This window comes from Chenopodium quinoa, unplaced genomic scaffold (assembly GCF_001683475.1).
Source record: "Chenopodium quinoa cultivar QQ74 unplaced genomic scaffold, ASM168347v1, whole genome shotgun sequence".
Lineage (NCBI taxonomy): Eukaryota > Viridiplantae > Streptophyta > Magnoliopsida > Caryophyllales > Amaranthaceae > Chenopodium > Chenopodium quinoa.
This window is the reverse complement of record NW_018742541.1, coordinates 1820969-1965147: the sequence shown is the minus strand read 5'-3', so window position 1 is coordinate 1965147 and position 144179 is coordinate 1820969. Positions and strand designations below refer to the sequence as shown.

General features: G+C 35.1%; 8 protein-coding genes across 14 annotated transcripts; 3 read left to right on the top strand and 5 right to left on the bottom strand.

Annotated features, from left to right (window-relative positions):
- Positions 1–18796: 18796 nt before the first annotated feature.
- LOC110720163 (rop guanine nucleotide exchange factor 1-like) lies at positions 18797–21643 on the bottom strand. Of its 4 annotated transcripts, none has more exons than XR_002511289.1 (5): positions 21163–21633; positions 20410–20551; positions 20094–20279; positions 19136–19269; positions 18797–18989 (listed from the first exon to the last, which is right to left on the bottom strand). XR_002511289.1 is itself a non-coding variant. In XM_021899175.1 (5 exons), exons 1-4 carry the CDS (start codon positions 21215–21217, stop codon positions 19266–19268), a joined length of 390 nt encoding a protein of 129 aa, XP_021754867.1. In that variant the 5' UTR covers positions 21218–21643; the 3' UTR covers positions 18797–18989; positions 19136–19265. The 4 variants fall into 4 exon arrangements, 3 of the variants coding, with proteins under 3 accessions (XP_021754867.1, XP_021754866.1, XP_021754868.1); XM_021899175.1 differs by having other exon boundaries at positions 20094–20307; positions 20410–20526; positions 21163–21643; XM_021899174.1 differs by having other exon boundaries at positions 20094–20275; positions 20410–20526; positions 21163–21638.
- Positions 21644–72119: 50476 nt separating this feature from the next.
- Positions 72120–77139, top strand: LOC110720162 (ankyrin repeat-containing protein ITN1-like). The gene is made up of 4 exons (XM_021899173.1): positions 72120–72897; positions 73859–74440; positions 75382–75896; positions 76465–77139. The coding sequence occupies exons 1-4, from the start codon at positions 72213–72215 to the stop codon at positions 76990–76992; spliced, it is 2310 nt and encodes a 769-aa protein (XP_021754865.1). The 5' UTR covers positions 72120–72212; the 3' UTR covers positions 76993–77139.
- Positions 77140–78321: 1182 nt separating this feature from the next.
- Positions 78322–82355, bottom strand: LOC110720161 (E3 ubiquitin-protein ligase RMA3-like). The gene is made up of 2 exons (XM_021899172.1): positions 82025–82355; positions 78322–79218 (listed from the first exon to the last, which is right to left on the bottom strand). The coding sequence occupies exon 2, from the start codon at positions 79214–79216 to the stop codon at positions 78491–78493; it is 726 nt and encodes a 241-aa protein (XP_021754864.1). The 5' UTR covers positions 79217–79218; positions 82025–82355; the 3' UTR covers positions 78322–78490.
- A 5268-nt stretch (positions 82356–87623) lies between these two features.
- On the bottom strand, positions 87624–90396 carry LOC110720160 (thioredoxin M-type, chloroplastic-like). 2 transcript variants are annotated; one of them, XM_021899171.1, is made up of 2 exons: positions 89631–90396; positions 87624–88142 (listed from the first exon to the last, which is right to left on the bottom strand). In XM_021899171.1, coding segments are annotated over exons 1-2 (315 nt in total). In that variant the 5' UTR covers positions 89632–90396; the 3' UTR covers positions 87624–87828. The 2 variants fall into 2 exon arrangements, with proteins under 2 accessions (XP_021754863.1, XP_021754862.1); XM_021899170.1 differs by lacking the exon at positions 89631–90396 and adding an exon at positions 88254–89523.
- Positions 90397–91163: 767 nt separating this feature from the next.
- Positions 91164–95631, top strand: LOC110720158 (pentatricopeptide repeat-containing protein At2g27800, mitochondrial-like). Of its 2 annotated transcripts, none has more exons than XM_021899167.1 (2): positions 91164–93143; positions 93579–95631. In XM_021899167.1, exon 2 carries the CDS (start codon positions 93655–93657, stop codon positions 94936–94938), a length of 1284 nt encoding a protein of 427 aa, XP_021754859.1. In that variant the 5' UTR covers positions 91164–93143; positions 93579–93654; the 3' UTR covers positions 94939–95631. The 2 variants fall into 2 exon arrangements, with proteins under 2 accessions (XP_021754859.1, XP_021754858.1); XM_021899166.1 differs by having other exon boundaries at positions 93539–95631.
- A 979-nt stretch (positions 95632–96610) lies between these two features.
- LOC110720159 (general transcription factor 3C polypeptide 6-like) lies at positions 96611–101985 on the top strand. Its single transcript, XM_021899169.1, has 5 exons — positions 96611–97009; positions 99047–99166; positions 99983–100033; positions 100855–100906; positions 101378–101985. Exons 2-5 carry the CDS (start codon positions 99050–99052, stop codon positions 101602–101604), a joined length of 447 nt encoding a protein of 148 aa, XP_021754861.1. The 5' UTR covers positions 96611–97009; positions 99047–99049; the 3' UTR covers positions 101605–101985.
- Positions 101986–102439: 454 nt separating this feature from the next.
- LOC110720157 (plant intracellular Ras-group-related LRR protein 6-like) lies at positions 102440–125336 on the bottom strand. Of its 2 annotated transcripts, XM_021899164.1 has the most exons (21): positions 124996–125336; positions 123032–123095; positions 122757–122893; positions 122566–122652; positions 122270–122345; positions 121870–121944; positions 121714–121783; positions 121534–121611; positions 121310–121370; positions 121124–121202; positions 120009–120099; positions 118650–118710; positions 118464–118531; positions 118281–118351; positions 115577–115714; positions 114630–114734; positions 114400–114524; positions 114191–114287; positions 112316–112390; positions 109285–109340; positions 102440–102889 (listed from the first exon to the last, which is right to left on the bottom strand). In XM_021899164.1, exons 1-21 carry the CDS (start codon positions 125058–125060, stop codon positions 102823–102825), a joined length of 1746 nt encoding a protein of 581 aa, XP_021754856.1. In that variant the 5' UTR covers positions 125061–125336; the 3' UTR covers positions 102440–102822. The 2 variants fall into 2 exon arrangements, with proteins under 2 accessions (XP_021754856.1, XP_021754857.1); XM_021899165.1 differs by lacking the exon at positions 122566–122652.
- A 12986-nt stretch (positions 125337–138322) lies between these two features.
- LOC110720229 lies at positions 138323–140381 on the bottom strand. Its single transcript, XM_021899234.1, has 5 exons — positions 139493–140381; positions 139265–139398; positions 139098–139173; positions 138948–139000; positions 138323–138685 (listed from the first exon to the last, which is right to left on the bottom strand). The coding sequence occupies exons 1-5, from the start codon at positions 140379–140381 to the stop codon at positions 138323–138325; spliced, it is 1515 nt and encodes a 504-aa protein (XP_021754926.1).
- Between the last annotated feature and the right edge of the window lie 3798 nt (positions 140382–144179).

The window sequence follows — 144179 nt, the reverse complement described above, 5'->3', positions numbered from 1 at the left end:
AAAAAACCAATTTATTCCTAAATCTAATTGTTAATTATGAGTTTTGGGATTTGATTTTTGATGTTTGATTATGAGTATTATGTTAATTAATTTTCAGATTATATTTTTAATTAAAAAGCCCCAATTTTTAAAACCCTATGTTCTTGATTTGTAAATTATTGAAGGGTTATGATGTATAATGGTTTAAACCTTTGATTAAAATGTTTTAAGGCTTAATTACAACAAGTTTTAATTAAAATATAGTGCTGGAATTTTTGGTTGAGCATTTAAAATCAAGTTTCTTTAAGGAATTTTAGTTACCCATTAATTGAGATTAAAGTATGATGTTTTAAATATAATTTCAGCTTATTTTAATTAAATTATGATGGATTTTATAATCATATATTGCAGGAAATTTGTGTAGAGCGGATTTTAATACTCTTCTATGATTTTAAATTGTAGTAGACTTAAGCGATTTCTATTAGTCGTGGCGATTTTAAGATCGTATACAAGGTACGTTCGCGTACTTATTTAGCATAATTATATTGATGTAGTAGCATGCTAAATGTGTTTAATTGATTATAAGTAGTATCATGCTAGACTTGGAATGGAAATTATGAGTTGGATGTTATTGGTGATTGAATTATAAAGCATGATTTAATTGTAATGGATTATTGGATGGAAAATAATAGATTAGAATATTATTTATGAACCACATATTTATTTGTGGCATGTTAGAGAGCATGTTTAATTAAACTAAATATTTAATTTGGTTTGGAATATTGAAAAGGAATTTTATTATGGTTCATATAAATTTTATTGATGCTATAAGCATGAGGAAAGAGCTATATAAGTGTCTATGTACACGAGGAATAAATTGTATGTTGGTGCCTTAGTGCATTTAAGGTGTTTTTAACACCAAGGGATAGGATTTGTGGCGCTTTATACGTTTAAGGTGTCAATGGCGAGGTAGAATTAAAAAGGGTTTAACATTAAATATTATGTGGTCACTAATTATTCAAGAATTAAATTGGTATATTTGATTGTTTGAATAATTATTGTTGATTGAATGATTATGGTTTGAGAGTCATCATCACGTTTAATAATCTGTAAATAACGTAAAGTGAAAGAGATTACACACCAAAACTCTTGGAACATATATACCGTGAGTATGAACATATGGGGGAGTTATGGGGTTTTGTATTTAACCATAACTTCTACTGGAGTACAGGACGTTGTACATCCCTTTTATTATTATTATTATGCGCAGGAATTCCGCCACCCATGAGTGGTTATTGATGCTGGTACAGTTAGCTCCCGTGTCAGTAACCTCAATTTATTTAGCAGAGGTTAGGGGGAAACCCGTTCGATGCGTAGTCAACATTAAATAAATTATGTAGTGTCTAGTGAGAACTTTTATTAAATGTATGCTTGAAAAACAGGTGCAACGAGGTAAGTTGTATGTTAATAGGGAATTGTATGTTAGTGTGCTATTTTCGCTTATGTACTCAGCTTTGCTGATTGTGTGTTTTGTGTGTTGACAGGCTTAAGTCGTATTCACCATCAAAAATAAAACCTAATTCCACTAACTATGTAGATAGGGAAGAAGGGTCAAACCACAGGGAAACAGGTCAATATATTCCTAATTAATTAAAAGCAATCTAAATTATCAAGTAACCAAATTATTATAAAAAAGGTAATTAAACTACTAGAAGTAAGAGTATGAAGGAAATAAAATAAGAGGTAAATCAATGAAAGAAAATCCTAGGGCATAGGTTCACCAATAAACAATATTTCAGGGTAAATCATAATAAGCAATCATCAATGCATCAATTAATCAGATTATAAAGGGCTTTCGCTACGTATTACAATCACAGAGTTAATTTACCGGTATTAAATCTCATCTCTCGAATCTCGACTTAACCATTTATAAATTAGTCCGCCTATTGAAACTAAGCCTAAACATAAATTCTCATCTCGCGAATCTCGAATCAATATTGCTAAACTCATACAATTAAATATGGCCAAACCTAATTGCATAGCATTAAATCAATCAATATAGGAAATTAATCAAGAATTGATAATCAATAATCACAAATTACCCCTTCATATTATTTATTAGATCTCTATAAACCCTAGAAATAAAACTACTCAAGCATAATTAAATCTAAACTAATCAAAATAATAAAACAAGACATGATGAAAGAATTAAAGAAAATAACAGAAATTAAAAGAGAAGAAATTGTTACCAAAAGAAATCTGGAATAAGGAATGTAATTAAGAACAAAGTTGAGAGAATTTAAGAGAGAGAAAATATTCTAAGTAGAGAGAGAGAATCTTAAAGAGAAGGTAATCAAAATTACGTAAAAAAATCGTGCTTAAACATCTCTAAAACAAATCCTAATTGAAAACTAAAACTTCAGCTCCAAAAACACGCGCCCGATCGGGCTCGCCTTTTTTTCTGGGCAGCCGCGCCCGATCGAGCTTACGCTCACCCGATTGGGCGCGCCTTCTTGTCGATGCTTTCTTGTGCGCGCCCGCCCGATCGGGCGCAAGCTTGCCCGATCGGGCCCGACTTCTTCTTCGAGGCTTGGACTTCGATTGGGCTTGATTTTTCGGCCCAATCTGGATTTCCTCTTCGGGTCTTGAATACTCGATCCAAATGCCCCGGTACCACATAAAGAGCCCTTAATCACCGGCTCTAACCGGTCTTGGGCCTCAAAGACTATCGTGTCCTCCTAAAGCTCGTAGTTGCTTCATGAAAAACCCGGAAAATGCTCCAAATGTGCAATTTCTTACAAAACTCAAGCAAAACTACAAAAATACTAGAAAACACTAATTATCAATAAAATTAGCTCTAAAGAGCCAAAAACACTACTAATTATGACCAAGGGACGGGGGTAAAACACTATATAAATTGGACATATCAAACTCCCCCAAGCCAAACCTTTGCTTGTCCCTAAGCAATGAGCTCATCAATGAATATATAAAACATGCTTCATCCTAAGTAAACAAAATCAAGCACAAACGATTCAAGGCAAATCTAATGAACATGCTTCAATGCCAATCAATCTCATTCTTCTAATCATTCTTCCACCCCAACAATTGTCAAGTAGAGAAAACCACATGAGCATATAGAATTCAAGACTAGTGCTCAGTGGCGAGTAAAATATGTACTCGATCGCTCTCCAACCAACCCCTTTATATGTGAACAATGCCCTCCCAACTCACACTCTCGTGTGTTTAAAACAATGCCCTCCCAACTCACATTCTCGTGTGTTTAAAACAATGCACGCTCAACCTACTATCATCAGTTTCATTAGTTTTATTCAAATTGGGCGCAGGTGTAGTTAGGGATGTCAGTGGGGCGGGTCAAGTAGGAGACCCGCCCCATCCCCGCCCCAATGGGGCAGGGATGGGTCTCGGTTTCGCGGGTGGTGGGGCGGGGATGGGGATAAAAATCATACCCGCCATGGGTGGTGGGGCGGGGATGGATTTTAAGTTGTGCCCGCCCCATCCCCGCCCCGCCCCACCCGCCCCACTTCGTACCCGCCCCATCCCCACATCTATATATCTTTAAAAGCAAAATTACATACTTTTATTCTATTTATAAAATAATTACATGAAATACAATATTAATTATAATACTTTGTACGACATTTATATTATAACACAAAAATGTGTATATAATGTTTTATTTTATAATTCGTATTAATTATGTAAGATTGTGTATTTGATATACGGATATTAGGTGGATCTTGGGTGGGGATTAGACGGGTTTTTGGTGGGGATTAGGTGGGGATGGATATCTAAGTGGGGGGTGGGGCGGGGATGGTTTTGGAGTTGTACCCGGTGGGGCGGGGATGGGGATGAAAATTGGACCCGCCGCGGGGATGGGGATGGGGATGGGGATGGGGATGAAAATATTAGGTGGGGATGGGGATGGGAAGGCCAACATCCGCCCCGGCCCGCCCCATTGACATCCCTAGGTGTAGTTGGGGGTATATCAATCACAACACTCTGTTCTAGGTTTGGCATTGCAGAATGATTGGAATGTTTAATTACTGAATTAGTTGGTACTAGAAATGTTAGAAAAAGTAAACGAAAAGAGTAATAAGAATTGAAAAGGACAGAGACACTTCCCAACCAGAAAGCAAAGTTCCCACTGATGGTAATCATAACTTGCATTGATAAACAACACTTTCACATTCATACAACTCTATGCACAAAGGTCGGAAGGTCTTTAAAGCATGTAATGTAAGGCTAGGGTAAAGAGTATGATAAATTTAGGAAAATGTGAGAGAAAAGCCATGCTTAAGGGAACCATATCCTAATAAAACCCAAGGTCAAAACAAGTGATGACCATAACAACTCCTGTAACACCCCATATTTTTAAGCTGATATTTTTCATGGGTAATTCTCCTTGCTGATTATTTTCCGATAAAATGTTTTCTTTAATTTAAAAAAATATATAAATATTTCTCTAAATTAGTCTTAATCTTATTTTTGTATTTAAATGGTAAAATTTATATATTATTTTTCGCTATAGCGGTTTTAAGTTGTGCGCGCGAAATAGTTTAACAGGATCGACCAGATGCTAATGCTCTATATGCAGACCAATTCTATTAAGTCTCTTAAGTGGGGGAGTGAATGGTTTTTCCTGCTCATTAATCTTAGTAACTCCCACTTAAATTAGCCATAATGATGATTATAATTCCCAACCCTTGAATTTTTCCTAACTCTTAAACTCCTTTCTTTCCCCTCTATTTACTCTCACGTTCTCAATCTTCTTCTCTCAATTTTCTGCTACTGTATATGTATGTTTTTAATATCTAAACACACAAAAATCTCACAAAAATCTACTAATTAACGAGGTTCCATTGGAGGGCTTTTTGGAGCTTTGATCCTTGTTTGTTGGGCTCGTTTGTACTCGTTCTTGCACTCTACTTTCAAGGTAACTAGAACTATCCCTGGACAAGGTTTCACTTAGTTTAGAATGCATGACTTAGGCTTAGAACGATTGAGAAAGTCATATGACGAAAATTAGTACAATCTCTAGTTTCCTGGTACATACAATCGATTTATAATTTGACGGAATTGTGAACTGTTTTCCCCTACTGATTTTGTCCAAATTATATGCATCGTGAGCCTACTGTCATTTGGTTTTCAAGGATTAAAATCCATGTATAAATTATATCTATTTGTGCAAATTATACAGTATAATAACGATTATTGTAGTAGATATCTATTTGTGTGGACTCGATTGCCTGGTTTATTTCTCCATCATGTTTGGTTCATTATATCATATTGGACCTGCAAGTGCCTTTGAATCTATGTATATTACGGAGTTGAATTTCATGGATAATGATGATTAAGTTGCTTGAATTTCTAGTTTGGTTGGTAATAATTTTAACTAGCATAATTGTTTTTTCCGTGAGGTTGTATCTTCGGTTTTGTGGAATGAGGTGGAGCGAACTACTGTATGCTATTCTTATAAAAATAAGTGTGAGTTTAGATGTCTAATTTTCACTTAGAAACCATGTTATGAGGCCTTGTTATATGATGTATTTCATGTATTTAATTTGTACTATGACTAATAGTGATTAAAATATGTTAGTTTTTAGCTTGGTTATGTCGTACTAAAATCTAAACTTTCATGTAAGCTGCTGGTTGGACTTAATTTAAGGTATATAATCATGTTTGGAACCTTGTCTTGGCTCAAATTATACTATATAATACTTGTGTCAATGTGAGGGTCAATATGTACAAGTTTGGTAATTTTTAGAGCAATAATCTAATTATTCTGATTTTTTAGAAGTATGTATTTGCAATTTGTATAAGTTGGACAGCGTGTATATGAATGCGTATAGTGTGCATATTTTCTGATTAAAAGACTTCTCATGGTGTTGGTAACACACCATTTAACCTATGCATATTGCGGTGTTTGATTTGATAATATTTGAGTATAAGACCATATGTGGCATCTCTGCTGATCATTGATATTTTTTTTTATGTAAAAATTATATTTTATTATTTATCGATTATTATATTGATTGTAAGTTGGGAGCCATTGGGCTGCGGGATTCCAATGGTTAGAACATGCCAACTACTTGGTTGCGGGATTCAAGTAGTATAACCTGGGTTAATTGTTGTCGTCCGGGAGGTTCGAAGGTGTAAGACCATATTTGGCTTCAATCTGACACCGGGAGTTTGGCCATTCTTAGACACAGTCTCTGGTGAGTTGACTGGAGGTTCGCCTGACAAACCTTAGAAAGTGGATTGCGGGCTTCCACTAGCGTTCGATCCTACTTTAGTCAAACTGTTTTTCTTTGATATAAATATTATTACTACACTGTTTAACCTGTCTTGCTTGTTTAGTTTGAAGTATTATATGAACTTTAAATTTATTTTATTCTGTTTCAAGTTTTAATTTACTAAGTAACCCTATTTTCCATTGAATAGTTTCTTTCTAATATCTTTATTTTCTTTTAGTTCATGTCTTGTGACTTTATTTTCATATTTCTTTTTCTTTGTTCTTACCTTGTCTTGATTCTTGCTATGTGATCTCCTTGCGTTAGGGAGAACTGCTAGTTACTCCCCACTGATTGTGGAACCTAAATGTTATTTGCAGGTGAAGAGTAGCTTCTGTTGAGTCTGGGCTGATTTAAGAGCAGAGTGTTTAGTTTGTTTCTTTACAGTTTATAAACTTCCCTATGTTATCTTTAGACCATATTTTTTGGGACAATTGGATTTGAGGTTGTTCTGCCTCTTTTGAAGCTTTCTATGTTTATTGAGTTTTCTTTCACTTAAATTATTTTATATCACCTTTTCAGTTGTTTCCTTTAAATTTTTTTTAGTAACCCTTAGAGTGACATTATCGTCTCGACGTTATTTCCGCTAACGTCTCGCATTATGTTTTAGACAGGGTGTTAAAACTCCAATCACAACTTAACTTCCACAAAAATTCACCCAGCAATCCCATGCATAACAACAATCCCAACACTTACATATTCACTCACAAAGTATGATAATAGGAAATATAGTGAATTATTTTTTTTTCTTTTTCTTTCTTTTTTTTTTTCAAACTTTGAACTTTTTTTTTTGAGCAACCTTCAAATATAACATTTGAGCATTTGAAACAATTTTTTTCTTTACTCTTTTTTTTTTTTCTTTTTACCTCATATTGGAAATTTTCAACTTTGAAACACAAAACATCAATATTTTCTAATCATAATATCAAAGAACAATCACTCTTCTTTTATTCCCACATCGTGCAAATAATATGCACACCACTACTCCTTCACCTCACCAACTAATAGCTCCCCAAAGCCAAGGTTGGGACTAGTAACCAATGGGGCTCATATAGGCTTGTAATGTGGCTAAATAAACAATAAAAAGGGCACAAGGAACAACATGGGTAACAAGAAGGGAACAAATGTATCTAATATCGTCTGAAGGCCACCTAAGGGACAAATGCCTTCGTCCTCCTCAATGTGCATAATTTGAGCCATACAAACATTACTAATAGTTACAAACCAATACTCAAATTCCTTGACATACCAGGAACTATCACACATTCCTAACCAAATCAACTAGTCAAGCACTATATTCACAAATAGTTGGCAAAATTGACGCATGTTTAGGCATCCAAACAATTAAACTTCAAATCATGATCAACAAATTCACAAAGCTCATTATCATATACCAAGAATCAAAACAATATTTTCCAAATATGGGACACAGGGAAGCATGATTTACAATTCATTGGAACGTATTTTTGAATTTTTTTGTATTTTTTCATAAAGGAAAGCAATAAAAACTACACTAAAAAGAAATAAAATCTATACTAGAAAGCAATAAAAAGAGAAAAGAGAGAAAGAGTTACCATATGTACAAGAAATCTCCCCCCCAAGCCAAATTAAGCAATGCCCTCATTGACTTGGGAGTGTAGCTAGGAGAAGCTACTCCTCGTCATCATCCTCATACATCCTCTAGTAGCCTCCTCCATAACTCGAGCTGGCACCACCCTGGCTCGTACCATCCCCACCATAGCCCGAACCACCTGCAAAGTAGTTAGGGTCTACATTTCCCCCCATACCCCCAAAAGGAGCATCACCCCCATACCCATGGACTGAAGAGTAGTCCACATAAGTACCAAAAGCTCCGGGGATCGAATACCCTCCTTGGGGGTATTGGAACCAATCGGGAAATTATGCCTGGGGGGAATAGCCCCTCGGCGTGCATAGTCGTCATACATAGGGTATAAACCTCTCCCGAGGTTCCTCTCAACATGGCCTACCCTCCTATCTAAAGTGCTTAACCTAGAGTCTAGGTTTTGCACCATGCCCTCCACTCTCCCTTGCCCTCTTTCTATACGGTCAAATTGGCTCCTAAAAGCCGAAAATTCATAAGTGGCATGGGGGTCGATATTATAATCGACGGAGGAAGTGGGCATGCCATAGGTGTAGGATTGGGGTGGTGGTTGGTAATGTGGTGAATGGTGTTAGGGTGAATGGTGGGGTTGTGGTGAAAGGTGAGGTTCTTGAACCTCGCCTTGACCGTTTATCTCAAAAGTGTAGAAGGCTTCCCCTTCTCAAATTTGGTCAAGGCGGGGTTGGGTAGTGTAAATGCTTGGTCTCTCCTACCCGATTCTCGGTGGACTATCCACCATGTCTCACCGCCCATAGGTTGCACCCAGTTAAGGCCCCCTAAGTATGCTAGGTCCATGAGGGTATAACCCTCCACTTTCCTATGCCCGGTCGGGTTCCATCCAAGTGTTTCACAGCTATACGGGTCACCAACTCCCCAAAGTAAATAGGCGCCCTTGACCTACCCCCTCGGCCGCATTGGCCGCCCTTTGAAAATATTGGGCTATCCTATGTGGTATGTTTAGTTTTTCAGTGTTAAGTATCATATAGGAAGTCAACAATTCAAGTTCATCCCTCCTAACGTTTGCCGGTTCATGCCTCCCAAAGATTGAGAGGCCGACAAACCTTTACCAAAACTTTGGCATGGGATGTTGAATCCACGTTCCTTTGGCATGTTGTAGGTTAAGTAAACCCTCCCCGGTGAGTCTCTTATAGACCACGACAATGTGGTCTTGGGAGGGTTCAATAGGCTTATCCGATTTAAGCTCAAACAATTTACCAAATTCTTTTAAATTTAATCGCACATCATTGTTTAGCAATCGGAATTGGACATGAGTGATTAAAGCATTAGTTTTAATAACATTGAAGCTAGAAATAAATTCTAATGTCAAATAATCATAGGTATCATAATGCATTTGGAAAAATCCACTCATTCCTATACCTTTAAACAATTTCTCTACAGGTTTATCAAGTCCTAGCCTAGACAACGTAGGATGATGAACAAATCGAGTAGAGATTACCTGCCTCTGGATGAGGTTGAGCATCCTAGCTCGTTGTTCGGTTGAGGTTATGACAACTTCCTCCCATCCCGGTATTTGAAGCTCAGGGTCGATCATCGGTTGTTGTTGTTGCTTAGATCCTTCACCCCTTTGTTGTCTAGATCTCTTTGAAGCCATTTGTAGTGAAAAAGTTAGGAATTGAAGCTTTCTCTCTCTAAGGTTTTTGAGAAATCTTGAGAGAAAGTGGTAGAAATTTAGTGGAGAATGTAGGGGAAGGTGTAAGGATGAAGAATATGTGAACATTTTTGAGTTTTGATGGATGAATTTGAGGAGATCTTGAAAGGAAACTGAGTTTGAAGGTTTGAAAATGGAGGTTTTAGAGAGAGAAAGTGTGAATGAAGAAGAAGAAGTAAGAAAGAAAAAGGAAAGAAAGGGGGAGAAAGAAATATAAGCCCGTTCAGAAAATTAGACGCGCCCGATCAGGCGAATACTGGTCCTGCTGAAATGTGAAATGCGCGCCCGATCGGGCGACCTCCGCCCGATCGGGCGCGAACTCGAACCTGAAATTCGCCATGTTGCTCGCCCAAAATTTCTTTTTGTCTCACTCGATTTCTCCAAAATTCTGCCCGATCGGGCGAAATTTCCCTTGATTATCTTCCTTCCTTGCGTGCCCGATTGGGTGGGCCTTGCCCGATCGGGTGAAATAAAGCTACGATAAAATCCATATTTCGCGCCCAATCGGGACTCCTTGCCCGATCGGGCATGTGTTGCTCGATTTTTGTCCTCTAGGTGCGCGCCCGATCCGACGAGCCTCACCCGAATGGGCCCGTACCCAATCGGATGGTTCTTATTTTTCTTCAAACTTTTTCTCTTGAAAACTCCTTACTTTATGATCTAATACCTGTACAAAAACACTTATGAAAGGTAAAATTTCACTCTTCTCACCTCTCTAGAAAATAAAAATAAAATAAAAGAAAAACTAGTTTAGAAAGCAAGAAATACGGGTTACCTCCCGCAAAGCGCTGGTTTATATAGGTCCCGCACGACCCTCTTACCACATTGAAGCTCAAAATGAATCGGAACCGCTTAGGTGAAGTAGTTCAACTGCACCAGTCGTAGCCCCCTCATGATATAGCTTGAGTCTTAGGCCATTAACCTTGAACTCGTTACCATGTTCATCGAAAACCTCTACAGATTCGAATCTATTAGCCCTTTTGACAGTAAAAGGACCCAACCACCTTGACTTCAACTTTCCTGGGAAAAGTTTAAGTCTGGAGTTGAACAACACTTTATCATCTTCTTTGAATTCTCTCGGAAGGATCATCTTGTCGTGCCATCTCTTTGTCTTCTCCTTGTAGACACGAGCACTATCATAGGCCGTCAACCTAAACTCATCGAGTTGCTTAAGTTGAAGTAACCTCTTTTCTCCCGCTAATTTGGCATCCAAATTGAGCTCCTTAATATCCCAATATGTCTTATATTTTAATTCCACTGGGAGATGACATGCTTTACCGTACACGAGTCTATATGGAGTAGTACCTATTGGGGTCTTAAACGCGGTTCTGTATGCCCAAAGGGTGTCATCCAACTTATCGCTCCAATCTTTCCTTGATTTTTCCACCATCTATTCTAGAATGGCCTTGATCTCACGGTTGAAAACTTCAACTTGGCCACTAGTTTGGGGATGGTAGGCTAAACCTGTCCTATGGTAGACACCATACTTTTTGAGGAGGGTGTCTAACTTTCGCTCCTGAAAGTGAGATCCTCTGTCACTGATTATAGCTTTAGGCACGTCAAATCTTGGAAAGATAGTCTTTTTAAAAAGTATGTGGACCACCTTGGCATCATTAGTTGGAGTAGCGATGGCCTCAACCCACTTGGATATATAATCGACGGCGACAAGTATACAGCGGTTCCCGTTTGAAGAAGGGAATGATCCCATGAAATCAACACCCCAAACATAAAAAATTTCAACTTCCAAAATTCCATTTTGAGGCATCTCATGCCGTCGCGAGATGTTGCCAGTCCTCTGGCAAGAGTCACAAGCCCTGCACAAAAATGTTAGCATCCTTAAACATAGTAGGCCAATAGAAACCTGACTCATTAATCTTGGCCACCGTTTTGGTGGGCCATGATGTCCTCCATATGGTGAGGTGTGGCAACTAGTAAGCACACCGTGAACTTCCCATTCGGGAACACACCTGCGAAATAATCCATCTGCGCACTCATGAAACAAAAAAGGATCATCCCAAAAATAATGTTAACATCATAAAGAAATTCCTTTTTCTGTTGGTAGGACAAGTCAGGAGGTAGAGTACCACCCACTAAATAATTAGCAAAGTCAGCATACCATGGGTGTTGCTCTACAACTACATATAGGTTGTCATCAGGGAAAGAATCATCTATAGGAAGAGAATCCTTACCCTCATCATACCTGATACGTGACAAGTGGTCTGCCACTACATTCTCTGCTCCCTATTTATCTTTTATCTCGATATTGAAATCTTTGAGCAAAAGAACCCAACGGAGTAACCTGGGCTTTGATTCCGCCTTAGCTATCAAGTACTTCAACGCTCGAGGTCAGTAAAAACAATGACTTTAGAACCAACAAGATATGATCTAAATTTTTCTAAAGCATATATGACAGCAAGAAACTCCTTCTCCGTTGTGGCATAGTTGACTTAGGCTTCATCCAAAGTTTTTCTTGCATAATAAATAGCATGCAAAACTTTGTCCTTTCTTTGTCGGAGCACGACTCCAAGTGCATAGTCACTTGCATCGCACATGATCTCGAAAGGTAGATTCTAATCGGGAGCACATATGATGGGTGCTGATATCAAAGCCTGTTTAATCCTGTTAAAAGCCTCAAGACACCCGTCAGTAAAAATAAAAGGGGCATCCTTCAGTAAAAGCTGAGTCAGTGGTTTAGCAATTTTAGAAAAGTCTTTGATAAAGCGACGATAAAACCCCGCATTACCCAAGAAACTTCTAACTCCCTTAACATTAACTGGGGGGGGGGGGTAATTGCTCAATCACTGAAATCTTAGTTTTATCTACTTGTATGCCCTTGTCAGATATAATGTGACCTAGAACTACTCCCTCTATCACCATAAAGTGACATTTCTCCTAGTTTAGTACCAAATTACATTCTTCACATCGTTTTAAAATTTTAGCGAGATTTATTAGACATGAATCAAATGAATAACCATACACGCTAAAATCATCCATAAAGACTTCCATAATAGACTCTATGAAATAAAAAAAAATGCTCATCATGCAACGTTGAAAGGTAGCAGGGGCATTACATAAACCAAAGGGCATTCTAAGATATGCAAAAGTACCATAAGGGCATGTAAAGGTTGTCTTTTCCTAATCTTCAGGGTGAATTGGAATTTGGAAAAATCCCGAATACCCATCCAAATAGCAAAAGAACTTATGGTTAGCTAACCTCTGAAGCATTTGATCGATAAAGGGGAGGGGGAAGTGGTCCTTTTTAGTGGCAATATTTAGTCTACGATAATCAATACACATACGCCATCCTGTAACCGTTCTAGTGGGGATTAATTCATTTTTTTCATTAGTAATCACAGTCAGCCCACCTTTTTTAGGCACCACCTGCATAGAACTTCCCACTTGGAGTCAGAAATAGGATAGATAATACCTGCATCAAGTAATTTCATAACCTCTTTCTTGGCTACTTCCTGCATGTTAGGATTCAATCTTCTCTAAGGTTCAACGCAGGGATTATAGTTATCCTCTAAATGTATCCTATGCATACAAAAATCAGGGCTAATACCCTTGAGATCATTAATACTGTACCCAATTGCTTTCTTATGGGTTTGAAGAACCCCTAGAAGTTGGGAAGTTTGTGGGTCATTAAGTGCAGTACTGATGATCACGGGGTATAGTTCCTGTTCATCTAGAAAAATATATTTTAAGTAAGAAGGGAGAGGTTTTAGTTCAGGTTTCTTGACCTCTGCAGGTTTCGATTCCTGAACTAAATTTACTACCTTCAATGTCTCTTTGGGGTCTAACTCTTTTAAGGAAAGAGCTCTTTCAATATCATGTACTTCATTACCCCAGACGCTTGCATTATCCATAGATAAATTCCCACAAAGAATTTCCTCTAGGGGATTCCTTGCAAGAACCTGTGGCAAACTATCATCACAAATATCGTCCATTATATCAATTATATCAATAAAACAACAATTTTCCTCTAGCATAGGCCATTTCAAAACTTTCCCTAAATTAAAAGTAACATTATCATCACCAACAGAAAGGGTTAGTTTACCATTTTTTACATTAATAATGGCTCTTTCAATATGGAGGAAAGGCCTACATAATATAATGGGTATTTGTATATCCTCTACCATGTCTAAAACAACAAAATCAACAGGGATAAAAAATTTACCAACTCTGACAAGGACATCCTCTAAAATACCTAGGGGTATTTTACAGAACGATCTGCCATTTGCAAAGTCATATTAGTAACTTTTAATTCTCCCATATTAAGTTTAGCATAGACAAACGATGGCATAACACTGACACTGGCACCCAAATCACACAAAGTTTTATTAATAAAAACATTTCCTATATGACAAGGGATAGAAAAACTACCGGGATCCTTTAATTTAGGAGGGGATTTATTTTGCAATAAGGCACTACATTCCTCTGTAAAAGCTACAGTTTCTACCTCATTAAAGGCCCTTTTCCTAATAAGAATGTCTTCCATAAATTTAGCATATGCAGGAACCTGAGTGATTAAATTAGTGAAAGGAACTGTTACCTGCAAGTTTTTCACAACCTCTAATAACTTACCGAAGTGTTTATCAAACTTAATCTTCAATTGTCTATTAGGGAACGGTAGTTTGATAATTGGTCTCTACACATCTCCTCCCTTATCCCGAGATTTACCCTGCAAAGAAAAATTAGAAGGGTTAGTATATGTTTGTAGCCCTGCAGGGTTAGCAGGATTAGCGTTATGTATAGAGGAATCTGGATCAGGAACTGGTCCATCTTCCTTTGGCATAGGAGGTCCATCATAATGTGAACCACTCCTTAGAGTGATTGCATTGGCATGATATGTGGGATGGATTGGTTGTGATGGTAGAGCTCCCTGCTGACGGGTTTGTAGGGTAGATGAAAGTTGTGCAATTTGATTATCCATGATTTTATTATGGGCTAAAATAGAATCAATTTGCGCATCCCTACTCTCCATATACCTTTGCATGTTAGTAAGCATTGCTCTAATTTCTGTCATAGCAGGGTCAGAAGATGATGAGGGTTGCGCTTGGCTTTTTAGGCCAGAATTTGGATGGTAATATTTCTGCTGTGGTGGGGGTTGTTGTTGCGGTTGTTGTGGAGGTGGAGGGTTTTCTACATTGGTACTCCGGTACGAAAGATATGGATGGTTCCGGTAACCAGGATTATAAGAGTTGGAATATGGGTTATTCTTCCTATAGGTTTGGAAGGCATTAACTTGTTCCATGGAACTCCTACAATCTTGCTCCCAATGCCCTATAATTCCACAATTTTCACAAAAAGCTTCATTATTAGCAACAACAGAAACATTACCTACAGAGTTAGGAGTAGCAGTAAGATTATCTAATTTTTGACAAATAGATGTTGAGCTTGCAAAAAGGATACGAAATCGACATTATGCTTTCCTTTATTTGCAAACCCTCTCGGATTCCCATATTGGGAATTGTGTATTGCCATAACTTTGATAACCTGTCCGGCGTCGTCCACATTTAAATTCATGAATCTCCCACTAGCTGCAGAATCTAGAATTGATCTAGATGAATTTCCAAGTCCATTGTAGAAAGCTTGGATCAATTGCCATTGTGCTAAATTGTGGTGGGGGCATTCTCTCTGTAGATCCTTAAACCTCTCCCAATCTTCATATAAAGTTTCATCGGCCTCTTGAGCGAAGTTCTGAATAGCAATCCTTAGTACAACTGTTCTCTCTGCAGGATAATATTTATTATAGAAATCAAGGCAAGAGTTTCCCAGTCAGTAATACCAAGTGCAATTCTATTCAAACCATTAACCCATAATTTAGCTTTGCCACATAATGAAAAGTGAAAAAAAATCTCCCTGATTTGGTCCTGCGTGACCCCGGCTTGTCTAATGGTGTTACAATATTGGCAGAAATCTGCAATGTGAAGATTAGGATCTTCACCCTTAGCTCCACTAAATTGTTTCCTCTCTATCATATTGATAAATTGGGGCTTAATTTCAAATTGAACTCCATCTAGGGCCGGAGTAGGAGTAAGGTGCGGAAAATCCGTGAGCTTCGGCTGCAAGTAGTCACTGAACTTCTTTTGGGCCGTCATCTCTGATTCTGAAGGAATTTCTGTGTCGCTAGAATCAGATGGAGGGTCTCTTCGATTGTTGTCTTCCTCAGAACCCGCCAGAATTTGTCTATAAAGATTCCTTTGCCTATGAAACGAGCGATCGATCTCAGGATCGAATGGGATGTAACCTGATCTGGAACACCTAGGCGTAAACAAGGAACTAAAAGACAAATATGATAATTGCCTCAAAGAACTAATGTTCTCTGAGAAAAGAGGGGATAATCTAGACTACAAAAAATAATCAGAAAATAAAAATAAAACCATTTCCCCTACAACGGCGCCAAAATTTGACAGGCTCAAGTCGTATTCACCTAATCAAAAATAAAACCTAAGTCCACTAACTATGTAGATAGGGAAGAAGGGTCAAACCATAGGGAAATAGGTCAATTTATTCCTAATTAATTAAAATCAATCTAAATTATCAAGTAACCAAATTATTATAAAAAGGGTAATTAAACTACTAGAAGTAAGAGTAGGAAGGAAATAAAATAAGAGGTGAATAAATGAAAGAAAAGCCTAGGACATAGGTTCACCAATAAACAATATTCCAGGGTAAATCATAATAAGCAATCATCAATGCATCAATTAATCAAATTATAAAGGGCTTTCGCTACGTATTACAATCACAGAGTTAATTTACCGGCATTAAATCTCATCTCTCAAATCTCGACTTAACCATTTATAAATTAGTCCACCTATTGAAAATAAGCCTAAACATCAATTCTCTCTCGAATCAATATTGCTAAACTCATACAATTAAATCTGGTTAAACCTAATTGCATAGCATTAAATCAATCAATAGAAAATTAATCAAGCATTGATAATCAACAATCACAAATTACTCCTTCATATTATTTATTAGATCCCCATAAACCCTAGAAATAAAACTACTCAAGCATAATTAAATCTAAACTAATCAAAATAATAAAACAAGACATGATTAAAGAATTAAAGAAAATAACTGAAATTAAAAGAGAAGAAATTGTTACCAAAAGAAATCTGGATTAAGGAATGTAATTAAGAACAAAGTAGAGAGAATTTAAGAGAGAGAAAATATTCTAAGTAGTGAGAGAGAATCTAAAAGAGAAGGTAATCAAAATTACGTACAAAATCGTACTTAAACATCCCTAAAACAAATCCTAATTGAAAACTAAAACTTCAGCTCCAAAAACACGCGACCGATCGGGCACGCCTTTTTTCCTTCACTCTTCCTGGGCAGCCGCGCTCGATCGAGCTTACGCTCACCCGATCGGTCACGCCTTCTTGCTGATGCTTTCTTGTGCGCGCCCGCCCGATCGGGCGCAAGCTTGCCCGATCGGGTCCGGCTTCTTCTTCGAGGCTTGGACTTTGATTGGGCTCGATTCTTCGGCCCAATCCGGATTTCCTCTTTGGGTCTTGAATACTCGATCCAAATGCCCCGGTACCACATACCGAGCCCTTAATCACCGGCTCTAACCGGTCTTGGGCTTCAAAGACGGTCGTGTCCTCCGGCTTAAAGCTCGTAGTTGCTCCATGAAAAACCCGGAAAACGCTCCAAATGTGCAATTTCCTACAAAACTCAAGCAAAACTACAAAAACACTAGAAAACACTAATTAGTACTAAAAGTGGCTTTAAAGAGCCAAAAACACTACTAATTAAGACCAATGGACGGGGGTAAAACACTATATAAATTGGACATATCATGTGTTTGTTGGCCTTGTCTTTATCTTGGCCCTACAATGAGCCATTTATAATGGAGAGTAGTGGAAACAAGTATAGAGAAGCTTTTTAGGTGATAAAACATATTCATGAATGGGCATGACTGAAGAGCGAATCATGCTAGTTTTCATAAGTATATGATGTGTTTATTGCTTTATTTATTTATGACATTATTATTATGCGTGACTAACGAAAAGGTTTTGAGTTCGGTTTTGTTTTAATAAGGGCCTACAAGGGTTCCAAGTTTTAGGTTGATTAAATTTTACTTCGTTTGACTTTGGTTTGACTTTACTTTCGTTGATTGACTTTTCAAGTTGACTTTTTTTGAATGGTTTTGAAATTTGTCTTCCGCCGTGTGTCTTTGATAGTTTCCTTAACCATTTTCACGGCGGCGGTAATGTCTTAGATATTCCTATTTAAAGTTTTAAACAGGGCAAAACATGTATTTTAAAAGAAAGGAATTTCTTGGGTGTTACAGCTCCGACAATAAAAGGGGTGTTGGTGACTACTTAGTGGTAGTTGTGCCTTGGCTGTTAACGGCAAGGGGTTGGTTTAAGGGAGGCTTATTGTTATTTATTTTTAATTTAAATCAATTTTTTTTAAAGAATATCGTTAAAAAAACTGCCAAGTGCCAATTACGTTGACACGTGTCACATCTAACCTGCTAAATATGTCACTAACTAGTCACATTCTATTTTGAGCAGATGTATGTCATAGGTCATTTTATTCCGTAATAATCAAAAGGTTGTTTTATTTTTGGAAGACCGGTGAAAGGTCGTATTATTCTTGACAGTTTTTCCTTTTAATTAAATTATAATAAAATTATGGAAAATTCTTGTAACATAATTTTGTTATTATAATAAGAATCACTTCTATTAAAAACTGAGAAATCACAAAATCTAATTGAAATTCTTATTAGATATGTGAAAAATTCTAATAATTATTTAATAATAATTAAATGACCATATACTAATATATAAACACTAGTGGAAAAAAGCCATCCGTAACGGGCAAAAACTGCCTATCCGTAACGGGCAACGGCCGTTACGGATGGCCTTTCTTATTCGTAACGGGCGCCGTCCGTTACGAATAACCCCGTTATTCGTAACGGGCACCTGAAAAGCCCGTTACGAATAACCCATTAGTAATGGGTTATTCGTAACGGGCTTTTCAGGTTCCCGTTACGAATAACGGGGTTATTCGTAACGGGCTTTTCAGGTGCCCGTTACGAATAACCCCGTTATTCGAATAACCCCGTTATTCGTAACAGACAGGTTCTGCCCTTACGAATACTATGAGATCCAATTAAAAAAAAAATCCAGCACATGGCTGGACAGCTAGCCTGAAAAATTATTTTATCAAGTACAGTATACACTTAATAATAACCGAATAATATAGAATCAAGAAAAGTTGCTTTTATTATTTCCTAACTAAAACTAAAACAAAGCAAAAGCAAATCATTGTAATAATAATTAAACAAGTTTACATAAGACTACCTAAAATAATAAATCGTCTATTCTAGCCATAATGTAAATGCTAAGCTCTCCAAAACTCTTGGGTAGCTTTGCCGCATTGCTTGCCCAACATCCTGCACGACAAGATAAATGCAAAATTTGAGTACTTTCATCACTTTGTTTAACTATGAATTTTAAATCCAAGTGGGAACAACAATACGATATTACATCTGGGGTAATTAGCAATGATGCAGCAAATTATGGGGCATTGACGAAGTACCTTGTTAAACTGTATCAGGCTCATATCTAGAGCTGTTTATAGCAATCTACTCTGGTCTCCCTCTGGGTCAGCTATCTTCTGAACAATGACATACATCTCCCAACATGAATCCGTAACATCAATAGGATTGCTACCTGTTGCCCATACAAACATAACAGATTATACTCCAACAAAAGAAAACAAATCAATAAATTCACAAAGACAGCAAAACAAGACACATATACTTTTGCTATGAGGCTTCCATTTCTTGCAAACTTATACATCTGAATTTTTCTCAATTTTTTAAATACTCAACTTCATATGTAATTTTTGTGCACTAAAAGACCGAATTCCCCTCAATGGACTCAGCAGGAAGACAAATGCTCCCTTCTCATGTTAGTATAAATAAGTAAAACAACTCGATTATCCTACATCACTGAAAATGACTATCTAGTACAATCATACAAGGAGAGAATAAAAGAAGAAATGTCTCTGCCAGTCTCGCTAAATCAGAGGAAAGCAAACACCTTAAACTCACTTACTTAGTACCTAGGAACATAAGACCTTCATGCTTGAGTAGTTGTACCTCTCAGGATGCATCAATCTCAGAGAAAACCAAATGCAAAGAAAAAGACAGGACATATTGGACAATAACATTCAAATTTGGACGACAAGAGCACATATTCTAGTAGCAGAAGTAATACCACTTCTCGATCACAGAAAAATAGACAAAGGAGGGTAAATCTACAAAACTCTACAGACTGATATCAATATCAATAAAAGCAATAACTTTCACTCAGATGAAATACAAGCATAAGGTATTAATACACATTGTACTGGACTGATCAAGGGCACAGTTTAGTGCTTGTGTATTCAAATTTAGTTGCAGCAGCCAACTAAATGAAAATGAAGATTAAAATAATAATACAAGCACCATTACACCTATATCAAGCAACAATGGTAATAATAAGCTTCTCACCTTAGGCAAAGACTCCAAGTAAACATTAGAAATCTCCATCTCAGCAATGACACTGGTATTAATTGCCATAGCAGCCTTGAGAATTTGGTTAATACAATCTCTACACTGCTGGAACCTCTTCCTAGCATCCTCAGACAACCCACGAGGCGGACTTTTGGACAAGGCAACCACCACTTCTCCTCCTGTCTAACAAAAGGCCGACCATTAGACACCGCTGTTTTAAGAGGATCCCGATCAAAACAATGTAAAATAAAACAAAGTAATTACACTAGACAACAAAAAACAAACAATGTAAAATAAAACAAAGTAATTATACCAGCAAGATTGGTAATTGCATTTGAGATAGCAAGAGCAGTGCAAACACCCTTTCCACCACCAGACATGTCCCCTCCCAACAACAACTTTGCAAATCTCTCCTTCATCAACTCTACCCCTGTACACATCAACAAACACAAAACCTAAAAAAAACCCAGAAATTATTATTTAATTTTTTTCAGATATACATAGAAACAGTCGATATAATGAAAAAAAATAATCATAAAAGATGCTTAAAAATGGAAATAAACACAATTTATCAATACTTTGACTTATTAGTTATTACCAATAGATTAAGCCACAGATTTATAATACAAGGTCACCATTTTTTCACTTACCCAAAAAAAAAAAAAAAAAAAAACAAATTAGACAAAAAAATAAATATAAAATGACATTATTATGATAAATCCAATCAGTCTCCATTCGTAGAAATTTCGCCATAGATATATCCAATTTTTAAAAAAAAAATAAAAAAAAATTATAGCCGACACATTAAACTGAAATTTCTCCCAAAAAAAAGCAACCCAAAACACTAAATTAGAAATGTCATTATACTAGTATAGTAAAATTATATAAATTCACATCCAATTTTCAAGCATAAATAAATTAAGTGAAAAATCGCAAAAAAATCATGAAACAAATTACATTTCTCAAACATAGAAGCAATCTTATATCATCATGTATCAATCAAACATATAAAATACCAAATAAAATAGATCGAAAAACAAAAAATCCAGAGAAAAGTAGGAAATACCCTCGAACAGTACGCCAGAAGATCTTAGAAGGAGTACGGAAATGAATAGGACCATGAGAAGGTTTGGTGTTCATCCTCTTACGAAGAAAGCGAAGATACTTCATCTTCTGCCTAACAAGACCACCAGAAAGTGCGATCTCTTCGCAACGAACCATAACAATACGCTGCCCAGAAATTGTTGCGCAAATTTGAAACCCCCGTCAATAAACCCCCATCAATAAACCCCCGTCTCTTCTGGTAGCGTTGAGGAAAAACCTTCAGAAGGATCCGGCGCAACCCCGTTAATAAACCCTTGGATCTATCAAGCAAATCAAAACCCCGAATTTAACCATTTTTTCTCTAAGATTGATGGAGGAGAGGAGAGAAGATTGAGTTCGAAATGAGAGAAACAGGTGAATGACAGGGAGGAGAGGAGAGGAGAGGCCAGATAGAGAGGGAGTGAAAACCGTGAAACCCTAATAAAAAGCCTAATGGGCTCCTCCAAGTTGGGCCAAGTTTGGGTATTTGTACGTGTAATATAGTATTTGTAACGGGCAAAATAGTGTCCGTTATGAATATTTATTTATTCGTAACGAGCACTAATTTGTCCGTTACAAATACATATGTATTCGTAACGGACACTATTTTGCCCGTTACGAATAAATAAGTATTCGTAACGGACACTATTTTGCCCGTTACAAATAAATAAGTATTCGTAACGGACACTAGTTTTTCCGTTACGAATATCTTAATTGTAACGGGCAAAGCTTTGCCCGTTACAAATAGCCTGTTACGAATGAGATTTTTTCCACTAGTGAAATGAATAATTACCAAAATAAAAATGAACATTCATATATAAATAAAAAAAATCCACTACGAACTAAATTTACATTTCCATAATTCTACGAAATGAATCAAATTATTCATTATATATATTAGGAAAATTGAACTCTATTTTAATTTTTTGTCTAGTAATTGTATAAGCTAATAACACACACCACAATTTAAATCAACTTAAAACAGAGTATATAAAACATCATTCTACTATAATATTAAGAAATCATTATTACCAAGTAAAATCATAAGAAATCATGAACTACTACTATTGAAATTTCATATTATTGAAGAGCAAGGCAAATAAAAAGTTAGGGTTTGATTTTTTTTTTTCGAAAAATATACAAAATCATCAACTTACAATTTGAATGATGGTTGTTCTTTTGTAGAAATTTCTTCGATTTCTTGATTTTTTTTTACAAGTAGATATTTAAGAGCATTTTCATTTATTTTCCAAGAAATATTTAGTAGATTTTGGTAGTTTAGGAGAGAGAAAGTGGTAAAAATTATGAGTAGAGAGAAAGTGGTAAAATTATGAGGAGGGAGAAATTTTAAATGTTAGTAAAATCATGAAGAAAAACTGATTTATAAGAGGAGAGAGAAAATGTAGGAAACTAAAGGGGGGGGGTTGTAGGTACTATGGTAATTTAGTTGAGGAAGGGGTGTAGCCGTGTAGGCAATGATGCCTAAAGGGGGGTGTAGGTAGCAACAACTATCTAAACCAGGCACATATATCCAAGAAAATAAAAATCAGATTAAACCAAGCCTAAAATGTAGTACTTCCTTCGTCCTTAAATTAAAAACTTCTTTCTGTTTATTATGTGAGTAATAAATGCTCTTAAAATGTAGTACTCCCTCCGTCCTTAAATTAAATGTAGTACGCACAAGTAAGTAATGCACAAGTAGTCAAATAGTCACAATATGATGCAATGATTTGCAATTTAACCATGGCTCAAGTTCTCTAAAGTTCAAGGATAAGGGTTAGTAAAAAAAAGGGTCCATGCATGGTTATGAGTTCGGATGCACCGCGCGGAAGCCTTACCTTTGGAAGGGTTGGCGTGTGTGGATGAGACCCCACGAGTTAAATTAAACTTGCTTCCATGGTTTGGTGAATTTAACAAACTCGGATGTACCCTTCGCTGCCATGAGCGCTCAATTGGGTAGATGGAGCGTGAATTTTCAGAGGGTTATGGCCATATGTAGAATACATATGGGTTCAGAAAAGTGAGAAAAATCAACCAGGACGTAAAATCGAGCGAACAGTACTAGAATCGTTCAAAATAAAGAAGGTAGATTTATGGCTCGGTGTTGGAAGAACATGACGCAAGACAATAGGGCATGTCACCAGAAGATAGCTCTATCGCCAAACGACATTGCTGTCGCTTTTCTCGGAGGTGATTCCTACATGCTTCAACAACTTTCTGTTCTTTGAATTTTCCGATTTTTCGTAGCGTTTTTTCGATCCTAGTTGTGAAAGATATCTCCCAAATTTCCTATGTGTAAAAATCCTATGTTTTTGACGCATTACGAATGGTCTTTCCAATGCGGACCTTTTTATGCTTATGTCAATAATGTCAATCAAAATTACGCACATGAATACTTAGAACTTTTCAAGTCTCATCCACTCATTCTAAATTATTACCAAAATAAATTTTAGGAATTAAAATAGAAATCCTCCCCAACGTAGTCGCCAAAAAAACTTTAGGGAATATTTCAAGCATCCGACACTTGAGCCCACTGTGATCATACACTTAAGTATGGTGGCGTCCAAAGGGAAGGAAGCTAGAGCAAAAAAAGTCACCAACATGTTTTAGGAACTTGTAAACCGTTCGCAGGGTGAAGGTTACACCCCTTCATGATCCATGAGATTGCTAACTCCACAGTGGTTTGGGACCATGACTGGATACCTGGGCATGAAGGTACAAATCCAACCTAAAAGAGATTGAACCTGCCCTAAAAATAGGCCTCTACTTTATTCTTCTCATATTCATGTGCGCTTTCAGACTAACATACAATCAATATATTAACCCTAAACCTGTTTAATCTATGTTGGTTGAGTATTAATGCACAAACAAAACTATTATTGGCGATCACTTGAATTATAATCATATTAGCCTAAACAGGATAATTAATTATCTTATTAAGCGTGATTATAAGTACAAATTCCCTTTAATCCTGCAAGAGAGAGCGTGATCAAGAAATAACTATAATAATATAATATCAAGCAGCAATAATATTGATACAACAAATCATCATCGTAATAATCTCAATCTCATGAAAGCATAATAATATTAGCAAGATCCTAGGCATGATACTAACAAGATTAATAACAAATCCTAGCATGTCACTAAACATTAAAGATCAAATCTCTATCCATAACCTAAACATGATACTAGAAACATACATGATATTAGAAATATTAGTTATTACCCTAAATATGATACTAGGATTCATAAAGACATCCTAACATGATACTAGGAATTAACAAAATAATCTAAGCAAGCTTTATACGGAAATAGAGCAATAAAACAACTTTCTTGGTTGCCTCGTATCTCTTTCTAATAAAAAAATACACGCGTTAGTAACTTCAATGAAAAATTAAATCAAACAATTAAATCAAATAATTAAAATAGATATTTGTGACCAAACCCTCAGAATTTATCAACCTTTCACGTCTAGGGCAAAGCAACTTCGAACTTGGATAAATGTGCCTAGATCTCGTGAATAAATAATATTGTATTTTGTAAAAAGGTGTGGAAGGGCTTAGAAAGAGGGAGAAAGAATAAGCTTCTAGCTTACAGAGAGAAAATAATAGAATTAGATGATTGTTGGTGATTAAGCTTGTTGATGATTGAAAAAGGGGTGATATGACCTCTACTTATAAGGAAAAAAAGAGGGCCGAAGGAATAGAAAAGAATCCGATTTCGAAACGAAATAAAACTCGGCGGTTAACAGTTTTTGCATATTTTGTTTTTATCATAACTTTTGATCCAGAAATCCAAATAAGACATATAATATGTCGTTGGAAATATCTTGAAGTCTAATTTCCAACCCAATTATAATCAGATTGAAATATTTTGTAGATTAAATATATAGGCGAAATAATAGGACAATGTCAGTTTTGGATAGAGTTTCGTATTTCTTTTATGTCTTTTTCGTTATTATAGCTCGGAATAAATATTATAATATATCATTAGAAAGATAATTTCAAGATCTATCCAACCATATAGGATTTGGATAAAAATTATGAGGCACGAAATTAATATCTGAACATATTCCATTTCGCACAGAACAAGGACTCTCAAAAAGTGAAGTTTTATTCAATTTTGAATTATTTGATCTTATCTTTTCAAAAACGGATAATTAAGATCTTTTAGAAACTTATAAAAGTTTCTAATAAATCCTAATTAGTTTATGAATGGGATTAAATCTTTGGACCCTCCACATGATCATTGGGTCGTAGGTAAAATTCGGATTGATCCTGGTTTAATATTTTGGCCATAACTTCTACAAATTTTTACCTGCATTCTAGTGTAGGTAGAAGTCCCTATACCCCCTCCCCACTGTATCATCCTAAACCCTCCCCCACTATATATCCCCTATCCTTTTATTTCCCCCTTCCAAATTATAGCAACTATCACTGCATATTTCCTCCAAATTATATATCCATCTTTAATTTATCAACTCTAACTCTAGAAAAGTCCATTTCTGGCTATTTCACCGTCATTCTCTTCTTCTCTGGCGACATTCTACAACTCGTCCCGTTCGAAGGACCACCGTTTTATAAACTCTAGAAAAATCCCAAGATTGATTACTACTCGATTTTTATAAAGAATTACAGATCTTAAAAATTAAATTTAGTGGCAATTTCAGCTGTGCTTCTAGTGGCAACAGTTTTGGTTATGGAGGTAGTCGTGGTATGGTGGCGGTAAACGTATTGAAAGCAAGGAATTGAAGGAAGGCTTTGATTACATGGAGTAGAAGTAGATGTGGATGATGATATTTCATCACATCACCACAACCATGGATCGTTCGTCACTGAGAAAGCATGACGGTTTGAACTAATTTGGGATGCCGATGGGGCTTTAAATATCGAACAGAGGAATTTCAAAATTGTTGACAAACTTTAATTTTTTTATTGAACATGTAATATTATTTAAATGAACATTTTTTTTAATGGTTGTAAAAATGAATATTTATTTAAAGAGCATTAAAATTAGCATATTGCGATTAACGTAGCAGTTGCAAATTTAATAATTGATCAATGAAAAAAAAACATTTTTCAATTGAAAACTATGTACTCCATATCTAAAAGTTAATAACATAAAAAAAAATTAATAAGATATGTTAATTGTAAAACATTCAATAATATGCAAATGAACATTTAGCATTATGAATATGTATTATTTCGATCTTCATTTTTATATGCGTAAATGTTCATTGTTACATAATATAATAAATTTTATAAATATAACTAATACATATAATAACTGTTTCAATATCAAAATGAACCTTTAAGTATGTGTATATGTTCATTTAAATTAAATGCATGTAATTGTACGTTCAGTGTGAAATTATCATGAATAAAAATAAAAATGAACATGTATAAAAATAGAAATGAACATTTGTATAAAATAAACATGTGTAGCATTTTCTAATATGTTTTTAATGCTTATATGTAGCCCTAAGGGCTATGTATAGCACTTTCCTTATTTATTTTAGAAATTAACATGAATCCAATCTAAAATGAACATTTATAATTGACACATGAATTTCATCTAAAATGAACATTTACGACAAATAAAATTTGCCATATGAATTCACCGAATAATAGTTTTAATTAACAAAATTGTTAATGTAAATTATAATTGATTATTCAAGTTTATAAACCGAATTGATAATTTATCCTTAATTTTAGCTGCTATAAGTAGAATCTTAACCTTTCTAAAAGTGAACATAAAGTCCAACTAAAATGAATACTTACGATAGATTAAATTTGCCATCCAAAATTCACCGAGTACAAGTATTAATAACAAAATAAGTAATATAATTGATAATTGATGTTTCAAGTTTATGAATCGAATTGATAATTTGTATTTAATTTTAGTTACTATAAGTTGAATATTATCTTTCTAAACATAAACATAAAGTCCATCTATAATGAACATTTACAATAAAAATAATCTTCTTCCCCACTTTATTATTGATAATGCGAAAGAAAAAGATGGTTAGCTATACATCTATACGACTATACGTATGATACCAATAAATTAGAAAGAAAAAATATCCCACTATCTTAGAGATATAAAATTTTTAGAGGAACAAGTATTCACGGGAAAAATAAATGCTATTTGAGGTTGATTGAATTTGTCATTACAATGCTTCATTAAATACACACTTTTAAGTGAAGCAGACAACACATTCATCTCGAATTCTTGACCATTGTCGGCGATGGGGATTCAAAAAAGCTTTAAAAGCAATGTTTAGGAAATAGGCTCTACATTTTATAGCAATGGTGTTCAACTTGAAATATAGGCAGTCTTAGGGCCTGTTCTCATACGTTGAAATTCAGTTCAGATCAAGTCAGCTCCTAATTTCCTTCTCCTATAAAATATTCATTTCAGTTCAGTTCAGCTCAATTCAGTTCAGTTTATTTCAGATGAGTTCAGTCAATGAGAACATGCCCTTACTTATGGTATCGAAAGAGAGGGAATCACATTCGTCATTCCCAACGTTGATTGGCCTGGGTTGCTGAGGCAGAGCAGCTGTAGTAGTTTTGAATTGGGGAGAAATCATTGTGGATCGTTACTTGTAACCAATCTCGTTGATTTTATGAAGCATGTAATTTTGGTGGGTGTAGATAATGGGGGTAGATGAAAGATGGGGCTAAACGCACCGTTTAGAAAGGGGTGTAGGTAGAGTTACATACTCATGGGTCTAAGGATATATAATTACATAACCTCCTCATTATTCATCGAAATCGGGCTTATAATATATCGTTGGAAAGGTATTTCCAAGCCCCATCCAACTATATCATTATTGAACCCTTATCATGGACCAAACTAAACTGGATTGAACGTTTTCCATAATAGAGTAAGAAAATAAATATTTTCAAAAACAGAAAGAAGTATTTTTATTAAAACAACCGCATTACAGGACTTTTCACATTTCACCTTGTTCGATAATCAAATGACGTGAAAGATATTCATCATCACTGGGTTTGGTTTTTTGGGGAGACACATTTGGGTGTCTACACCTTCACGTTTTACACTTTGTGAGTTTGTAAACTTACTCTGATTATATTATGTTCTGAAACAAAAATATATTGTGGGTGAAGGGTGTGAACATTGACAGTTAATATTATCCCGCCAATGCAAGATTAGCTAAGTCGTGAGATTGATGATTGGAGCTTAGTAAACCCACTCTTTAAATAAAATTATTTGACGAGGAACAAGTTAATTGAGAGGGGATGTGAATTTATGAGTACTAATAAGATGAGGAAGTTGATTTTGTTGCTATAAAATTTTGGTGGATGCAGGCATGCAGCTACGTAATTTGCCTAATTTGATGATTGAATCTAATTTTGTAGCTAATATGTTTAACTTGCCACCTGGTTTTGAACTTATGAGTACTATTCTGGGTTCAGGGTGTGCCCCTCCTGCCCTTTAGCATAGCTATTTAACTTGTTTGCATTAATTGAAAGATTTTTTTTTTGAATAGAATTGAAAGAGTTAATACTCCTCCGTGTTTTTTTAAGTTTTACACGTATTAAATTCGGCCGTGTTTTAATAAATGTTACACTTCCTATTTTGGCAAAAAGCTACATTAAAATATTATATCTCTCTTCTCATGGTCCCACCTTAACCCATTACTACTTTTTTTTTTATTATATCTTTCCTCTCACATTCATTACTTTTTAATAAACTATTAACCCTACTATCTTTCTATTATAATTTTTTAATACTCCAACTACCCCACTTACCTCTTATTTTATTTAAGTCAACTAAATTGTCTAAAACTATGTGTCGGTCAAAGTGTAACACTTAAAAAAACACGGATGGAGTACCACTATAATTTAAGACTGAGAATTTGTGTTTATTAACAGGTTCATGGGGAGGTTACAGACTTTAACGTGGATATGTTTTATAAGAAAATGTTATTTTTTGAGTCAGTTTTAAGACCTTTAGTACATAGACGTGATGTAACATATCACTATGGCGATGCTGTCAAGTTTGTTAAATTAGGTGATGAAGGTAAGTTTATCCTTTTTAGTTAGTTAACCAATTTTCTTTCTTTCAGCGCTGAAATCAACTAATTTATTAATCCTGCTTCTTTATATTACATTATCACAACCATTGTGACTCCGAACACCTTATATGGAAATGTAACTCTCTTTTCCAAGGAGGCTTGCAACCACTGCACAGAACTACTATCTTCCAATGCTGAAAAGGGAATTCCATACTATGTGCTTATAAATCACCATTGAATAATTTTAAAAAAAAATATTCTTGGGGTGATATTTTAGATAAGAGTGTGTATTGCTATGATTAATCAAGCAAAACGACATGACATTTGCTTTGTTGTGTCTTTGGCATGAATTTCTATCATTTTTTCTGCTCTCCGAGTTTTCTGATTGTACCCTTTGGTTGTACATGCAGGGGAAGACACTTGTTTCAGCGGTAACTAAGTGGGAGTAAAGAACATTTTCTTGGGACTGACTATGCTCTTCATGAGAGGTGGAAGAAGGAATTTCTTGTGGATGTGCTGGAATCTTTCATGCTCTTGTTGCTCTATCATAATAGAAAAGAAGTGGCTCTAGGGTGGCTGGAGAAAGCTACTTTTAGTCTTTTAGTGCTCTAGGTTTTATGATTGTTACTGTATTTGAGTGCTGTTGTTGCTCTATGTTGGAACATTGTTGCTGCTCGAATTGTAGTTAACTCTAATTGGTTTTTTTTTGGATGAAAAATGTAATTTACTAGCTATTAATGAAAATATCTAAGTTTTATGTTTATGTATGTACTATGACCATGGATCATACAATGTAGTGTTTGTTGCAAACAAGCTAATTAACCACAATAATATTTGTGACAACATTGTTTATTAGCCACGGTAGAACCTGTGACAAGTAATTTGATAGCCACGTTAATATTCGTGACAAGTGAATTTGTTTGTCACGACATTTATTTTCCTGTGACAATTTTCTAGCCACGGCTTCTTATGTCACAAGAGTAAATTTCAAAATTCTCGTGGCTAAATTACATTGCCACGAGAATTTTAAACTTGTGCCACGATTTTACCCATGCCACAAAAATCAATTTGTTGTAGTGAATACGTAAAGGCTAATACAATAAAATTAAATGTACCGAGCTAGGGCATAATCTTAACTTAATACTAGTTATGTATATAATTTGTGTTTGACTGCTTCCTTTATACGAGTTGGTGCTTGACAATTGACTTATATTGTATTACTTGTGCGTGTCCATTGTCGTACTTGGTTGAAAAACTATTGATTTGTATATTGATTTAATTTTTGGAACATATATGAGAGGACTAAGTGTCTGTTCACTTCAGCTTAGTTTCAGTTTAGTTCAGTTGAGTTCAGTTCCAATCAGTTCAATTCAGTTTCTAATTTTCTTCTCTCATAAAATTTTTATTTCAGCTTTATTAGCTTCGTAGATTGCATTTGACTTTCATTTAATTTAACTACTCGAAACTGAATGGGAACGAATGTTATCATCAACTAACTAAATGCCAAAAACACACCCAAAATAGGGATAAGCAAAACTACCCGAAAAACCAATCCGTAACCGTTCCAAAAATTAGGGTACCCGATCCGATAACCATAACGGTTCAGGTACCTGTTCCGATAATTTGTTATCGGGTATGGTTATGGGTATCATTTTAAAATTAACGGTTACCCGATCCGATCCGATAAACATTTTTTTTTTTGCTTTTTTTTTCCCTACTTAAATCTATTAATATAAATCTAAACTTTTACTTTACTTCATAATCACTTTATAATATCAATGATTAGTAATATTATTAATAATTTAGTCAAGATCATATGGTATTGTTATTAATTAGTTGTAAATTATATCATAATAACTACATAATTAAGTTTAATTATCATTATTGGATATTTTATTGGGTACCCGATAACCAATCCGAAAATCCGGGTACCCGAAATCCGGGTACCCGAACTTATCGGTTTTGGTTATGAGTATCACTTTTTAGTGATTTTGGTTATCGGGTACCCGGACCGTTAGTACTAACGGTACGGGTACCCGTCCCATGGTCACCCCTAACCCAAAATATAATATCAATACAGAATTTAGTATCAAATTAAATGTGTGTATGTGTGTGCATAATCCTATATAAATTTGTATGTAAACATAATTCTGATTATATATTAAGTCAAAATATAGGGGTAAGCGGAAAAGGAGTTTAAGATGCAAGTTGAAGCCATAGGAAAAGGACACAAGAGACTAGTAACAAGAATGAGCCTTTTTTTTTTTTTTTTTAAAGACCATGAGCCTTTTCTTTTTCTTTATTGAGCTTTTGCTTGCTTATGCCTCTATCTACTTAATTGCAACATGGCTTCAGGGTACTTAATCTTATGTTCGAGCTCTTTGTTCAATAACATAAACAATAATTTTAACCCCGGAATGGATGGTATGTTCCAGCTATAGATGTAATGCAGATTTCATCATTAGTAATTTTGAAATTATCTTACTCATGAGTTATCATGGAAGGAAGTAGTATACTAGAATTTAACTCTTCAAGAGATGTTGGCTTAGCTGCATAAGTGCACAGATAGGTAAGACGCCTTTTAGAAGCTTTCCAATTATAGTCATTTGACCCATTAATCAAATTGATGGATAATGGATAATAATTGCCAGTTACAATTTATTGTACAGTTTTACAAATTTGTTTCATTTATTTGGTGCCTTGATTCTAATTTTTATCTTATAAAAAGAACATTGTGTCGTTTCCACTAACACACTATCAGCATTGCTCTTCAGGGTGCTTGGCGAAGCAATAGCTGAGGAGCAAGCCCGTGATTTTCAAATTGGACCGTCAACATCCCTCATCCGAATTCTCAAATGGTCTCTCAAAGCCATTCTCTTAAGGCTAAAATAGGCTACTACACCACAACAATAAGTTCCACCATGTGACACATTCCTTGCCATTAAAGATCTATGTAATTCGTAATAGTAACATTGTTGCCAAAAAAACAAAAAAAGGAGTAATATTAAATAACGCGTATGGTTGTTTAAACTCTTTCTTTTTACGACCAAATGGCCATTTATCATGCTATAGTCAACCCTTTTGTTAGCGTCTTTATATATGCTAATATTGTACTAACTCATTAAAGCTTTTAATTAAATCGTTTACTATTTTAGTTGATGCAACACACTAAATTTCTATGGCCTTGTTTTACAAGGCTTCCTTGATATGACGCAATGCAAAGTTGCAAACTTTGACAACTAAGTTAGTTCCCGTGCCATGCACAGTAATTTCCAATAATCATTATTAAACTATCATTATAATTGGTTTATATTAAAAAAATAAAAAAAATCAAAGAATATAGTTGACAAATTTGATCTAAGTATTGAATTACAAAAGATATCTTAGGTATAAAATGATGTAGAAAATAATCATAATTATGTTAAGAGTACACACTAGGAGATGACACATGTCATTACTGGTGTCTTTTAGTATATTGTTATTGATGATATAATACTCTACAAAACTAACAATTTATATACGGAATTTTCCATAGACGTTCATGCCTTGTCATCAATAAAAGATTTTTACAGTATGTGATTATGTGTACATTAAAGTTGGTGTTGTGTACATTAAAGTTGGTGTTAAAACACCTTAGGGAATGGTCAAGAGGAACCGGGTCCTAAAATTCGTATCCGGAATTGAAATTGGTTCAACCGGGTCCTAAAATTTAGGAATTGGTGTTGGAACCACCAGGTACCGATTCCGGTTCTGGGTACCCACTTATATATGTAATTGTTAAAATATAATTCAAATTATAATTCTTATTTTAGTTAGGTTCATTTTTAGCGTTTAATACTTATATTTATATATGCATTAAGCTATTTGTATTTATGTTAGGTATTAATAATACTTTTTTAATTTACAAATTAGATACATTCAACATATTTTTATTATTTAAAATTTATTTAGTTTAACATATATTAGGTAACCGAGTACCCAACCGGTTCCGGTTCCAAAAAGTTTAGAATTGAAATTGGTTATAACCGGGTCCTTAATTTATTACCCGGAATTGGAATCACCGGGTCCAATTTCGATTCCGGACCCGCCGGTTCCTTACCGGTTCCGATTCCAATTACGGGTACCCGGAATTTATGCTCACCCCTATTGCTTATTTCCAATGGTAGCCATTTTTTTTCCCGATTCTCAATGGTATCCTTCAACTTTGTAAAAGTTTCAATCATAGCCTCATTTACTAAAAAAATCATTAAATAATTGTTAACGACTTGTTTGACATCATTTTTGGTTTTCAGTTTCCTGTCTTTTTGAAAACCAAAAACCAAAAACATGAAACAAGAAAAAGGTATTTCCACTTTTTTATTGTCAGTTTTTAAAAATATCATGATTTTAATAAGTTTAAATAATTTTTTATTTATTATGGGACATATATTGTATACTTTTAAAAACAAAAAACAAAAAAACGAAAATCACATCAATGTCAAACGAACCCTAAGTTAACTGTTGTAATATAAGAAGTATTTCCAAGGCTACAAAAAATAAGAGAATAATAAGATTGAAAAGTTGATCTTGTAAACAATGGAACAAATATGGTGTGTCGTGATGAAAATTACTGACTTGAAAACGAAATTCCGACGCAATCGTGGTGCTCAATTGTATTCACCGGCACGTTCCATAAGGTTAATTCACCACTCTCATACAAAGACACTTATGGATGAGAGGTTGGAGTCGTATAAACTTATGCCCAAAAAGAGGAATGTGTTTAGTTTAAAGTGTTTGATAATTGGTTTTTTTTTCCAATCATGAAAATATATAATAAAAGATGAAGAGCAAGAGGATGAATCTATACATCAAAGGACGATTAAATCACAATAAACATTCAATTGAATAGGGGGTTTCAAGAGAATACAAGAGATAAAGAAAGAATGCCAAAAGTTTAATGTATGTAGACATGAAAAGTCTACTCCACAACCCACTTGTGGGCAATCGTTGTTAGCCAAAACCTACTTGTAGAGTGGCTGATTTCACCTTATAAAGTAGATTTAAAAGCCTACTTCACAACCTACTAGTGGGCAAACATTGTAGGCCATAACCTCCTTTTGGAGAAAACTAATCAACCTCCAAAAAACTTGGTTTTCTATTTTTAATCCAACATTAATTACAGTTAAGAAAAATAATTGTTAAATTTAACTATAGTTAAAAAATTTCTCTTTCCTTCCCTTCATCTTCATGGCTGTCACCCATCCACATTCTTTTTCATCTTCTTCCTCCTTTCATGGCTGTCATCCCTAACTCTTTCTGTCGTTCTATCCCACCGGCACCAACCAACCCCCACCCACTAACAATTCTCCCCGGCATCTAGCCCCTTCCTCCTTTCAAACCCATCTCCCTTCACCTACCCCCAAATGCACTCGCGATGATTTCGATCAAACTTGGTGACATTAATGGTAGAAGCTTGCACACGACCACAATCATCGTAATCGGCAAAAGTTGATCTTCTAAACAAAGGAAGTCATTGGATAGCAACCCAAATAAGGGCATCTTCGTCTTTAGCGATCGATTCGGAGTTGGAAATTAGGGCTTGATTGAGTTGAAGTTTGATAAAATCGGGGGAATTAATTAAGGAATTATACAATTTGCACATGCATTGGAAGCATAGAAGTGACTTAACGGGCAAGTGTGAGACAATTTTGGTGGTTACTTCGGTCATGAATATCGCCATTGTTGCTTTAGCTTGAGCTTGAAATCAGAGGGGGTGAGGAAAAGGTGGGTATGTATCAGGGTGGGGGAAGAGGATGAGTTAGGTCTCAGGTAGAGTTGCCGGTGGAGGTTAGCCGTGCGCCAACAGTGGGAGAGGTGGGGAGAGGGTTGGTGGATTGGTGTGGAGGGTTGTTTTATTTTTTACTTATTTTGTTTGTATATTTTATTAATTTTTTTAAAAAAAAAAATTTAATCTTGGTTTTAAATAAGGTTAGATCGATGTAACAAAAAATTAACGGAAAAAACATATATAAGGTTACGGTTGAAAATTTAAAAATTTGAAGGATACCTTGAGAATTGAAAAAATAAAATAAAATTGGCTACCATTGAAAATAAGCAATAGTACATGGCTACCATTGTGAATTTCCCTTTATATATTATATATTGGTAAAAAAAATTAAGTCAATCATGACTTATGAATAGTGGAAAATCCAAACTCTAACCTATAAAAAAATTAGGGAGACCCATTATCTCAAATAGAGATACATTTTTTATTTTTCAAAATGGCATTATGGTAAATAGGAAGAAAGTATGAAAATTTTAATATTTTATTGTACTATGTTTTTGTCCTTTTATTCTTTTTCCAGCTCTTTTTTATTTATTTATTTTTATCATCCTCCATCTTCACGATTACCTCTATCTTCTTCATGTTTACCTCCATCCTCCATCTTCACCTTCTTCATGCTCCATCTCCATCTTCCATCTTCTTCATGCTATCACCACTATATTTTAATGACTTCGCCGCTGAATTAAACTAAAACCCTAATAGAAAAGGGGAAAAGAAGGGTATGCTTAACCCTTATAAGGAAGGTTATGTCTTTCTCCATTGAAAACCTTCACAATGTTCGATTACCCATTTAAGTTTTTTAACTTTCCAGTAATGTTTTTCAGTTCTCCATTGAAAACTTTTGATTTTGTTTGAAAATAAAGATTTTTTTAGAATATGAAAATAGGTAAATTCTACCCCGAACCCACAATTATATTTATTGTAACCAAGATGACATGTGGTGTCATAAAAAGTTTTAAACCAATTAATATTTTGATTTGTTTAAATATTTTCCATCAAATTTTCTCTCTTTATCCATCAAATCAGACTAATTAAACATAAATACAAAGGGTAATGATATATGTATTCATAAGGGTTACGTATAAGTATAAATGAATTTCCTAAAATGGTATAAATTTGGGAATTTATGTCAAAAATATATGTGGATCGGTGTAATTAGTGTTAGGTTCTTATATATAGCCCTTAGGGATTTGTTTATCATTTTCAAATGCAAAATAGAGATGATATATAATACTTAATTGTATATAATTTATACACCTCGAAAAGAAGATATATTATGTACTTCAACCCTTTTCTAATAATCGTAATAATTGGGGGTTTACATTATTCATACACTATCATGTAACAATCTCCTATAATTTTTATACGAGAAAAAATATATTAGTCAAGTGAGATATTATTAATTGAATGAATTAAAGTTTCAAATAATACATTGAAAAGCGTAAAACTCTAATTGTTGGATTTTTTAATTTAAAAATGTTAAAAGTATATTGATAAATTTATTATAATTTTTATTTATAATTTTTTATTTACAAGTTGTCAAGTAAAATACGGAGTATAATGCAAACCTTGTCAAGTATCACAACCCGCCTTACTCTATGATTTTTTCACAACTGAAAACTACCCTTCTCTATGATTTACAACAGGATTTTTCTGGTACATTGTACCAGCGTGCGCACAAGCGCAAGTGCACAACCCCCTCATAAAAGGGGGGAAATAGGTGGTTTTGGGAATTTATTAAAAGAAATAATTCATTTTAATTTTTTCTAATTGGTTGAGAATGAAGTGTGTTGTTGTACTAACTGTCATTTACAGCGATTGCATATGAAAATATTCCGATTTACTATACAAACTAATTTACCTTTCTTTCTTAAAAAAAAAGAAGATAATCGTCCTTTACTTGTAAAAATGGAAGTATTAGAGATAGGCATGGACTAGGTCGGCACAAAAATAGTCAGACCCTACATGAGCCCGTCACGGTATGAGAGAAACGCACGATCTGTAATACTCCTCATGATTGCTTTAAAAGGATTTGATATACTACTCATATCAACAAGATGCATCTTCCTTTTAGGGAGCTCATATGCTAAGAATACTCCATAGTTAATCGTGCTTGGTTGGGAGTAGTCTAAGGATGGGTGACCTCCTGGGAAGTTTTCTCGGGGTGCGTATGAGTGAGGAAAAAATGCGCCGGAAGGACTTGTGTTGGTCTGTGAGGACAGTTGTTGGCCCTCGATGCGCATTTTGTGACAATAGGCCCCTCCCTAATTTGTTTGGGGTCAGGGTGTTACAAATGGTATCCGAGCAACCCTGCGACCGCGTGCTGACTGTGGATAATTAATCTTATGTCAGTCGTCTAGCGGGGGAGAATTCTGGGGCCATATGGCCATAAACAGACTGGATGTAACACTTTGGCTACCCAGTTGCCATTAGGCGTAATAATGGAGTCCCTAGCTTTCCAGGTGCAACGAGGGCGTTGCCGTTCTCAAGTGGGGGTGTATGTAATACCCCTCATGATGCTTTAAAAAGATTTGATATACTACTCATATCAACAAGATGCATCTTCCTTTTAAGGAGATCATATGCTAAGAATACTCCATAGTTAAGCGTGCTTGGCTGGGAATAGTCTTGGGATGGGTGACCTCCTGGGAAGTTTTCTCGAGGTGCGCATGAGTGAGGACAAAATGCGCCGGAAGGACTTGTGTTGGTCTGTGAGGACAATTGTTGGCCCTCGATGCGCATTTCGTGACAATAGGCCCCTCCCTAATTTGTTTGGGGTCGGGGTGTTACACGATCAGTCCTCAACCTAAGCATGTCGGGTCCGATTTCGGCCAAATTTTATCCAATCCAATTGAACCCGCCCCGGCCAGATCACTTGTTGGTCGAATACGAATTGGGGTTGGCTGACCTAACTTAGTCCTCAACCCGACCTGGCCAAGCCTAACCCATTTGTTGGACATCATTATTAAGAAGTGATTTTTAATAAATAAGTATTACATAGTGTAATATAATTACTTTTATATTTTAAGAGGAACTTCGTTGGCAACTTTATTAGAAAAATAGGTAAATTTTATTTTTTATCATGTTAAATTTTGTTTATTTTGTGGTAAATTTTCATTTGACGTACAAAATGCACCATATACCAGCTTTATATAAAAGTTTCATTTGACGTACAAAATTCACTGTATACCAGTTTTATATAAATTTTGTTTATATAGGAATAGGTATTAGTTTGGTAATGGTTGGAGCAGCAAACTCGGATTCGGCAAGAATCTCATTTTTTGGAAAATTTAAAATTGTGTAAAATATTGCTATATTGAGCGTTGGTATTTATAGAAGACAAATTAAGTTTTTATTTAGGAAATTTTAGATTTTAACACCATGCAAATCAATGAAAATTGATATTAACACCACCCAAAAAAAAAAGTTTAATTTAACACCACATAAAAAATTGAAAATTTGAAGTTACCACCGGATAACGGTTTCTGTGACGGAAAAGTGACGTGGGTCCCATGTTTTAGGTTTGCCTCCAAATTTCACACTTAGTAAACACGATTCTTCCTCTTCATTGATTACTTCCAACCATCTTCATTGAATTCACTCTGAATTTTCATCTACTCAAAGTAATATCTTCATCTAGGGCATTCAATTGCTTAAAATTTGTGTGGTTGGGGATAGGAAAGTACAAGGGAGCTGTCATTAGCAGAAGAAAAGCGTTCGAGGATTTCGTCATCCATCTTCAAAAAAAGGGCGAAAATTGCTGGCAATCTGACAATTACAGGTGAAAGATTCCAAAGAAGGTATCTTTTTTATCTTTTTACACCAATTTCGTCTATTATTGGTGAATGGTTGATGTCAATTTTGCAATTTTATGCTTAATTGGGGTTACTTTGGCAATTGAAACTGAGAACCCTAGAAAAAGGGATAATTTTGAAATTGACTGCGAATTAGGTTAATTGGTGGTTTAGGTTGAAATTTGACACTAATTAATTGGGGTTTATGTGAATGAACTTATTGAAGACTGTATATGTGTGATTTGTTTATTGATGCATGTTGGACTGGATTATTTGTTTATTTGTATATTTGAAGTTAAATATTCTATTACTATAGTTGATTAATAAAGTGTTGATATTATATGTCTTATAATAAAGTAATAATACTATTGTATCTGTGTTATTGGTGGGTAGATAATGGGTGACAATGAAGATATGGTTGACATCTGTCTAAGGGTGGGGGGTGCATTTGTCCCTAAAAGAGTTAGTAAAGATAGACAGCTGCTTTGTTGGTGTGGGGGGTGGTGTTATTGGAGAAGAAAAGTCCCAGTGTCTAAGTTGGATGTACAGGAGATTAGGTCAGCTGCAATTCATGGATTTGTTAATGGTGATATGGAGGTGCATGTCTATTTCAATTGTTGGTATAGGCAGAAGGGGAAAACTTTTAACACTGGTAGAAGGGAACTAGTCAATAGTGATGAAGTGAGGGGCCTTTTAGAGACTAGAAATGGAGAGGGTTATGTAGAAGTCTTTGTGACAGCACAACCTAATTTGAAGCCCACAACTAAGGCCCATTTCAATCCCCAGCCAAAGGATAAGGTTACTAAAAAAGGGAAGAAGGGTCAAAGTACTTCAACGGTCAGTACTAGGAGAAGCCCTAGATTTAAGGAGACTGAGACTGAAAGGGAGGAAAGTCCACCAAGGGAGAAACTGAAGGGGAAGGTTGCAGAAGCTGGAGTGTCTGGTAGTTCAAAACAAAAGAGTAAGCTCAAAGGTAAAGCATCAGCAAAGGCTAAAGCATTGGTGTTTGAAGATGATGATTATGGTGGCAATAAATCTGATTACTCTAGCTCAGATTTGAGTGATGAAGACCTAGATTGGGAACCAGGTGAAGAAGAATTTGATGAAGGGGATGAAGAATGGTTTATTGAAGGGTCTAAGGACATCTTAGAGAAGGTTAACAAGAATTTGAGGAAACTGCAGGGAAGTGGCATAGATGAGGGTGTTGTGAAAGATAAGAGGTCAGATCTGAAAGATGACCTGGATATAGGAACAGTTAGGGTCAATCCAGAGGGTGATGAAGGTGATTCAGAGAGTTCAAGAAGCTTGTGTGGATCTGATTCAGAGGAGGATACTACTCCATGGTTTAATGAAGATGTGGACTTCCAGAAGCCCATCCAGCTGCAGGTGAGGCAGAAGTTCAAGAATGTTGCAATATTGAGAAGGGTATTGAGACTGCATGCTATTCAAGAGAGGTATGAGTTTTATTTCTTGCATAATGACTCTAAGAGGATTACAGTGCAGTGTAGGTATAGATGTGACTATGAGTTCAATAGTTATACTTGTAGAATGCCTGCATGTACATGTGTGTGTGGGGGGGGGGGGTAAAGTGTCATTTTAAGGTGTATGCATTAAAACTGGTCAAGCAGGATACTTGGCAAATTAGAAGCTGTAAATTGAAACACAGTTGTCTTAGAGTCAAGAAGAATAGGATGATTACTGCTGAGTTCATTGCAGACAGATATCTAGAGGAGTTTAGGTGTAATTCTGCATGGAGAATTAAGGATATTAGGGCCAGGGTTCTTAATGACTTAGGTATTGAGGTGACATACTTTAAAGCATGGATGGCTAGGTGTAGGGCTAAACTCATCATATATGGGTTAGCAAGGGAGCAATATGCTAGGGTGTGGGATTATGGGAGGGTTGTGATGAAGTATAACCCTAGGTCTGGGTGCAATGTGGTTGTGGAAGGTATAGACAGTCCTGAGCCCCCTATGTTTTTGAGAATGTTCATGTGTCTAAGGCCTTTGAGAGATGGGTTTGCTAAGGGTTGTAGGCCAATGATTGGGGTGGATGGTTGTCACCTCAAGGGTGCATATCCTCGAATTATATTGGTGGCAGTAGATAAGGATGAGAATAACAACCTGTTCCCCCTAGCTTGGGCAACAGTGGAGGCAGAGAATAAAGATAGCTGGGGTTGGTTCCTAGAGTCTCTAATGGCAATGTTCACACATGATCAAGGAGAAGGGCTTACAATAATGTCAGACAGGCAAAAGGTAACAGTTTTTTGCCTTTTTTTTTTTTTGCACATTTTCATTTGTACTTGTTTTTTTGCACATATTCTTTTACACTACAATACAAATAGATTAACACCATGCAAATCAATGAAAATTGATATTAACACCACCCAAAAAAAAAGTTTATTTTAACACCACCTAAAAAATTGAACATTTGAAGTTACCACCAAAATCTTGCTTCTGTTAACGGAACTGTTACTGGGCCCCACTCCAACGGTCACTTTTTACAAATAGATAAACACCATGCATATTTGTATTGTTTTTTTTTACACCATACAAATAGATATACACCATGCATATTTGTATTGTTTTTTTTTGCACCATGCTTATAAATAATGTCAGACAGGCAAAAGGTACATATTCTTTTTTTTTGCACAATACAACTACGTACCTAAAATTTTCATTGATTTGCATGGTGTCTTTTATTTTAAAAAATAAGTTGTCTTTCAGTAAAAATTAACGTTGTAATCTATTTGTATTGTAGCGTAAAATTTTACTCAGCTCGTAGTTGTAGCAAGGAAAACAAAGAATATGTAGACGTTGAAAATTGAAAGGAAAAGAGGAAATGACACAATAAGCGAAGTTGGGATGACTGACATTTTACATTATATACGTATAGCACAAGTTAATCATCCAAAAACATGTTACAAGTAATTTAGGTACGTGAATCTCTTCTATTAGGCTAGTGTACTAGTGAGGACTAACATTAGAGTTCTAATAATACGACAGTAATAATAATTTTTTTCTCAAAAAACAATACAGTAAAAATAAAATTAAAAATAAAAATACTGATCATTGACGCTTTTTTTAAAAAATAAGTTGGGAGCACAGTTGTAAACCAGGGCCATGAGACCCTGTGCAAAAATAAAAATGAGTCCCGCCTCTAAATAAGAAATACTCATCGATCTCTAGTGTTAAAAGTCTTTGCTATCATACAAAACTAGTCAAGTAACACTATATGCATTAATATACAATATATATAATAAATTTATCATCTTTTTAAAACAAATTAATTATAATTACTAATTATCATTCATATTAGATAAATTATATGAATCAAATCTGAAAGTTCATGTCTACTGTTCGATAACAAAACAAGCGTTGAAGAAATTGTTCAATTTTATTAATGAGAAAATTAGAAAAAAAAATACCCCAAATATAAAACAATTATGTGAATATTAAGATAAAATAAAAATGAGTTTGAAATTGGATGATTTTATTTAGATAAATTTAGACATATAAAACTGATTTTCAAATATTTAGCATAATCAAATCTCTGACTCTTTGAATTTAGGGAGGAGTCTCGAATTATTTAAGAAAAATGTGAAGAGTCAACTAAAATTAATTGTAGGTAAGCCTCTAAAAGTAAGATCTTTCTATTCAAACTCTAATTAACAATAATTAATCAAACAATTGATCAGGTTGCAAGATTAACAATAAAACACTATCAATTAGAGAAATCAATAATCAAAATATTAAAAATACCAATCAAGATTCATTATATAATCATGGATTATCAAACCCTAGAAATAAACTACACTAGCATGAAATAAATATTTAAAACTAGATCTAAGGAAGAAAACATAATTAAAGTAAAGAAATAAAATTACCTCGATAAATTAATGTATCAAAGTCAAGGACAAATCCATGGAGGAATCTATGGAGTTGTCCATGAAATACTAGGGTTAGAGAGAAAACTACAACAAACGTAAAATAAAAAGTATAAAAAGGCATGCGGAAAAATAATAATCCCTTGAACTATTTATATTATCTTAAAACTAAAATAAGGATAAATAAATAAAATAAAATCAGAAAAATAGCAATCACATAAATTATATATTGTGATTGGTCGACTAAAAAGGCAGAAGCTCGCTCGTGACTATGAGTACCAAGCTGCGCCCGCAGCTCGTCCGCTGGTTCGTAGGGTCGTTTTTCAGGGGCTATATCTCACGTTTTAGGAAGCGTATAGGAACGTGTGACATATTGTTGGAAAGATATTCAAGTCTTGTTTCCAACGGAATTTAAATCGGTTCAATTTGATCTATAGAACTAAAGTTATGATCAAAAGAGTGAACAAGAGTTAGTTTTGCCACTTTGCAAACCTTCGTTTTTCTTCATTTCTAACTTAAATTCTTTTCCGAAAAGTGCATAACGAACCTTATGGATGCTATTATCATTCCTCCTGCATATAAATCTCCAAATAATCTTCCACAAACTCATATACTTCATTGATCGACCTTGATTCATCGACGTTTCATCATTTCATTGTCCGATTCTTCCAAAACTACTTCGAGAATAGTTATAAAAACTACTTGAAACATTAAGAAAACACAAACAAAGAGTAGTAGAGTATAAAACAAACAACTTATGCATTTAAGACCTAAAAAGCGACAAAAAGACCTAAAACAACTATAAAACTAGCATAAACGTGCCTACAAATCCTATATAAATGTGATTCATCAGACCCTATTGCACCACGAGGCGCAATCGCCGAGTCGGGTTGTTTGGTAACGTAGCCTCAAGTGAGCGGTAAGTTCCGTCCAAGGATAAATACCGGCAAGAGATCGATATATAGCGAGCAAGTATCGCAAAAAGATGAAAAAGACTTTGAAAAGAGAGTCAAAGAGTGCTTGAAATTGTCAGGAGGGAAGCAAATAGGGGCCGGTGATGCGCCCTGGTCAGATGTGGAACGACCAAAAGCTGGTCAGCCTATTAGCTCGGGGTGCGGACCGACGCAAATTGGGAGAGCATCTAAACTCCAGTTTTCTAGGAATGTCGTCCCCTCGATTGTGGTAGGCAAGGCGCCAAGCGTCAGACCAAGGAGTCTGACATATGTGCAAGTCAACGGCCGAGTAAACCCGTACATCATAAGGAAGCTAATTGACGAGATACCTTAGCGGGTGCACCGCTGGGCGACCTTGATCTTATGAGAAGGGTTCGATTGAGAGCAAACTTTTCGAGACCTAAAAGATGGTGAACTATGCCTAAGCGGGTGGCCGATATTGTGTGAGGATTTTCGTGGGTGTGGCAGTTAGTCTGTGGGTGGAAGTGGCCAGCCGTGGGTGAGGTTTTTTGTGGATGGGCAGCCATGGCTGGTCTGTGGGATCGGAGGGAATGGCCTGTCGTTGGTGGGAGTGGTCGGTCGTGGGTGAAGGTACCTGATTTCAAAGAGGAGGTGACTGCTTGTGGGAGGTGGTTGGTCTGGCTGACCGGGGATTAATGGAGGGGAAGGGGAAAAGGAAAGAGCAAATAGAAAGAAAAAATTAAAAATAAAATAAAAAGTTTTGAATAAAATTTAACTTTAAAAATAATGTTTGGACGAATCATAAATTGACACGTGGCATGTTAACCTATTATACCAGTTAATAACAGGTCATGGACAATCATCATCCCTTTAGAACCTCATTGTCGAGATACGATGAGTTCCTTCCTACTATGCACCTTCAACTGTTCATGTTCCTATTGATATCAGGTAGGAACATGACCTTCTGGTCCTTTCGACCATTGTATCTTGGGTAGAGGAACATGTTGATTTAATCTCAAATTCTTCAACACCTTGTTAAAGTTCCTCAAATATTCATTCGAAAGATATAACCTGATGAATAATCAAAACCCAAGAAATTCCTTTGTGCATTTAAAATGTCAATAGGTTAGTCAAAAGAGATAGATTAAACCTAAAGCATAAAAAGTACTTGGGCATAGAGTTCCTGTAAGAATACTCCCTTTTGGATGTCGTTCTATAAACAAAATTATGAATCTCCAACACGTAGTCTAAGATAGTCATCTTGCTTCATCATCCTTCATAAAGGTCTGCAACAGGAATTTATGCTTTGTTCCAAGGAACTTTGAACGATAGGAACTTGACCGGAACTTAAACAAGAAGCTGAATAGATACTTATACTTTAACTCCTATTGCATCTTGATATAAAAGCTTTGTTTTTCCTATATCCCTAATTTGTTTTGTCATTCCAAGTTCACCAAGTTCTATCAAAGTTAAGCACTGAGTTCCTAATAGAACAAACTAAAATGCACCGATTTATCTCAATGGAAAAACCTATAAAACAATCATTAATAACCAGCACAAAACTAGAAGATAATTTAGTTTGTCATGATATACGTTATAAGCTTCAAACCAACTTCTCTTTTACATCCATTCACAAGTACCACCTTGGAAATATGTAATTGAAGTTCAAGAGGAATTTTTAAAGGATTAATATATATACCAAAAGAAAATGACCAGCTTTTACATAGAGATGTATAGGAACCTTACACACTTTTCAATATTGTTGCTTCACCTACTACAAACCTCTTATAAAGACTTTCTAGTGAGAGGAACTTGCACATAATTCCTTATATACAAACAATCACAATATCCTCATTATTAATAGGTTGTCTCCACTCACATAGCCTGCAAAATCAGTCACTTTTTGGCTTTGGTTACCCAATATATATTGGGTACCTTCTTGTTAGTAATAGTCGTCAATAATCCATAATTAAAACAACTTCAATAAACATCATGTGTCTACATAATAAATATTCATAATAATAAAAACACATGATAAGGTCATTCTTTGGAAAATATTCAAAATATATGTTTATTACCTTGCCTAAAGAATTAAGTTTCCATTCAGGGGTAGTCCAGGTTCCGAAAGACCAAATATGCATAATTCTAAACAATAAGTTCCTTGAACTATTTCTAGTAAACTGATTCTTTATTAATAAATCAATTTATAAAACTAAAAATTGATTTTCAAATACACTCCAAATCCGATTTGAGGTTACACAAAATTGATTTAAAAATATTAACAATAAAATCAACAGTTTAACTAGAAATACTGTAAGGAACTTGCACACATAATAACATGCATATAACAAAGAATTCAAAGACGAGACACTTACCTCCAAGATTTTAATCTTTGAATTACTTCTTCTTTACAAGCCGATTTTGGTCTTCATGTGGTGTTGGGAACATTCTCAGGCCGAGTTCCAATCGCTGCATTCCTCGTAGATATACATCCTAGCCTGAAACTTGCTCCTCGGGGATACCCGGTTTTCTCTAGAGCATTGGCTCTGATACCAATTGTTATTTCAGATGATATACTACAAGAGGGGGGGTGAATTTGAAGGATTTATGTCTTCGTCGTGTGCAATTACTAGATATATAAATGGATCAAATTATGTAGATAATTAAGTTCGTACTTTTGGGTCGTCGTTTTGCCATAGCTAGAGGTACTAACGATCTCTGGACTAGTAAAATAGCCCAAAGCCTAATTGGACGGATCCTATAAGGTCACACAAAGGGGATATATCGAGCATTAGAGGACGAGGCCCATCATGGGCCTCATCACTCTAGGTGGTCGGCCATATGAAGGATTAGAAGGAGTTTTGGGCTTCGTTCCCTAGTCTAATTATAATGAGATTATAAATAGACTAGGTGTCGAGGTTTGCATGTAAGCAATTAATTGATCAGTGTGATCAAACCAAAATTAGCAAACACGAAACCCAACCCCTCTCAAAGTCCTCTCTCTCACATGGCTCTCTCCTCCTCCTCACGTCGGTGGTGGTTCGTGTTGGTGGTGGTGGTTCGTGCGGTGGTCGGTTGTCCATAAAGGTGGTGATCGCAGTTTTCCTTAATCACTCGACCAATCTAGTATTGGTGGACGGCTCGTTCGAATCTCGTGGACTAAGTAGAGGAGCAACACTTGGAGCTCTATTCTCTCCCTAATTTGCCTGTCGAATAGCTACGTGGAATTCACGCGTCAAAGGTATGATTATGTGTCTTGTGTGTTATACATGTGATCTTGGGATTGGTACTTGATTGAATATGATTCATGTTTTTCCGCTGTGTAGTACCTATAAACTCCTACAGTGGTATCATTTAGGCTCTTGCATGAACGCGCTAGATCATAATAATACGATTATTTGATGTCCACGTTAATTTTATAATCAATTAAGAGGGAGAAATTAATTTAATTATGGTTCAATTATTATTTTAATGTGATTAAACTTTTGGAATCGATTAAATGTGATTTAACTATGCTCAAAATAGCCATGAAGAGACCGAAATTTAGCCCTAAATTGTTCAAAATTTTCGAACCCCCTAACCCCATTTTTCGAAAACCCTAGCCCTAAAATATGATTTTTGTGCTTGATTTTGATTTAATTCGATTTATTTTATGATTCATAATTTTAAATGGATTGATTTATGCATAAAGGTGTTTTGTGTATGATCATCAATTTAATTTTAAAAGTTAGAATTAAATTAGGATTAATTTTATGAAGAACCGAAATTTTAAGATTGAATATTGATATAATTTTAAATTTTTGGACTGATTTAATTTAATTTTAATAAATATTATTTTAATTAAATTAAAAACACACAAAAAATATTATTTTGGTCGGCAACCGCGACTGGGTGGCGCAGGCACGACGGCTGTCGACTAGGTGGCAGTCCGACAGGGAGGGAGGGAGGGCTGGCGGTCGGGGGTGGCAGTGGGCAGCAGCGTGCAAGCGTTGCACGGCTGCTGCCACGGCTGTCAGAGCTGCTGCCTTGCGGCAGTGGCTGATGTTGTGGCAGCCAGCCACCGTGGCTAGCTTCAGCTAGCCAACCACGGTGGCCGGCGATGGTGGCTGGCGCTATTTCAAAAAAAATAAATTTGTTTTGAAAAATTATTTCAAGATAATTATGAATTATTTTGGGATAAAATCAGTTTTATTTTGGATAAGTTAAAATATTTTGAAAATACGATCTTTTATGTTAAAAGATAAAATTGGTTTAATTTGGATAAAATCTTTTATTTTAGGATAAAATCAAATACTCAAAAGTTGGTATATTTGATATTATCCATATTTAAAGTTGTTAAATTGGTAATTATCCTAATTAAAGTGGTTAATTTTGGATAAGATTGATTAGGATATTCTGAGCATATTCCAAAAGGATAATAATTGATTTAAATAATATGATTATCACATAATTAGATTAGGATATAATTGATTTTAAAATTATTTGATTGGCTAGTAATTAGGATAGAATCTCCTAAATTTGTTAGAATAATCATGGAAGATTAAATATGATTTATCTTTCTAGATTAAAATATGATTTGATCTATCTCATGACTAAATTAAATATATAATATTTTATAAACGGTCATGAATAATATATGATATTATCTAATTATGATTAAAATATAAGATATTTTAAGAAATGCGTTGACTTTATTATGAACATTCGATGTTGTAGTTTAGACAAGCATGTTGAGTGATTTATTATATGGCACTTTTATAATATATGATATTATGTTGCTGTATATAGACTAGTGTGACCCATAGATTCTTAAATACGATCTGCGCATCGTGATGTATTTTTGTAATCTAAATACGGTCTGCGTACCGCTAAGTATTTTTGTAAATTTTATTTAAAGTAAATAGAATAGTTATTTAAATAGTGTTAGTCCAAAGAAGCCCATGAAGTGAAGGCCCAAAGGAGCAAGGTGGATGGAGATCCATGATGATTCAAGTGGGAGTTTTTTCATTTCTAGTTTTCTTAGGACTAAGGGGTCATACTATGTCTTGATTTATTGCATTAGTAGACTATGCATGTTAGATTTTATTTATGTTAATTGATGAGCGCTAGAGTTCACTAAATAATCACAACATAATAAATCTAGGTCCCAGTAACATTGAGATTGCTTTTCCAATTAAAAACCCGATGCAACCTTTGATGTTTATGATGGGTCATGCCAACGCTGGGTGTCATATTATATCTTAGGGGAGTGGGGGTAAAACAAATTTTACACTTTTGATTGGTTATGCTCAACAAGGTTACCTAAAGAGTTTAGAACCTTGAAGCAAAGGGAAATAATTAAACATGTGATGATTAATTATTCAACCAAGAGTTACAACAGTTGTAATTAGTAAAGAGTTTACTCACCTTGAAAATGTAATGATTGATGGTAGGGCCAAAGTCCGGTCAATTATTGCACAAATAAAGGATCTTGGAGTCACTTAAATTCAATTTAGATCAATTAAATATTGAATAAAGCGTTTTAAAGTTACCAATGAATGCGTTTATGGTACTTTAATTTTAAATTTAAACATAATTATTAAACTTTGCCTTATTTTGACATAGATGGGTAGCCGTAACAATGATGACAATTCTTTACCTCCAACGATGATAACAAGGCTTAACTTTCTCAACTTCAATGATTGGGAAAGCGAACTTAGAAGTGTTATAAGGAACGAAAATCTTGAATTTTGTTTAGACTTACCAATCGAGGGCAGATTTAGTCCAGGCATGACTCTTTAGAAGCATTTGAGAAATGTTTCAGATTGTGAGAGAATTGCGCATATGATGTTGTCTTCTATTCCAGAGGATTGGGCTAAAAGATTCATGAACTATGAACCTTATCTCTTATTCAAGTGCTTACGTGATGTTTGCTATGGAATTCTAAATTCCCATGTTGATGGAGAAATGGATGAAAACGTCAAGGAAATCATTAATATGGTTCCCAAGAATGACGACTCCTGGACTGGAAGTATTAGGTTTTAAACCTACAAGCCCAAGGGCAAAATTATTTCAAGAAAACTCTTGTCAGGCCAGTCAGTACAGATTCATGTGGATACAATGGTTGAACTATTTGACCGCATGAGTATGTTAGGGAGACCATATGAAGATCATCAAGTTCATGATATAATTCTGCATTCTTTACATGATGGTTTTGACCTCTAGAAACTTTGTCAAGATGATGAAGATTCTGGAGTCAAAACTAGTTGATTTACTCAAGAATCATGCAGAGGATTATCTGAGAGGAGAATAAGCCAGTGCTTGAACAAGGATGTCCTCACTAGGATGAAGTGACAGGTAAGAGTTACCTAACACTCTTGTTATAAACATTTTAAACTTTCACTTAGGTATGTGATACCAAGTTGCAGTGCTTAACATAGTGATATTGCGCAGGAACTGCAAACAAGTGAAGCTAACAAGGAAATGGATCTTGAAGGTGCACTAGGAGTATTTGAGTGACCATAGATAGCTTCATAACTTTAAATTTTGATTAGTTCATCATGAGTTTAGAACAATTTCCAGTTTTGATGAGCTACTTTGAAGTTCAAGTATAGAGCTTCCGTATATATTAGTGGATTCCTTTGACATGAGTGAAACATTGATTTCATTCAATGGATGTTGAGACTGTGGTACACTCAAACGTCTAGCCGTAACTGGAGATTATAAAGGGTGTTTCCCGGTTATTTCAGAAGTTGAGTGGGAGTCATGTTACCACAAGATTGGATAGAGTCTACCTATGAAATTAGGAAATGTGTCATGGCCTCTTGAAGAGGGAGAATTCAGAAAATACGTGGCCGCGTTCAAATGCATTACAAAGTAATCATTTGGTTTTGTAATTCTAACTCAGATTTCAAGCGACGATTTGTAGATTAATATGATCTCAACATGTGATGCAATCACATTATCAAATCGACACATATATTGACTTAAGGAATTTGAATATTGCACCCTTGTCTCAGACAAGTGGGAGATTGAAGGAGTTATGTCTTCGTCGTGTGCAATTACTAGATATATAAATGGATCAAATTATGGAGATAATTAATTTCGTACTTTTGGGTCGTCGTTTTTCCATAGCTAGAGGTACTAACGATCTTTGGACTAGTAAAATAGCCTTAAGCCCAATTGGAAGGATCCTATAAGGTCACACAAAGGGGCTAGATCGAGCATTAGAGGACGAGGCCCATCATGGGCCTCATCACTCTAGGTGGCCGGCCATATAAAGGATTAGAAGGAGTTTTGGGCTTCGTTCCCTAGTCTAATTATAATGAGATTATAAATAGACTAGGTGCCTAGGTTTGCATGTAAGCAATTAATTGATTAGTGTGATCAAACCCGAATTAGAAAACACGAAACCCAACCCCTCTCAGAGTCCTCTCTCTCACACGACTCTCTCTTCCTCCTCACGTCGGTGGTGGTTCATGGTGGTGGTGGTGGTGGTTTGTGCGGTGGTCAGTTGTCCATAAAGGTGGTGATCGCGGTTTTCCTCAATCACTCAACCAATCTAGTATTGGTGGACGGCTCGTTCGAATCCCGTGGACTAAGTAGAGGAGCAACACTTAGAGCTCTATTCTCTCCCTGATTTGCCTGTCGAATAGCTACGTGGAATTCAAGCGTCAAAAGTATGATTATATGTCTTGTGTGTTATGCATGTGATCTTGGGATTGGTACTTGATTGAATATGATTCATGTTTTTCCGCTACGTAGTACCTATAAACTCCTACAAAATTGTAGTATGTTCCTTGTGCCTAATTTTTGTGGAATATAAACTGATTGCTGTTAGGAAATTAGACAATGCAAAGCGGATTTTACGAGGAAACCATCGAGGGCCCAACTGGAAGTAAAACCTTGACCCACCAAGGGATTTTCAACACAAACATTTCACTATAATAGGGCAATACCAAATTACAACCTATTATACACAGACCTTTCTCACAAGTTCCACCAAGGACACTTGCTACTCGATAGGTCCCTATCCTACCCAACCTAAGTCCCACACTTAGATTCACTCGTACTCCCAAAGTACTACTCACAGCTACAACTCGAATTTTAGAGAATTTCAAACTCCTCACACCCCAATACATAAAACACTCTAAACCCTTTTTCCCAATTACAAGATCTCAAAGAATAACTCTAAATACATATCAATGAATAAAGAGATAAAACTAATATCCTGGACACTTAAGATCTGTCTGGAACTTACTGGACGAACTGAAACCAGACATGAATGGAACTTTGACCTGGAGGTTTGACTTAGCTTTGTGGTGAAGGATGAAACTATTAAGCACGACCACTAAGCTTCGTCAGCCTCGACTTTGAATGAATACATATGAGCATATTTATAGTACACCCAAATCATTCTTTTCGTAAAATATAAGTTTTCTCAAAATATATGTTTAAAATATATTTACTAAAAATAAGTTTTTCCAAAAATATATTTTTGTTAAAATAATAATAAGATATATTTGCTATAAAATCAGATTTTATTTAAAACATATACTTTCCAAATATATTAACTTATATTTTTCAAAACATATACTTATCATAAAATCATTTTTATTCTAAACTTATGTTTTCCAAATATACCAGCTTATCTTTTTTAAAAGATAAACTTATCATAAAATCAGATTTTATTCCAAACTTATATTTTCCAAATATACTAGTTTATATTTTTCAAAGATATACTTTAATAAAATCATATTTTATTCTAAACTTATTTTTGCTTAAAATACTTCCCAAAAATAACTTATCTTTTTCGAAAAGGGGTTTATTAGAAAATAAATATCTTTATTCTGTAAAACCAAATCCTTGAAAGATATGCATGTATTAGGTAAATATTTATATCATTAAACCGACCTTTAACGACGTGCAGACATAAGTTCCGATTAGGTTCTGGAACTCTGACAATCTCCGAGTTCCTGACAAGTCAGTAACTCTAATTTTATTGACTATCAGGAGTTCACCAAGGTTCTGTAGACTTGTTCCAGACTGAATTTTATGTCCAACATACTGACATGAATCCTAGAGCAATATACTTTGATTTCTCCGTCTTCATGTTGTTTCTTTGAAACTCTTGATCTGAAATCTTGTAGTATTGATTTATTCTAGATCTTGGGGCAACGCTCGAACCGCAGGACAAGTTCCTAACTGGAACTTGCTATCTTCAACGCAGACCAAGTCAACTCCTTAACTTGTTGTCTTCAAGTTCCTGTTAGGGAACATGCTCCGGCTTTCGTGAGAAAGCCTGCCGAAAGTTCCTTTTGGATCTTGTTAGAGAATACCTTCAGGTTCCTTCGTGGTTTGGTTCTCATGGGAGAACTTGCTTTAGGTTCATTTATTCTCTCTTGTTCCTCTTGAAGTCTTCTATGTTCCAACCCATTGACTTCACCTAAGTCAGTTCCTGTCTTCACATAAACACTTAAGAGAAACATTAGATTAAAGTTTGTTTGTCATAAACAAACTTCAAGTGAGAGAACTAATTAAACTTAAAGCTTATGTAAATACTTCTACACATATACAGCTCATGTATGCATAGTGTACTTACCTCATGAAGCTAACATATGCAAACACCTATTTACATAGTTACCTTCATGGTTCTTTAGCCATCATCATGCTTATCAACCATGACACTCATCATTGTTCTTGTTTCTCTATTGCTTATTGACAGGGTAAAGTCGTATCCCCTAATCAAAAATAATTCCTAAGTCCTCTAACTAAAACAGATAGGGAAGTAGGGTCGATCTCCACAAGGAAACAAGTCTTTCTATTCCTAATTACCTCAAATAATCTAGATTATGAAGTAACCAATAATTATATTTGAGGATGAAACTAAACTACAAAGAATGAGAATAGGGAGAAAACTATATATAAAGGGATCTAGGGCATAGGTTCACCAATAAATAATATTCCAGGGTAAAATATAATAATCATTCATCAAAGCATACATCAATCAGATTATAAAGGGCTTTCGCTACGTATTATAATCACACAATTAATTTACCGGTATTAAATCTCATCTTTCGAATCTCGACCTAACCATTTATAAATTAACCTGCCTATTGAAACTAGACCTAAACATCAATTCTCATCTGTCGAATCTCGAATCAATATTGTTAAACTCATGCATAAAAGATCTGCGCAAATCTAGTCACAGAGCATTAAACCAATCAATAGGAAATTAATCTAGCATTGATAATTAACAACAATAAATTACCCTTTCATATTATTTATGCATCCCCATAAAGCCTAGAAATAAAACTACTCACACATGGTAAAAACTAAACTAATTAAAGCAATAAAATAAGACATGATTAAAGAAAAAAAAATAAATAACTAAGATTAAGAGAAGAGGAATCGTTACCAAAATAAATCTGGAATTAATGGAAATAATCAAGAACAAGAGTTGAGAGAGAGAATTCTAAGAGAATAATTAAGAGAGTAAAGAAAGAGTAAAAGGAGAAGAAGAGATACTAAAATCGTATTACGGAGGAGTATTTATACTCCGTACAAAAATCCTAAACTAAAACAAATTAAAACGACGTTAAGCGTCAACTAATAAAAACACGCGCCCGATCGGGCGAGGCATCGCCCGATCGAGCGCGCCTTTTTTTGCTCCCTAATACTAAACTCGCGCCCGGCCGGGCGCGTCACCGGGCGCCAGCCTAAGCTTCTCCCGCCCGGCCGAGCGGCTCAATTGGGCCAACATTTGGACTACGATTGGGCTCCAATTCTTCGGGCCTATCTGGATTTCCTCTTCCGGTCTTGAATACTCGGTCCAAATGCCCCGGTATCACCTATATCGAGCCCTTAATCACCGGTTCGATGGCTCTAACTATAGAATCTGGTTGTGTTTCTCCAATGTTCGTGATTGCTCCAAAATATCCGCGAAAATACTCCAAAAGCGTAAATCCCTGCAAAAGTCAACCAAATCTACGAAAACACCAATTAGTAATAAAAGTGGCTCTAACGAGCCAAAAACACTACTAATTATGACTAAGGGACGGGGGTAAAATATGTATAAAATAGACACATCAAACTCCCCCAAGCCAAACCTTTGCTTGTCCCTAAGCAAAGATCTCATCAATGAATCAATAAATATGCTTCACCCCAAAAAGTAGAAATCAAGCACAAACGATCCAGAGTAAATCAAATAAACATGCTTTAGAGTCAACCAATCAAATCCATCCAATTACCTTTCTACCCTAACAATTGTCAAATAGAGCAAACCACAAGAGCATATAGAATTCAAGACTAGTGCTCACACACTCAACTCTCATTTTTGTGGCGAGTAAAAGATGTACTCGATCGCTCTCCATCCAACCCCTTTATGTGAACAATGACCTCCCAACTCACACTCTCGTGTGTATAAAACAATGAACGCTCAAACCTACTAGTCGACTCGAAATATGCCAAATCATAACTTGCATTGATAAACAACACTTTCACATTCATACAATTCTATGCACAGAGGTCAGAAGGTCTTTAAAGCTTGTAATGTAAGGCTAGGGTAAAGGGTAGAATAAATTTGGGAATAAGTGAGAGAAAAGCTATGCTTAAAGGAGCCATATCTTAATAAAACCCATGATCAAAATAAATAGTGATCATACATCTCCTACATAACCAACTCTAACATCAACCAAATATACTCCAATCATAATAAACAATCCCAACACTTACAATTTCACTCATAAAAATATAATAATGAAGAAATAGAGTGAATAAACAAACTTTATTTTTCAAACTTGAATTTTTTTCATTGAGGCTCAAAATTATTTTTCTTTGATCAACCTCCAACTAGAACATTTGAACATTGAGTATTTTTTTTCTTTTCTTTTGAAGTTCACTTATTTTTTACATTTTTTTTTCTTGAACTTCTCTATTTTTTTTCCATAACATCATGCTTTATTTTTTCAAGAAAATATAACTCTCAAACTCATCAAAAATAAACATGAATAACAACAAAACAACTTCTCAAATCTCACCCAAATTGTGCAAATAATAAGCACACCACAAACTCCCTCACCTCACTCACTAATAGCTCCCCGAAGCCAAGCTTGAGACTAGTAACCAATTGGGCAAAATAGGCTTGTAATGCGGCTAATAAACAACAAAAGGTCAAGGCAACAACATGGGTAGCAAGAAGGGAACAAATGTAACTACAATCACCTGGAGGCTACCTAAAAAGAACAAATGCCTTCGTCCTCCTCAATGTGCATAAAATGAATCATATAAATATTACTAATAGTTGCAAACCAATACTCAAATTCATTGACATACCAGGAACAATGGAACTATCACACATTCCTAGCCAAATCAACTAGTCAAGCACTATATTCACAAGTAGTTGGACAAAGTTAACGCATGTTAAGGTTTCAAGGCAATCAAACATCAAATCATGATCAACTAATCCACAATGCTTATCATCAAATACCAAGAATCAAAAAAAATTTCTCAAGTAAGGGGCACAGGGAAGCATAATTTATAATTCATTGGAACGTATTTTTGGATTTTTTATTTTTCAATTTTTTTTTATTTTTATAAATATAAGAAAGCAATAAAAACTACCCTAGAAAGCAGGAAATCTAACCTAAGAAAACACACCAAAAGAAATAAAAGAAAAAAAATAAAAAGAAATATACCAAATCAAAATCTCCCCCAAGCCAGAATCAGACAATGTCCTCATTGGCTCGGGAACTAGCCCAGCATAGCTAGTCCTCATCATCCTCATCCATCGAGCCAAAATCTGCACCTCCACTGCCACCTGCACCACCTGCACCAGAAGAGCAACCACCAAAATAATCAGCGTGAAAACTCCCTCCCCCCGCCGGTCCCCCAAAAGGAATGTCCTGGCCGTACCTGAAGAAAGAAGAATAGTCAGTGTAAATACAACGGGCAGTAGGATCCCTATTGTATCCCTGGGGTGGAGGCTGAAACCAGTCAGGGTGAATAGCGTCGTTGAGAATGTTGCCCTGACGAGCATAATCATCGTACATAGGGTAGAGAGCTCTACCCTGGTTCCTCTCTAGGTACCCTAATCTCTGGTCTATGGAGCCTACCATCCTCCTAAGGTCAGTATGTAAATGCTCGATACGTCCTAGGGCCTGACCTATACTCTGAAGATCCCAAACTGGGTCAGAGTCAACATGAGGGACGGAGTGGGACATGCGAGGTGGAGAGAAAGCCATCTCGGGCTGAGGCTGGGGTGGTGGAACTGGTGGTGGTGGTGCCTTCCCCCTAGCGTTGGCAACTAAAACATCACAAGTGTAAGAACGTTGCCCTGGGGGAAAGGCGGTCAAGTCAGGACTGGGTAGGGGAAAAATGGGCAAAGGTTGCTCGTTCCCAGTCCGAATACACCAAAAGGGTGTCTACTCGCTATCCGGTCTAACCCACCCCACATCCTCAAAATACCTAGCAATCATGTAGGTATCTGGTCCACAGTTGTTCAGCTGGTGGGGTCCGTCTACTACATAACCGGCCTTTCACACTGCTATTCGAGTGATAAGGCCACCTAAACGGATAGGGGTCTTGGAAGTGGTGCTGGTTGTGGCATGCCTACTCAAATGGTGAACTATAAACCTACCTATGTTAAATTTCCCGTACCCGTACACATAGTGTCCTATGACAGCTAGTTTGTTAGATTGAGCGTTATGGGGCTCGACCCTACCTAAAAAACACAAACCCGCAAATCTTTGCCAGATTTTTGGGACAGGGTGGTGAATAGGTTTGGTACTAGCATGTTGGGGGTCGGGGGTAGGTAAACCAGTCAAAGCATAATATAAGTCACCCATTTTATAGTCTGCATGCCACTGGTGAGATAATTCAGAATTTAATTCAAAAATTTTACAAAATTCTACAAAAGTTAAACTAATATTTCTATTATTTAACCTGAAAAATAAATTTGGCCCATTTCTACTACTAAAAACATGAAAAGTGGACAGGAATTCACAAGTAAGTTCTCGGTATGTAGGATAGTGCATATCAACAAATTTTCTCATGTCAATGTCATTCAAAAATCGTTTTACAAAAGCATACAAACCAAATGATTCTAGGGTAGGGCGGTGTAACCACTGAGAAGGAATTACCTCACGACCGATAAAGTGCTCTAGTCGTTCCTTTTGTTCTCGGCTCACAATCCGGATTGTCGGCCAGTACGGGAGTTGCAAGTCAGGGTTGTATTCCTCCCTCGAACTGGAGCTCCTACCAAAAATGGACCTAGCCCTCTTTGAAGCCATGTTCAAGAAACGGGTTTGAAAATTTATTGAATTAAAACTGAAAAAATTTTATATGAAAGTGTAGAGGATGAAGAGAGGATCACAAATATGTAAAGAGTTTTGAATTTGGGTAAGAAATGGAGGAGAAATCTTATAGAGAAGGTAGAGAGAATTTGAGTTTTAGAGAGAGAAAGTAATGGAGGAAAGAAGAAATGGAGAAAGAAAGAAGAAAAGAAAGAAGAAGGGGGCGGATACGCTCGCGCTTGGTCGGGCGATCTTGTTTTTTAAAAAATTGTTAAGCTCTCGCGCTCGGTCGGGCGCCAGTCGCCCGGCCGGGAGATCTAAGTAGCCCGATTTTGACCAATTCTCGCGCCCGGTCGGGCGATCTATATTACCAATTTTCCTTTGGTCTCGCGCCCGGTCGGGCGCCCTTCGCCCGATCGGGTGATCTTGAGGTTCAAAATTTCGCCCTTTTCGCGCCCGATCGGGCGAGGCTTGCCTGATTGGGGGGATAAATTAGTCCGCATACGACGAATTTCGCGCCCGGTCGGGCGAAATTACTTATTTTCAGATCCTTTCTCTCGCGCCCGATCAGGCGAGCTTCGCCCGGTCGGGCCCGAGACTAAATCGGCAAAATATTAATTTTCTTCTTTTCTCCAAAATTGGCTAACTCTTTTCCTTCAAACCTGTACAAACACTCATAAAACTCATTAAATTCCCTCATCTCTCCTCTCATAAGAAAAAGAAAAGAAAAAAACTAGACTAAAAAACATTAAAAATACGGGTTGCCTCCCGCAAAGTGCTGGTTTATCTAGGTCCCGCACGACCTTCTTACCAAGTATAATTTCTAGGTACCTTGGCCTAACGCTTGATCGGGTGGTTTCTCACCCGGTCTAGCGATGCTTAGGCTGCGATGCGGCTTCCTGACATACCTTGTGGGACGCCAAATCTCCTTATCTGGTGGATCCTCCTTGACTTGGACTGGGGGATCTTCAATGCTACGCACCAAAGATCCTTCTTTGATCGAGGATTGCTTCAAATTGTCATTGCATTCAACACTTGCAACTCGATCCGGCGGAACACTTACCGTAGGCTCGGTTTGCACAACTTGCTTGATCGGTTCCACCTTTTCATCCTCAAAACCAAGACCAACATTGTAGAGTGCTCTTTCTATTGCATCGACTTCCTTTTTCCATTTGTCTATCTCATCTGAAAAGGATGCAACACAAGATACCGCCTCCAAGGGATCTTTATCAAGAGCTTGGGGCTTGTTAGAATAATTTATAACCACATTAACACTGAAACATTTCACCTCAGTCATGGAGCTTTTAGGGGCATTATTCAGATTAAAAACAACTTTATCATCCCCTACTGATAATGTTAACTTACCACTTCTTACATCTATGACTGCTCCCGCAGTGTTAAGGAATGGTCTACCCAAAATAATTGGGGTTTGCATATCCTCAGCCATATCAAGAACAACAAAATCTACAGGTATATAAAATTTACCTACTCTAACGGGGACATCCTCTAAAACACCTAAGGGGTATTTGAAAGAACGGTCGGCCATTTGTAGAGTTATATTGGTAGCTTTTAATTTACCCATATTCAATTTAGAACACACATATAATGGCATGACGCTAACACTAGCACCCAAATCACATAATGCATTATCAATCAAGAGATTGCCAATATCACAAGGGATAGAAAAACTACCCGGATCTTTTAATTTAGGTGGAGACTTATTTTGAAGTACGGCACTACACTCTGCAGTGAAAGCTACTGTCTCTACCTCACTATTAGACCTTTTCCTCGTCAATATTTCTTTTATAAATTTTGCATACGAGGGGATTTGTGTGATTAATTCAGTAAAGGGCACTGTTACCTTCAAATCTTTTACCACCTCCAGGAACTTACCAAACTGCTTATCCAAGTTTGTCTTCAATTGACGATTGGGGAAAGGAAGTTTGATAATTGGCTTTGGAGCATTATTATTCTTGTCTGGAGTAGCCACCTTCTCTGGAGTTGTACCCTACAATGTAGAATTAGATATGTTAGTATTATCCTTTAGCTCTGCAGGGCTATCAACTACATTGTTTGGTTTAATGGGATCAAGATTAGCATTATTTGATATAACAGGTTCATCAACTCTGGGCATAGAGAGCCCTTCATAGTTTGAACCACTCCTTAGAGTAATTGCAAATGCTTGATCCGTAGGCCTAGTAGGCTGTGCCGGCAAGGCTCCCTGTTGGCGGGCTTGTAGAGTAGCGGAGAGTTGCACAATTTGATTATCTACAATTTTATTATGCGCTAGAATTTGATCAATTGTCGAATCTCTGCTCTCCATGTGCTTTTGCATATTGGCCAACATTGCTCTAATTTCCACCAGAGAAGGGTCAGAAGATGAGGAGGGTAGTTGTGGTTGGTTATTCTGGCTAGCATTGGGATGATAATATTTCTGCTGCTGTTGCTGCGGCGCCGGTGGTTCTTGTGGTAGTGGCTTTTGAACATTAGTGCTCCGGTAGGAAAGGTATGGATGATTCCGATACCCAGGATTGTAAGTGTTGGAGTATGGGTTATTCTGCCTGTAAGCTTGGAAGGAATTAACTTGCTCCACGGAACTCCTGCAATTCTGCTCCCAATGACCTACAATACCACAATTTTCACAGAAAGCCTCATTAGAATTATTATTAATCGCAGAAACATTAGCTACATTAGTAGTGCTCAGATTATCTAATTTTTGGCAAATAGAGGTTAGTTGGGCCTGCAAAAAGGATACAGAGTCGACACTATGCTTCCCCTTGTTAGCAAATCCTCTAGGGTTCCCATATTGGGAATTGTGTATCGCCATGTCTTCAATAACCTGACCTGCATCATCAACATCAAGATTCATAAATCTTCCACTAGCTGCAGAGTCTAAAATTATTCGAGAAGAATTTCCAAGGCCATTATAAAAGGCTTGGATTAACTTCCATTGCGCTAAATTATGGTGGGGGCAATCTCTTTGTAAATCCTTGAACCTCTCCCAAGCCTCATATAAAGATTCATCGGCTTCTTGGGCAAAGTTTTGGATCGCACTCCGTAGTACGGTTGTTCTCTCTGCAGGATAATACTTGTTATAGAAATTCAGAACAAGAGTTTCCCAGTCAATTATACCAAGTGTAGTTCTATTTAAACCATTAAACCACAATTTAGCTTTTCAAGTTAATGAGAAAGGAAAGAGAATCTCCCTGATTTGGTCTTGAGTGACCCCGGCTTGCCTGATGGTGTTGCAATATTGACAATAGTCGGCAATGTGAAGATTCAGGTCTTCACCCTTGGCTCCACTGAATTGCTTCCTCTCTATCATCGTTATAAATTGAGGTTTAATTTCAAATTGAACCCCATCAAGAGGCGGAGTAGGGGTGAGATGTAGAAAATCCGTAAGCTTTGGTTGTGAATAATCACTAAGCTTCTTTGGAGTCGTCATCTCTGATTCTACGTTTGATGATGTCACTGAATCGCGGTGATTATTGTTATTATCACCAGAATCCTCCAGGATTTGCTTGTAGAGATTTTTCTGTCTATGGAAGGAACGTTTGATCTCAGGATCGAATGGGATGTAACCTGATCTAGAACACCTAGGCATAAACAAAAAAAAAACTAGAAGCAAATGTGAGATTTGTCTTAGAGAACTAACGCTCTCTAAGACAAAAAGGGAAATAATCTAGACTACAAAAACAATCAGAAATAAAAATAGAATCGTTTCCCCGGCAACGGCGCCAAATTTTGACAGGGTAAAGTCGTATCCCCTAATCAAAAGTAATTCCTAAGTCCTCTAACTAAAGCGGATAGGGAAGTAGGGTCGATCTCCACAGGGAAACAAGTCTTTCTATTCCTAATTACCTCAAATAATCTAGATTATGAAGTAACCAATAATTATATTTGAGTATAAAACTAAACTACAAAGAATGAGAATAGGGAGAAAACTATATATAAAGGGATCTAGGGCATAGGTTCACCAATAAATAATATTCCAGAGTAAAATATAATGATCATTCATCAAAGCATACATCAATCAGATTATAAAGGGCTTTCGCTACGTATTATAATCACACAATTAATTTACCGGTATTAAATCTCATCTTTCGAATCTCGACCTAACCATTTATAAATTAACCTGCCTATTGAAACTAGACCTAAACATCAATTCTCATCTGTCGAATCTCGAATCAATATTGTTAAACTCATGCATAAAATATCTGCGCAAATCTAGTCACAGAGCATTAAACCAATCAATAGGAAATTAATCTAGCATTGATAATTAACAACAATAAATTACCCTTTCATATTATTTATGGATCCCCATAAACCCTAGAAATAAAACTACTCACACATGGTAAAAACTAAACTAATTAAAGCAATAAAATAAGACATGATTAAAGAAATAAAATAAATAACTAAGATTAAGAGAAGAGGAATCATTACCAAAATAAATCTGGAATTAATGAAAATAATCAAGAACAAGAGTTGAGAGAGAGAATTCTAAGAGAATAATTAAGAGAGTAAGGAAAGAGTAAAAGGAGAAGAAGAGATACTAAAATCGTATTACGGAGGAGTATTTATACTCCGTACAAAAATCCTAAACTAAAACAAATTAAAACGACGTTAAGCGTCAACTAATAAAAACACGCGCCCGATCGGGCGCGCCTTTTTTGCTCCCTAATACTAAACTCGCGCCCGGCCGGGCGCATCACCGGGCGCCAGCCTAAGCTACTCCCGCCCGGTCGGGCGCGCCTCCGGGCGCTAGCCTCTTTGGCCGGGCGGCTCAATTGGGCCAATATTTGGACTACGATTGGGCTCCAATTCTTCGGGCCAATCTGGATTTCCTCTTCCGGTCTTGAATACTCGGTCCAAATGCTCCGGTATCACCTATATCGAGCCCTTAATCACCGGTTCGATGACTCTAACCGGCCCTGGGCTATAGAATCTGGTCGTGCTTCTCCAATGTTCGTGATTGCTCCAAAATATCTCGGGAAAATACTCCAAAAGCATAAATCCCTGCAAAAGTCAACCAAATCTACGAAAACATTAGAAAACACCAATTAGTAATAAAAGTGGCTCTAAAGAGCCAAAAACACTACTAATTATGACCAAGGGAGGGGGGTAAAATACTGTATAAAATAGACACATCACTTATCATCTATTGCTCAGGTTCCTTATATATATATGTGACATTGCACAGGTTCCTTGTATTCTGTTCCAAGTATAACTTGTTCTTTCTATGCACAACTTAACAAAAACGTTAGATAGATAATCATCATTAGTTTACAATCATCAAAACCTAATTACTCAACAGATCTACCTTAAGTTCAAGGTGTTTGATGCCAGACATTAATCATAAACTGACACGTGGCATGTTAACCCTATTATACTGATTAATAACAGGTCAGGGACCATCATAAGAAAATGCTCTCCAAATGTGTGATTATTAAATAATGATCGATAGGTGAGATTATTATCTACGAATCGACTAAAGGTGAGATTATTGGAATTAATTTTTCCTTTATAAAACTATTCAATGATTTTACTGAATTTTCTTTTGAAGCATCTATGGACCTACCTTAAGTTCAAGCTGTTTGATGCCAGACATTAATCAGATTGCTTGGTTAAGCAGTGAGAGTCCTATACTCAGGGAGATTATTCATTCTAAATATCATTGACTAGCTTGGTTGCCGCTTGGTATACATTCTGTGGTTGAATTAAACTTACTGGAGTGATTTGTGCTGTGCTCAAGATTCATTGTTATTGACATTAGACTTCATTTATTCACTCAAGAAAATTGCAAAGCAATTGCGGCCAATAAGTACAAATCAAGTATTAAGAAATTTATATTCCTTCCCTATCCGGAAAAAAAAAAAAAAGTGGTCCTATAAATTGTGCCGAACCCAAACCCTATGGCACAAATTTCCCGAAGGTCAGTGAATCCCAGAAATTTTTTACTGTGTGAAGAGGGAATCAACAAGGAACAGATATAATGGGTTTGTTGCACACGAAAGAAGTGACCATTCAAAGTTTCAAACACCACATTTGAATGGCGATGACACAGCGATGAGATTATAAAAATTTTCCTTTTAATTATCAAAATGTCTACAATAGTGGGAAAATTTCAAGGAAAGTAATATAATAGCAGCATTGTGGGAAAAAAAAATCCCTTTTAATTGAAGTTACATCAGTTTAAGGATTTTTTTTTTAAATTGTCGAAATTTAGGGATTTCTTAAATAACCGCCCCAATTACACCCTTTGTTAAACTTACTACCCGTTTTTAGGTATCACCATCCTTCTTCTATTCCAGCCAGTTTTTTGATTTAGGGTATTAAAATAAAAATTAAATTGAAAAAAAAAATAACTCAACTTTTTTTTTTGTTGAATGGAACTAAATCAACTTATATTTCGTATGAACTTATTTTGTTAAAGCTAATCTGTCTGAAAAGATATAAATTTGATTTGTTTGAAATTGTTTAAAATTTACTGAAATTGACTGAAGGTACTTGAATTTTTTTGAAACTCTATTAGTTTTTTCAACTTATTAGAGTTTATTTTGATTAAACATATTAGAGCTTATTCTTGGACATATTACAAATTATTTTGTCTAAATTTATTAGAACTTATTTTGTTAGAATTTATTTAAAATTATTTTATCGATCTAAACTTAACTTATCCACCCTTATTTGTTTCAAACTAGTTAGGATTTCAAATAAGTTAAGATAAGTTGAACATAATAGGAGAGTTAATAGTTGATCCAAATATTTCATTTCCAACTCATCAAGTGTGTTATTTTTTTTATTTTTTATTTTTTATTTTTGTTTTTGGAAAAAAATTGATTCATAAATAAGTCATACAATATCTACAAAGAGATTTAGATCTAACAAATACATAATAACTAGACGAAACCAGTGCGATGCACGGTTTGTTTGAATTTTGTAAATAATTTATATACATACATACATACATACATATATATATATATATATATATATATATATATATATGTGTGTGTGTGTGTGTGTGTGTGTGTGTATGTATGTATGTATGTGTGTGTGTGTGTGTGTGTGTGTTACATACATACATATATATATATATGTGTGTATGTGTGTGTACATATATATATATATATATATATATATGTATGTATGTATGTATATATATGTATATATATATATATGTTATGATATGGCAGATTAGATAAGGGTTTTTATTAGCTGTTTTGCGCGGGAAAATTAGTTACAATTTTGTTAATTGTTGCTTAATTAAGTCGGTTAGTAGTGGAAGATGATGTGTAATTCCAGTTACGATATAGTGGAAGATGACGTGTAATTCCTCTTACGATATATATCATGTAATAAGTGTGAGTTAGTTGGCAATTAATAACAAACTCAATTCTTCCCCAATTTCTCTCGTTACTTTTCTCTCTCTTCTTTCTCTTTCTAAACCCGGATTTTCTCCATTGAGAAGCTTCAAGCTTCCTCCATTATCATTGGCATAAGAGCACGTCTTTCTGATTTCTTCAGTAAGAGATTCTGGCGCCTCCGCCTGTTGCTAGAAGAGTGGAAGCCATGGAAGCTCAACTCAAAACCTTGGAACAGCGATTGGAAGATCAGAATTCTAAAATCGAGCATAAATTCGAAGAGATGATGAAAGTTGATGCAAGCAATTCATGCTAAAAAGGTTTTAAATACGAATTCTGAGCCTTCTACATCGTCTTCTCAGTCGAATGACGTCTCTAACAGGTCCAATTCCACCAGGACCTTAGGTATGAACCCTAAACTGGAATTTCCTAAGTTCAATGGCAATAATCCTCGAATTTGGGTAAAAAAATGTTGCAAGTAATTTAGTTTATGTAAAATTGCTGATGAACATAAAGTTGATTTAGCTTCTTTGAATATGATCGATAAGGCTGAGAGTTAGATGATGAACTATTTGTCAGTTAGGAAATCTGTAATTGTTGATTGGAATGATTTTGTGGCTGATTTGTATGCTCGATTTAAGGATAGTTCTGCTACAGATGTTGTTGAGCAATTTAATAGACTGCAGCAGATTGGCACAATTGAGGACTATATTGATGCATTTGAGAATTTGAGATCTGTGATGTTAATGAATAATCACATCTTACCAGATTCTTACATATTAGAAAGCTTTGTAGGTGGATTGAGACCAGCTGTTAAGCCTTTTGTTAGGGTTTTCAAACCTTCTACTATTGCCCAGGCAGTAGAGTATGCTAGGTTACAGGGGAGTCACTAGCATATGTTAATATGAGCTTGAAACCATCCAAATTTACTGTTAAACCTTTACCTTCCAATAACCTACCCCCTTTGTTACCAACACCCTAAATTAAACCATCTTTTTCTTCTTCTTCATCTCAAGCTTCACAAAATTCCAAAAACTACAAACACATACCTGCTGATGTTAGAGCTGAAAAGATAGCCAAAGGTCTTTGATATTACTGTGACCAACCCTATAATAGAGAACATAGGTGCCAGTTCAAGAAACCACAAATTTTTACAGTTGAGATTCCTGGTGAATATGAGTTTGGAGAGGAGGAATTGGAGTCAGATCTTGAGGTGGATTCTGAACCAAAAATATATGTCACTGCTTTAGCTGGAAACCAGTCATTTCAGACTATGAGAGTGAAAGGGTTGGTAATGGAAAGGATAATCATATCCTTATAGATTCTGGTAGTACTCACAATTTTGTTGATGTTAACTTGGCAACAAAATTAGGGTGTCAATTGAACCAAATCCCTTTCCAATCAGTCTCAGTAGCTGATAGAACCCATATACCTTGTCAGTCCATGTGTAAAGGGTTCACCTGGGAAATGCAGGGTCATAGATTTGAGGAAGATGTTCTATTGATTCCTTTGGGAAGTTGTGATATGGTGTTGGGAATTCAGTGGTTGAGGCTGTTGGGCCCTATATATTGGGATTTCCAACAGTTAAGGATGGAGTTTACTTTGAAAAAAGTAAAATTTGTGTTGAAGGGAAATCCTTCTAAGAGGCTTGCAGTTTTGGAAGGGAAACCTGATGAAAAGGTTTTTGTGTCTGCGGCACAGTTGTGTATTCTGCAGGTATTTGAGGTTAGTTATGACAAGGAACAAGACACATTTGAATTGTCTCCTTCTTCTGAATTAACTGATTTAAGGCAACAGTTTAGTGTGGTGTTTGATGAACCTACTAATTTGCCACCTGAGAGATGAGTATTTGATCACTCAATTTCCTTGGTTCCTGGGAGCACTCCAGTGAACATAAGACCTTATAGATATCCTTTGAAACAAAGGGACATCATTGAACACAATTGGTACAAGAGATGCTGGACAGGGGCATTATACAGAATAGTTCAAGTCCCTTTGCTTCACCTGTAGTTCTGGTTGGTAAGAAAGATGGCACTTGGAGATTGTGTGTAGATTACAGGTAGCTTAATAACAGGACTGTCAAGAACAAATTTCCAATTCCAGTTATAGATGAGTTGATTGATGAATTAGCAGGGGGGTAGAGTTTTTACTACGTTGGATTTAAAAGCTGGTTACCATCAGATGAGGGTGAATCCAAGTGATGTGTTTAAGACAGCTTTCAAAACTCATACAGGTCATTATGAGTTTTTAGTCATGCCATTTGAACTGACTAATGCTCCTGCATCTTTTCAAGGTTGGATGAACAATGTTTTCAGGCCACTTTTGAGGAACTATGTACTTGTCTTTTTTGATGATATCTTAGTTTACAGTAAGACCTTGAAGGAACATTGGAAGCACTTAGCTGAGGTGTTTTCTTTGATGAAGGAAAACTGTATGTTCATTAAGGAGAGCAAATGCATCTTTACTACAAACAAGGTGGAGTACTTGGGACATTATATTACAGAAAATGGTGTAGAGACAGACCCAAAGAAGGTGGCTGCAGTCTACAGTTGGCCCACTCAATCTAATGTCAAAGAACTTAGAAGTTTTTTAGGATTGACTGGTTATTACAGAAAGTTTGTGAAAGGATATGCAGTCTTGAGCAATCCTTTAACTGACCAGTTAAAGAAAAATGGTTATAATTGGACTGAAGAAGCACAAACAGCTTTTGAGTTACTAAAAGCTGCTCTGGTTTCAGCTTCAGTCTTGGCTATTCCAGATTTTTCTAAACAGTTTATTCTGGAAATTGATGCTTCTAAGTCTGGTATTGGGGTTGTGTTAATGCAGGAAGGGCATCCCTTAGCTTATATTAGAAGAGCATTGGGTCCAAAATGGCAAAAACTTTCTGTTTATGACAAGGAATTGCTAGCTATAGTCTTTGCAGTTCAGAAATGGGAGCGGTATCTTGTTGGGGGCCATTTTATCATCAAGACAGATCAGAAGAGTCTCAAATGGTTGCTGCAACAAAAGATTTCAACTCCATTTCAACAATTCTGGTTATCAAAACTGATGGGTTTTGATTATGAAATACAGTATAAGTGTGGGAAGGAGAATATAACAGCTGATGCTTTGTCTAGGCTACAAGGTTATGAGATTTTGTGTTTGGCTGTGACAGTGTTAGATTCAAATTGGGATCTCTCATTGCTTCCAGTTATCAGTTGGATGACAATTATACTGCCATCATACAGAGTTTACAAAATGGAGTTTTGGTTACAAGTTTTCAATGGGATGGAACTCTTCTAAGAAGGAAAGGAAAAATAGTTGTAGGTCTTGACAACCAACTTAGACATAAAATCTTGTCTTGGCATCATAAGTCTCCTGAGAGTGGACATGTGGTAGGGAACTGACATTGAGAAGAGTAAAAAGACTGTTTTGCTGGAGAGGGTTAACCAAGGATGTGAGCTCTTTTGTGAGGAAGTGTGTTGTGTGTCAAGCTGCAAAATATGATACATCTGCTTCTCCTGGTCATTTGCAGCCTTTGCCAATCCTTGAAGAAGTTTGGATGGACATTTCTATGGACTTCATTACAGGCCTTCCTAAGTCTGCTGGAAAGGAGGTTATTTTTGTGGTAGTTGACAGGTTGAGTAAGTATGCTCACTTCATGGCTTTGTCTCATCCTTTTACTGCACTCCAAGTGGCTCAGTGTTACTTAGACAATTTTTTAAGTTACATGGATGGCCTAGATCCATTGTAAGTGAAAGGGATTCTGTATTTTTGAGTCAATTTTGGAAGGGATTGTTTACTTTGCATGGCACAGAGTTGTTGTTGTCTACTGCATATCACCCTCAGACAGATGGTAAAACTGAGGTGGTCAATAGATGTCTTGAGGCTTACTTAAGGTGTATGACAGGTGATCAACCTCAGGAATGGCACAAGTGGTTGTTCTTGGCTGAATGGTGGTATAACACCCATTTTCATACTGCTATTCAACTGACCCCTTATGAGGTGGTGTATAATCAGCCTCTTCCCTTGCATTTACCTTCTTTAGCTGGAGAGGTAAAGAATGATGAGCTTGACAGAAGCCTACAGAGGAGAGAAAGAATGATTGCAGACTTGAAATTCTATCTAGCAAGAGCTCAGAATAAGATGAAAGCTCAAGCTGACAAGCATAGATCTGAGAGGTCTTTTGTGGTAGGAGATTGGGTCTGGTTAAAGTTGCAATCATACAGACAACATTCAGTCCAGAGGAGAGGAAATCAGAAGTTATCTTACCAGTTTTATGGACCCTTTCAAGTTGCAGCTGTGATTGGAAAAGTGGCTTATAAACTTAAAATTCCTGCAGATACATGATGTTTTCCATGTGTCTCAATTGAAGTTGTTTCAAGTAACTTTGCCGTTAGTTTCTCATATTCCACCTGTGTATCAAGGCTTTGAAGTTGGTTCTGACAAGATTAAGCCTGCTGCTATTCTGGACAGAAAGATTGTGAAGTTTCAGAATAAATCTCGGGTGCAATATTTGGTTCAATATGAGGGTTTTCCTGTTTTTGAAGCTACTTGGGAACCAGCTGAGCAGTTTGAGCAGAATTTTCCAGAATTTGTTGTTCCTTAAGACTTGAGGTCAAGTCTTTTTGAGGGGGAAAGCTATGATATGGCAGATTAGATAAGGGTCTTTGTTAGCTATTTTGCGCGGGAAAAATTAGTTACAATTTTGTTAATTGTTGTTGAATTAAGTCGGTTAGTAGTAGAAGATGACGTGTAATTCCACTTACGATATATATCATGTAATAAGTGTGAGTTAGTTGGCAATTAATAACAAACTCAATTCTTCCCCAATTATATGTATATGTATATGTATATATATGTATATATATATGTATATATGTATATATATAATATATATATATATATGTATATACATATATGAAATATTTTTTTTTGGCCATTTTTGGCACCGGTTAACCGGTGCCAATTCCGAGTTTTGGCACCGGTTTGAACCGGTGCCTTTTAAACCACTTATTGGCACACAAAAGCAACAATTGGGGCTTTCCACCGCTAAAGCCCGATGGAATCCCCTTCAAAATTCAACAATGGGGGTTAGGGTTTTAGAGAGTTGAGAGAAGAGAGGAGAGGAGAGAGAGGCTAGGGTTTTTGCCTACTTATCTAATTTCAAGTGTGTTAATTAATGGTTGTGTTGTTGTTGGCCATTTATGAGTTTTATTTAGTTATTTAACCAGTACTAGCATTTTACAATATTGTTAGTTTTTTTTTTTTTGGAAAAAAATGGAATATGTATTGAGCTAGTTTATAAACAATTTTTACCAAGCCTATACATTGTCATTCCTCTACTTAAATTTTTTTTTTTTTTTTTTTTTTGGTGTTTAGAGAGCCACAAAGGGTGGGGTGAGAATCGATCCCAGGATCTCCTGAAATCGGGAGGGAAGCTCTACCTCACTCTCATTTTTTTTTTTTAACCTCATAGTTAGGTATTTGTTTATAGATGAACTTTTTGTGAAGAATTACCTTATACAAGTCAGATTTGTCAAAAACTATCTTATTAAAAAAATGTTATAAGAAACTACCTTTTAAACCATAAATGTTGTAAGAAACTATCTTATAAAACAATTAATGTTGTAAAAATCTATCTTTTACTGAATTATTGCATTGAATAAGAGATGTTTAATGACCCATTTTCAATTGTTTTTTTCTCCTTTTCCACCTAATTTCTCTATAGCCCCCTTGCAATCTTTAATTCCCCTTCTCTTTCATTGTTGAATTAAGCACATGGTAGCAATTTATAACATTTAGTTTTTATAAGTTAGTTTGTTATAACATTGTTCTTATAAGGTAGTTTTTCACAAAAAAATCCTTTATAGATTATTTTTCAACAACAACCAATATAATATCCCACAGGTAGGCTTCCTTGATTGTATTCACCCCTCCCTCCATGAAAGACTTTATTTGATGACAAGAAGTGATTAGGGGTCAGTTCTGATTTATTGAACTAAGCTAAACTAAACTGAATTGAACTGAATTGAATATTTTATGAGAGAGAAAATTAGGAGCTGAACTGAATTGAACTGAACTGCACTGAACTAAATTGAAAATAAGAAGAAGAGAACAGACCATTGGGGTAAATTGCTTATGGATGTGCTCATGAAGCCACTATATCAATAATACGACAATGTCGTACTTGACAGCTAGTTCTCTACTTCTCTTAGCTTGGATGCAATTGATCACATTTCAGGAGCGCATGGGCTCTTTAGGACACATGTCAAGTCCTGAGCACATGTACCCCTTTGATGGACTTAATTAATGCCTTTGGAGTTTGGACTGATCTGCCTGCATTAGCCATGACTTAAGCATATTGGGCTTGGTGACCCAACTGAGAAATGAGTCCCAAAATGATTAACCATTTTTGGCACCCAAACAATGAATACAAAAAGTGATTTTGAAAGAGATCTATTTTTAAAACAAAAAAAAATAAAATAAAAATAAAAAGGAACATACGTATGAGATTAGGTAAAAGTCAGAATTTTAAGGATACTAAAAAGTGACTAGTAATCTTATAATATAGTCTTCCTACCCGTGATTTCCGCGTATAAGTATATAAGTACTACCTCCGTTACAGGTTATGTGCAACGATTAGACATTTTCCTTCTCTGTTTTATGTCAAATCGTTGCACATAACCTGTAACGGAGATAGTATGTTATTTTTAATTAAGTAATAGTAGTAGAATAAAATCAATACATTTGTGTGTGGATAGATAGCAGTGTAGCGCATGTTCCGGGTCAATAGGTCACTAATACTATATATGTAGATTCAATGGATTAAAATTGTTTACTACTACCAAAAAAGTGGCTTGACTTTTTTTTAAAAAAAAAAAAAGGTTTATAGATGAATTAATCAACTAAAACAAGAGAGATAACACTAGTAAGTACTGAGTTTCCAACAAGATTAATGGTGGCAGAGCAACCAGTAGCAAGTGCTAGTAAAAGGGAGGCGGATGGTGGTATGGACTCAGAGTTAAAGGAAGCAGCAATATTTGGAAATGTAGACTTGTTACGAAAAGCTCTTGACTCTAAACCAACTGAATACTTCCTATCCTGGGCGCCTCCAGATCTATGTTACCAAGGTGGTAACATCTTCCACCTTGTGTTAAATCGATTTGGATCATGCTGTAACCCTCTTCCTTTCATAAGAGAAGCGATTCTGAGGTTACCCAAACAGGATGTCAAACTTCTCCTCTCCCAACAAGAGACGAGGGAAAGTAGCAACCCTCTTCATTTAGCAGCTTGCTGGGGCTGCCTTGAGATCATCCAGCTCATGCTCAGTGTTTATAAATCTGACAGTAATGATCCTATTACCGAAGATCCTCCTGGCGGAAAACCATGGTTAGCTTGTCAATCGCATGGTGCAACTCCCTTGCACATGGCCCTCGTGTATAATAAGGAGGGATGTGCTTTGGAAATTCTGTCAATGGATATGGAATTGCTTTGTACCATGCTTGACAAAAACGGATGGGATCCTCTCTACATAGCTGTGCACAACGGATTGAATGTTTTTGTTGCAAAGATCTTGGAATCCGATTGTTCTTATAATGTCATTGGTGAAATGTTTGAAGGGGTAGTAAAGAATTGCTCAAGTAAGTGCCCTCTGCTCACTGTTTTATCTTTTGCTCACTGTAGTAAAAGAGGGTAGTCTTTGGTGGTAGACTAAGGAAAAGAAAAGACAATTGAGAGAAATAATATCAACGAAATCACCTGTTTGAACTAAAAATTTTCCTAGTTTTACCCAAATTAGATTTCTAATCTATATTTCAGTTTTCTTATCAGATCAAATTAGACTCGACAAAAACACTTTATTTATTGAAATCTATACTATAGTGCTCTGTGCTCCGAAAGTAAAGTAAATCAGCAGAATCTAAACTTCCATCATAGCTTCTTCAAGCATAAGTGTAATTTCATTGTAAAAAGTATATATACTTAACAGAGAAAAAATAGAGAGAAATTTTCGGCTGTTTAAAGTTACAGTGTTATTATTATCTCATCAAATGATTTATAATCTGATAATAAGCTAGCTAATCTTATATTATGTATTTATGTGAACTAACAAACTAACTATACGCTAGACTAGTTTGTTTTTGAGTTGTCATCTTCGTTTAATTAAGGTAGTTTTTACTTCACCTGGATATCATTCATCTAAGAGCATCTTCATTAATAAATTGGTAACTTGTAGCTTACATTGATACATCAAGTTTTTAAGCTATTATATTTTGTACCTAGATTGTGCTCCAATGCTGAATTGCATATTCTAGTTTGGAAAAATAAATAAAGTAGTTTTTATCTAACTTAACTAAAGTTTTCTTTGAAAAACCAAGCAACCTAACTTATTTGAATAGAGTTGCCTAATCTAACTTGTAAGCAAGTCCCTTTTGTATACATTAAGAATGCTCTAATCTTATGTAAACTTATTAGCCTCTTATCTTATTTGAGTTTATTGGACCTAAAGTTATTTTATCTTAATCGAACTTGAATAACACTTATTTGCCCTAACCAAACATATGCATGCTTACCCTAAAAAGTCATTATAATCTGTTATTACAGAAGAAGTTTGGGGAATAATGTACAAGAAGCACTCAGAACTTTTGCTGAAAACTGATCAACACGATTTCTCGTTCCTCCATTACTGGGTACACAAAGGCAAGTTGTCATGGCTACTTCAATTATTGGAAGAGGTTGACATTAATGCCTTGGAGAATTTAAGCCGTTCAGTAGACCAAGAAGGTAACACACCTCTACATGCTGCTGTAAATCATGGTTACCAAGAGTTTGCATCTTATCTTGTGGAAAAATGTACGCCACTTGATCCCCCGCTTTGGCGATGTGAGAACAAAGATGGAATCACCCCTCTTGACATGGCATTGCGTAATAGAGATGAAGATCTAGCATTTCTGTTCATTTCTAAAGACTCTTGGACTTACATAGAGCATGACAGTCATTGGCAATCGCGGCTCTTCCTCGCTATTGAAGCTGGAATGGATCGAGTAGTGCAACAAATATGCAGCTGTGTTGCTGAAGGCTCTCTGAAATTTCGTATCGCTGAATACTCAGCGTTTTCCAGAATTGGAACTACCAATACGGACCGCGAGCAGCCAACGCTCTTACACCTCGTGCTCAAGTGCCAAGGTGAGAATCTAATTGTTAGTAATCTGGTTTTAAAATCACGGTTTACAAATGATGCATGTCATTAAATATGTTAAATTTGAAATGGTGAGAATTCATCATCATTCTCCTATGTTTTATATCTTCTCTGGAATAATGTCTCACGCACTACTATAAACTTGAGGGCGAAAATAATGTAACAAAAAAAAAAGTTCTAAAGTTATTTGTTCATCGTCTAAAATTTTGCTGAAATTCCTTTTCAATAGACATTTCCGAATTTACTGATTTTGAATTTTGATATGGTTTTTAACTTTTTTTTTTTTCTTAAAAGTCGACTAAATGAATAAATAAGATTAATCTTGCTAATTGAAGGGTTGAGATCAGATTCACTCAATTATAGAGGTCACAATGTTATTTGTACATATTGTAAAACTGTCCGGTTATTTAGTAAATCTAGAAACAAGATATCTAGCAGGACATAGATTAATTACAATGTTTTATTTTTTTTTATTTTTTTTTTTTTCAAAATATTGATAGTGTATAAATATACTTATCCTATTCAAAGTCATTAAACGTTGAAATTATACATTAATAAGCGAAAGTAAAAAAAGTTACTGTCAGATAAAGTATGATGAAACAACACCCTTGATTGAAGCTAAGCGTTCTTGTTTTGTATAGGAGTAGAAAGGTTATTTTGCTTATCGAGTTGATTCAATTCCCCCCTATTGAACTAGGACATATATTACATGATGATATTGTAGGGTGGCTTTGCCACGTTTAATTTCTGTTTAGTACTTTCTTGTTTGTTTTTTTGGGGCTTTGCCTCTCTTTTGCATAAAAAAAAAAAAAAAAAAAAAAAAAGGTTATTTCGCTTATCAAGCAAAATGTAAATCTGAAAATTTCAAGTAGCAAAATGTAAATCTAGTACAAAATGAAGTATAATTATGTTGAAAGTTTATTTGCAGATACTACAGCCAAATTGTTGCTAAAAACATTTCCTTATCTAGTGTTCAATGAGCGTTACCCAAACAAGAAGACAACCATTGAGATGACATCAGAAGTTGGTCCAGAATGGCTTACAAAGTTGTTGATAACAGAACATCCATCCTCAATCAAAAGCTCCCCTAATGTTTGGATCACACTTTGCGGTCGAGGTCACGTAGAAGCTCTTGAAGCCTTCATAAAGTATCACCCAGATTTCAAGAAGCTTTGTATAGCAGAACAAGATTCACCCCTACACCATATTAAATTGGCTAGTTACCAAGACTATGAAAAATTTCTAAAAGTTCCTTTTATTTGGGAAATGAGAAACAGTCCTGATAATGAAGGTAAAACACCTTTGCATTGGGCACTTGAGAGAAAGGATATCTTGCTAGCAGAAGTACTACTAAAAAATGGGGTTGATCGCAATATCAGGGATAAAAAGAATCAAAGTGCTGCAAAATTGTTAGCAAAGCTATGTAAACGAGATTATGAATGGGTACGTCAACTTCTTCTAAACTATTACTCCCTCTGTCTCATTTAGTTTTATACTCACCGTGTCACATACTTTTACATATGAAACCTTTTTTGCCACATTTTTTTTATGTAAAGATTTTTCTCAAAAAGTCGATCACTAAAAAGGACATTTCTGACAAATTTTAAATTAATTGTTATGTTAGGCTATGACCGTGTACATATGAGAATACTAGCTTGCTTGATTGCTTTCTACCCTTTGGTACTCATTATTTTTACAATGATCAATTTATTTGCTGTCGTGTCTCCTAATCCCCCTCTTTAAATGATTATAAAACTTGTGTCTAACATAAAATTTACGAAGTAACTTTGTTTGATTTTACATATTTCTTCTTCTTAATTCATTCTACAATTCTTTTAACTCATTATTAAAGTTCAAAGTGATTTGGCAATGGACATCTTAAAACAAGTTATGTCATTTAGGGGAAAAAAAAAAACTAATATTAGGCTGATTTATACGTTCATTCAAATTAGATGGTAACAACGAACCTATTTTAAATTGTGTGGTATTTTGTTTAAATTGTTAATTGAAGGACAAGATGTCTAGACGTTTGGGAATCAATCCAAGATTACAAAATCTAGGTTCATCAGCCACAGAAATGAGAACTACACTATCAGTCGTGGCGGCCCTTCTTGCAACACTTACATTTGCAGCTGCGTTTACAATCCCTGGAGGCTTTAACCAAGATACCGGAGAAGCTATTCTAGCAACAAAGGCTTACTTTATAGTGTTCATATTGGCAGACACATATGCTATGTGTTGTGCAATGTTAGCCTTATTCTGCCTAGTATGGTCTATTGTCTCGGATCAACATGAGTCACAGGTACTAATTGACCGCAGTGTGCTCGTACTCGTGCACTCTTTTTATGGAACCTTGATGGCGTTTGTGACTGGAATCTACGCTGTGATACACCAAAAGTCATTATGGGCAGCCATCCTTGTTCTCTTCATGTGCTCTCTCGTAGCCATAATATCAAGCAGAAAGTCTTTTTTGTACAAACTACTTGATAAATTGGTCCCTACTATAGATAGGAAAAAAGAGAAAGAATGTGTCGTATAATCATGATTTCTTGATTTTTCCCAACATGCCTTGTTCTTTTGGAATTTAGTTAGTTCGATTCAATTCAGTTCCTTTTAGATTAATTTACTTCAATTCAGTTTAATTCAATTCAAATCAATTTAGATCCATTCAATATATTTTAATTCTGTCCAATTCAGCTCTATAATTAATTTATGATTATTGTGATATAATTATTGATATTATTTATTAATACTTATTATTATATTATTAGTTATTATTTATTTTGATAATTATTATTGTTATAGAATTACTATAATTAGAAATTTATTTCAGAAAAAAAAAAAAAAAAAAAACTATAATTATGAAATTTATTACATTACTCATCGTTACTATATATTATCATCATTCTTTAATACTATATTTTATTATTACATTAGTATTATTATAATTCTATTTTATTATAATTATTAATATTATTATTATTTTATTTATTTTTGTTATTACTATTTTCATATATTAACTTAATGATTTAAATTATTATTATTATTATTATTATTATTATTATTATTATTAACATTATATTATTATTATTATTATTATTATTTATTTACTATTAATAATAATGTTATTATTAGGTTAATTTTTAAATTACCACCCAAAAATGTAACCATTTTCGAACTAACCACCCGTTTAATTTTTTATTTTAAATTACCACCTCTTAAATTAAATAAATGTTCAGATTACCACCCATTTCAAAATCTCGTAGATTTTATGTCTGTAGGCCCCACCTAACACTTATTTTGACCCTTTTGACTGATTTTTCCCCTAATTTTTCTCTTTAAAAACGATCTGTAAACTTTAATAATAATAACAATAACAATAATAATAAATTGGGATTCTTTTTCAATTGCAAAATTACACATTATTCGCACCATTGCTAGTTTGTTACATTAGGATTGATTTTTGCATGATTTGAACCATTAAACTTGAGAGTTGGCCAACAAAAGTTGGGTCAATTGATTCGGGTTGGGTCACTTTGGGCATTGAGTCACATTTGGGTCAACTCCACTTCGGTTCAGGTACGGGTTGGATCGGGTTAGTTCCAGTTCAGGTAAATGATTTCAAGTCAATTTTCGGGTCGAGTTATGAGGGTCGGGTCAGGAAGTCTTGATTACTGCCAGACAGAGGGAATGCAGAGTAGTTTACTAGAAACTGAGTGCAGGCACAATTCCCTCAAATGCAGCAGGAACTATTTATTGACCTCAAAAGAGCACAAACCCATGAGAGGAATTAAAGTTGACAGTAATTTATTCAATGGACAGTATTATTCATAACCAATATTGGAATGAAATTTTTTGCAAAGTTCGCTTCAAGAACCAGAGACGCCCTGCAGTATATTGGAATGATTGGGAACATTACGATTCACAAACACCTGATCCAAGCTCATCTTACACTTCCTTTCTAAAGAGTTTCAACAACTCCATAACGAGCGGTAGTATTATACAATCTTTACAGCTATACAAAAGACTCACATTTTTCAGAACAGAAGCAGGCATAAGACTACACAGCACAAAAGAAACTTTGAAACTCTGTCAAGGGACTTGTCTAGCTGCAGTTCTTGCCTCCGCATCCGAGGATTGTTATGCCCAACAATAGCATAAGAATTTGAACGAGGGGAGGTGAATAAGTTGGTACCTGTGCTTCCAAGCATCCTTGTGTAAACCAACTCTCCGAGCAATCCAATTGTGGGATTAAGAATTCCAGCCATAGTAGGACTCACATAATTCGACGATGATATTGAGGCATATCGGAACTCTGGGTGTTGTGATTCGAATGGGTTTGATGAAAGATGTTGACTTGAAGGAGAATTTGCTGCAGGTCTTGGAGGTATAACATCATGTTGAGACTTCCTAACCTCATCTTCACTGCGGGAGGGGCCGTGGCAGTAAAGGGGAATTAATGAAGTTTGTGAGATGTTTGCCTTACAGACAGGGCAAGTCTTCTGTTGAGTTGGCTGTGAGGAGGAGCTCTGCACATGGAGCCACTTAAAAATACATGCCCAGCAGTAGAGGTGACCACAGAGTGTGACAACAGGATCATGAGCCAAGTCAAAGCATATATTGCAGTCAAAAGAGCCTTGACTACTTTCAGATTCTGAGGGTGGTGCTAGTGCTACACCAGAATTACAAGTTTTATTTACCATTGCATCTCCGCTCGATTGGCGCTCAGCAGCATATTCTTGGAAATTATGAATCAAGTCCATTCCTAAACAGATAGATGGTAACCTTCAATTAGCTAATGAACAGGAAAAGACGTGTTGAGGCAGAATTTCATGCAAGATCAAGATAGAGGGATTATGATACAACTTTCAATCAAAGTAATGGCTGAACGAACTGACTTAGTGATGTCTAGACTAAGGTTTAGTGATCGAAACCAACATGATGGAAAAACACCATTTACACTGGTATAACAAGAAAGAAACCTTAAAATACCTAAACATGTACATTCCATGATGCATAGACATTCTCGAAGACATGGCCAGATGGCCTAGAATAAGTAGGCAGATGCTAAAAGTTGTCAAGCTTCAAGGTTGTAAAAATTCATCTAGCCCAAGGTAATTTGAGATGTTAACGACAAAGCAGATGCAAAAATTAACAACATGCTGAGCTTGTCCTAGCATAAATATCAAAAGATGAAACACAGTTTATAGTTGTTTTCAGGGATAACAAGCCAACCAGCTGATTAAAATCATTAAAGAAGCATATACTTTAAACATAGATACCGAGGAGACTTCTTATCAAGCATCATATGAACTGCACTCTACTAAGACAGCTCAAATTCTCAAAATATAAAGGCCAAGTGGCTAACAGTTCCCGAGTCATTTGGGTAAGTTTTAAATCTAGAGCTCAAGTCCTAACTATAACCCATCAAAAATAATGTTGTATGGTAACTCAACACCATCATGTAATAAACTGGAATTACTCACACTAATAACAGCAAAATAAAGAGAAAATATTGGTTCTTTGATTGGCTAAATCATCTGACTTTTGGTAAATTGCTATTTAAAGAAGAAATAAGAAAGATGGAAGCTTTACTAATAATTGAAAATGGCAAAAGATTTACGAAGATAGCTAATAGCTTTAGGCTATTATTCTCAAACACAACTCTCCATTCTCCAACAATGGCTTGAGGTCATGAACTCATGACTCTCTAAAGTTTCCCTCAATACAAATTTCTGCCTATCTTTGCCTTTTCCCCATTTCCCTATTTATACTAAAGCTAAAGACCGTAACCTAATTACCAAATTACCCCTCCTAAGGCCAGTCTATTACACATCATAAATCATAATGATAAAAGCCAAGCACTGGCAAACTTCAGAAAACTTCTAAATAAAATCCACATGAACCAAAAAAATCAACCTTATTAAGTTGGATAGAGTTGAACAATTTACAGCCCTAGTAAACATTGGTACTTCAATTCAATGCACTGCAAATATCGTATTGACACTTATACTCTGTAAATTAGGCCTGTAGAACAGGATCCATAACGAAGTTTTCTGTCTTAACGCAAAAGTTTTCTGTCTTAGATCTTGAATGAATAATGAAGTTTTACATTGATCCCAAAAAATGTTATATCTCAAATGATAGTACGGGATAGAAAGGATCCTACAGCTAGCAATGTGCCAGTGACTTGGGAGGTCAAGTTCAACCTTTCTATTTGATATTCAAGCTAAGAATTTAATCAAAAACACTCAATTTAAGTAAAAAAACTTCAGAGAATCAGAAAAGTCTTATTCTCTCATATCACTTGGATAACAGATTACATTGGTTTCCTTTAGGAGGTATTTGGTTCACAGATAAAAGGGAGGGGGGGAAACATGAAAATTAGAGGGCAGGTGATGGAATGAAGGACAGGATGGAGGTAAGGGTTACGAATAAAAATGTGCAATAGGGAAACCTATCCTAAGAACATATTTTCACCTCTTCATAATCCAGAGAAGTATAGAAATACTAATATAACCAGAAAAGAGCATTCATTCCAGCCAAAAACAGCCACACACTAATAGAGCTACAACATTGTGATCACATTGACATTTAATGAAACTAAAATGCCTAATCACACCCGAAAAACTTCTTCAGTCATAGCTAACCATACTGTAACCAAAAATAAAAACATAAGTACAACTGTATTAGCATGCCCCTTCGCTATATTAAATGGTCTCCAAATCATCATAATCCCTTGTTGCATTCTTCTTACCTGCTTCGACAATACCCTTATCAAATTGTTTCTATTCTGTCAAACATTTTCTGAAACATTTTGATACTGATTAAATCAATCAGATACATTAATCACGAGTCACTCTAACGTGTTGTTTTAGGAATAAATTGATACATCATACATGAACAAGCCACCAAAATTAATAATTTCAACAGCTGAAAGCAGAATCAATAAAAATTTCATCAAGATATAAAGTGCAATGCTAGATCAAACAAGTTTCTCTCTTGCCTATGGGCAGCGAAATCCGTCTTTTAATTCATTTCCTCCTCCCCACCTCTGAATCCTAGTCAAGCAATTCCCCTCTCAAAGAAAATTTGCATTACAATTTACTTCCTCTAAACCACATTGCATTTTCACCAATGAACGAGAATTTTATACGAAATGCACTTGCCTAATTTCACTCATAAGCTTACTTTAACTTGCAAACAACAAATCACATAGAAAGTTCTCAATTTCTAAAAGGTACAAAACACACTAAAAGGAACATCAAAAGGTGATAATCTCTTCAAATTTGTCAAACCCAGAAATTTCATTTTCCCTAAATCACTGTTTTTGCGTCAATGTTCATGTAATAGAGCTAAGATCAAACAATTTCAAAGGAAATATAAACCCCAATCAAACATAACTTCTGCAATTCACTTAATATATCATCAAGCATTCAATAAATTTTTTTTAAAATGGTATTTACTAATATGCATTCAACAAATTAACAACAATTACAAAAACCCAGATGGGAATTCTCCAGAAAATTACTGGGAAATAAAATTCAATAAAAATTTAACGAAAAATGTACCTGTAATAATCTGGCAATTGGGTTTCAACTGGGACAGATGAAAATATCTGATTTTTTTTCCCCAATTATTTAAGGAAAAAGAAGATATCTTAATTTAGATAAATGGGGATTGAGAAAAATGGAGATAGGATGAAAAGATTGGAGAGAGAAAGAGGGAATCTAAAGAGTAATGAGCACCGTTTATGCCGCGTAAACCCACCAGCAAACTCTATAATTAAAGAAGATGCGTGGAAATTTTAGCCCTAATTAAAAATTGGGGCACCAACATTTTTTAATTTTATTTCAAGTACATTCCACCAACTGTGTTAGGGTTTATTTGTAGTAATGTCGGTTAAATTAATTTTTGTATTTTATCTTAATCTTAGTTTTTGATTGATACAACAAATAGGATTTGTGATGTTATTTTATTCTTGGTTGTTGACTTGTTGCATACTTGTATTAGGAGGGTTGAGAAAGTTTGATTGGTAGGAATTAAGCATGTGTGATCCATATATTTTTAGTTTAAAGTAGTAGACAAAAGTTTCGTGCTTGTTTGATAGAGTGGGATTGGGACAGAGACTTTAGAGCAAATTATAGTGACCTTAGAATGAATTTGAGCTATTTAAACATTATTGCTTATTTTGTCAGCTTATTTTCAGTTTTTTCACTTATTTCGAGTTTAATAAATTTAGATAAGATAAGTTCAGATAATTTAAATTATAATAAGGGATACCCAAATACAAAATATATAAAGAAAATAAGTTATAATAAGGTATATTAAGTTAAATTCAGATAAGTGAAAATCAAGTAAATAAAACATACCTTAAACGAATTGTATGGTATGATCTTAACATAAAGTCGCACTTTAATTCTACATATGCGTAGACCACATCACGATCAATAATTGCAAATTACAAGTTAAAAAATTTGTTGGTGTAACTTCTGTTGGAAGTTCTTGATATAAAAACAAGAGAGAGAAACACAAAGGATAGGAGAGTCCAACACACATGCGTGCGTCGGGTCGGGTATGGGCCTATAGGAATGCGATACACAAGCGTGCGTGGGTGGGTGGGCTGTCGACCCTCTAATTTTTTTTTTTGAGAAATTTTATTTCCTTTCTTTATTGACATAATATTCCTAAGCATTTACGGCCATTGTTTCTTGATTGTAGATGACTGTTGCTCCTTTATTTCGATCTTTTTCCCCCTTTGTGTGCTAATCGTTGCCTTCTGTTTCTCTATAAAAATCAGCCTTCACATCATCAGACTATATACATCATTTTGTATAATTCTCTTTTCTCTAAATACAAAACGTTGGTTATGCTTTTGGGGTCACCGGGAGGTAGCCGGAATCGTCTTTTAGGTTGGTGATTCGCCACAACACGACAATTGTCACTTTGGTTCACACAACATCGAGATAATTAATTACTGTTTGATTGCATATAGAATAACAATCTAAAAGATAGTTTTGCCCTGGCTTCCAAATTTTTGATATGCCTAAGTTAGAACATCTTGATGAAAAGAACTATAAACGTCGGGCTGTTAGAATGTAGGTTTATTTACAACAAACTGATGTTGAGTATGTGCTTGATGAAATTGTTGAACCTGTTGATAAGGGAAGATGATTGGTCTGAAACTAATGTTAAGTTTGTTAAGGATGATAGACTCTGTAAAGACATGTTGTTGCAGTATATATATGTCGAAAAATCAATTATATGGGGTTTTTTTTTTTATCATGCTAAGGATATTAGGGATGCTTTAAAGAAAAAATATGGAATTGATGATGTTGGTACACTAAGCGTATTGTATTAGTAAATGGTAAAGTTTTCAAGTGGGGTTTTTTTTTTTTTGAAACAAATCAATTCATTAATCAAAAGTCATACGACATCTACAAATGAAATCTAAATCAACAAATACATAAAATCGAATCAAATAAGGGTTTCCTTCATCAAAGCTACGGTCATTGAATAGATCCTGCATTGTGGTACATATCTCGCACACATCTCTAGAATATACAGCCTTTTCGAAAAGACGGTCTAACGATTCGTTGTAGCCATCAGGATATTTTCATCTGATTCACTTGAACGTCTATGAAGATTTGACAACCGTTGAGATCCCGGACAACTCTTTACCAACGAACAGATAATTGGGCAAAATATGATAACCTTTTTAATAAACTAACAACCAAAAAAAAAAAAAAAAAAAAAAAAAAACTAATGACTCCTCCATAGGGAGACGGACGAACATCTACACTACTCTTGTAGATTTATTAAAACTAAAGAAAAATAATTAAGGGAAAAAGGGTTGGAAATAGTCTAATTTCCGGCCTAAATGGCCAAAAAAATTTGAAAACCCTTTTGCAAGTGGTGGATGATAAGCCTATTATTGATCAGATTCATGCTTATGAGAATGTGTGTATTGATATGGTTGTTGAAGCTCCGTCTATTTGTGATATTACCTTTGTTGTTGTTTTGGTTGAGAAACTTCGTACCTCCCTCTTGGAAGGATTTTCGTAGCCAATTGATGCACAGAAAGAAAGACCTAACTTTAGAGGAGCTTGTGGGACAACTCAAAATAAATTGAGGAGAAAAATCGTATTAGGGACAAAGGCCAATATGTTTTACCTTCTTCTTTTGCCAAAGCCAATCTTGTTGAACCAAAATCCAACAACCAATCCAAAGGCAAAACGCAGTTCTCTTAAGCTTGAAGGGAAAGTTTATAAGTTTAAGTTTAGGGGAACTTGTTTTGAATATGGTCTAACGGTTTATAATCTAATGATTACAGGCTCAAGAAGAAAATGGGCAGAGTGTAGCGGATCTCACTGAGGATTCCAACGCTATTATTGCTGTTGTTTAGAAGCTACCTTGATAGGAAATGATACTGAGTGGATGGTTGACATTGGAGCAACAAGGAACATTTGCGCCAACGTCAAAGACATGTTCACTACCTATGACAAAGTTGATGGTAAAAATGTCTTCATGGGTAACTCAGCTTCCGCTCCTATCCAAGGCAAAGGGAAGACCGTTCTCACTCTCACTCCTCAAAAATTGCTTACTCTTTATAATGTTTTTCATGTTCTAGAAATGCGCAGGAATTTAAGTTCTGGTAGTTTGCTCATGAAAGCTCGACTGAAGCTCTCTTTTGATTCTAATAGATTAGTTCTTACTCGCAATGGAGATTTGTGGGGAAGGGCTTTTGTAATGGGGGAATTTTTACTCTTGATGTTAAAATTGATAATATGAATGAGAATGCTAAGCTAGTACTTCTTCTGCTTATATTGCTGAGTCTATTGATGAAAGGCATGCAAGGTTGGGTCACGTTAATATTGATTCGATTGAAAGGCTTAAACACTTAAATTTAATTCCACACTTTTCTAATACTAATTTTTCAAAATGTGAAATATGCGTTAAAGCCAAATTTACAAAGTAGCCATTTAAATCAGTTGATAGACAGACTGATGAAGTATTACAGCATGCAGGGGGTAAAGTATTACATAACTTTTGTTGATGATTGTTCTCGTTTCACCATGGTTTATCTTCTTAGGTGTAAGGATGAAGCAAAGGAAATGTTCCTCAAATATAAGGTTGAGGTAGAAAACCATTGGGCAAGAAGATTAATAGGCTCATGAGAGATACGGGTGGTGAGTATGACCCTAACACTCTTAAGGCATTTAGTGAGTAAAACGACATTGTACATGAAAAAAAGCTTCATATGCACCCGAACAAAATGGTGTAGCCGAAAAAAATAGAACTTTACAGAATATGATGAATTCTATGCTTATTAGTTATGGGCTTCTTAATAACAAATGGGGGGAGGTTTTTCTTTCAGCTTGTCATGTTTTGAACATGGTTCCTCACATGAAGCTTGACAAGACTCCATACAAAATATGGAAGGGTCGAGTGTTGGGGCCTTTATGGCTTGATTGTAGCCGACTGTTATGACCTTTATGGCTACAGTTATGCTCCTTAATTTCGGTCGTTTTTCCCCCTTAGTGTGCTAACCGTTGCCTTCAGTTTCTATATAAAAACCAGCCTTCACATCATAAAAAAATACAACTCAATTTCTATCTTTCTCTCTTATCTAAACACTAAACACTGGTTATGTTTTCTGGACAAGTATTTTGAGTTTCAGTCGGATTTGAAAGTACATATAAACTTCGGCGTCGTGTTTATCCTGGATGCGACCGCTTCACGTCTATTGCATCGAAAGGTAGCACAGAATCGTCTTTTAAGTCGGTGGTTTGCCACGACACGACAATTGTCACTTTGATTCAAGCAACATCGAGATAAGTAACTATTGTTTTATTGCAACGTTATCATGTAGGAACTACATAAGAAGTAGGCGTTTGTTGGTTTAGCACATGTAGTTGAATTCTTAATTTGGACTATTATGTTAGATTGTTAGGTTCAATGTAATGATTTTGGCCTTCTTTTTCTGGTTTACTTCCCCTTTTACTCTATTGTTTTTCTTTTAATTACTGAAACAATTTATGAATGCCCATAACTTAAAACAAACAAACAAAAAAATTTGTTTAATCTCATAAGCTTTAAACAATGTGCAGTTGCAACAATTCTGTGCGCGTACGCATAATCTAATCTTAAATTCTTAAGTCATAGTTCAATTTTTAATTTTTATTATTTTTTTAAGGAAACTTTGCAAATAACAACCTTTTAAATATTGTTTTTTGCATTTAACCACCTTTAAAAAAAATGTTGCAAAAAACCACCAATTTTAAAAATTTTGTTGCAACTTACCACCAATTCAATGTAACACAATTGATAAATTTGGGTAAAAAAGTGGTAATTTGCAACAAAATTTTTAAAATTGATGGTTTTTTGCAACAATTTTTTTTAAAAGGTGGTTATTTGCAAAAAAATGAGATTTAAAAAGTGATTTTTTTGCAAAATTTCCTTTTTTTAAACAAAGGACAAATGATTTGTATATTTAATGTTTACCTATAACGCCATGACTTTATTGGCTTCCAACTTCCCATTTCATAATAGCTAATTAATTGGCCCGTCAAAAATTTAAATGCGGAACAAATGGCATGACTTTCTTCAAAAAATATGCGGAGTACAGAGTACTTTGGACCATAGTTTGTACATACTTCTTACTAGCTAGACATTTGCCCATAATTTGGAGCCAAATTAAAAGTTATACGTAACGATCATACAATACCAAACCACAAGTCCACACACTTAGCCTTTCTCAAATCCCAATGACCAAAATTACATACACCTGAACTTTCTGCAATACCAGAGAAACGATATACAGCACTAACAGCAGCCAATTAGAGTCCTACAGAGCTTGAATTCTAATTCAGATATAGACTCGGACGTTGTACTGTCACAGTTTTTGGAGCCCATATATGAATATATAAACAAATTACTCCTGCATAAACTTAATTAGACCAAGTAATGTGAGATTTGTGATGAACAAATTTCATCATCATCAAGTACAATCTAGAATGAACTATCCAGAGGTTGTAGCACGAAGGTTGGAAAACCTGCAAAACACTGAAATGCCATGGAAAACAAACTGCCTTATCATTATTCTGGATTACAGAATGAATGTATGGAGGATTAGTGAGCAAGCATGTGCATGCAAGGCAAGATCACAAATAAGAATAGATACAAATGTATCCACAACTACGAAAAATTTAACTTGATCTTCCAAGGAGCCCAAATACAATAGCATCAACTATACAGGATCGCCAGAAATTTATTGTTTTAGCAAAGCATTACCATATAATACCTAATGAAAAAAGGGAAAAAAGAAGCACTAGAAAAGTTGGAATCCCTCATAGGCATCCACTACATATCATGTTCACAAAAACTTCTCTATGCTGGAGGTTAAAGTGGATTTGGGAACAGCACCAATAATTGCTTCTTTCTTCTCGCCATTCTTGAAGATTATAACTGTGGGAATGCTTCGGACTCCATAATCAGATGCGATGGTTGCACTCTCATCAGTGTTAACTTTGAACACCTTAAGCTTACCAGCAAACTCCTTAGATAACTCATCAATTACAGGTTGGACAATTCTGCAAGGCCCACACCATGGAGCCCAAAATTCAACCATGACAGGTAAATCTGACTCCAGGACCAGAGATTTCCATGTTTCTTCAGTTACAGAAGGCACTGCAATATCCATCCAAAAGCAAGTATAATTCAGGGTGATGTTTCCTTTAAGTATATACTAGTAATACTAATATTAAAGTAGAAGGTACATAATTTTACTCAAATACTTACCCATGTAATTCAATAATACTCTCAAACAATTGATGCAAAAATAAAGCAGTCTTTACAAAAGAAAATCCTCAGTATTTTGTACAACAACTAAAGAATGGATAAATGACTTCCCAACAGCATTTAATCTCCACACCCTCCCCCCCACAGTTACTTGCTTGACTTGTGAGGAATACTAGGAAATTCGGTACAACAGAGATGGGGGGAAAAGGCAATAAAATATTTTAAAAAAAAAAAAAAAGAATCGATCACTGAGTGGTTGTAAGCAAAGAGTTTTGATTGCAAATAAATTTCAACAGGCAACAGACTATAATCATCAATCCTCACCTAAACTGGTAGCTCTCCCAAAAAAGAGAGGCAAACCTTAAAGGAACGTTTAAAGCAACCCATTAACTCATTAAGTAGCTACAATTTAGTTCCACATCCTCCAGACCACCAGCCTGGTCAAAAACTAAAGGCCGGTAATACATGTTTGTCAAGAATTCTAAAATAATTTAGGAGTAAAGAGCGAACCCTAATAACTGAATCCAGTTTATATAGTTTTTATAACAATAGATTGCGATCAGTTTTAGTTAGGAGTCTTAGGATGCTTTGTTAGAGTGCCCTGAATAAACCTTAGATTGCGAAACAGAGAATTACATATAAGAGCATTTCACCTCCAACAAACCTAACCCATTACGATCACCCAATGAAACCTCTAACAAGTATAAAATAACACCGAGTCAAACCTTTCTCTATACTTTCCTCAACCTTCTTCTGACAACAGCAGGATAATAAATCAAGGGTAAGGAAATAAACATACATAGCCCAACACAAACACCTATATCAAACATTTAACAGGTAAATAAACACCTAGTCGCTCTGCCTATATTTTGCTCAACCTTCTAGCAACAACAGAATAATAAATCAAGAGTAAGGTATGCTAAACAGATCAACAGAGCCAGGGGGCAACAAAAGGTTACCTAGTAATATTGTCTAATGTATATGTAGTATGATACTAACGTTATTGTCACACTATATGATCAAAGTAATTCTTACATTGACTCAAAAGAATAGGCTACATTTGTTTTGGAGGGCAAAGCTCCTTAGCTTTATTTATATTATATCCCAAAATGTAGTCTAATTTGTAATGTGAAGTTTTCTAGGCTTCCATGAAAAATATTCCAGTCACTCAACTGAATTAATATGAAACAATGAGCTATTAACAGTTTAGTTTCAAAAGATTCAACTACTACGTATAAAAGTCAAAAGTGGCATGTTAATCAATTATCTTGTAAAAATGGGAGTAAAATAGTACCTAGGAATGATACGAATACTATAGCTGGAAATACTTAAAATTATCTATAAATTTCCTACAAGTTTATGTTTTTATAAACTCACTAATATTTAGGGGCCATTTGGTACAGGGTATTCATGAAAGGGAAAGAGATTCAAGAGAGCTGATCACCTCACTAACAACGACCACCAATATCACCACCTAAGTAACGTTGACCACCACTGACCCCTCAAATCACTGCCCGATCCGCAGAAATCCACCTCAGACCGCCGGAAACAATTTTGCCAACCACGAAACCAACCCCAACTTGCCGGTTATTACTCAACCAACCAATAAACCACCTTCAAACCGCAGGTAACCACCCATCCACCCCACAAAAACAACCAAGCTATCGAAAACCGGCTATAAAAATTTGAATAAAAATTCAAGAAAAATGAAAAAAAAAAACCTTTGAAACCGTAAATTCACCATTTTCATGGTGGTAAACTTATTTTTCAAAAATATACACTTATAGGAAATTCATAGAATACCCTGTACCAAACAGACCCTGAATTAAACCTTTGAAACTGTAAATTTACCATTTTCATGGTGGTAAACTTTAAGATTTTTCCAAAAAGAGAGAGAGACAGATTGGGCGGTGTGGTGGCAACAGGGGAAGAGTGGCACAGTGACAACAGAAGAGGGAGAGGTGGCGACGAAAGCAGTGAGAAGTAATGGATTATGGCTTGTGGGTGGTTGTATGGTGGTTTTCTGATATTAAGTGGTGGTTGTGGTTGAAAGAATGAATATGATTGTTTAAAACAAACAACTTCCTAAATATAAGGGAATTTTATTCCATTCACCTTGTTTCCCTTTCCCTTAGTTGAACCAAACAACCGCTCATAATAATGAATAACTTTAGAGATTACAAACTTTTTTCATAATATTGGATACCTAAATAAATCATTTTAATTTGGAAAAATGAAAAATATTTATGGAACTTTTGACATAAAGTAAACCATTGCATTGATAAATTGTTATAAAAAAAAAAAAAAACAAAATTCTTTGTACATAATTATTTAATACATTGAGAATATAGGTAATACTTTGAATTACTTTCTGCCAATTTTCCAGATTTTATGCTACTAAAATGTATTTATGAAGACCCCATAACTCCAGCAGAATCTTCACTTTAGAAAACAATATATTTTTTGGGTTAGGAACACCTCACCTTGGTACATACTTGTGGTTCAGTAAAGGTGAAGCTCTTTCATTGACTATTGTTTGTCAAGTCCTACAAGGAAACACACTTCTAATTTATGAAGTCCAAAAAAGTACAGTTTACTTTCCCCAAAAGCATCCATTCAACCATTAACCATGTTCTGGTACAGTGGTATTACATTTTCCTAGTATGAATAACACATCAAATTCTTTATCTGTTTTCTTTCATTATTATTTTTGAGCAATGTGCATATTCTAAATGATAGCATAATGCCCAACAAAAAGAAAGCTAGTGACATTCTTAAGCATCCAAGTTATTCATACACAACAATTTAAACAGGTCCCCATAGATTTTCCTAGAAAATTGCTGAGTATTAGCACTCCAATAAGCTTATTACTTTTATTATCACGATATATCTACAACATATATCCTGAGCAAAGGTGTAAATATCCAAAGCAGGTTACTGTTGGCAGGTTGGAGAAGGCGAGCTACTGTTGATTATCTAATAAAAATAAATAAATAAATAAAAACATTTTAGCAATTTAGGTGCCCAAAACTTATGTTTCAAGTACAAACTTTGGAGAATATGTGGCACATTTATTATTTCAAAAAATCCCAAAGGCTATGTTTTCACTTTAAGGACATGTTTGAAACGACAAAAGTAAGGGCCGGAAACTGATTCAGGCATTAGATTCTCTTATCCGCTATTTGGTAGGGACAAATTGGTAACCATTTATGTTAACTGAAGGTAACTGACTCCTCTCAATACACATTATGCCACCCACAGAAACAATTTATGCTTCGTAACTCTAAACTAAAATCCTCTAAACTGAAAGCCTCCCTCCTATTTCCACCCTTCAAATCTTCGACCCTCTTCTCTTAATCTCCTCATCCTCATCCTCATCCTCACCCTCTATCTCACATCTTTCTTTCTTTCACAGTTGAATTTCAAAAAAAATTAAGGGAAATTCTCACTGGTAATCACAAACTTTTATTTTTTCTCAATGGTAAACCCTAAAACTTTTTATTATCAATGGTAATCATTAATTAATATTACTAAACTAATGGTAACTTAAGTTAAACAATTTGTAAATTCCTTTACCATGGTTTAGCAATCGACCTACAAAAATACATTAATACCCTTATGCATAACTACTTCTTTCTTCTTCCTTTCTCTTTCCTCCTCCCCGCTGCAACTCCCTTCCCAGCCACCACCGTCATTGTTAAACTACTTGTTAAGGTCAGAATCGGAGCGAACTCGGAGTGACGTAGCTTTAGTGTTGTATAACCTATGGCTTGATCATAGCAACCGAGTGAAACACGTGAAACAATTCAACAACAAACCTCAGGACGCTGCCATTCGAACCGCAAAACCCAGAGAATTCAACGGCAAACCCCGACAAATTCGACCTAAAACTAACAAATTTGACCCCAAAATCAACGAATTCGACCCCAAATCAACCTATTCGGCAATTTCGACCCCAAAATCAACATATTCGACCCCAAAAATCAACAGATTCAACCCCAAAATCGACAAATTCAACCCCAAAAATCAATAAAATTGACCCCCAAATCAACAAATTCGACCTCAAAAATCAACAAAATCGTCAAATTCGACCCCCAAAATCAACAAATTTGACCCCAAAATTGCCAAAAGTCCTAGAAATTTTAATCAAAGTAAGGGGAATGAGAGGGAATCGGGGAAGAAGATCAGAGGGAATCGAGGAAGAGGAAGGGTGCTGATTTCGGCTAGGGAGGATGGCTGGTTTCGGTGGTGATGAGAGGAGAGAGCGTGTGGGTCGGGAACAGGGGAGAAGGTGCTCGTTCTAGGATTAGGGTGTCGGTGGTGGGGTCTCCGGCGGAGGATGGGGTTGAGAAACCGTTGGCCAGGCGAGCTGAGCGGCGGGGAGGGGCGGTTGCTGAGCTAGTTGCCTGGTAACTGGGGAGGGGTTCAGATTTATTTTGTTTTTTTTTTTTGTTGTTTTTTAAATAATTTGAAGGGTATTAATGTAAATTTATTGTTACTTAACCCAAGATTAACCCTAGTTAATCTTTTAATAATATTAAAATATCATTAATGTTACCATTAGTTTAGTAATATTAATTCATGTTTACCATTGATAATCAAAAGTTTTAGGGTTTACCGAAAAAATAAAAGTTCGTGATTGTAATTATTAATGAGAATTTCAAAAAAAAAAAAAAAAAAAAGTGATTATAGTGCACCTCATTCCCTTTTACAGTGAAATGCCTCTGTTTAAACGAGTGTCGTTTTTTTTAAACGTGTGTCGTTTTTTAGCTCTTCAGTCTTCACTTTTACAGTGCACCTCATTCCCTTTTTTGCTCCATTGAAGCGTTCTCTGAATCCTCCATTGAATGAAATTCTAAGCATTCTCTCCTCCATTAAGCCGTTTCTGAGGTAACATTTTCATTATTCAATGAATATCGTAATTTCACAATCTAGGGTTTATCTTTAATTTAATTGTCTGTATAATTAATTTAGGGTTCTTCTAAGTTGGATTATTGAACTATTAGGTATAATACTGAAAGATATAACCAGCAATTTTATTGCTAGAACTTTTATATGTGCAATTAACCTTGATACTATTAAGCCAGACGAATTTTATGTTATTGGTTTGCTGCTCGTATGCTTTAATTCAAATGCTGACCTGCCAGTTGACATTGTTTCATTCTATAATATTGTAATTTCCGAACTCGTATAATTAAAAGCGTAATTTGTTGTTATAGGTATCATATTGTATTTTCCGGACTCGTATAATCATAAGCAAAATTTGTTGTTGTTATTGTTGGTAGGTTATTGTATCATCAAGAGGAGCATTTGTTGTTGTTGTAGGTACTCATTTTTAGCTGCCCCGAGCGTATCTGTTGAGGGCCAAATTGTTGAGTTGACATGTATACTTAAGGAAATCATGTTCTTTAACTCGATTCAGAGGTTTTACAATCATTATCGGTTTAAATGGTTAACGTGTATGTTTACTTCGTGTTTCCATCAAGTTTGTTCTTCAAAACTTGTGTCACCTCATCAAGTAAATGATGCTGGAATTGGTTGGTCTAATTTCACCCCAGCCTTTACCATCCATTCACATTATTCTCAAATAAATCGTACCAGCTTATTGTGGTATTCTTCAAAGCCGTATAGACCATTTTCAGGAGCTTATAGACAACGGGTTAATAGAAGGCTTAGACTAGCTAGAAAACCCGTGCTTAATGAGGTTCAGTTCAATAAGGCTATATCCCAACTGCCTGCAAGATTTAATGCTGATGATTTGCACGATGCCATTGCCTTGGAAGACGATCCTTTGGTGTGTTTAGAACTTTTTAATTGGGCGTCAAAACAACATAGGTTTAAGCATAGCATGAATACCTACCACATTACTGTCCAGAAGCTTGGGGTTGGCAGGATGATTGAGGAGATGTATGATGTTGTCGATCAGTTCCTTGCCCTTCCTCATTTTGGTTCAGAGGCTCTGTATAATACTATTATTTACTACTACACTCAAGCCAGGAAGCTGAGCAGAGCTATTACTGTGTTCAAACACATGAAGAAGGCCAACAATTCAGATTGCAGGCCGTCTATTAGGACTTACAACCTTTTGTTTGCTGCATTTCTTAGCCGTAGAAGAGATACATACATCAATCACTGGTACATGGGTACTATGGAGTGCCTTTTCAAGCAAATGATAAATGATAAAATTGAGCCCGACATTTTCGCCCTCAATTCAATGATACAAGGATATGTGCTTTCTAATCATGTCAATGAGGCCTTGAGGATATTTCATCAGATGGGTGTTGTTTATACTTGTGTCCCTAATGCACTCACTTATGATTACCTTATCTATGGACTGTGTGCTCAAACCAGGACAAATAACGCCAGGGAGTTATTTTTTCAGATGAAGGAAAAAGGGTTTGTTGCTAGCGCTAACACATACAACTCTCTTGTGAGTTCTTTGGCACTAGGTGGTGAGATTGAGGAAGCTCTCAGCTATTTGCGGGAGATGACTGAAAAGTACAAGGCTGATCTCATTACTTATAAGACACTTCTGGATGAGTATTGCCGAAAAGGAAGAGCTGCAGAGGCATTGAGGTTATTGAAAGAGTTTCAGGAGAAACACATTGTTGATGCACCTACCTACAAAAAGCTGCTACATGTTCTTAAAGAGGACTTTGCACCTTGCAGGAATGGATTCCAATAGTGTATTCCAATAGTGTGAAGAATAGTTTTTAACATCAATTATATAAGTTGTCTAGAGGTCTGCTGGGCTTATTGTTGCGGTTCATACTGTGCTAGAACTATTCCCGGGTTTTGGATTTATGCTTCAGTAGGAGTAGGTGTTGCACTAGCATACTACTCTTATAAGCTTCTTTATTTCGGCAGTTGGTTGTTTTACCTTTACCTTCTACCGTGAACTCCCAACTATTTTGACCTTTACTCGGTCAGTTTCTTGAATGTTAGTACTCTGAAAATGGTTATCTGTTGCTTCTGCAGAGCTTCCATGCCCTCTTATCAGATCACTGAGATATGACTTTACAGCATGTAATATGACAGATTATATGCTGTTTTGGCTTGGCATGACAAACAGGGAGTTGGCTTAGCCCTTCATGTGGTTTCCTACAAATATTTGCATATGAACTGCTTGCTATCTGGCAACAGCCATGAAAAGAAGAAAATCCGAAAATCGGCCAATTTGCTTACTTTGCTAATATAGTTAAGTAGACCTTCCACTACCTTTTTGAAGAGCACTAGAAATGTTCTCTAAGAAGCATCTAAAGACTTAAAGAGGGATCAATTATTCAGCTGTCTAAATGTGTAAAGAGAGCCCAAAGTGATATCAATGTAATACTTTGTATTTTTGAAATATACTGTTAACATTTAACAATTCGATTCATTGTATTTTTAAAGGTAGCTTTTAGCTAATGTTTGGTTTGGGATGAGTTGAATTCTTAACAATTACTTGTGTGGTTTTGATTAAAAGGGTGTGCACTCTCTGAACTTTGTTAAACAAAAAATTGCCTTCTTTGATGAATTTGCTCATTTAACTAATTGCTCGATCATTTTAGGATGTGCTTTCTTCATCTAAAAATTTACACATTATCTTTTGTTTTCTTTTAAGTTTAGTTGATGCTAGAAAATAGTTAATTTAATTACGATGTAGTATAAACAATCTTTTGTTCCCCCGTACGTTTTGTGAATTGCTAAACCACGTCCAGTATTTACCGAGTAACGCCCGTATTTTAACATGACTTTACAAACATCTCCCCATATAAAATTGATCCTATTCCACTTTCACTTTCTTTAACCACTCTCTAACTTGTTACCCCACCAACCACCAAACAACCATCACCTACGAACAACCACCATGTCATATTTTTTTAATATTTGTTTTACACCAATTAGCACAAACGGTGAATGAACAAGTTTAAGGAAGCAACGACGCCACTAGAAAGATCGTCGGAGCATAGGGAGTCGATAAGTGCTATGAATTTTTTTATTTTTATTTTTATTTTTTTCGTAATCATGGAAGGAACACCTGAAATTTTAGAATCACCCTTAAAACATTCTAACATTTAAGGCGTTCAAGGGGGGAAACACCTGAAATTTTAGAATGTTACAGGGGGAAACGCCTGAAATTTTAGAATGTTCGAGGGGGGATTCTAAAATTTCAGGTGTTCCTTCCATGGAACATCCTAAAATTTCAGGCATTCGTTTGGAACGACTGAAATAAAAAAATAAATAAAAACAAATACCTGACGCCAACCCCCTTACCTTTTCGATTGATATCGTCCCTTGTAGCCGGTCGCAATCCTTGGTGGCGACGGAATTATGGTGGCTTTGTTTGGTGGTGACGGAATTGTGGTGGTTTGCTTGGTGGTGGTGATTTGATTGGTGGTGTTTGTGAATGAAATTTTTAAGGTGAAGAGAGAGAAAAGTAAAAGTGAAAGTGAGAGAGAGAAAATTGAAGAGTTATTTAAGAAAGGGTTACTTAAGGGAGTTCATATAAAAATACGGGCGTTACCCGGTAAATACCGGACGCGGTTTAGTACCCCCTAGATTTTTAGTCAAATAACATCCAAGATTGCTCGTATAAAATCGATGATCATACTTATTTTAGTTATACAAGGCTACATAGCCAAATGCACGATCTAAATATGACCAATTTCCTAGTCAAGTATCACGGGTTCATTCTAGTAAATTTAAATTAAGAGCTCCTCCCTCTCACTGTTCTTATCAAGTGAACTGTTTGAGCACATTTCTTCTCTGCAAAGGTATATATTTTTCTGTCCTTAATTTCCAATTATCTGCAAATTTAAATAATCTGCTTTAAATAATCAAAGTAGTATTCTTTTTTTGACAAGATCAAAGTAGAGTTCTTAAATCATGATTAGTGGATAATAAGCAATATAAAACAACGTTTTATGTGCACATGCAACGCTCGATTAGTGGGATAAATAAAGCTACTTGAATGAGGGTAACATCATAGATTATGATTGTAGTTTGAAAAAGATGGTGAAAAGATTGTGATTATGAAATGGGGTTTTCCGGGTGCAATTTGCTTTGGTTGGTTAAAATGTAAATAATGAGCATTGTAGATTTGTAGGGGACGCCTAGAAGGTGTTTGTTAAAATGCCTGAATGACTTTCTATGGGTTAAAGTATAATGAACTTGGTTTAATTTTTAGTCTGCCTTTCGCTTTTATCGCGTGGGGATGGTTAGTCTTTTGGGTATAAGCACATGGGTTCCTTTTTCTAGAGCTATGAGTAACCTGGTCTTAACTTTCAATTATGAGAAGATTAATTAAGAACTTTATTTGAAGTTTTTGTAGAAGTGGATTTGTAGAGTAGGCATATGATAAAGGGAAGTTTATTTAGAGGCATAAGTGGTTAACTTGGAATACTACAATATCAGATGAGTCGAGGAGAGGGTCTTGCTTGGTAAACTTCTTTCAACAAACTAGCCTTTTGTCCCGTGCAATGCACGGGTTATTTATATGTATACAATATTAATTTTTATTTTATAACATATTTTTATTGGAAAATAAATAGTTTATAAAGGAGACAAATTAAAGGGGTGAAAATTAAATGTAATTGTAGAAGATATTAAGTTGAGGGAAAGTGAACCAAACAACATTCATACATGTATTGAATTAAAGCTAGTTTTTTTTAAAAAAAAATATGAGAAAGGGGATTAATTAAATAAAATGTTAATGAGGTGACATATGGCATTGCATTGGTGAAAAATAAAGTGTACATGTGGCATGATGGGCATGATGGTTTGTGTTTTTAAATATTAGGTATAGATATCTCGGTGAAGCAGTGTAATATACGCATCATCTTTGATTCCAATTAAGCCTATTTACAAATCATTAAGAAAATTATGGAAGGGGGTTACCTAGACCAAGGCACGACTTTAGGAATAAAAGCTTTTGTAGTTATGTAGTAATATAAAAGGGTTACTAAGACTAACACTTTGTTTGGATAAGAAGAAATGGAAGGAAAAGAAGAGAAGAGAAATGGAGGGGGACAAAATCTCTTGTTTGGGTAAAAGATTGGGGGAAGGAAGGGGAAGGAGAGGGAGGGATCCATTTTCCCTCTCTCTTTAATAACCATAATCTCTCCAAAATTGGAGAGATTTGGAGGGAAAATGGAGCTCACCTCCCCCTCCCTTTCTTTTCCCTTCCCTTCCTCCATTTTCCCTCCCCTTCTTTTCCTTCCTTCTTTGCTATCCAAACAAAGCGTATGTTTGGATAACAAAAAATGGAAGGAAAGGAAGGGAAGGGAAAGGGAGGGAGACAAAGTTCCTTGTTTGGATAATATGTTGGGGGAAGGAAGGGAAGGGGGAGGGAGAGATCCATTTTCCCTCCTCCTTTAATAAAGACCATCCCTTCAAAATTGGAGAGATTTGGAGGGAAAATGGAGCTCATCATTTCCTCACTTTCCCTTCCTTCCCCTTCCTCCTATTTCCCTCCCTTCCATTTCCCTTCTAATTTCTTATCCAAACATAGCATAAATGACCATCTAGTATCAATGGTTTTTGCGTGTGTTTGATGAAGAATGTGCATGTAATTCATGTCCTGAAGGATGTAACTTTTCCCTGAGACAACTGTTCAACAACATACTTTGAAATTAAAATTTGCAAAAAAACTGAAAAGAATTTGAATGCTAGAATTAGGTGGTTTTATGCACGGAAAAGAAAATACTCCTTTTTATATCATATATATCTTGCTTACGTTGGCCCATGGATGTGATGCTTCTTTTGTCCTTAGTCTCCTTACCTCTATACCTTTGCTTCTTTCTGTTTGGCAGGTAATGGAACTAGGTGCAACAAACATTGATCACAATCAGCAAGACGAGTATGTATTGCTGAATCTTGACGCTGTTTGTGGCCAACTCGACATTTCTCCAAATGAGCCATACATTCTATCTGTATGTTATTTCTCGTGTGGACAGTTATTACGTGTCTCAAATTTATTGTCTTGCTTCCGGATGACATTGATTTTAATAGATATCCTCTCAGTAAAATAGTGAAAGAAAATTGGGTAAAATGCTAGTACAATGGAATAGTAAATACTTTTTCCAATTCATATTTGAAAGTGAGCTAATTTGGTGATTTCTGTGCTCTTCGGTTCATTTTTAAGGCAATAAACATGCTTATATTGTGGTTCATTTCATATTAGCTACATAGCCTACATGTAGATTTTTTCAATTAGAATTGTCCATGTTTTGCTCTTTTCTTTACCCTTATCATCATGATTAGTGTAGCTCATTGCCATGTCAGTTTCTAAGAGGCCTTGCCAATACTCATCTACCATGCACATTAGATACTATAAAAATGAATCAAATTTAAGTACTCAATTTGGTTAATTTTCTCGATAGCACTCTCTTATATTATTCACCTCTAGAATTAATATAATCATCACTGTAAAAAAAGCGTAAGTTTCTCCTATCAGAAATAATTTAGAGGTTATGAAACTGTTTCACAAAATATCTTCCCTTGATTTTATACAGTGATTTAATCAGAATTATGGATACTATAATTCTATCTGCAATACATGATCCATATAAACATGATGTTTATCCTGCTGTAACATGATATTTGACATGGTAATTGGACCTTTTGCTATTGCATTTGGGACAAGTTGGTTAGTAGTAATCACTTGGGAAACTATGTGAAAGGTATTGATTAGTAACTCCATTTCTTCTTATGACCTTGAACCTGACAAGTATAAAATTATATTGCAGGGTTTGGATACAGCCAACCCCATCTTGACCATTGGGGACAAACTGAAGCTGGTGAGCTAATGGCCTTTTGTTCGTTGTAACATTATATCTTCTTATTTGTCTTGTTTTATCTGAAATTATCTAAGAATTTTCAACTTTATTATAAGAGAAGATTCTGACAGAAAGATTTCTATGATGAGTCCAAGTTGGATAATAGCCCTTATTCTGATTTTTAACAATTTCAGCAGGATTTCTAGAAGTTTGACTTATTTTTGGTCTTCCAAGATTGTATCATACCTCTAATTTTTTTGTAGATAAATCTAATTCTAGGGGGGGGTGGTTAGGTTATTGTACTAATTCTGCCAAGTGGATAAACGTAAGTTTGTAAATGTTTCTTTGACTGATAACATGGGGAAGGGGGTGGGGGGTTAAGGTTGTTCACACTCTTCAAATATATCTGCCAACTGTCCTAAAGACAAAAGTGATTGGTGCTTGGAACCAAAGACTAGAAACCAAGTTGAAACAATTTATTTTTGAATATATGTGGAGCACTGGAGTAGTGATCTGGAGTGCAAACTCGTTTAGGATGTAACTAGCTCAACAATTGATGTAGGTTTTTGTAGGAGGCGAGATCTGGGCAATGAATGTGTTTTAAAGAGGATTCAAGAAGTTTTTTAACGCTCCTGAAGCTCCTACTAAATTGGAGCATAATTGTCGTTGTGATAAGATATTGGGGCATTAGCTATTGAGAGTGACTAAGTAATGGTATAAGACATTAAGACTGGATGCTTTCTATGTCTGAGCTCGACCTATAGCAAGACTTGTATTAAAGGCATTACAATCTTGCTCTTTTAACGAGGAATTCTGCTCTTATACTGTCATCTTGTCTGCAGATAGGAGAATATGAAGAAACTATTGGAACATGCTTAATCTTTTCAGAGAAGGGTATGTGGTTTTCTCTTTTCTATTAAATCTTAAAGATTAAGCTAAATTGTGTTTGTTAGGCTTGCTGATAATTTTTTAAGACAGAAGGTCAGAAGTGGCAATTAGGTTGTTTGGATTAGGATAATTTTGCTTGGTAATGAGTCATTCAACTTGGTTCCACGTCCATGGTCTATTGTTATTCACCATAATAAGATAGATTGATAAATGTTAAAAGAAGTAAAATATCATGCTAGTTGGGGTCAAAATCATGTAACCTATAGACTTATACTGGTCAAATGCTCAGAAGTATAGGCCAGTGGATGTATGGAGTGAATAGCACGAGTGCTTCTGGATAAGTATATAACTCAAGCAATTGTTGTCATGAAAGTAGAAGATCCATTTTTTTGTAGGCAGTTTCATTTTCAATCAATTACACGTGATTTAATTTCGAATTATCACAATTCACCTGTAAATTTCTGTTGTTGTTGGCAGAAAGGGCGCCTTTAATTCATGAAGAAACAGGATCCTCGGATGCTAACCTTTTCAAGGGAACATGTATAGTCGACCCAAATCAAGGTCAATCCAAGAATATCAAGCCTGTAACATCGCTCCATAAAATTCTGAAATTCAGATTACTATCAGAAGCTGATGGGCAAAATTTAGCGGACAATTCTAATAATCTTATAGGGCAGGAAGGGAATCAGAATTGTGAGAGATAGGAAAGAACTTTTTGGCTCGTCATTAGGCAGGAGATTAACCATTCAATTAATTTGTTCTGAAAAGATCCCCTGGCTTGTAATTTTTTTTCCCCTCCCTTTAGTAAGTAAGATAGGTCACAAGCAAACTGGCCTTTAACAGGCATTCAATGGTGGCATTTAACAGATAAAAGCAAGATTTTATCTGGTATATATGCATCAACTGAAACATGTATGTGCCTGTTTTAACTGAATATCTATATGTGACATACTACTACATAATATAGCTGGTTATTGGGTAGGGTAGCCTAATGATAATAAGGTCAAGACCAAACTTAAAGGGCTTTTAATGGACAAGGCCTTTAATGAACAGGGCTAAAATGTTTTTAATTTAATAGACAAACTAAATAGATAATGTAAAAATAATTACATAGATAAATTTGTATTTATGTATTTATTTTTATTTTTTTTTGAAAAATGTATTTATATATACTTAATAATGGCTTGGTTCAATATTTATTTTAACTGATATTTTGTTGGCTCGTCCATTATCAACCCGCTATTGACCCACGACCCATATTTGCCCGACCTGATCTTGACCCTATAAAATGTGACCCTCTTTTACCCGCCCCACCCAATGATCAGGTCTACTACATAATCTCCCCCTTGCTACCATAATTTTATGCTCACAAGTATTTTTTTCATCTTGCAAAAGCATTGGTAATGTCAATTCTAGCATCGCTCTGGTGTTGCATATGCTAAACTTCAGTTAACAGAACCATTTCAGAACTCTAAACCACTTATTCACAAACAAGATTAAAAAATAATAATAATAATAACAATAAATTCAGCCGAGGAATTTTACAAATAATCTCAAACTTATATGAAGCTTCAAATTTTCAGAGAGAGAAAACACAGTGTGGTGAAGCCTCGATAGAAAGTTATCCTGAGTGAAATTCGTTCAAATCGAAGAATTTACAACACCTTATAAGACAATCAGGTCCTATATTCCAAATACAACCCCAAGACTTCCTGCCCTAGCCTTTAGAGTAATATAACACTCATAATAATTACAAAATCATAACACAGAAACAAAGCCAAGCAAGAAATCAATGATTGAAAGATCTGTTCATCCACCACTTTGTCAAATGCAGCCATGCCAGAACACTGGACAAATGGACGAGATCCTTTCATTCCAGTGACAGGTGGCAACCAGAAAAAAGCCATCAATAGAAGGATCTCTCAAAGTTTGTCTTTCAGGTACTTCAAAATACCTTTAGTTCCCCGATCTAAAATCGCCCTCCTAATGCTGCAGGGAAGCACCGGCAAGTTAGAAGATAATCGTGTCATTGTTAATTAAACAAAAATTCTCCAGGGTCTTAATTGCAAGAGCTCTCACTGACAACGGGTAAAGACGTGAAAATGACCATAAAAGCAAACACAATATTTCAATTTGGAACAAAAAGCTGAAGTGTTAAGAGAATTCTCTAAAGAAGCAAAATCAATGGTACACTAATCAATGGGAGGGGAGAAGTCCTGTGAATTCTAAATGCATCTGCAAACCAGACACAATGATGCAGTTGCAATGTAAAGAGAAGTCCTGTGAATTCTAAATGCATCTGCAAACCAGACACAATGATGCAGTTGCAATGTAAAGAAAAGGAGTTATGCAAGAAACTCAGATTATCTGTTGGAGTAATTGTTGCAAACCTGATCTAGTACCACCAAATCAATGTTAAGATTGTTAACCAATACAAAAATTAAATTGTACTATTTATATTTTTCACGACCCCCAAACTCCCCTGTTTTAGAAATTTGTTGTGCAAGGAATATCTACATTAGCTTGCTTGACACAACAAGGCTTAATATGTCTCCACTACGATGGCCAGATCCACAAATTCTTATCACGCTCAGATATGAGAATCGGATAATTTAAAGCATACCAGGGAAGCAGAGTGGATAAAACAAGGAGTATTTCAAATTCTTTTGCATGTATAAAGAAGACACTGTAGGTAAACTACATTGACGCTAAGTGTGAATAGTGAAGACCAGCAGAAATTGCTGAAGATTTTCTGGATTTTAAACAGACAGCCTATGCAGATAGATAACTGCTTAAACTAGACACAATTAACCACAAAGTTCTATGGGTTGGATTCAGATATTTCAGTATCCCAAAGCACTCCATTATTGCTTGAATAGCACAGATTTATGGACAAAAAAATAGTTTATGCAGTCAAACTCGGTCAACCATGAAACTTACTGTGTGTCTGTGTCATAGGATGACAGCAGTTGATCTGCCAAGAACTCTTATTGAAACCAACAATAATGATAATTCTTCAGAAAAAATTTCAACACGGTAGCAATCCAGGGAAACTGGTAGTTTTCAAGATCCTTAAGACCCAATGATTTTGCTATTTTAGTTTTGTCGGTCCAGGCACTGTAATACTGAAAGGCTTCCCTGGTGAAAGCCCAAAAGTATTTAGGTGGTGATTAAGTTGATTGGACTGAATGACATGAAACCCCTTCTTAAATCTCAACTTGCCCCTCATGTTTTCTCACATGTCATTTTCAGAAGTGTCAATGGGCTTGTTTGGTAAGGACATTTTGCCATCTGTTATGGTTTTTTCCTAATTTTTTTCATGCGGTTCAACAACCAAAAAACATGCTTGGTAACACGAATTATATACTCAAAATTAAATATAGTATTAATAACAATAATATATCATTATTAAAGTGTTGTCATAGTTATTAGTATATATGTTATCATCATAAATATTAATATTAATAATAATATTTCTTGTACTCCGAAGTAATGATAATTGTAGTATCATTAATAATAGGGAGTAGTATCATTATTAATCATCAATATTAAATTAAATTGATGATATTCCATAATACTTGGGCCATGCCTGGACTATAAAATAAATATATAATAGAAGGGGAGGAAAGTTAAGGGAGTAAAAGAATCTAATTTTTTGAATTAACTGGATTAGGATACAATTATAATGGGGTAATATGTTTCTCTCCTATTTTCAATTCTCAATGACCCAGGCATTACCCATATAATAATGCCAAACTTGCCCTTCACAACTAGCAACTTTGGTCTTTACCCATGAAATAATGCCAAACTTGAAGAAAGGAAAATACTGTCCCTTTAATTGAACCTCTAGGAAAATTTACACCAAAAAAATTTCCTACTTAATTATTTAGGGAAATTCTCATTGGTAGCCATTTACTTTTGCTTATTTCCAATGGTAGCCGCTTGGTATATGAACTAGCCTTCTACCCCGTGCAATGCACGAGTTGTTCACGAAAATTGCATTGAGAGATAAATGAGGAAATACTGAGTACCAACAAATAATTATGACTGTGATATGTAACTGAAAACATAATTAAACTATTGAAGAAGAAAAAAATTTGGGACTTTAATTCAAAATGAGGCTTAATAGAAAGAAGGTGAAGGGACTTAATAAATTAACGAGAGAAAACAAAAAGAATGAATTGAAGAGGGGAGATGAAGATGAAGTGTTTAATGAAAGTGTTAAGAAAAATAGTGTAATAAAAAATTAAAAATGTAAGATGACATGTGGCACATCGGGTTAAAAAAAAATAGAGAAGTGTAATAGAATGATGACATATGTTTTTTTGGTTTGAGTTTTTAAATACTAAGTATAGATTATCTTTGGTAGCCCTCAACTTTTAAAATGTTACTTCCGTAACCTCATATGGTTAAAAACGTTAAAATAAAAGTTTACTTTGATTTAGAGTAAGTTTAATTGTTAATTAATCTTTAAAATTAATAATTTAAAAAAAAATCTTTTTCATCTTTCCCCCACCTCCACCCCCGTACTGTTCCCCTTTCTCTCCTCTCTTTGCTAATCAAAGTTATCAGAATCGGGATTCTACTTTGAATCGGTGAGTGGGGTAGAATCGAATCGGTAAAATCGAATCGTAGAATCGTACGATTCAACCAAATTGTAAAATTGGGCTTCAAAATGTAACAAATGACTATATACATAATTTTAGAGCAATGAGAATGATAATAATATGTATTGTTAATAACATAATATCGGCAATACAAACATAAAATAGTTTTTGAAGTAATTTCGCATGCGCATAACTCAAACAGTACACTATAAACTATAAAATCCTATTATTGGTACACATTTTTAACCATGAGAGTACACGACAATTGTGGTTAAATTATGAAAAAAAAAACGTTGTTGACTCGTAAAATTGTTTCCCCTAGACCCATGCATAATAAAAAAATCCATTAATAATAGAAAACTAAGTGTCAAGTTAGTTCATTTAACGAAATAGCTAAAGAATGACAACTACAACAAACTCATTTATAAAAGTGCTTTTTATATGCCCAAAGTTGAGTGAATAAGACTCGTGAATACATTCTTATGCCCACAAAATTTATTTGGTTGGATGGAATCTTAAAAGTTATTTAAATTGATGTTTTATAAGCTTTATTATGATTTAGATTTAATAATATATGTTATTGACTAAAGTTAGGTTCGACTATGACACCCTTACACTCTTTAGTCTATAACATAAAATATATAAATGATATGGGTACGAAACCAATTCTATTAGAAAGTAGACTTCAAGAGCTTTCCAATGATATATTATAAGCCTAATTTCGACTTCGGAATCAAAAGTTATGGGTATTGAAAAATCAGGTTTTTTGCAGGAGTGGAATCGGTATAGAATCGTAGAATCGGTACCGATTCCACCGATTCTAACCGATTCTACCGATTCTATGAGCGATTTCACCGCACAACGATTCTACCAACGATTTACATCGTTTAGGTGGATTAGGATCGTAGAATCGTACGATTCTACGATCCAAATCGCGATTTTAATAACATTGTTGCTAATTAATTATTTTTCTTAGAATTCTCCCCCAAATTGTTTGATGAAGGTAGATCTAAGCCTCTTTATACCTTACTTTGATTCTCTGAGTTCTCCATCGAAACGACTTTTGAGCTTTCTGTCTTCCATTGAAATAGTTTGTGAGGTAAGATGGTTTTTGTAATCATCAAATAACAATTTCTCTTTGAAGCGTAATCCATGTTCTCCTGGTGGTTCGATTGTGGTGAGGGCATGGTGCTGATATTTGATTCGATTTTGCTGGGTGGGATTGATTGGGCTATAATTGGAGCTTGCGGGGCTGCTCAGTAGTGCAGCGGTTTGGTGCGACGGTGGTTGGTTGTTCGGCAGCTACTATGTGACGGTTGTGGGGAGTTGCCCGGTTGCTGGCTGGTGTTGCGGGTTTGGTGCGTGAGGGAGCAGAGGAGGCAGCATGAGCAGTAGTGTGGAGGGACGGCTGGGGCTGGGTGTCGGGAATTGGGCGCCGGCGGGAAAGGGTGGGCCGGTGCCGGCAGCGGAGGGGGAGAGGAGAGGGGGTGGCTAGACTGGTTGGGGGAGGGGTTTTTTTTAATCAAATTATAATATAATTAACCTTAGTTAATTTTTTTTTAATTTTTATAAAACTAACCTCAGTTAAACTTAACAGCCAATTAACGGTTTTTAACCATATAAGGTTACGGACGTAACATTTTAAAAGTTGAAGGCTATCAAAGATAATTCATATACAAAGTGGCTACCAATGAAAATAAGCAAAAGTTGATGGCTACCAATGAGAATTTCCCAATTATTTAAGAATCCAAGCATATGCTCTAATAATGACAGTGGTGCAGTAGTAGTAATAGTTTTTAAACCTTCCTTAGATCTCCTATATTATGTTTTAGGCTTTTATACATTAATATTTGGGAAATTAGTCCCGCACTCTTACATTCAATAAATATAAACTAGTCCTTACGAAATTATTTTACACAATTACAACTAAAAACCAACAACTAATTTTACCAAACATCTTTGTAAACAACTAATAAAAAAATGTCAATATAAACAACTAGTCAAACCAACCATGTGAAACAACCAACAACCAACAATTGATTGTCAAATAAGGCCTATAAGCTTTAAACTTCATTTATTAAGAGTCAGTCTAAAAGTTTGTATGGCTTTATTTGGCAATCAGTTGTTGGTTATTGGCTGATTCACTTGGCTTGTTTAACCATTGCAATTTGAGTTAGCTATCACAAAAATGTTTGGTAAAATTAGTTGTTGGTTATTAGTTGTTTATGTGCAAAATAATAAAATTTCCAAATAGTTTTATTTGATTTTGGAGCAATTTACTAAACATACTTTTGGCTTACACTTTTGGCTATTTGACCTTGTGAAAAAGTCAAAAGTAAGCCGAAAGTCAACCAAAATACTCATTACGGAACAAGACATAAATTTAATGGTGTTGACTGTTGAGGATACCTTGATTTACAATATTATATTTACTCATCAGCAGCACGTGAAAACATATATGCTAGTCAAAGATCAATATGCCATTTGAAAATGCATCAGATTGAAAAGCTACATCAGATTGAAAATACACTTGCGGGTTTGTAGCTCCATCAAGATAAAACTTTCAACAAAAGAGCATGAGGATCTGAACATTACTATAAGACACTAAGGTCCCTTTCAAGGCACCTACCAACTATTGAGAAACCAAAAGATGCCATGCCATGATTGGGCAAGCTGCAAGAAACAGAAGACCCTGTTGTCTGATGTTTCTAAATCTCTAATATAGCTCAATCTAAAGCAGTGTTGATCCTTTGAGGCTCTTTCTTTACAGTGCTCGAGGGAACTCTTCCCCGAGTGTTAAATTGGCAGTAAGGCAATCTTGGCTCCTCAATCAACACATCTAAATCCAAGATCAATACAATCAACTGGCAGCTATCCTATGACTTATTCACGACAACTTGAAGACAGAGGTAAGGGTATAAGACTCACAAAAGTCAACACTGAATTTCTGGCTATGTAATTGTCGTACTTTGACCCAAAAATGGGAGTTGAAACTAGGATACTAGGAGTGTTACTTGCTTAAAGATGTCAATTGTAAACAAGCTCTTATACATTCCAAAGTCTTCAAAGTTCCATAACAAACCATTTCTTACAGATTGAAAGACTTTGGGATGGTTACTCTATGTATTCTGTCTTGGGCAATAGGTGGTAAAATCGACTCAAGAATACAAGTAAAAATTATTACTATCTTCCTTAAGCCTGGAGAACTTCAGATGGGTAATCATGGTTGTAAAACTTCAGATCTCATTGTGAGATCATGAAAATTATCATATGAATCAGAATTCAGAATACATCTTTCGGTCAGCATCAGAACTACATGAATAAACAATGGTCTTCAACTAACTGAGGTAACAATCTTTTACTGATAATATGTAAGAGCCTAAAACAATCTGGTGATCTAGGTGCCTTTTATTTAAAACATCCCTATATCACATCAATGACTATTTGATAATTTCTTTTAATATTTTAATTGGTTAAAGTGGCCTTGCCCCAAAAATCCCTGAATCACATATCTTGGTAAAAATCTAGTCTAGTTTAGCAAGACCAGTGACGCCACAGCACTTGTAAACACTAGAGAAATGTACTACCCTTAGAGTTAACCTGCAAAGTATGTGAAATGGGCAACAATGTGCCACAGTTACAGCAAGGAACAATCGATCCAAATTACAGAAATATTAACCTGTATGATTCCTCAGCTTGCTATATGTTTGCGTAAATCAACATGATTAAAACAAAAAAATAGAAGCCAAAGTGTCAGATGAAGAATATGCTGCATACCTTCTCAAAGGATTTCCATCAAGTCTGAGGACTTGTAAGCTAGGTTCAAGCAATCCCTGCTCAAAAATTAAATGATAGAAGATTATATTAGAAATTAAAGTAGGGTAATGCCTTTTATATTGTCAGATGTATAGGTTTTTTTTTTGGGTAAGGAGAAATAATCATTAGTAAGGATTAAGACAAAAACAAAGATCATAAACCAACTTGAGTCCACTAAAGGCTTATTGAAAATAAATCTTATTGCTCAAAAGCACTCCTCTATCCCACCCAGGACTCCGTAATAATATATCCCCCAAAAAATTATTGGTTAACTAATCCCACTTTGTCCATTCACAATTTAACACTTCACCATCAAAGATTGCAGTTGGACAAAAAAGGAGGACAAAAAAGTTGGACAACAGTACATTTATAAACTGCGCATGTATTTCCTCAAGATTCGAGACCCCTTACTAGGATACTATGATTCAAGCAGTCCATCTTTACATCGATAATCAATATGCTTGGCATTTTGGACATATTATTTCAAAGAAGAAAAGAAGAGCCATTAACTATTATACTTAATTGTGATAGATTTAGAATCCACAATCAGTGGTGATGTACAATACAGGGAACATGACAAACAGTGTAATCCAATACTCGTACAAGGAATTTTGAAGCACCACAAATTCTGAAATTAGTCCTGTGCTTAGGGTAACCCAAATTAACCATATGACGTATAGAACTAACACCATTTATAGAAAACCCTCCCTTAGTCATTTTTATCTCTAATCTCTATGATTCCACCCTCTTCATCTTTTTCTTCCTCCCTGGCTTGTGACAGCTTAAAAATGGTCACCATAGAAATACCAGCACTCGTTAAAATATTCTCACTACTTTTGATTCTCAAACAAGTGTACACCATCGTAGATCCAACTCCTTTCCCCATCAAGTTTCTTTTCTCTCTAAACCATTCATCCAATTAACCAAAGATGCTTGGTCTACAAGAAGTTTTAACTAGTCTTCTTTTCATAACAAGCTCTTTTAAGCTCAGTAAATAGCAAGAAAAATCCTTTTCAAATCCCCAACCAATATTGAGGTGTAACCTTTGACTTTGTCTTACATTAAAATCACTTTCTTTTTATTTGGGGCTTTCTTTTCAGACATCCTTCACTCACCACAATATTATAAAAATCGATCATTATAGCCACCTTAAAATGCCACTTTAAAAAATGCAGCAAAATGAAACAGAATAATATCTGCACATTTTCAAAATTATGCCCTTGCTGTGCAGTTCAACCCACACAATTATTCCAGCCAAAAAGCATTAAACCACCATTACCCCTAGAAGTCCAGCAATTGACGACCCATATCTTCTCATTAGATATCGTTAAAAATAATGGCAATTATAGAGCTTCAAAGTTCAAAACTAAATTAGAGGAAGAGTTTTGTATGAATGTGGGCAACTCAAAGATGTCACCATGAGATAAGGCTGATTAAAATGAGAGAAGGAATAATGAGAGAAAGAAGGGAGCTGACGGAAGACCAAAAGTTTGATGGTTACAAAGGAGAGAGGTTTTGAGAAGAAAATGGGTTGGATTCAAGAAAGCAAGAAAGGCAGGAGGCAAGAGACAAGATGATAAAATAAAGAAGGGACATACGATCAGGTCGTTCTTTTTGTTTGTTACAACATTGTACAGATATGTGTGATTTCTTACGTGATATCACGTGTCCCCTCCTCCCCTTGTATTACCATTTATTTTTTTCTTTTTTCCAACAACTGCCATGCAATTTTTTTTTCTTCCTTGTACTTCTATTACAGTACTTTTTAAACTTTTGTGCCTTTCAGTTCCTATTTTATTAGGTTTGAACTCTCTAATTTAGACAAGCTTAAACTTATCATCTTCCATTATTTTACAAATGACAAATTTTTGTTTCGCAATGTAATATTTTTTATTCTCTGTTATCTAAAAAAATGCATTAACCCTTTTATTAAGGGTGGCACCCTTGTTTTAACTTTCATTGAACGCTTAATTCCACTATCTCCCCTTATCTTTCAAATCGTTGTTATCTATATGTGTATATAAGATATGCTTCAAAACCTCTTTTTCAATGGGAAAAAAATATACGAGTAATTCCTAAAATTATATGAGAAGAAAGCAATTAATAAGTGTTTTAACAAATTTTAATAAAAATATATTATATACTTAAATAATACTTCCTCCGTTCCACAAATATTGCAACAATTACCATTTTAGGAATTTCACAAACATTGCAACATTTCCTTATTTGCACATGTTTTCTCTCGTTCTCTCCTAATCACATGGGTCAATATCTTTATTCCTCTCTATATATCTCCTCTTCTTAAAATTTGTGTCCCCTCCACATGTTGCGATATTAGGGGAATAGCAGAAGTAAACAAAATTAGAGAGAGAGAGCGAGAGAGAGAGAGTTAAGAAAAGATCCATACTTCCCTTCGTCCCAAATTAGTTGACAAGTTTCTCTTATCAATGTTGCCAATATATAACTTCAATTGTAAATATACTAAAAAAAAAACAAATAGCTGATATTTTGAAAATGCACATTGAAAGGTATCTAACAAGATCTCCGCATGACTATGAATATTTTCTAATCTATTAATCACAAAAGTTAGTCAAAGTAGATTTCGTGAATAGTATCAAAAGTTAAAAAGTTTCAACTAATCTGGAACAGAGGAAATACATATTTTTAACGCCATCAATACTAAGGTTATATTGAACAGAAGTTAATAAACTTGGGTTCTTTTACTATCTGTCTATATAATTTCTTTATAGATCATAAAACTATCTACCAAAAAAAATCATGTGACACAAGAAACTATTTCAGCTTTTATGTACACATGGTACTTTGAACTTGGGTGAGCATGAAACGAAAACAGTGAGTTGTGTTGCTGTATTAATCACTCTAAATCCTTGATCTCCACTCAGAAATTGAGAAATGAATAATAAGAATTATTTCCTATCTGCAAAATCTATATATACACCTAAATCTAGAAACACAGGGCTTTTTGACTTACAAGCTCTGGCGGCAGTGATGTTATGTTATTGTCCGAAAGGTCTAGCTCCGTCAATGATGATAAATTTTGGAATCCCTGCAGAGAAAGAAATAGTTTATTTAATCACAAGGTAACCATAATGCATTACACTAGATTCTCCAGATAATACCAAAAAGAAATTGAGACACAAAATACAAGCATACTATAAGTAAGTTAAAGTATAGTTAATGGAACTTTTTAAAAATTAAAGCTCAAACATTCATGTTCTTCATCGAGGTTTTTTTAACCATATATAGGAAGATTTCAAATGAGAAACTTTTAAACTTTCCAAATTGGGAACCAGCAAGAACAGATAGTATCAAAGGGAGTACTTTTTTTCTCTCAAGACTATTATCACTCTCCCCACTTGACAATTTATTCTCTCATCCCATATTATCCCTTTCTCTAATCCATAGGCGTCTCTCTCCCATTCTCCTCACTTTTTCTTTTTTCACTTTTGATCGTCTTTGTCAGCATCCATCTCTCAAGTAGAAAATTTGGAATTGTTCGAGAAAAAAATTGAATGGAACATGTGTTTTTACAGTGTAATCTTTGGGTAGAAGAAATAGGAGTTATATGGTAATTAGACATTGAGAATTTGAGAATTCAAACAAGCAACTACAATCTTGACCTAGCAAACCGGTCATGTTAGGAGAGGTTTATGTTCAGCCGTAATATGCTTATTAAACAGGCTACTTTCTATTGATACTTCTTAGGAATTAAGATTTATTTCTGGGATATGAAACTAATAAACATGTTAAATATAGAAAGCACATTATTAGAGGCCTTATTGTAAACATAATGACCCATCTGGGAAATGTGATATTCATAAAGTCAAATTTTACATTCACCCTATTTCATTGGATACTAACCTTTAACTATATAAGTGGGTTGAACAAGTTAAAGCAGGTTATCATCTTCATAGAATGTCAACCTACTTTTAAAAACTAAATAAGAACTTTACATGCCACCCATGATATTAAATTGGAGTAAAATCTTAAACCCAACCTGTTATTAATGTTTTAGGTTTGCATCTAGTAGTCATCTTCATAGAATGTCAACCTACTTTTAAAAATTAAATAAGAACTTTACATGCCACCCATGATATTAAATTGGAGTAAAATCTTAAACCCAACCTGTTATTAATGTTTTAGGTTTGCATCTAGTTGTCGTGCCAAGTCAGCTTTTGCTATCTCTAATCTTGATTCCATTTATTTAAATATCTATTGCTTGTTTTATATTCAAGAACTTAGTTTGAATTCTTGGCTAGTGTATTAGTTTAGCAGACATGAGCAATGATGACAGTACATACTTTTTGTTATGTTGAATATATTCTTGGAAATATGAGAGAATTATTGAGTAAGATATAAGTAGTTGTTTTTAGGAATATTAAGCCATTTACTGTTTTTAATTTTTGAGCACCATAATGTGGTTTAGTTTCTTTGAAAAAAATTTATTCACCTTAATTTAATAAAACAGATACAAAGTAATATCAGTAGAAAGCATTTAGTTTAGTCAAGCATAATACGGAGTACAAAGTAACAAAAATATTAAAATGAACGAGCACATTTTTATTTTTTATTTTTTATTTTAAAAATGTGGAAGCTAACACAACACCTAGTTGTACAGATACTGCAGACCATATATTTTTTTTTAAATCAATATGCTAGTCAACTCACCTCTATAATCTATACATTTTTTTTTTTTTTGAAGAAATCTATTATCTATACATGGTATTATGTAATTATCTCTTTAATACACAGCTTTGAGAGCTGGGAAAACACATAAAACAAAAGGTTCCCCAGCAGATAATAATCCACCTCAAAAGGGACGTGCACTTATAACCAACTTCATTACCTCTGGAATGGAACAGAGGGAATTTTGACTTAGGTCAAGAATCTGCAACTTCTGTAATTTCAAAATATCGGATGGTACTTCATGCAACTGCACTCGTCTATTCAGCAAGTAATTCCATAACAGGATATATAAATCAGGTTAGATGTGAAATATAATAGACGACATTGAAGCAGACGGAGGTGTAAATAAGTCATCATGAAATATTGAACCTGAGGTAAAGCTCCTGTAGATGAGGTAAGCTAGCAAACGCTGAACTGCCAGGTAAGGAAGCTACACAACCACTTAGGTCCAAAATTAGGAGTCCGGGAACAGCTTCAAAACCGTTCATTGGAATCTAATGAAAGCGGGCAGGCAGAATTTTAGATGATAAGAGAACAAAAATTGGCATGCAAAGTAAAGCGAGGAAAGAATCCAAAATGATATGAACCGTAGTTATTACCTGTCTAAGAGGATTATTATCAAGCCTTAAGCATGTAAGATTTGGAAGTAACTTCAAAACTTCCCCCGGCCAATCCTTAATCTTGTTCTTGGATAAAAGCAATACCTGCATACAAGGGTCAGTTACAGCTTATAATCAGTTCATAATGTAGAAAAAAGCCTATTTTTTGGATTAGTAATCACAGAATGTATAAGATAAGACACATACATCTACATTATCAACCATTTACAATAGGAGGGCCAGGGGAAAAACAACAATCCTTCCACGGCCCCACCTCAAAAGGGCACTAAGCATACAGGCAATGATTGACAAATTAAACCTCACGTTATTTAGAGTAAACACAGGCATTGCAAAATGAGTGGGGTGCTCACTGTACTGCAAAAACATACATGATTGTGCAAAGAAGTTTTATCAAGGATTTTTTATTGTTTAAACATTGGACAGGTTTAAGATAGGGAAAGGTCAAGACATGTGTTCTGGAGGATCTGTAAAGCCCTTCCATCTTCTTATCAGATCAAATAAAAACATATGGTATAGACGTATAGTACTTATCAGACATCGTCATGACAAGTTGAAAATTAAAGTGAGGCCTAGGTGAATAATCTGAACGTCATAAGTTTTAAAGGACTCCTTGTCTCTATCTATTCTACTTTTTCACCAAAGTTATTAACGAAAATTTCCTGTATCTACATAAAGCTTCCTTCGAATAGTTGCTTCATTTGTATAGCTACAGCTCAACAATATGATAATGTTTTACAATTCCCTTAGGTTAAAAAGATGTTTTCCCAAACTGAAGTGTGCATAGAAAGATATGCATAGTATTTCAGAGAATTAACTATAATGTCAAGTTTTCAATTCTTGAATTAAATTTTCTGATTTATTTTCTCTTTGGTGGAGAAGATGATTCCCAGCATATGCTAAACCCTCAAATTACACATATAACTAACCTCAAGTGAAGAGCAGGCCGACAGTGCAACAGGAAGCTCTTCAATTGAGTTTCTTGAAAGATCAACTTTTGTTATTTCATTTGACGAACAGACCTCCAAAGGGACTGAAGTCAAGTCCATACCTCCAAGTGAAATTTCCTGGCAGTGGAATAGATGATGACAAAATAACTCAAAACATTGAGGAAAGCAGATGTTACATAATTTATATGCAAAAAGAAAAATTAAAACAAGTTAAACTGAAGTAACCAGATAGTTGATAGTCATAAAATATATCCCCTCACCAGAACCAGAGAGTGAAGGGCTTTAGGATGTGTGATATCAGAGCTAGGGAAGAAGAAAGATCTTTTGGTGATAAAAGCTTATCTGTGGGTAGGTCAATTCACAGTTTAAACACTTGGGCAAGTCAATAATACGCATCACGATGAATTAGAAATCATTGTAAACTAAATAGTTCATCCGCAAAGCATTCCACAGTTTCTGCTCTTTCAAGAGCTTGACAGAGCTCGATATTTCCCTTGTCAGACAGCAGGAATTAGGGAATTAGGCACAGTATTACCAATTTTGCTAATTCCCCAATGAGCTACACTCCGAAGTGAATGATTAGCAGGTGCAAATCGGTTTAGTGGAACATTTTCGGAATAAAATAGCAGCACAAGGTAGGTACCCCCACTCCACATATTGCAAACTAGGTAATAATGGACTTTGGTTTATTTCAGAATCCCTTCCCAGGAAGAGCTACTCAATGAAAGTGATTTCATAATATATTTGTAAGCCTCTTTCCTTCAGAAGAGCGTTTTTTCCCCTTAAATGTCTCTCAGTAGGACTTCAACACGACAAGACTCTGCAGATTCAAAGGTTTGGACTAAGACATGCGTTTGCTCTTGTATTAGCGTGAATTACTGCTTTTGTCCTGACCAAGACCTATTCACATTTAATGGATAATCTCAAATCATTACCCTCCGCTTTCTTCTCGATCAAAGACACCTCACACATCTTTTAGTTCATCAGGCCAACAATCTAGTAGTTAGTCCAAAAGATAAGAGTAAAACTGTGGAAGTTTATCAAAAAAAACCCCTCTTGTTTCAGAGACCTCTCTCTCCATTACTAACAATTCAAGGGGAAGTTAAGACCCTAAAAACTATTTACCAAATACAAACTCTTTACTCCCGATTAGGAGAAAAAAGACACTACGAGTATCACTTATGTACAAAAGGAGTGAAAGAGCAATAAAGCTGAAGCCCTTGAGATATCATGAAGTAATTTTTCTACAAAATCAAGACGTATCAAGCATTGGTCAGAAGCTGAAGACCAAAACTTGACACCAGATAAACAAAAGCCTAGGAAAAAGGAACTTGAATCCTTGGCAAATGACAAGGGGAAATTAATCCAAGTTCTACCCTCAAAAATTTGATGAAATTCTCTCTTCCAAGTGAACTATCACATTGCCAGTAAACCTTTTTTAAAGTAATAACTAGGAAATAATCTCCTTATTGTAATAAAGTAATGTTGACTGACCATAATCTCAAACAACTGCCCTTTAGAAAGAAATTAATGAAATAAAAAAGAAAAGAAAAATATCCAGATAAAATCTAATCCAAAAGAACAAAATTTGGTGTGCTACTGAAGATCAAATGAATACAATACTTTGTAATTGTCAAACGAAACCCAAGAACTAATTTTGAAGACAAAAAGAATAAAATGATAGGAATGTGGACTAAAGTAGGAGGTTGAACAAGATAGATGATTTGAAATTTCAAACATTAAAAGGTCTAACACTAAGAACGTCAACAAAATGCTAACAAGGGCGTAGAAATTCACCATTGTGGTATTCATCAATAAAATCTCAAGAAGGCTGTTTAGCTTCTTGAATTTACTTTTTTCTGATTTCAAAATTGGATTCCAATTTGGCATCCTCCACACCTATTATCTCCCATGCAGAATCTAGTACTGCAACCTTACCATCTAACTAAGATCAATGGAAATATTATTAATAGGTCAACTACACTAAACACTTACTCTAGTTCAACATGCACTTCAAGACTCAGTCTTCTCCTATGCAATTTTTTCTATGATCTAGCTGATGGGTGCCCTCAAGGTATTAGATGATAAGTAAGGTTCTACCATCTAAACAATAAATGGAATCTCTTTTAAAAATACATTCTCATTACATGAAAGACTTTTTCTTCTTTTTATCTCCGTCACACACTTTTCACTTTCGGTTTTCCCAACAAAATGCAACATCCATTTGAATTAAGAGGAATATTTAGGGGTAAGATTTAAACAGATAAGTCCCGTCAAAAAAAAAAAAAAAAAAAAAAGATTTAAACAGATAAGTGCTTTATTGTTTAACATTAAAAAAAATAGGAAGTAAAAGACCTAGAAAGTGGGGAGAAGATGGAGTTGTTTTGTTGAAATTGTCAAGGGAAGTGGCACTTCCAAGGAAATTCTACTTCCCTCTGTATAAAGTTACTTAGCTCCCTAAGTATGGGGAGCTTATTAAGGGAAATAAACCTTCCTGTGATCAATCAAACAGCATTTAGTGACTCCCAGGAAATGAAACTACATTGAAGAAACATCTTGAAAGGCAATATTACTTCCCATACTCAAAGAGCTCAATAAGAAAGAATTAACAAGATATCACGTGGACGATTCAAACCATAAATTTCTAAGCTCAAAACAGTAATATGTAAAATGAACCAGATACCTTAGAGGTCAAAGACAATCGAGCTGCCATAGCCACTATGTTATCTTTAGTTGGAGTTGATACTTCAGCCTCTGCATCAGGTACCATCATCAATTCAAAAAAGTGATACTTCTGCCATGTTGGATAATATGGCTACAGAAAAACTAAGGATTTTCAAACAGAAGAAAAGAGGAGAGGTTGTACCTTGTGCAGAAGGGAGTCTACTCCTAAGATACTTCAATAAAGCAGTTGTAGGTCCAGATACCAGTGTACTGTCAAAAGAAAACATTGTTTTGTTCATATATTCTTCTTTGAGCACACTTAGTTAGGGACCTCTTGGTGAATGCTACATAACATTAATAAGTAAATAGTAAATCTCTAACATCAAACCTTCGAATGGTGCGCATAGGATTGCCGATAAGCACAAGCTTTCTCAAAGTTGTCATCAAGCCTGGACAACATCAATGGAGCATTTATGAGATTTATGGCACATCTACACATGCAATGACAAAATATACTGAAGGCTTTCATACAAATAACAAGAGATGTCATCCAGATTCACATGTTCCTTAAGCGAGTGAAGAAAATAATGATGCACTCCGATTTTATTGACGATCAGACCAAAGTTAAACCTATGAGATGCTAGACTGACCTAAATCTTAAACTTGAACCTCTTCAAATAAAATGCAGGATAGTAAATTTTTTTTTTTTTTAGAGATGTGGTCATGAAGAGAATAAGAATAATATCATACACAAACTATGCACACTCCTACCATTGAGCATACTGATCAAAAGTGCCGTTTTCTTATCATTATTTTATCATGCTTTAAAAATGTCCCTTAAAAGCCCTTTATCCTGTACGCAAACTATTTGCACATTCTTTTCCAATCTTAAACTCAAGTATACGCATTGAATGCTGAAACTTTTTTTTTTTTAATCAGAAAAAATTTGTTTAGAAAGTGTAAAAGTTAGTGCAGCCAGAGAATAAGGTGTCCTCACAAAGTTCCACTTATGTATTATCCAAAATCCTTTATATCCCTCCTATCGAATAATTTGAGTTAACCCCAGCAGCTGCCTTAGGCTTTACCCCATATTTACTCAAGCAAAAAGACATCTTCTAGAGCTGGCAATCCCTAACCTGCCTAGATAATCCAGCCAAAGTTGCTGAGCAAAAGTTGAACCCAACCTAAATTGAACCCAGACTGCTCAATTCAACCCAATTTGACCCAATAATCATACTTTGTACTTATATTAAATTTTACACTACTAATATGTTCTAGCACAACCTGAACCCAACTTGAACCCAACCTAGTGACCGAATTGCCACCCCTAACTTTATCCCACAATAAGTCACATTGAACAGCAAAGCCATGACGCCATTAATAATACACCCATTTCTTTCCAAGCAAATGCACCACAACACTGCCATCATAGCATTTCTCCATCGCAAATTCTTCTATTCTTCCTCTTGAATCCCACAAGCTGAATAAGTAGCCTACTCCCTTCGAAACTTATTTTCTTTCTGCAGATTTATTTTCCTTATCCAAAACATGCATATGGTTTATACGACCGCCTTTATTTAAAGTAAATGATGTTTCTCAGCTTGTTCCTAGTAAGCAGCTGACAGATATACTAACAATTTATCACATTATACCCAGTGGGCCAGTGACCATTTAATATCAAGCTTTCAAGTAATCAAAGTAATAACACAATACACTGCTATGCAGAAATGAAGCTGAGAAGCCACACCAATTTCCGCAGGCAAGCCTGACAATGAATTGTTTGACAGATCAAGAACTGAAAGGTGCAATTTGCATGCTTCCACTGGATATTCGGTTAACTGCAGACATTGTGTACAAGTACAAAAGCTTCAGAAAATATTCAACAGACTTCTTAGTTAAAAAGGATTAATACCTAGCAGCATTGGTTATACTTAAATGCACACAAATAAGCGATATAGTAGAGACAGAAGTGAAGCTGGCATCTCTTAGATTCACCTCTTCATGGAAACATGAAAAAACACAAACAAAATCTTGAAAACCGCAACAAACCAGATGAAATGGAGCTGCAAACAAAGTTAACAATTATACAAGAAAAAAAAGAACAATATATAACCCAGCACAAGTTTATACACATTATCAAGGCACTAGATAACAAAATTATAATAAATTCTCAAAACCAAGCAAGAACCTGAAATCATAATTTACAATTCCAAGAACAGGTTACTTCATATTTTTTAAATTAATACCATCAAGACAAGACAACTCATAGGCAGACAAACAGTGTTCGATGAAAGTGCTTTGTTTATCATGGAGTTTGTGTCGGCATAAAATTCAAGGAAAACTCCAAAACAAAATAAACAGACACCAATTCAAATGGTTTTTGAACCTATCATGGACCACAATATCTTTCTTTCCTATATAAGCAAAGCATGACAATTCTTACCCTCCTCAGTTCCACTTTGACAAGACACATTTGCCATTGCACAGTTTTAACAATTAATATATTTGATATATTTATGAAAAAAAAAATTGAATTTTTGAATATATACATTTAGACAAATGCTAAACCATATTATTAATCATGACATTATTTTTATATGTTAGTAAACAAATGCAGTCAAAAAGGGGCATGTGAATAGTGCACATAATCAAAGTGAAACAACTATTTAGATACAGAGGGAGCTATATTTCGGAGGAAAGAAGAGTAAAGAGTCCTGTAGAAGGAAGATATATATAACCTAGAAGCCAGTAAATCTGATTAACCATTTGCAGAAGTACAAAACAGACACATGATTATCACACCAAATGAATTCAAACAGATGATCAGATAAGATATTTTTAGTAAATAGAGCATGGGTTCACCTGGTTTGATTGAAGATCAAGTATGCTCAGCTGAGAAAGCTCTCCTATCTCTGCTGGTAATGACGACAACAAATTGATCCTGGTATATGAATTAAAAATTGTGGATTAGGAGAATGATCCGGAAACAATACACAACAACTAACAAGAAATAGTTTACTAACTAGCCAAACGAACAGAAATATGTACCCAATATAGAATTCCACAAGCGAAGAGCAACCCTTTATAGAAGTTGGAATTGATGAAATTTCTGCACCATTAACAGCACAAGTAGATTACTGATGCAAATAGCTTAATGTGAAAAAAAGGAGGAAGCTTAATCCAGATAGGTATACACGCATGCAAATCCAAAGATACTCGAATTAATTTCTACTCTATAATTCTAGCTGCTACAGATGTGTCAGAAAACTCACTGTTCTGATGCAAGTCTAGGCGAATAACACGTGACAGCCTGCCAATGCTCTCTGGTATACCATTCAGGAGGTTTTTCGCTGAGCCAAGGGAATTACATTTTATAAATAAGGGAAATTGGAATAGAAAACTATACAATCAATATCCAACAAAATGCTAATTAGGGAGATAAAAACATTTACAGGCATTCAATTCAGTAAGCTTGCTCCATGATGAAATAACAGGATCTGATAGTTCAGTGAGCTTGTTACCCTGGTAAATATTGTGGCATAATTAACATCCAGAAATATGAAAGCCCAAAATAGATTTAATTAGAAATTCCAGTTGCATTATTGTACCTCCAAATTCACTTTTACTAATTTAGTACAGCATGCTAAATTTTCCGGCAAGCCTGCAATACTGTTATTTGAAGCCTGGATAAATACAAGTGGTACCACAGTGAAAAAGCCAGAAGGATTATCTCACAAGACACATAAATGTTTATTCATTTTGTGTACATATACAGTATAATATTAGTAACAACAGCGGAAAAGCAACAGGTTCCCTACAATCTATCAAAAAAAAGATAAGATAAAGCACCTGAGCAAAAAAATTCTAAAAATAGTGGGATATCTGATCACTAGAATATGAATCCATCAGATAGAAAACCATGGAAGTTAATAATCAGAACAAATGATGAGATAAACAGGCACCATAAGAACTTACTGCATATACAGTTTATTTCAAACGAAGCATTACCTTCAGCTCTGCCAACTCAACACATTGTCCAATAGAACTAGGGATTTCCACAAGTTGATTATTTGAACAATCAATCCTGGTGCAATAGCAGAACAAAAGAAGAGGGATATTATGATTAGTAAGACTAGTAGTATTTATTTACAAGTAATGCAAGCAAACTGCAGCAAGTACATGAAGTGCATATCTTGCTATCTTTTTTCTTAATTCTTTTTCAGAGAAAAGTGTATATGTTGCCTCTCATAAAGATAAAAGCCAAGCAAAGCATACACAGAAGTTATTGGGAAAAAAGAGCCTACTTGACCAAAGAAGTTGCCGATCTAATCTCTTCAGGTATGTTAGCTAATGAATTGAATGACACATCAAGTGATTTTAGTGAGGGAAGACTGTCAGATTCCCAAAATAAAAATAGAGAGAACAAGAAGAGAGTTAATTCACTAATAGCATAAAATCTTACTGTATCAATCAAAAAAAAGACAAAGCAATTTACCCCCCAATTGCTGCAGGAAGTTGAGTAAGCCTGTTGTGGCTTACATTTAACACAGTCAACAGAGGCAAATTTCTCAGGTCTTCTTTCAATACTTCAATGTTATTATGGGCCAAGATCAGCTTTTGTAGGTCAACAATCTGTATACACAAAAGATGCCCTTCAGGATTCCATTTATCATAACCGCTGGCGCTGGTGACTTAAGAATCACATCTCATACAATTAAATTGAAGATATCAATGAAAGGTAGGGAAAATTGAAATAGGACTAGAGCATACCTCCCACCAATTGCCACCTTCACTAGCGCCATCAAAATTTTGATAGACCTCATTGGGTACTTCCCTGAATATAATTCAAGAAAAATTACATACAGCTTAAACATAAACTGAAAATATCCAAGATCTAAGAATTCTGCAAAGCTTGAAAATAGAAATTAGCTTTTACATAATTTGTAAAATAGATGTTAAAATTAGACTGCATTCTTCCATGGTAAACTTCTTGAGCCCTTGAGGTAAAGCTGGATATCACTCAATATGGAATTCTACATCTCTAGCAATCCAAATCCACGCTTACAAGAAGTCCTTACAGTTGCAAATACCCACAACAAACCCAACTTCACTACTTCACCAAAAACAACTAATGACAAATACCATATCATCCAAAAGTATGACAAAAAAGGTGGTTCATTTATTAGTCATTATATTAAATAAAAAGACACAAATCAACCAATAAAGCAATTAAGTACTCTTTTTTTAGATGAACAACAAGAATACGACATATTTTTAATGCAATTGATTAATATGAATGTTAAATGTTTCAATATACATGGATGATAAGACTACAAGGGAACCATGTAAATTAAAAAGAATCAAATAGTGGTCCGTCAAATAAAACTGTTGAAAACCAAAATTTCCCAATAAAAAAAATACAGTTGCCTCTCTTTTTCTTAAAAAAAAAAAATAATAAATTTTTTTTTAAAAAAAAAAAAAAAGGCTTCCAAATTACCAAATGTGCGGATAGTCACAGCAAACTAGAACCAAATTTTTCATGATATATCTAGAAAAGTATTAAGAGTGTATGGTTTATTATATCCCCAATTAGATTACCGTCAATCTCAAAAATAATCTTGCATTTCCATGTTAGAAGCCCCAGAAAAAGCAATTTCAGTTCCTAACCAATTGATTTATCATACTTTTGTTGCAATAATAAATTAAGAATAATCAAGGACTGTATAATAAGTCTCATCCATTTAATCCTAACTTCCTTAGCTATCTAATTTCAAGCAAGTCAATGCCTTTTAATGGATGGGTTTATGCAATTTACTTTTCCAAATTGTAGTGCATGAAACCTTCACCCTAGGTGGTTGCATACCAATCCACAAATAGAATAGCTTAATAGGAGTATTACCATGAGTATCAATCCAAGGAAAAATTTCCCTTATGAGAGATTTTCCTCTAAACAATTGCCCCATTTCCTCAATTCCATGCATAAAACAGGATACTACTTAAACCAAAAATACATACGAAACCTTCAATTATAAAGTATGAAATCAATCCAAGAAATATGGATACGTAATACGGAGTAAGCAACGTCCATAAAGTATAATTTCATAAAAACTTCCCATCAAACATATGACACAGAATTACATTAACCGGCCTTGTCATTGCTATGCTCTCATCAGTCCAATATCAAACCTTAATAATCTCAAAAACAACGATGAGATCATAACTCCTCAAGGAAATTTATCCTTTCTTCTTTTTGGCGGAAAATCATTTCCAATCAATTAGATAAAAACCTGATTGACCTTGTGGCTCATAAAATCGACCATCAACATGATTTATGAAATTAATTACAGATAAAAAGAGCATCATGGTCAATTATGATCTCATCATTGTTTCCGAAACAATTAAAGTTCGATAGTGGACTGAAGAGAGCGGAGCAATGTCACACAACTCACACTACATTGATATAATTCATAAAACCTCAAATCTTATATACTGCTTAATCATAATTCATTGGAACACTTAACCAAAACACCCCAGATAAAAAAAATCACACAATTGACAACCAAAATTGGTCGAAAGTGCTGCATTTCACAAAATTGACAATACCAACCACCAATTAAATTGAAAAAAAATGAACTTTACAACTTCAAAGAGATTTAATCCATATAATAAAGATGGGAAATGTATAATAAATCAAGGGTTTGTAAATTTGATAAGAAATAGAAGAAACAAATTACCTCAAAGAGCGATTTGATAAATTGAGAGACCCAGATGTTCGAGCAGCTTTGAGTGCTCGATCCATGGTATTTTTCTGAATTTTTTCAGAAATGGGTGGTTTGTTTTCAGATCATTTAATGGAGATAGTATAATACTGTGAATTTTTGGAAGTATGATGTTTGTAGTTTACGCATGTAGGAGAGAGAAAGTGAAAGAAAGCGAAAGTGAGTTGGGTTGCAGGTGACAAGAATCAATCAATCAAGCCCCAAAAGGATGAATTGTTGAAGAACGTCGTGAATTCGTCGTGAGTACCTCATAGTCTGACAGACATAGAACTGCTCCATTTGTTTCAAAATAAATTCTTGTTTTTTAAGGAAATAGATAGATTTTTGTATTTGACTTTTACACTATTCTCACTTCCTACTTTGATTTGTACAACTTGCTATATAATACTGCGTGGCAAAACGGTATACACTTTCGTAATATTATACTTTAGCGGGGCGTTTGGAGTGTGGGAATGAGAATTTGGGGATTAAAAGGTGGGAATAGTGGGAATTAATTGATGAGAATACATGAAAATATGTTAATACCTTGCTTGGATGATAGGTGGGAATATATAAAGAATAAATAACAATTTTACAAAAATACCCTTACTAAGATTATTATTTCATTCTTTTCATTAATGGCAAAAATGTCATTTTCCCCCTATTCTCATTCTCATCCATTTTATTAACTACCCTCCCTAGGTAATAAAAAGGTGGGAATTTACCCATAAATAATCTCATTCCTAAACCCCCTTTTATTCCCATTCCCACCAACCAAACAAGTCCTTTTTTTTTTAAGGGAGACTTATTTTTTATATTGAGATTAAAACTCTCAATCCCACCCTCAATTCACACTTACCAAACACCCCCTAGGTCTTTAGCCGACACATTGATTTAGAACTGAACTTATTTGAATTGACTTAACTTAGTTTTTTTTGTTAAAACACAACCTTCCTATGAAGTAAACTGATCAAGTTTTAAAAAAGTCATAATCCAACCAAAAAAAGAGCTTGCCCAGGGTACTCATTATGAGTAACATCAAATGCAACTCAAATGGCATTAAGCGTAAATAAGTGCATTGCTTTGCAATTAAATATTATTTTTAAATTTGGGTAGGTGAGTTGGCAAGTGGGAATGTACAGTAAATTTGTTAACGTCGTTATGTTGAAGGTTTGAAGGGTAAGAAGTTTAAGGGTAAAAAATTAGAGTAGATCCTGAACTGGAGAGACTCATAGGATGACGACCGACGGCGGTAGTTATGGTGTTTCAATTAGCTTTGCTTTGCTTAGCTTAGTGATCGGTGAATCTCCTCTGATCGTCGATTATTAACGGCTTAGTTTAAGGTGCGTAATTGCCGGTCTCTTGTACCCTGAAAAATTTAACTATTTTTATTTCTAAATTTTTCGGACATATTTGGTTGTAATTGTTTGATTTTTAGTTTAAAATTGCTGATTTTGGGGCTCTTTGGTGAATTAATCGCTGAATTGATGGTGATTTTGGTTGAATTTTGGTTTCGCTTGCTTTTGGTTGGAGTTTACTATAGTTAGCTTTGAATTTTGGTCTGAATTGGTTTCATTTGTTTTGGTTTCGTTTTTTTCTGGCGATTTAATGAGCTTAGCTTGCATTCAATTTTTGTTTAATCAAGCACTCCATTGCAATTGCATAATGATTTGGTGTTTCAATTACTTGAGTTTGCATTGTATTTTCTTTTGGTTTGATTTTGTACTCCATTTTAGTGTGCTTGAGTTTAAGCACTTGAAGAATGTTAATTGTGCACTTATTACCTCAATTTTGTTTGGATGTTGTAGCTGAATTTTCTGTTGTTTTATTTTTGGGCTGCAATTGCAGTGTGGATTTGATTTTGTTTCTTAGTTATGGTTTATTTGTGAATGTAGGAAAAAATGGATGCAATTGATGGTGATTTGAGTGATTCTATGGCATTTATGCAAAATGACTCTTGTAGCAGTCCTATTACATCCCCATTGGTTCTGATTCTTGAAAATAAATGCATTACTCCCTAGGGCCTACAGTAGAACTTCACTGGTTCCAGATTCTGTAGAAACTTGCACTACTTTTATGTCACCACCCATTGGTATTGTTCAAACAGTTGACACCATACATTCTAGTAATAGGGATGTCCTTGTGTTAGAGCCTCCGAAGTTAGGTATGATTTTCAAAAACTGGGAAGATGTTGAAAGGTATTATAAAGTGTATGCTGAACAAGTTGGTTTTGGGGTGACTAGGTGTCAGTGGTCTTCGTCTAAGAAAGACAAGAATGTAAAGCTTTGTTGTACTTGGAGGTGTGAGTATTGGGGTGCACACAACCTCAGGGCCAGAGGGAAGCATAAAAACGAGCAAAGGCCATGGGTGAGGGTGGTAATGGAGGTGTTGTGAATGGTGTAATTGGTGAGGATGAGCTTGCTCGTGGGAAAAGGAAGTCCAAGAAATGCTTTTGCCTTGAAATGTTATATGTTGGTGTAACTGCAGAAGGTTCTTGGGAGGTCCGAAAGGTTGAGTTGAATCATGTGCATGAGGTGAACCCTGATTTGTCTGAATTAGTCAAAGAATACCGTATGAAGAATTACACCGCTACATTGAGGAGGAGGTGCCTCAACTATTATGAAGTAGGGGTTCCTGTTAAAAAGATCCATGGTACTTAGCTGTGGATAAAGGCGGTGTTGAAAACATGCCAAATGTTAAGGACCTCCAACATGAGGTGTACAAGGAGAGGAGGCTTAAAATGCAAGGTGGAGATGTTGCAACCATGATGAGGTACTTACAATACATGCAACGGGACAACCAAAATTTTTATCATGCTATTCGGTTAGATGAAGAGGGTCGATTGAAAGACATTATGTGGGTTGATGCTCGTAGCCGTGTTACTTATGAGGAATTTGGTGATGCGGTTTTCTTTGATGCAACGTACTTGACGAACGAGTATGAGTTGCCGATTGCTAATTTTGTGGGGGTCAACTGTAATACCCCGTATTTTTATACGTATTTTATTTAAAAGATGTATTTTATAAAGTATTTAAATAATTTTAATATTTTTGAATTATGGCATTTCAACTAATATTTTTATAAAAGGAAAGTTTATTTAATTTCTTTATTTATAAAAGTTGGGGTTTTATTTTAAGAAAGTTTAATTTTAACAAGTTCTATTAGGGAAGGGATTAGAATAAACTAAAAGAGGAAAGTTTAGGGAAAGAGGGATTGGTTGAGAAGGGGTATAAATATCCCACTTATGAGACAAATCAACTTTGCCCAGAGTGGAGAAAACCCAAGGTAAACTTTTCTCTCTCTCCTCCTTATTTTTCTTTCTTTTTCTTTTCCCCCTTCCCCTTTCTTTTTTTTTTCGGCTGCTCTTTGCTTCCCCAACCGTTGCCAGCTACCGGCAGCAGGTGGCCGCCACTGCCAGCAGCGTCAGCCGCCGGCAGCAGGTGGCCGCCGCTGCCAGCAGCCGATGGCTGCCTCCTATTTCTCCTTTTTTTTTCGAGCATGTATTAAAAAAAAAAAAACAACTTAACTTTATTATTTGAATTTAATCTATGCTTAAATCTAATTGTAAATTATGAGTTTTTGGAATTTGATCGATTTTGATGTTTGATTATAATTATTCTGTTAATTAATTTTCAGATTTAATTTTAATTTAAAAGCCCCAATTTTTGAAACTCTAAGTTCTTGATTTATGAATTATTGAAGGGCTATGATGTACATTGGTTTAGATATTTGTTTTAAGAGTTTTAAGGCTTAATTACACCAAGTTTTAATTAAAATAAAGTGCTGGAATTTTATGTAGAACACTTAATATTATGTTTCTTGAAGGAATTTTTATTAGTACCCATTAATTGGGACTTAATTATGGTGTTTTAAATATAATTTTAGCTTACTTTAATTAAATTATGAGGGGTTTTAAAATAGTATATATTGCTTGAAATTTGTTTAGAGTGAATTTTAATACTCTATTATGATTTTAATGTGTAGGAGACTTCGAAGTAAGCAATTTCTACTAGTCGTGGCGATTTTAAGATCGTACTCAAGGTATGTTCGCGTACTTAGCATATTTTGATGATGTAGAATCATTCTAGGCTTGATGTTAATCAATTACAAGTAGTATCATGCTAAGGTTTTAAGTATGGAATTGTGAATTAATGGTGTTGGTGATTGAATTGTGAAGCATGAATAATTATCTGTGATGGTTTATGGATTGGAAAATTATATTTTGGCATGTTGTGTTTGAACCACACTTTTATTTATGGTATGTTAGAATGCATGGTTAATTAAACTACATGTTTAATTATGTTTGGAATATTGAAAAGGAATTTAATTATGCTTCAAATAAATTTTATTGATGCTTTAAGCATGAGAAAGGAGCTATGTAAGTGTCCATGTACACGAGGAATAAATTGTATGTTGGTGCTTTTGTGCACTTAATGTGTTTTTAACGCCGAGGGATAGGATTTTTGGCGCTTTATGCGTTTAAGGTGTCTTTGGCACTGAGGTAGAATTAAAAAAGGTTCAACATTAAATAATATGTGGTCACTAATTATTCAAGAATTAAATTGGTATGTTTGGTTGATTGAATAATTATTGTTGATTGATTTATTATGCTTTGAGAGTCATCACCAAGTCCAATAACATGTAAATAACGTAAAGTGGAAGAGATTACGCACCAAAACTGTTGGAACGTATATACCTTGAGTATGAACAATGGGGGGGAGTTATGGGGTTTTATATATAACCACAACTTCTAATGGAGTACAGGACGCTGTACATTCCTTTTTATTTATTATTATGCGCAGGAATTCTGCCACCTTTGAGTGGTTTTGTCGCTGGTACGGTTAGCTCCCATGTCAGTTAACCTCAATTTATTTGGGGGGGGGGGCATAGTTGGAAACCCGTTTGATGCGTAATCAACGCTAAATGAATTATTTAGTGTCTAGTTAAAGTGTCTTGTTGATTGTTGTGTGTGCTTGTAAAACAGGTGCATTGAGGTAAGTGTGTGTTGATAGGTGAAAGCATGTAGTGTGTTTAATTACACTTGTGTACTCGGCTTTGCTGATTGTGTGTGTTTGGCCATGTCTTTATCTTGGCCCTATGATGACCCATTTTTAATGGAGAGTAGTGGGGACAAGTAGAGATAAACCTTTCAGATATTGAAGCATATTCATGACGGGGCATGAGTGAAGATTGAATTATGCTAGTTTCCATTAGTACGATGTGTTTTATGCTTTATTTATTTACGACATATTCTGTGTGGACTAACGCAAAGGTTTGGTTTTGGAACGGTTTTGAATAAGGGCCTTTAATGGATCCAAGTTGTAGTTTGATTTTATTTGACTTTGTTTGTTTTGGTTTTAAACTTTACTTTCGTTTGGTTGACTTCTGAGTTGACTTGTTTAAACGGTTTTTAATTTTAAGTCTTCCGTCGTGTATCTTTGATTGTTTCCTTAGCCGTTTTCACGGTGGTGGTAATGTCTTAGATATTCCTAAATCGTATTTTAAAGAGTAAAATGAGTATTTAAAGGAAAGGAATTTCTAGGGTGTTACATCAACCATCACGGCCAATCCATCCTGCTTGGATGTGCTCTTGTCTCTCATGAAACCACATAGACTTATACATGGGTGTTTAAGCAGTGGTTGTTGGCCATGAACAACAAACCACCCCGGGAAATACTCACTGATCAAGCACCTGCAATGCATAGAGCATTGGCTGAAGTTATGCCCGGTTCTAGGCACAGATGGTGCATTTGGCATATTTTGAAGAAACTGCCAGAGAAACTTGGGAAGCTGGAGTTGTAAGTTGTTCACTTATCCTTGTTTGTGTATGTTTTAATGTTTATTAGTTTAGTTTAAAATTGATTATCCCTATATGGTTGCTAGTAACTTATATTCTTTGCTATAGTTGGTTGCTAATACATAAATAAGAACATGCATCTGACATTTGTATTTTCTAAGTACACATAAATGAACTACAAAGAAATACATTTATTGTTGAGGCTAATCTTGAACTTGATCTAACATGTATCAAATATCAATTGGGAAATAGATAAAATCATGATGACAAAGCATGCCATTATAAAGATTGTCAAACAATTTTTGTTATTCAATATTAATATTAATTTTTTTATGAAGCATATTGAACTATTATAGAATTTAGACCCTTAATGGTGGATATTTTATAGCTTACCATACACTGGTGCTCTTTTGTTTCAGACCTTTTTAATATGGTGGACCATATTATTTTTCTACAATATAGATTTGATGGTTAATTCCTGTTAATCTAATTGATTTTGTTTGCTTTTCGCGGCGTAAACTGTTTAACACCATCAATCATTTTCCAATAATTATATACAAAGATTCCATTACTCAATGGCCATATATCTCCGTCATTTGTTTAATTGATACACATTATGCTCAAATTTTGATTCGATTTGCATGTAGAGGATGTTAGGGAAATGATACAAGATTTTCCTTATAAATTGAGGTTAATAATCAAAGTGTGGCTCTTGGTGATTGTATGGGACTCGGGTACTAAACTAATCGCATCATTGCTTTTACAACTCTCTATAACTCAACCTAGCAACACTTACTGATCTAACATGTATCAAATACCAATTCCATTTATGTCAAGGTTTTTTCATAAATTTTGTAATGTTTGAGCATATACCATGATTTCAAAAACCCCTTGAAGGCCGTCATATACGAGAGCTTTACGACGGAAGAGTTTGAAAATAGTTGGTGTTCTTTAATGAAAGAGTATGACCTTAAGGGAAATGATTGGTTGGAGGGTTTGTATGATGAGAGACACATGTGGGTGCCAGCCTTCATGAAAGATTATTTTTGGGCAGGTATGAAGACCACCCAACGGGTGGAAAGCATCAACAGTTTTTTCGATGGATTTGTTACAAGGAAAACCAAATTATTTGAGTTTCCACAACAGTATTGCAAAGCTATGGAAAAGCGTGTCGAAGATGAAACAATTGCAGATGACAAGGGGATGAAGTATATGAGGAGGCTAGTTAGTGGTTTTAGGCTTGAAGAGTTATTCCAAAAACTGTATACCGACGCAAAATTTCAAGAAGTGCAACAGGAGTGCGCACGCATGTTGTACATTGTTCATCACTTTCATCGACAAATAGATGAAACTAATTGGGAGTATGTGATGGAGAATAGGGTCTGGATTGTTCCCGAAGGTTGTAGCGAGGAAAAATCGACGGAGATGAGAAGGTTGTACTCTGTGACATTTAATTCTGTCACAAAAGAAGTAAAATGTGATTGTTGCAAGTTTGAAACATTTGGCATCCTTTGCAAACACTGCATTCGTGTAATTGATCAAAATTACGTCAATGATTTGCCTAAGATGTACATCCTTGATCGATGGAGGAAAGACTTGCCAAGGAAGCATGTTCGGGTCGTAGTGCCATATCATGACCCCACCAAAAGTATTGAAGTGAAGAGGTTTAACTTGATGTTGTCTAAGTATGAGGCCGTGTTTGAAGATTCTACTACGGCCGATGATGCAACAGTTGAAATTGTTATGAACAATTTAGCTAAGTTAAAAATTGATGTCAAGGAAAGCAGGGAGAAGTTTAGGAACAGACAATTAATTAACTGATCGGAATTACCTCACATCCTGAAATTAGATCTAACAGTCAACAGAAACAACATGGTAGTACTCCTACATCAGGTTTCGTGATAGGGCATGAGGCTGCGGGATCAGATTTCCCTTTGTTGATGGAGGTATGTTTTCAGTCCAACAACACCAATATTGTGAAGGATCCAAAGACTTTGAAGAGGCCAAGGGGTCGGCCTAAGGAAAGTAGGAACAAGTCGTTGGCAGAGACAGGTTTCAAGTTGCCTAAATGTAAACCGGGTGCTACCAACAAAAATGTTTCACGTGGAGATGAAGTTCCAAAAGTGCTTCCCAAGAATCAAGTCAGTTGTTTTGTTAAATTTTTTTTTATTATGTTTATGTTAGTGTGTGTTATGTGTCTGTATTGAGGTAATGATTTTGTTGTCTTTTATTTTTGGGTTATGAATTCAGGGAAACAAAAATGCGGTAAGAGGTGTAACGGAGGCAAGGCTGCTACAGCCAGTAATGGAAACAAGAAGCGCACAACAAAGGATGGAGATACAGTCGTGAAAAGGAAACGATATAAACGTGTGATTGATGTGTCATCTCCAACCCATTCATTTGAGTTCTGATGTGGTGGGCATATGGGGTGTTTTATTGTAATGAGTTATTGTGTAATTGTAATGGGCTATTGTGTAATTGTAGGCTTATATATCCATTGTAATGGGCAAAAAGATTTCCCAACATTTTGGACTACTATGGATTGTTCATCATTTTAGACCCATTTGTTTAAATATGGGTTGTATTTAAGTATGGATTGTATTTAAATTGTTATGTTTTTTAAATATAAACTTTTTTAATATGGGTCAAATAGCTTTTACACCCATTTTAGACCCATTTGTTTCAATATGGATTGTATTTAAGTATGGACTGTATTTAAATTGATATGTTTAAATATGGACCATTTTATAATATGGGCCAAATAGCTTTTTGATAAGTGTCATTTATGTCGCTATTTTTAGGAGTTTTCTAGTTAGTTTTTCATAGTTTTTCTATCTTTTTACTTGGTTTTAATAACATTTTACTACATTTGTCATGTTTATGTGTGAAATGTCGTTATTGCTCAATTTTGGCTTTTCTTGCATATTTTGGTGGCTTATGACGTTAGATTAAACTTTATTGGTTTACTCTTATGTTTAGGAACACTTGGATAAGTTCATTGCTCAAGACTGAAGAAATATAAAGCATAAAAGAACAAGTAATGAAGAAATGTGCACTTGATTTGCAAAGATCATACTTCAAACGCCTATATCTTTTGATCTACAAAACATTTTGGGGCGATTCTAACCGAAGATGAAAGCTTATCTTGAGAGCTTTCCAACGACAGGTCATATGCTCAATTCCGATGTAAAACGTGGGAGATATGCTCATTTGAAGCTGAGCAGTTTGCCCAGTCCGCAGCCAGGAGCGCCCGCTCCTCAAGGCCGCACGCCCACTCCTCACAGGGTGTGCAATTTTGAAGTTTGGAAGAAGGTTTGGCAGAAAGTTTGGAGCGCCCGCTCCTGAGGGGTGCACGCCCGCTCCTCTACGCGCTGCTCGACTTTTTGCGGAGCTTCCTAGGAAATTTAGTAAGGGCTATAAATAGATTTTTTGCTCATTTTAGAGGAGGGAATTCATATTTTCAGTAGTTTTAGGTTAGTTTTAGGTTTTTAGAGAGAGAAACTCTCAAATTTTGGAGAGAGAAAGTGAGAGAAACAATGGTTTTCATGGATTTTGGATAATCAAAGGAGGAATTTGATGATTTGAAGATCTCCATTTTATATCAATGAGCATTTCTTACTCTCTTCTCTCTTTATGCTTTATTAATTGCTTTGTTAATCATGTTTGAGTAGATTTCCTTCTACTAGGTGTTGAGTGAAGCTTTGTTATGGTTAATTGAGTTATTTGAGATAAATTTGATGATAATTGTGTGATTAAATTGATTGAATTGATGATGGCATGTTGTTTGTTTTAGATTGGATTGATCTCCCAAGATAGCAAACTTAATTGCATGTTAGTTCTAGTTTGACAAGGGATTGTGAATTAGAATTTATATATTTGATTGCATTTTGGGTAAATTTCTTCTATGCACCTAGTCAATGAGGGATCTAGGCTAGGAATTTGAGAGATTGCTCTTGATGGTTATTAATTCCCATTTTAATTCTTTCTTTGCATGATTGATTATCAAATCAAATTCCCATTAACTTGTTAATTGATCAAAGTGGATCTTTGCCCCTAGTAGACTTTGTAATATCTTGATCTTTATATGTGTGTTAGTGTAGTTGTAGTGTCCACTATCCATAAACCGACTTCGGCGTAGCTTAAGCATTAGATCGAGAACAATCCAACATTACCGTTCCTTGTGGTTCGACTCCGAACTTACCACTAGACTTGTTTAGGGGTTAGTTTAGGATTATAATAAATTTTGTTTGGCCGTGAGGAGGTTAGTCAACGACTTAATTTCCCCACGCTCACTTTTACACCCATTTGACTAGTTTACCCAGATTGGCAAAATGCCCAACTTTTATCCAAAAATATTGTACAGTATATGATTTTTAAATTCCTTCCGAGATTATAATCCACATTTAAGTAATACTACCAAAATTAGTTTATGATGTGTACTTTAACTAATCATATTTAACTGGAACTCAACTCAGCTACTACCCCAAACTATTTTAAATGGTTATTTCAAATTCTAACGAGATCAATTTAATTTAAATGATTATTTCAAATTCTAACGAGATCAATTTAATTTAAATGATTATTTCAAATTCTAACGAGAACAATTATTAAATGTGATGTGTACTTATTTCAAATTCCACTAACATTCAAAATAATTGAAACAAGATCAAAATTATACCAATTACAATAGGCAAAGTTATCAAAAATCAAAATTATACCAATCACAAAAGGCAAAGTTACCAAAATAAAGAGTAACAACCCATCTACATGATAATATATTACAAAAATTCATATCCAAATTAACCAAAAGTTGACTACTAACACATATGGGTGTACTAACATCAAACTACAAATCATCTAATCAACTTCAAACCTACTACCCACCATTTAATATAGCAAAAGAAGGTGGATGTCAATGGAGTCTATGATACTCGAGGTTCACATTTGCCTTAACACTTCCAAAAGGGTGGACCTAGTCCGCATCCAACTTAGTAAGCATTGTTGAAAGCCACCACCTTATCATTGTTACGAATCCCGACATCGCTCACGGTCTGGCTTGGCTTTAAGTACTTCCTCTCATGCATAAGTGTGATGTTTGATGGGTCAGCTCCAATCCTGTTTGCTCACACGAAGAACACTCGATTCATGCAAGTGTGGATACGACCTTTCACCCTCTATTCAATAGGATCCCTCGATATATCAACAATATTAAACTTTTTGATTCTTGTATCAAGGTTCACTACGCCCACCTGGTCATATAAATTACGTGTATCAATGTTGACTTAATTTATTTTAAAAAAATAAAAATAAAACTAATTTAAAAAAAAAAAAATTTTGATTAATTAACAAATCAATAAATTAATAGGTTCTCTAAATCAAAAGGTGAATTTTGTATTTTCAAAAGGGTATAACAATTAGGCTTTCACCATCCTAGCTGCTAACATATAATAAAAGGGTATAAGTTTTGTGCTTTCACCATCTATATTATGATGTGATTGACCCATCAACTTAGGCCCACTGCTAAAAAAAACCCTACTTCTCAAAATGCTTTATCTCGAAATGTTTATATTTATTTTTTATTTATTTTTGAAAAATTATCCCAAAAATTTATAATATAAAGTTATTTGCTGAAAAATAAAACAAAGTCTCTATTCCATTCATGGTCTTAAATATAATTAGGTCAAAAAAAAAAAATGGAGCTTAGTGCAATTTTGACTTAATTTATTAATAATATAGCTAAGTGCAATTTTGGGATAATTAATTTAAACAAAACATATTAACTTAAAATAAAAAGAAAACATAATAACTAAAATAAAAACAAAATAATTAGAAATACCAGTCCATGGACCAACAACACATCCCCAGTTTGAACACGCGTAGTTGCTGGTGTAGCATGGTGCGCAATAAGGTTACCAAGCTTGAACAAGTTAATTTGATGAGGTCCAACGTCTATCTTTGATGGGTAGTCTCTATAGATTCCCATGAAGGTTTCATTATCAGCAATCTCATACATAACTCCAAGATCACCTGGTTCTTCGCTCTTCACCAATATTGAATGTAATGGAACTTCTTCTTCAATATTTGGATGCTCAAGAAGGTCCATATCAATATTAGGCGCGAGTTCCCTGATATTAGGTTCAGGTTCATCATCAGAGTTAGGAGTATCGACATCCCCATTGTAGACCCGCATATCAGCTTCAACAGGGATACCCGTGGTATCAACATTCATTCATAGAGATAGTGTTCGTGCAAAGCTAGGAATCATGAAGGCTCGTGGGAGCCGCAAAGATTCCTCCCTGCTGATGAAGCGAATTCTTGGTCGTTAAGTAGGTAAGCCAGCAACAATCGGTATCCGATGAGGTCGTCTTCTGGACCTCCTCCTATTCGGAGGTGCTCGGAGAGGTAGAGGTACAGCAGATTGTTGTTGTGCTTGGGAGGTAAGCGCAGACAGTGGGGGGCATGCGGTTGGCTACCTGAAGACTCACCTTCGCAAGTTATCGAAGGCAAAGTGAGGCGGGAACGCTTCTTGGATGGTGCCATGTTTGTAAATTTTATAATTAGTTTATTTTAGTGAAAGGTCTAGACAAAGAAAAAGAAGAAAGGTGTTTATATATAGCAAAACAAATGATCAACTTACCTTGGCTTCTTACCAAATTACCACTTGACACTTGTCATATTTTGGGCATATGTAGCAATTTCTCATTTATCAACCATAAAATGTAGAATACAAAGGATTAATCATAATTGGATTAAAAAAAAGTATTAATCATATACTCTAAATTAATTTAATTCTAGATAACTTTAATAACTTTCATAAATGATCTATCTATGATAACTATTTGTATTTTGAATATTTACAATCATGTGAATGATTTATCGATGATACGGTCCATAAATTGTAACGGGACGATAATTGTTTTATCTTTGTATGACTTATCGACGAGCTCTCATTGCAATCGATGACCTACCTTAGGTCTTAAGATTACTGAACTTATTAAATGTGCGATTTACATCATCATATCAACTTCACACCGAATTCAACACTGAATTTATAGGTTTTTAAAATGTTTTAAAAAATATAATAATTTCTTTTATACTAAGTTGCGATACACTTTATCGAGTCATAAGGAGTCTTTACATAGAATTTTTATTTACTACGTATAAAATTTGCATGAAAATTACATACTTTATGTTTATACCATTACGCATAGAATAAAAATGCGGTCGCAGTCGCGATCGCGGGAACGGTCGCGGTAACGCAGTATCGGTATTGTTACGCCCGTAACGGACTAGGTATCGATCGTCGCGGCAGAATTTTAATTTTAGAGCATTTTAAGGGTGTTTTTTTACCAATTTGAAGCTCGAAATATGTATATTAGTAATAAATATCATTTATAATTGTGATTATAAAAGTAATTCATATATTTAAAGCCATTTTTTAAAGGAAAATTTGTCAAAAATAACACCACCTTTAAGCGGTCTTCCCTAAATAACACCACCTTTTGATTATTCCACAATAACACCACCTTTTGTACGCCTTTGAAATCTTTGTGAGTAATTATTTTCAAATTCAGAGTTTAGAGGATTAACCATTGATTGTGGAAGTTGATAGCGCCCACTTGATTGCCTCGTTGAGTGAGAAGAGATAAATTCATTTCCATCATTTCCATCATCTCCATCGTCGCTACTTGGTGGTGTCAAAGCAGATTGTTTGTTACCAGCACTTTGCCGACTTTGCTTAAAAGTTTGATGACTAGAGGAACCTCGAACAGTGTTGCCAGTTTGACTTCCACCACCTCCGTCGCCACCTTCTCCACTATCATCATCATCTAACCAACTGAGATCATCTCCTTTCGAAAAGTGGAGCTTCTGATTCCTCCAACCATTCGTTTAAAGGATCGTCAACATCAAATATGTAATCTAAATTAATTGGATCATAAGTGGTTTTCAGCTCATCGGCACCATGCCTCCTCATATGTCTCAATTTTAACTTCATGTTGTATCGAAGGTAGACGATTTGATGGAGCCTACCATACTTCAATCGATTTCTCGTTTTAGTATGAACCAAACTCCACATGCTCCAGTTTCTCTCGCAGTTTGATGATGATGTGGTTTGACTTAATACTCTTACAACAATTTTCCTTAATTCGGGTGCGCTCTCTCCATACGTCATCCACCACATAGCTGCAAACATTATTTGTATGTATTATGTAATGTTATTTTATTAAAATTATTTTAATAAATCATGTATTGTAATTAAATTTGATGTTTAAATATATACCTGGGTCCATTTGATGTATTGCCCTTTGTGCCGAGCTATTGCCAAAACTTTCAGCCTTATCCCGATACATGTAAATCTGTGATTTTCCACATATTTTAATATATGTAAATGTTTAAAAGTAATCTTACAAATGTTTTTTTTTAAAAACTTAATAAATAATAACTTACTTGTTGGGTTGCTCTGATTTCATTATCTGGATCTCTTTCAAGTCTGGTGATTACTTTTCTCACCCCTACTAACAACTCATGGTCATTTCCAATGTCATTTTCTCTGTACATGTATTGAGGTTTTAAGAAACATCCTTGAACATGACACACGTATACAATAATTATAAGTATTTATTTTTAACATAAATATAAGTACATTGAAAGAATCATGAATATTATAAATATTACCTGCTCCATGTAAATCCGTATGTAATTGGCAATTCCATCTTTTGTCTATCATCTTCCAATAATTCTTGTAATATGTAGGATTATTTTGAATTGCCAGCTTACAACGCCCCATTGCCTCATATATAAAACCCATTGTTGGTTTTAGATCTCCATCAACAAGCTTCAATACTTTTATGATGGGGTCTTGTATTTTTATTATTTCATTAGCCTTTTCCCAAAATTTGGCAACTTCAGTGGAAGGATGTTTAGACAACGTTTCACGAACTTCCACAGCTAATGCGTCATTCATTTGACCGAATCTTGAAGTCACCCAAGTACTAGAATCAAACATTTCTTGCAAGGCAGTCTTATGTCTCACAACACTTTCCAACATTATGAATTGCGTTGCAAATCGTGTGATTCCTGGTCGTGTCAGATCTCTACCCCCAGTAAACTTCTTCATATAATCAACTGCCCATTTATACTTGTAGATGAATTGGGAGACTTTTCTTGCTCTTTCTATAACAGATTTTATTGAACTTTTCTTCCCAATATCTTCCAAAAGAAGATCCAAACAATGAGCTGCACAAGCTGTCCAGTTCAAATGTGGGAATCTGTCCATTAGTTTCTTTCCTGCAGCTTTGACTGAAGCTTCATTATCTGTCACTATTTGAACAACTTTCTCTTCCCCTATCTCTTGTACTACCTTCTCCATCAAACTATAGTAGTAGTTTGTGTCTCTACAATACACATCTGTGGCATCAATTGATTTGTGAAAAACAGTGCCACGAATCGAGTACACAAGAAAGTTTATAATGTGCATGTTTGTTGGCCCTGACCAACCATCACACATTATTGTTACACCTCTTTCATTCCACGCCGGTTCAAAGGAGTTGATGTAATTCTTCATCTCTTTACATTATACCTAATAACATAACAATAAATAATTTCAATGTTAAGAGTTACGCTAAAGAAATAATTTTAATAGAAAATAATAAAATGTGTTAATTCACATAATAAATTAATTGTACCTGAGCTAATTCATAAGCCGAAAGAGCTCGAACATCTGGACACTCTCGTATAGTATTCATCAGTGGATTAGTGTAAGGGGACTCGATTGCCTTAAATGGTAAATTAGTATCAATCATAAAATTACCATATGCTTTAATGATTGACTTTTTTGCCTTCTTCATAAATGAAGTGTTAATTTTTGTTTGTTTTTTATTTTGACAATCCTTTTCCAATTCAATATCACGTGCCCTTAATCTTGCAGCTGCATTTGATGGTACTTCAATTGGTATGTTTCTCCCTCTTCCTCTCCCAACTCCAACTTCGTGAACAGATGATGATCGGTTCAATCGTGAGGGAATACCACTACTACCTCCTTCATGATAGTAGTTATTTCTTGGATGATAATATTCAAACTCGTGTTGTTCTCTACTTTGTCGCATCTCATATGCCAATTCAAGATCTTCCTCCTCATCATCATCGATTGGACGATTCATTGATTTGATTAAATTTTCTTCAAATTCTCTATCCATTCGCTTTTTTTCCTTTTTTTTATCTTTAAACTCCATTAGAAGCCCCATCATGTCTCTTTTAACTTCCATGGACACTTTCTCACATGCCGCTACATCACCAGTTTTATGAGCTAAATGTTGCTTTAATCTTGTTATACCCCCATTAATTATTTTGTGACAAAATTTGCATCTTATTTTATGCTTACTTCCATCAGCGGGTTCACCAAAACTCCAACCAATATCTTCGTCTCTTGGAGTCAATAGATAAAATCAACCTTTTGCAAATAAGTAAAACACCAAACTACAATCAAATCTTTTGTTTTATACAAAATTAGTGACAAATTATTTTAACTTTAATTTACTCATTTACGTGATACTTTGTTACTCTAATGCAATAATTAAAAAAAAAATTATGCACAAGTAAATGAATTACCAATGTTCACGCATGTATAATTGTTTAGCACTTTATAAGTTTATATTACTAGTCTAATACAATAATTAAAAAAATATTATGCACAAGTAAATGAATTACCAATGTTCAAGCATGTATAATTGTTTAGTACTTTATAGTTTATACTTTATACTACTAATCTAATGCTATAATTAAAAAAATATTAACTGTAGGGAATAATTTCAAGCCTTTAAAATCCCACTAGCTTGAACCCCACTGTGATCATACACTAAAGTACGGTGGCGTCCAAAAGGGAAGAAGATAGAGCAAAAGAGTCGCCAACAAGTTTTTAAGGAACTTGTAAACCATCACGAGGTGAAGGTTACACCCCTTAACGATCCAAGAGATCGTCAACTCCATAAGGTCATGAACCAAATAAGGGTCCGGGATGAAGGTACAAATCCAACCTAAAAGAGATTGAACCTGCCCTAATAATAGGCCTCTACTTTATTCTGCTCGTATTCATGTGCGCTTTCTGATTAACATACAATCAATAGGATTAACCCTAAACCTGTTTAATCTATGTTGGTTGAATTTAATTCACAAATAAACTATTATTGGCGATCACTAGAATTATAATCAAAGTTAACCTAACAAGATTATTAATTATCTTATTAAGCGTGGTTGCAAGTACAAATTCCCTTTAAACATGTAATAAAGGTGATCAAGCAATAAAAATAAAATAATCAAGCAATAAATAATAAATAATCAACATCATTAATAATAATAATATCAATCATAATTAATAATAATCATGATCATGTCAAAGCATAGCAAGATCCTAGGCATGATACTAACAAGATTAATAACAAACCCTAGCATGTCACTAAGCAATAAAAATCATATCTTTAACCCTAACATGATACTAACAATCATAAATATTAGGAAGAATATAGGAAGCATCGTACTTTTAATCATACTTAATATTAAATTTACACTAGACATGATACTAGGAATTTAAATAACAATCTAAGCATGATATCTACATCATAATATCAATTAAACCATTAAAGTACTTACTTGGATGACTCGTACCTCTTTCTAATAACAAAATACACGCGTTAGTAACTTCAAGGAAAATAATAATCAAACAATTAAATTAAATAATTGAAAGAGATTTGGGATCAAACCCTCAGAAATTAAACCTTTCACGTCTAGGGCGAAGGCAACTTCGAATATGGCTAGGTGTATCAAGATCTTGCGAATGCGGAATTTTGTATGAAAAAAGTAAAGTTTAGAAAAGAATACTAAAGAATTAATGTTAATGAAAATTGGAAAGAAAGATGTAGATGAAGAGAATTAATGAATGGCAATTGATGATTCCTTGATGAATGATTGGGAGAGTAGATGAATGAATATTGATAATTGGTAATTGATGAATCTTGGTAAGGTGATTGTTGATGAAGACTTAAGAATAAGGAGAATTGGTGAATCAAACCGGAGTTTTAGATAAGATATTTATAGAGAAAATCATCCAAAAAAGATAATTTATCAAAACAGAGTCTGAAGATCGAAAACCAACCTTGGCGCCAGCCTTGGCTCATTGGCGCCAAGACCAGTGGCTAGCGCCAGGCGCCAATGGTTGGCGTCTGGCGCCAATCCTGATTCCAGGCGCCAAGGCCTGGGGTTGGACGCCAAATTGGATTTCAACGCGTTTTCGAAAATCTGATAATTTTACCGCACTGGAAGATAAAATAATATAATTTCAGTCGAAAATGCTATTTGATCTAATTAAAACTCTGAAGAGTCCTAATTAAATTAGGAATGAAAAGAACCTTCTAGAATATTCTAGAAAACTAAAACCATTCCTAATTGCATTAGGAATGATAAATCATATTAGGCCCTCCCCTAGATCATTGGGCCGTACATAAAGCTCAAACCAGACCCAGTTTAGTAAATTGGCCATAAATTCCTCAATATTCATCGGAATTGGGCTTATAATATATCGTTGGAAAGGTCTTTGCAAACCCCATCCAACTATACCATTATTGGACCCATATCATGGACCAACCAAACTGTATTGGCTGTTTTCTTAAAATAAAGTTTTCAAAATCAGAGAGAAAAGAAAAAAAATAAAACTTTCCGCAACACTAGACCTTTCCACACTTTCGTTTCATTCGATTATGATTCGACGTGAAAGGTACTCATCACTGGGTTTGGTTTTGGGGAGACACAAATGGGTGTCTACATTAACGTAACAAAATTTCCTAAACAATTTCTTAAAAGATACAACTATACAAGTCCACAATTCTACATATAATTGTCAAACACCTTTCTTAAAGTAATACACTAATACTACATATAATAATTATATAATACAACAATCTTAATCCTTATCTAACAATTTAATTACAAATAGAAAAAAAAAATTAAACATCTACAAGCTACAACTTACAGTACGGTTGACTGCTTGAGACTTTAAGAGTTTAAGACTTTGAGTAGTTCTTTACAGCTCACTCCCAACTCCCAAGAGTCCCAGAGACCTAGACTACTCCCAACTCCCAAGTAGTGCTCTATTTTTCTTCAAATTCCTAAATTCCCACTCAAGTACTCAATTAAAACCCATTTTTCTCTCTCTTAAAAATTACTTAAAGCTCATCTTCAACCTCAAGTGTCAAAGATAAGTAATCGATGATGGTATGTTCGTCGGTCGGCAGCAATGTTCTATCCCTGACTCTAGTTTTCTTAGATCTGAAAACGGTAAGTTTTTCTTGCTTTTCTTGTTTGTTTTCCTCCA

Excerpts from the sequence above, each read along its gene's own strand:
- LOC110720229 (XM_021899234.1), bottom strand. The coding sequence starts at position 140,381 with ATGAAGAATTACATCAACTCCTTTGAACCGGCGTGGAATGAAAGAGGT. Across the intron at positions 139,399-139,492 it reads TACGGATTTACATGGAGCAG|GATGTTTCTTAAAACCTCAA; the intron begins GTAATATTTATA and ends GTCATGTTCAAG. Across the intron at positions 138,686-138,947 it reads CCGAATTAAGGAAAATTGTT|AAGCTCCACTTTTCGAAAGG; the intron begins GTAAGAGTATTA and ends TGGAGGAATCAG.
- LOC110720161 (XM_021899172.1), bottom strand. The coding sequence starts at position 79,216 with ATGGACTTGATTCATAATTTCCAAGAATATGCTGCTGAGCGCCAATCG.
- LOC110720162 (XM_021899173.1), top strand. The coding sequence starts at position 72,213 with ATGGTGGCAGAGCAACCAGTAGCAAGTGCTAGTAAAAGGGAGGCGGAT. Across the intron at positions 72,898-73,858 it reads GGTAGTAAAGAATTGCTCAA|AAGAAGTTTGGGGAATAATG; the intron begins GTAAGTGCCCTC and ends CTGTTATTACAG. Across the intron at positions 75,897-76,464 it reads GTAAACGAGATTATGAATGG|GACAAGATGTCTAGACGTTT; the intron begins GTACGTCAACTT and ends TGTTAATTGAAG.
- LOC110720157 (XM_021899164.1), bottom strand. The coding sequence starts at position 125,060 with ATGGATCGAGCACTCAAAGCTGCTCGAACATCTGGGTCTCTCAATTTA. Across the intron at positions 118,352-118,463 it reads TAGACTCCCTTCTGCACAAG|AGGCTGAAGTATCAACTCCA; the intron begins GTACAACCTCTC and ends TACCTGATGCAG. Across the intron at positions 114,525-114,629 it reads ATAATAATCCTCTTAGACAG|ATTCCAATGAACGGTTTTGA; the intron begins GTAATAACTACG and ends CGCTTTCATTAG.
- LOC110720163 (XM_021899174.1), bottom strand. The coding sequence starts at position 21,217 with ATGGTCCTATTCATTTCCGTACTCCTTCTAAGATCTTCTGGCGTACTG. Across the intron at positions 20,276-20,409 it reads TGCAATTACCAATCTTGCTG|GAGGAGAAGTGGTGGTTGCC; the intron begins GTATAATTACTT and ends TTTGTTAGACAG. Across the intron at positions 19,270-20,093 it reads ACTTGGAGTCTTTGCCTAAG|GTAGCAATCCTATTGATGTT; the intron begins GTGAGAAGCTTA and ends TATGGGCAACAG.
- LOC110720159 (XM_021899169.1), top strand. The coding sequence starts at position 99,050 with ATGGAACTAGGTGCAACAAACATTGATCACAATCAGCAAGACGAGTAT. Across the intron at positions 99,167-99,982 it reads ATGAGCCATACATTCTATCT|GGTTTGGATACAGCCAACCC; the intron begins GTATGTTATTTC and ends ATTATATTGCAG. Across the intron at positions 100,034-100,854 it reads TTGGGGACAAACTGAAGCTG|ATAGGAGAATATGAAGAAAC; the intron begins GTGAGCTAATGG and ends TCTTGTCTGCAG.
- LOC110720158 (XM_021899167.1), top strand. The coding sequence starts at position 93,655 with ATGTTCTTTAACTCGATTCAGAGGTTTTACAATCATTATCGGTTTAAA.